Source organism: Pyrus communis, chromosome 17 (assembly GCF_041283825.1).
Source record: "Pyrus communis isolate YQ-2024b chromosome 17, ASM4128382v1, whole genome shotgun sequence".
In the NCBI taxonomy this organism is placed as follows: domain Eukaryota; kingdom Viridiplantae; phylum Streptophyta; class Magnoliopsida; order Rosales; family Rosaceae; genus Pyrus; species Pyrus communis.
In genome coordinates, this window is record NC_142581.1 from 22,457,265 (window position 1) to 22,579,775 (window position 122,511).

General features: G+C 37.4%; 8 protein-coding genes across 8 annotated transcripts; 4 read left to right on the plus strand and 4 right to left on the minus strand.

Moving 5' to 3' along the window:
- Nucleotides 1–38,572: 38,572 nt before the first annotated feature.
- On the minus strand, nucleotides 38,573–40,246 carry HP6 (histidine phosphotransfer protein 6). Its single transcript, XM_068447081.2, has 5 exons — nucleotides 40,059–40,246; nucleotides 39,807–39,937; nucleotides 39,543–39,686; nucleotides 39,220–39,292; nucleotides 38,573–39,113 (listed from the first exon to the last, which is right to left on the minus strand). Exons 1-5 carry the CDS (start codon nucleotides 40,125–40,127, stop codon nucleotides 39,057–39,059), a joined length of 474 nt encoding a protein of 157 aa, XP_068303182.1. The 5' UTR covers nucleotides 40,128–40,246; the 3' UTR covers nucleotides 38,573–39,056.
- A 5,148-nt stretch (nucleotides 40,247–45,394) lies between these two features.
- Nucleotides 45,395–47,987, minus strand: LOC137708088 (palmitoyl-monogalactosyldiacylglycerol delta-7 desaturase, chloroplastic). Its single transcript, XM_068447079.2, has 5 exons — nucleotides 47,388–47,987; nucleotides 47,004–47,144; nucleotides 46,405–46,545; nucleotides 46,190–46,296; nucleotides 45,395–45,833 (listed from the first exon to the last, which is right to left on the minus strand). The coding sequence occupies exons 1-5, from the start codon at nucleotides 47,985–47,987 to the stop codon at nucleotides 45,638–45,640; spliced, it is 1,185 nt and encodes a 394-aa protein (XP_068303180.2). The 3' UTR covers nucleotides 45,395–45,637.
- Nucleotides 47,988–48,461: 474 nt separating this feature from the next.
- PIFI (post-illumination chlorophyll fluorescence increase) lies at nucleotides 48,462–52,545 on the plus strand. The gene is made up of 8 exons (XM_068447080.2): nucleotides 48,462–48,603; nucleotides 49,424–49,550; nucleotides 49,823–49,907; nucleotides 49,991–50,069; nucleotides 51,593–51,706; nucleotides 51,791–51,903; nucleotides 52,076–52,186; nucleotides 52,277–52,545. The coding sequence occupies exons 1-8, from the start codon at nucleotides 48,495–48,497 to the stop codon at nucleotides 52,385–52,387; spliced, it is 849 nt and encodes a 282-aa protein (XP_068303181.2). The 5' UTR covers nucleotides 48,462–48,494; the 3' UTR covers nucleotides 52,388–52,545.
- A 1,587-nt stretch (nucleotides 52,546–54,132) lies between these two features.
- Nucleotides 54,133–56,082, minus strand: LOC137708271 (phosphatidylcholine:diacylglycerol cholinephosphotransferase 1). Its single transcript, XM_068447313.2, has 3 exons — nucleotides 55,392–56,082; nucleotides 54,706–54,843; nucleotides 54,133–54,623 (listed from the first exon to the last, which is right to left on the minus strand). Exons 1-3 carry the CDS (start codon nucleotides 55,776–55,778, stop codon nucleotides 54,321–54,323), a joined length of 828 nt encoding a protein of 275 aa, XP_068303414.2. The 5' UTR covers nucleotides 55,779–56,082; the 3' UTR covers nucleotides 54,133–54,320.
- A 2,922-nt stretch (nucleotides 56,083–59,004) lies between these two features.
- LOC137708832 (SNF1-related protein kinase regulatory subunit gamma-like PV42a) lies at nucleotides 59,005–61,117 on the minus strand. Its single transcript, XM_068447987.2, has 3 exons — nucleotides 60,531–61,117; nucleotides 59,887–60,250; nucleotides 59,005–59,594 (listed from the first exon to the last, which is right to left on the minus strand). Exons 1-3 carry the CDS (start codon nucleotides 61,001–61,003, stop codon nucleotides 59,247–59,249), a joined length of 1,185 nt encoding a protein of 394 aa, XP_068304088.2. The 5' UTR covers nucleotides 61,004–61,117; the 3' UTR covers nucleotides 59,005–59,246.
- Nucleotides 61,118–75,460: 14,343 nt separating this feature from the next.
- On the plus strand, nucleotides 75,461–77,002 carry TMM (Leucine-rich repeat (LRR) family protein). The gene has a single exon (XM_068489509.2). It carries the CDS (start codon nucleotides 75,491–75,493, stop codon nucleotides 76,817–76,819), a length of 1,329 nt encoding a protein of 442 aa, XP_068345610.1. The 5' UTR covers nucleotides 75,461–75,490; the 3' UTR covers nucleotides 76,820–77,002.
- Nucleotides 77,003–81,307: 4,305 nt separating this feature from the next.
- On the plus strand, nucleotides 81,308–85,575 carry LOC137707540 (PTI1-like tyrosine-protein kinase At3g15890). Its single transcript, XM_068446426.2, has 4 exons — nucleotides 81,308–81,776; nucleotides 82,507–82,654; nucleotides 84,177–84,439; nucleotides 84,543–85,575. The coding sequence occupies exons 1-4, from the start codon at nucleotides 81,733–81,735 to the stop codon at nucleotides 85,216–85,218; spliced, it is 1,131 nt and encodes a 376-aa protein (XP_068302527.2). The 5' UTR covers nucleotides 81,308–81,732; the 3' UTR covers nucleotides 85,219–85,575.
- A 15,551-nt stretch (nucleotides 85,576–101,126) lies between these two features.
- Nucleotides 101,127–106,049, plus strand: LOC137707539 (PTI1-like tyrosine-protein kinase At3g15890). The gene is made up of 4 exons (XM_068446425.2): nucleotides 101,127–101,621; nucleotides 102,362–102,509; nucleotides 104,702–104,964; nucleotides 105,067–106,049. Exons 1-4 carry the CDS (start codon nucleotides 101,578–101,580, stop codon nucleotides 105,740–105,742), a joined length of 1,131 nt encoding a protein of 376 aa, XP_068302526.2. The 5' UTR covers nucleotides 101,127–101,577; the 3' UTR covers nucleotides 105,743–106,049.
- Nucleotides 106,050–122,511: the final 16,462 nt, after the last annotated feature.

Consider the following 122,511-nt stretch of genomic DNA (forward strand, 5'->3'; position numbering starts at 1 on the left):
CATGGTAATGTAGGTCTTACTAGAGGTAAGATCATTAATACTTATGATGGATGGGGAGCCCACGGTGTTGAACTGGTGGTGCAACATTACTACAAAATTGGTTTATTGTGTCGGTTAATGGTGACGGTTTTAAACTGTTACTATCGGATAAAATGTTTTCCGACAACATGTTTAAAAAGTGTCGAAAAATAAAGTATTACTATCGGTTATATCTGACAAGAATAATGAACTGAGCCCTTAATTTCATTAGATACATTTTTTAAATGATTTTAACCAATTCTGGCAGATATATTCGACATAAGTAATGTGTCAAATCTATCAATTATTATCGAATTTTTTATACTAACTCTAGCGGTTATAATCGACACAAATATTTTCAACTTTTTAATACTAATTCTGGCGGTTATATCCGACACAAATTGTGTCAAAATATTATATTATTTTCAATTTTTTTTAAACCATTACTTTTGATTAAACTTTCTTAAAAAAATATTATATTATATTAAACAAATAGTGATTTTATTGTTTATAACCATCGAAATTTTGGGTCCCGTTACCTAATCTTTGAATGTTTTTTTTTTTTTGTTCAATTTTTTACACATGCTATCTCGGAGTATATAAAAACATATTTGACAGTTGGATCATTGAAACTAGCTTCGTAGAATGCATATCCTATCAAATTAATAGATTTAATAAACACTTAAGAGTTAATGTTATACTTCTATTAAGTATAAAATAAGATCTATCCACTAGTGTAAATATTTTAAATTGAAGATAAAATTCATTCATTGCATTCTTATGGGGTTGAGGAGTGTAGCTGTAAAAAATCATCAAAATCAGAGCTAAAATAACTATTAAATTGTGATTTTTCGTTCATAACCATCAAAAACTTTTGCTCTATTACCTAATCTCTGAATGTTTGTTTTTTGCAATTTTTACGTATGTGATCTCGGATTGTGTACAAACAAGTTTGACAGTTGGATCATTGAAAAATATTTCGTAGATTGCGTATCGCATCAAAACGGTAGATCAAACAAACACTTAAAGTTAATGTTATTCTTCCCCCATCAAGTATAAAATAAGATTTTGTAGTATCCACTAGTGTAAATATTTTAAATTGAAGATAAAAAAATCATCAAAATTGGAGCAAAAATAACCGTTAAATTGTGATTTTTTGTTTATAACTGTCGAAAACTTTTGTCATGTTACCTAATATTTGAATGTTTGTTTTTTGTGATTTTTTACATATGCGATCTTGGAGTGTGTACAAACAAGTTTCATGGTTAGATCATTGAAAAAAAATTTCGTAGAAGGTGTATCGCGTCAAAACTGTAGATTAAATAAACACTTAAGAGTTAATATTATACTTCCATTAAGTATAAAATAAGATTTTGCAGTATTCACTAGTGTAAATATTTTAAATTGAAGATCAAATTCGTTCATTGCATTTTTATAGGGTCGAAGAGTGTAGCTGTAAAAAAATCATCAAAACCGAAGCTAAAATAACCGTTAAATTGTGATTTTTCATTTATAACCGTCAAAAACTTTTGTTCCGTTACCTAATCTCTGAATATTTTTATTTTTTTATTTTTTGCTATTTTTATGCGATCTTGTAGTATCTACAAACAAGTTTGACGGTTAGATCATTGAAACTAGTTTCGTAGAATGCATATCTCCGTTAAATTTGCCTAAATTTTGAAGTGGGAAATAATTTGTGCTAAATTTTTATTTACGTTTTTCAAGTATTGATTAGACAATATTTAGTTTATGCGATGACATTTTCATTGTACAATTATCTTTTTGTTTCTTTATCACATATTTTACATGGGTTATTATCTAGTAAACCAAACAATTATTTATTTAATTTTTTAAAACATATTCTAAATACATATTATTTATTAAACCAAATAATTATTATTTTATTTTTTCAAATCGTAACAAAATTTTTTTTTTGGGGGGCGCTTGGGGGGGTGGGGGACGGCGGCGCCGAATTTAAAATTTTGGGAGGGAATTTAAAATTTTGGAAGGGAATTTTGGGGGGATTTTTGCTGCCATTTTTTTGTCGGTTATTGACACACCCCGACCGAAATCAAGGCGTGCTAGCCGTCACGTGAGAGTGACATAGCCATGTGCACAGTGCAAAAGTATAAATAATAAAACAATTACGAATAAATAAAAACCAAACTACTAAATAAACTAGTTAAAGTAATACGCTAGTGTAAGGCTCTTAATCTTCGACAGTGAAGATGGTTGGAATTGCTTAGTGATTATGATTGCACGATTGATTATCACCTTGGCGGTGGTGTGCCAACGAGGACGTCGGGCCCCTAAGGGGGGTGGATTGTGTGATCCCACATCGCCCAGAGGAGTGATCCTTATATGTATATTCTCATCTCTACCTAGCACGGGGCCTTTTGGGAGCTCACTGGCTTCGGGTTCCATCGGAACTCAGAAGTTAAGCGAGTTCGCGCGAAAGCAATCCCAAGATGGGTGACCCATTGGGAAGTTCTAGTGTGAGTTCCTAGAAACAAAACCGTGAGGGCGTGGTCGGGGCCTAAAGCGGACAATATCGTATTACGGTGGAGTCGAGCCCGAGATGTGGTGGGGGCCCGGGCCGGGATGTGACAGTTATAACTGACAGTAATGAAAATTTGATGTCAATTTATATTTTAAAAAATGTTTCTATCGGTTTTAACCAATAGGAATGAAAATTTTCCAAAATAAAACCCCTTCATCTCTTCTTTGCGCCAATGCCTTCTCCCTTCCCCCTTTTCTTCTCTCCTCATTTCCTTCTCCTTCTCTTCTCCCCTTCTCCTTCTCGCTTCAATCACCATGGATGAACAATTCGAAGAGCAACATTCTAAAACCCATATGTTTTAAATTATTTGTATTACATTCAGTTTGTGTTTTAAATTTTGATTATGTTATTAAATCAAGTTTGTATTTTGAATCTTGACTTGAGATACCTTATCAAATATTTTGCATAAATTGAAAATTGGTCTTTGTTTAGAGCTTTTATGTAGGTTTTGTTTTTGAAAATATGCATCACCAATGTTTTTTTGTTATTGACAAAGAGCAATGCCCCAACGGAGAACTCGGAGATGTGGAATCCCAAATTGTATATTTTTCCTCTAACGAAGGATTGGTGCTTCATTAACAAAGATGAAAAGGAAGTCGAATGTAGGTATATTTTTTTTTTTTTTTTTTTACAAATTGTATAATTAGTAAAAGATTATAAACATAATTAACAAACTTATATATATATATATATATATATATGAATATATGTTTTATCGATTTTATCCGACAACGAATGCTCTTATTTGTTCATTATTAATAAATTATTTGTCGATTATATCCGACATAAGTTCTGTCGGTTTTAGAGTATTTTCTATTGGTTTTATCCGACGGAGAATGCTCTTATTTATTCATTATTAATATATTCTCTGTTGGTTACATCCGACACAAATTTTGTCAGTTTTAGAGTATTTTTTGTCGGAAAATTCATTTCCTGATGCTGGCAATTCTGTCGCTTATTATATCTGCCACTGCATCCATTTTCTGTCGGATTTTGCTTAATATCCTACAATAATATACGTTTCTTGTCGGTTATCATAACAACACTAATAAATGATTTTGTAGTAGTGCAAATATTTATATATAATTATTGTAACCCTAGTAGTTTAGTTAGTATGAGAAAAGCATGGAGATTTAATGACAAAACCAGTCATAAACTTTTTTTTATTTTATTAAATTATTGAATATTATCATTATTTCTCAATGTCATACATAATACCGTTCAACTGCATAAAATGTTATGGAGGGGGAAGAAAGCTAAAAGTCTAATGATACAATATGGTGGTGGTGGTGGTATTTTGGCTTGGAATAGAAATCAAATTTTTGTTATCGACTCGGTAGGATTTAAGGATCTTTCTTTGTTTAACCTAGATTGGCGCAGCTGTGTTAACTCAATAATTTTTACTAGGTCAAGTTATACAAACTAATTTTGCAAAAAGTATTGAGGACGGGTTGAACTGATTTGGCAAAAATGATCGAAGACGGGTTGATCTAATTATGCAAAAATGGTCGAATATGGGTTGAACTGATTTTGCAAAAATGATCGTGAACGAGTTAAACTGATTCTACAAAAATGATCGGGGACGAGTTAAACTGATTTTGCAAAAAAAAAAAAAACTGATTCTACAAAAATGATCGAGGACTAGTTGAACTTAGTCTGAAAAAAATGGTCAATGACTGATTAAACTAATTCTGCAAAAATGATCCAAGACGGGTTGAACTAATTATGAAAAAATTGTCGAGGACGGGTTGCACTAATTCTGCTAAACTTGTCGAGGACAAATTGAATTGATTTTAGTAATAAATGATACAAACTGATTCTGCATATAATTTCAAAATTGATTATGTAGAAAAAGTCGAGAATGAGTTAAGCTTATGGCATATATTAATTTTGTTGAAGTTGTGAGGGTTGGGTTGTATTAACAACCCTAAGCCTTAGGAGTATGGCTAGTATTTTAAAATATTGTTTCCATGTTTTTGGGTTGGGCTTTAATTGTTTTTATTTTTTTTGTCTCTCATTGATATGTCTAAAAACTAGTAAAGTTCCTTGAAATATAATAAAAGTTTGTGTATCTATATATAAAGCTCCCTCAAATATAAATGTATTAATAAAATGTGTAAAAATAACGTATTTTAAATGTACGAAGTATGTATATACATGACACACCCCGACCGAAATCAAGGCGTGACGGCCAGCACGCCTTGATTTCGGTCGGGGTAAGTAACCTACTGGGAAGTTCTGCTCACGTGAGTTCCCAAAAAAACAAAACTATGAGGGCGTGGTCGGGGCCCAAAGCGGACAATATCATGCTATAGCAGAGTCGAGCCCAGGATGTGGTGGGGGCCCGGGCTGGGATATGACAATACATGTATAGTATGTTGAAGTTTAAAAAACATGTAATTTAACAAATCATTAAGATGTATACAAAAGAACATAATTAGGTGCCTTTTTTTTTGGGTGAAAAAGTTTCTTGTGTTAAATGTTTGAGTAATGATAGGGAGACAAAATTTCTAAATTAAATGACATGGAAGTTGATAACTGAATTATTATTTAAGTGTTGATAAACGTGCTCATTTCTTATTGGTGATGCATCATTTAGTTTGTAAATTTTGTCTACAAATTTAGTTTATTAAGATGTATACTAAAAAACATAATTAGGTGCCTTTCTTTTTTGGGTGAAAAAGTTTCTTGTGTTAAATGTTTGAGTAATGATAAGGAGACAAAATTTCTAAACTAAATGACATGGAATTTGATAACTGAATTATTACTTAAGTGTTGATAAACATGCTCATTTCTTATTGGTGATGTATCATTTAGTTTGTAAATTTTGTCTACAAATTTAGTATTCCTAGCATTACTCTAAATGTTTATTTACCCTAATACGCAACTACAATTATGGACAAAATACATTCCACATAAAATAATATATATTCTTCTTCTTCCTTAGCAAATATTGGGGTTTGGTTAACAGCCTCAATACACATGTTCATATATTCATCTCTCTCTCTCTCTCTCTCTCTCTCTCCTCATAGCGTAATTTGGTATTTAGGGTTAGGTTTGTATGAATTTGTAATTAATTAGGGTTTGGTTTTATGCTTCATTCTTTATCTTCTGCATTTAGGAAATTCCATGCAATTTCCAGTTTGTTGCATTCAATTTATTAGTGTCAATGGGTAACTCCCCAAGGGCACAAAGGCAGAGAAGAAAAGAAATAAAAGTATATGGAATGGAGTGTTGTCTTGCATAATACCCCATAGTAGGGGAGAGACTTGTTCCACGTTAATCAATCATTCAATACTTCTAATACAATTTCTATGGGACTGTGGTGATGAAATTTGGTTGTGGTGTACTTCCAGTGCGCGGTTGATGTCTTTGTGTTGCGATGTCTTCTTCGAGTTAAACACTCGGTTGTTTCTTCCATCGTGGCTACCTTGATGGTTGAGGGCAAGACATTCGTGGTGGCGGCAACGCTCAACCTTTGGAAGATAGAAATTAGAGTTTCTATTATGTTTGTTTGTTTTGGTTATTGGGTTGGGTTTATTATGTACTTGGGTTTTTCCAATTTTTTTGAGTTGTTTGTCATCCTTTGTGTTGGCCTAGTGATATGTGTTGGTCCGTCCAATTACAACCCTTGTTTTTTCTTAATGCAATGAAATTTACTTACTGGACAAAAAAGGAGTATGAGCTCTCTAGTAATAGTAATGGAAAGGGTGATTCTAATTACCAAAATAGATGAGGAGAAGGCGTGACAATTGTTGTGCTCGATGAACTCCTTATTTTCGTGTCAATTTTTAGATTAGGATTTGGGTTTTGAGTTCATATAACGTGTCATGTGCAAAATTCTCAATCCTTCATGCATACTAGAATACCTTAGTTTGTTTACCCTAGCCGCTCCAGCTTTTCTCTCTCACAGGAAATCGCCCAAAAATCTCAGCCTTCACCGCCGACTCCTTCCTTTGGTTGGAGTCGGCCGACTTTCTCTTGTTGCTACCCTTTCTCTTTCTACTCTCTAGCCCGTTACCCACACCCTCAAGTCCTCCTCATTCCCCTTCCGCCCCTTTCCCTCTTGCCGCAACCCAACCCATTACCCACACCTTCAAGTCCTCCCCCTTCCTTTCCCTCCTCTGTTTTTCTCATGCGGTGCTTTATTTCGGTTTTCCTTTTGGCTATCTTTGAGCTTTGTCTCAATTCCCTGAGCTTGTCTTAAATTGGAACCTTTAGACACCTCTCTTGCTCTAATGCTTCCTTCTGTCGAGCGTCCACAACTACCAACCACTGCTACTCGGCCCCGGGTGCTTATTCTCAGTGACGCGCTTGGGTTTTGGTTGGCTGTTAAAGTGCTTTTTACACTATTTGGTAGGATTATGGGAGCGCTCACTGCCCTGGTGGCTTGCTCACCCCCATTTTCCGTTGATCTTGTTGCTCTGTTTAGTTCGTTTTTTGGTGATGGTGGCCTTTCAATGGAGGCGCGTCAGATTTAGTGGTGGCTGCTAGTTTCCTCTTTAATTTTAGGATTTCTGTTGTCTTTCAGTTATGCCTTTTGGGCCTTGAGTTGTATTTACTATTTCTTGATGAGCTTGTATTTAGGTTGTGGGATGCCTTTTGGGCTCTCTTTTTCTTGTATTAGTCTTTTTGTTTAATGGAAAAGTAACTTAGTTTGTCCAAAAAAGAATACCTCAAGTTGGGCGTTGTTGGTTGTTCGGAGAGCAAGGCAATGAGAGGTTTGAGATAAACAAAAGGGTTTGTGAGACAGAAACCCTGGAAATCAGCCTACCCCATACTTCTCCCTTACTTTTTCTCCCTAAACCCATACCTCCCTGCCGAAAATCCTCTCCCATCTCCCCTAAATCCTGATGAAACTCTCCCTCCAACCCCTCAACCTTTATGTCCCCCTTCCTTCGCTCTCCCCAACTCAAAGTTCAAATCCAGCCCAAACACTAAAAACCGTTCTTAAGCCTAGTGACAATCTTGTAAATTAAGCAAAATTTGGGCTGAAATCAACCCGGTGGTAATTTTGTAAATAAATTGAAATTCGCTCAAAATCGCACAGTGCCACCTCTCCCTATTTTAGACTAAAGTAATGATGATAGTTGGTAATGGGTTATGTTCCATAAACCCATTCATTTACGTGTCAATACTTATACTAGTACAAATTTCGGGTCATGTCATGAATTATCACCCTACTCACCATATACTAAAACCAATAAGAATGATTTGGTCAATTTTCTATCTACTCCCAATTAATCCATTTTATGCAATGCAACTTCTTGAAAAGTATTGTAGATATAACTAAAAACTAACTCATTTTAGGCCTTTTACTACATCGTAAAACCTCGTTGCCTCCAGAAGATGCACAATCGTTTGACACAGTCTGCCAAGCCTTTGAAATTAGGTTCAACAAGTTTGCGTTACAATATTACCTATAAATTGCGCAAGCTAGCAATTATTCATGCTAAAAAAACGAAAGGGAAAAAACAATTTGTTGATGTAAATTTCTGCCATCTTCTTCTTGCACCTGCAAAACAATTAACACCTAAGATCAAGGCCAAGAGCCTCATGAACCCACGATGAATGGGGGGCTTTGGCCGCAGAACCTCCGCTGCCAAAGTTAGAATTTGAGGGAAAAGTGTTTAGAGAAATTTAGAAAATTTTAGAAGAGAAATTGACTTAGGTTTTGGAGAAAATGAGTGGTTATGTATAGGGGTGTGGCCACCCCTATTAGGAGAATTGGGACCGACCACATTTGGTTGATTTGTGGGATTTATTGCAAGATATTATGTAAAATAATATCTTGCATTTAATTTGGAAATTAATCAATTAATTGGGTAATTAATCAATTAATTTTGGCAATTAATCCCAATTTGAAAAGAATAATTGGGAGTTACCTTATGGGTGAAGATTTGATGAGGAGTGATGAGAGAGTTTAAAAGAATACCATTTAAGCCTACCTTAAGTAGGGGGTTAAATCAACTTCGGAGGGCTATTTATCCCTACAAGAAAGAGAGAAAACTAGAGGATATTTGTTCCCCCTCCCCTAGCACTTTTCTTTGCTTGCCCATGCAAAGAACCGTCTTCTGTTGATTTCTTTGTCTTCTTCGCGCCACACCAATGTAAGAAAAACTTAATTTTCCCTGTCTTCTTCTTGGGTGATGCTGCCACAGAGTAGCCGTCGGGATGGTGCAGCACGTCAGCTGGCAAAGGCCATGAGTAGGCTTGGCATGGGTCGAGGAAGTAGTGTGGCAGGGGCCACTGCTTATGCTACTCAGCTTTACAGAAGCCAAGGGCTGGCTCGGCATGGGCCACGGTTTAGACTGTCGCGTCTAGGCTACTTGCCAAATATGATGAAACTGCTTGAGTTTAATTTCTCAGTTGCCATAGATAAAGCAACCAAGGATAGAGTTGCCAAGATCGAAGCTACTGAAGATGAAGTGTCGGATGAGTGAATTGTTGAGTGCAAAATAGCTGCTACCTCTTAATTATTTGTTGTTCAGCTGATCTTCAAGTATTCAATCTTTTGAGTTGTGTGGCCTTCTCGCACTCGATAGCTTACCCAGATAGGTGTCTGGGAATTGGTTTATCTTCTCGTGTTGGAGAGCTTACCCAGATGGGTGTTGGGGAACTAGTTTACCCTCTTGCACTGGAGAGCAATTAGTTTAGCCTCTCGCACTAGAAAGCAGACCCATATGGGTGTTGGGGAATTGGTTTACCCTCTAGCTCTGGAGAGTAGTAGTTTATCCTCTTGCACTGGAGAGCAAACCTAGATGGGTGTCGGGAATTAGTTTACCCTTTCGCACTAAAGAGCAATTAGTTTATCCTCTTGCATTGGAGAGTAGACCCAGATGGGTGTCTGGGAATTAGTTTACCTTCTTGCACTGGTGAGCAATTAGTTTATCCTCTCGCACTAGAGGGCAGACCCATATGGGTGTCGGGGAATTGGTTTACCCTCTCGCACTAGAGAGTAATTAGTTTACCCTCTCGCACTGGAAAGCTTGGAAGTCATTGTCGTGAGTGCAGCTGAAGAAAGATGGACTGCTAAACAACTGAAATAAACATCACCTTGTGAGGTCTTGTTTGGTTATCTACTTGAGACTTCGAACTGTTTGTGGAACCCACGTAAGGGTGTAAGTGGGAAGCGCATCGAGCTGTTTCCAGACTTTCTTCAAGTATTGTGCCATCATTAAATGTTTCGTTGTGTGCCCTCCTAAGGTTTGGTTTGTGATCAACTGAGAATTTGAATAGATTGTAAAGTTCTTCACCGCTAAGTCTTTCGTTAGCAAAGGCTGCTAATAAAGCCTTGTCTTTTGCTCCATCATTGGATGCTTTAAAGTTTGAAGTGTCATGGGCTTGGTCGGCGCAAATAGGAGCCGCAAGGTGGCATGACTGGGAGCCATGGTTCAAGATTGGCACAGTTGAGAGCCATGGTGACAAATCAAGGGCGGTTGGGAACTGTGGAGCAGGTAGGTACGACTTTAAGCTCAGAGTTGTGATGAAAACAAGACATGCCTCTAGTTCTTGGTAGTTGGGCTAATGTGTCATTCCTGTACCAACCTACCCCTGGCGCACGATTAGGCTGAGTTACTACTTCTGTCGGAACAAAAGTAATCATTGTATCCTGCAGTGTATGTGGAATGGTTCTGTTTGCTCGATCTTGTCAATGAAAGTTGACATGTTTATGTCATGTCTCGTCACGCTTTGTTACATTGGAAATCACACAATCGTGCAATCAGAAGCCTCTCAACTTCTTCCTGAATTTTCCCTTGGTCTTAACCTGTTAGCCTAGGATGCTCTTCTCTATGCTCGGCTCATCTATGATGCGGCTGCAATGCATGTAGTATGCTCTTAACAAGCGAGCGAATTACTCGCATGTTACCGGTTGAACTTGAGCCGGATTGAGTGAATGCTTCTCTTCATCCATCGTGTTGCCTATTCCAATGTGAGGTGGATGATGCTCCTTGCAGGCTTAACCGCAAATGAACACTTCACCTGGAAAGTTACTCATGTTGATTATCAGTGTGTGGCCCCAACTGTGAATGTATGCTCGTCTGTGGGCCTAACCAAGAGTGCACGCTCATTTGTGCGCTAAGACGAGAGTATACGCTATCTTAGGGGCCTAATCGGGAGTGTACACTGCAAGAACGCTCGGTTTGTGACTGGTCAAGTGATTGCTTGTTAGGACGCTGCTGGAGAAGTTCATCATCTGCCCTTGTCCTACTTCGGGACACCTCGTCAGGGGCACGTTGCATCTCAGTGCGCTGCAAAAACTAGTTCATCAAGGTTGTCTGTTGTGTAAGGGCACTTGTCAACTCTATGACTTGTCAAGATAAGTGTTGTTCTCCATTAGGGTTGGAAGAGTTTGGACGAAATGTGTCTCCTTGAGTTGTAGAAGTGTGGTAAACTCCAGGTGTGAGATTTAAGTTGGGAAATGTTAAATCTGGGGAGAGATGTGGTGAAAATGCCCTTGATTCAATCATCGGCCCATAAATTTAGAGCGGAGATGGTTGAACCAGTCTTGGACTGGTTTGGGCTACTTGGGACTCCATGGAAGTGGGCTGGAGAGTGTTGGATCACTAGCGTAGGTTGGGCCACATGCAGTGAACATGGCGCTAGGCCTACCCTCTCATCGGCGCTGCTTGGATTGGTTGTTGTGCATTGGGGGCCTGGGCTTGCCATTGCTCCGTGGCATGGGCCTGGGTGTGCTAAGCTTCTGCTACTGGCGTCTGGGCCTAGACTGCTGAAGTCGTAGCAAGTTGGGCTACCTTCAAGGGTTATGCCTTTTGGGTCATGGCCTGCTCGATCTGGGCTGTTTGCCTTGTGGCACGAGCTTGGGCCTGTTGCTGTAAGGTGGCCTGTTCACCGTGGGTGTTGATCTCACCGTAGGTGGCCACTGTGGTTGCTGTCGTAGTGGCTGCTGCGGTGGTGCCCTGTGGTGGTGCCACTCCACTTATCGTCACATCAAGCCTCGTGGATCATCGTGGTCCCAATTCTTGAACATTGGAATTTCCGTTCGTCGTGATTTCTGAATTTCTTGTCATTGTACTTTTCTTTTACGTTGATTCAAAGAATTTTTATAAAAAATTCTAAGAATGAGAACGTATGAAAAATCTACAAATGAACAAGAAAACGAAAAACCTTAAATGCGAGAGTATTTTTTTTTTAGCGTTTGAATCAAGGCTCTCAATGAAAGCACCAATTTGTGGATGCAAATTTCCGCCTTCTTCTTCTTGGATGAAAATACACCTGCAAAACAATTGACACCTAAGATCAAGGCTAAGAGCCTCACACGCCCACAATGAATGGGGGGGGGGGGCTTTGGTCAAAGAATATCTGATGCCAAAGTTAGAATTTGAAGGAAAAGTGTTTAGAGAAATTTAGAGAATTTTAGAAGAGAATTGGACTTAGGTTTTGGAGAAATGAGTGGCTATATATAGGAGTGTGGCCGGCCCTATTAGGAGAATTGGGACCGACCACATTTGGTTGATTTGTGTGATTGATTGCAAGATATTATGTAAAAGAATATCTTACAATTACTTTGGAAATTAATCAATTAATTTTGGCAATTAATCCCAATTTGAAAAGAATAATTGGAAGTTATCTTATGGGTGAAGATTTGATGAGGAGTGACGAGAGGGTTTAAAAGAATACCATTTTGATCACCTTTGACCTCGATTGAGTCGTTATTCTCCGTTGTATGTGCGTTAGAGTCCCTGTATGCCTCAAGAGTAATTTTTTCTTTTTCACCCAAAAGTCCACGTGTCGCCTCCATAATTTTCTTGATTATTTTTGGTTCCACAAAATGTGATTGATCATGAGCAAGAGTAATCCAACTTCTAATCTATCCATTGTTTGTTTAGGGTATTGAGAGACAATAAGGACACGATTCCATCTCTTTAAAGCCGAATTTCTTGAGTCTGAGAACTTCGACCTTTAGTACTACAACTTGTACCTATCACTTATGTAAACTTGCCTTGCCGCTTTTTATTTTCCTTAAATTTTTTGTTCATCGCCACGTGGCTTCTTGACCCAATCATACATTTTCATGGAGAAAAAAACTTGTACACGGCAATGCATTATTGGACAAGAACTGGGACGCAGCAATGAACCCGTTTCAAATACGTTTTTCTCCTTAATGGTTGGACAATATTTTTTAGAGAAACCATTGGTTGGGGTCAAATCCAAATTGTAGAAAGCTTCAAATAAATCGTTTTTGCAAATCAACCACCGGCCTTCCTCCTAACCTAATGGAAAGTGCACAAGCATGATCCTCGTAGGGTCTGGGTTCGAGGGTTGGTATCCTGTGAATTTGATGTTCTTCATCATGCCCCCCTCAGAGGAAACATATATATCAACAATATGAGGTATTACAAAATACCTCTGTTTTCTTAATATACATATTGTTTTTCACTCCACTATTTTATTTTATTTTTCACTTAATATTATGGTCTAGTGGTATTCATTTTCACTTATAAATGAGATGTTTTAGGTTCGACTCTCACTAAAGACAAATTTGAACCACATTATTACTAGCTCATTGGGAGGTTAAGCACACCCCTCCCCCCTTAGAATAGATAATATCATTTGTTTTAAAAAAAAAAAAAAAACGCCAACCATACCAAAATCAATCGAGATAAAAGAATACAAAGCTTAGTTGTATGCAATCTATATGAATTAGAAGATACATTGTATAGGTATGAGTAAAGGAAATCTGTGTTGAGGAAATCCATTTATCTCTGTTTCTGGACCTATGTCTGTACAAATTATGAGTCGTGTAAAAATTGTCGCCCTACTTCCCATATACTAAAAACAATTTTAATGAATCGGTCAATTTTGGCCCACTCCTAAATAAACCATTTTATACTTATATTTTTATTCAATGGTATAACTTATTATTGTATTTAGCATCAACAACTTCACATTCTTATTTAATAACTATTTCATTTTTAATTTTACTCCTACTAGAGATGGAGAAGAAATATATTGAAGACAAAGATATATAAATGGTAGAAGAAGGAAGCTTGGAGGGATGTTGAGCATATGTAATGGAATGATATACAAATTCGAAAATACAAACAAAAATCTGGAAACAATTCCAAATTGTTTTCACTCTCAACTTTTTATTTCATATATTTTATTTCAGTTTTCCAAAAAAATATATAAATGGTAGAAGAAGGAAGTAGAGGCCTTCACTCTCAACTTTTTATTTCATATATTTTCTCGCTTCGCCCTCCTTCTCGAAACGATGGATAGATCCAAGTAGAGATCACAAGGACCGATGTATGTTTTAGTAAGACATACAAAATGAGAGTAAAAAACATGAGAACAAAAATAGTATCTCATTCCAAATAATTTAAAAAGCAGAATAAAAGCGTAAGATTATTTTTTTTTTATTTCATCCATATACATACACAGGAAAACTTATTCACCAAATATGGCTACAAATGTCAAATTAAAAATGGTATATAAATAGAGATAAAATTGGCTGGGCCCAAATTCCAATGGTAAGGACTAAATTCATTTTTCTCATGTGTTTGCACCGGCCTTCTCCTTAGCCTAGTGGTTAATTGCACTGGCAATGATTCCTCAAGGTTATGGATTCGAAGGCAGGTACCGGCGATGTGGATGATGATGAACTGATGACGGGATCATTACTATCAAGAGAAATGTTGAGGGACTCTTTGGAACAGAAGGGAACTTGAATCAAATGAGGTATTCTAAAATACCTTTGTTTTTCTACGTTTTCAATTCGGGACGTATGAGTAGAAATTTTCAAACTCAAGACGCATGAGCAGAAACCTAACGCTTTATCTCTAATTCCTCATTATTTCAAACTCGGGACTCATTTACATATATCCATAAATTTAAGAAATTTTTATGTACACCCGGAATATAGGTGTATCGCGTGTTATAATATAAGTGGTACACCACCCCGATCACCCTCCCAAATCATCCACAATGGGCTCTATCAAGTGCCCAATCATCCATCACCCTCCCCAAACACCACCCCATCTCTCTCTCTTTGAATTCTGACACTACCACCTCGACCCTCTCTTCCTATTCCTCATAGACGAACAGCGACGACAACCTAGATTTCCAAATCAAAAAATGCCTAATTCCAATTGGAATAGAAATCCATTTGGAGCAATCTGCCTCTGTATTAGATCAATCTCCCCCATGTTTCTCTCTTTCTCCCCCTTATGTTTCTCACTCTTTAAGGAGATGCCACCAAGCAGGTGTCAAATGTTCTGGTTTTTGATGGGGGTGGGAGGAGATTTTGCCATTCTGGTGCAGGCTAGGGTAGGCAATTAAGAAAGCATGCTGGTTTTCTTTAAAAACATATTAATACTATTCTTTGAAGGAAAAAATACATTAGAGGTTATTTTAGGAATAATGATGGGTGTAGAAATAACATTTTAATTCTTTAATTTTTTGTGGTGGGTGATATTATAATGTAGGCGTAGAAATACGACAATGGGATGGGCTTATCAACACTCTATTTTTATTCAATAGTATAACTTATTATTGTATTTAGCGTCAAAACAATCACATTGTCATTTAATAGCCATTTTGTTTTTTGTTTTAGTATTACTAAAAATAGAAAAGAAATACATTGAAGACAGATATATAAATGGTAGAAGAAGGAAGCTTGGAGAGATGTTGAGGAAGTGTAATGGAATGATATACAAATTCAAACTTGCAAATTAAAATCTAGAAACAGTTCTAAATTGTTTTCACTTTTAACTTTTTGGTTCGTATTTTCTCCTTCAGTTTTCCTTCTTTTCCCCCACCACTCTCGCTTCATTCTTCCTCATGAATCGATGGACAAATCCAAGTAGAGGCCACAAAGACTGACGTATATTCTAGTGAGACATAAAATAGTATCTCATTCTAAATAATTTTAAAAAGCAGAACAATGGCGTATGAGCTTTTAGTTTTTTGATCTCATATACATATGCATGGGGAAACTTATTCACCAAATGTAGGTACAAATGCCAAATTGAAAATGACATGTAGAGAGAAAATATTGGCTGGCCGCAAACTCAAATGGTAGAGTAAGTTCATTTTTTAGCACATGTTTGCACCGGCTTTCTCCTTAGCCTAATGGTTAATTGCGCTAGCATGATTCCATAAGGTTCTAGCTTCGCAGGCTGGTAACGGCTTTGGTGATTATGATGAACCCCGAGTTATACTCGAGAGATTAAATTTGTGGATAATTATTTATCAAGGGTGGTGCTGCCTACACTATCATTATCAAATAGGTCCATAAACCAAATGAGGTATTCTAAAATACCTTTGTTTTTCTTTATTTTCACGGAAATAATATGAAGACAAAGTGAAATCCATTTACAAACTAGCCCTTATTTCTCTTATTTTCAAAATATTCATTATTAAGGGGAAGGGAAGAGTTCCAAACTTTATTTTAATTTTAAGGAGGAGAAATTTCAAACCCGGACCGCTTGAGTGAAAACCTAATGCCATATTCCTTATTTCTTCTTGTTTCATCAAGTTCAACCCCTAATCCTAAGTCCTAACAAGTCTAACAAGTCAATTGACTTGATCCCTCATTGAACCAATCATATACCCTCATTCGCATATATCCACAAATTCAAGAAATTTTTATGTATACCTGAAATATAAAATGGTACACCGCGTGTTATAATATAAATAGACGTTAAAGTTGATGTGTCCAATTTTAAGATATATTTTCGAACGATCCACAAATTTAATGACCCAATAGATCTCTCAATAAATAAATAAAAATCAATTCACATGAAAAATTGTGATATTAATCCCCGATATTTACTCCAAATGGAACCATGCTTCCACAATCAATTCATAGGTTGGCATGCCTCATTTTAAGATATATCTTCATTTTTGTCTCACTTTTTTTCTTGCATTTTTATCCTTGTAGTTTCAATCTGTTTTCACTTTAGAATTGATTCGTGGGGCTCTATTGTGTATCTCGCTGTTTTCTGTTGTGACTTCATCCTTTGTTCTAGTCATCTGGAGGTTGCTAATGGCCAGGTGGCTCAAGGTTGATTGGTCTTGTGTCAATGAACAGGCTGGATTTGGGGGGATTTTTCGCTCATCGGAGCATAGAGCACTTGGTGCTTTTGCATGAAACACAAAATTTGTAAGTTTAATTGCTGCAAAAAATCTTGCTTTCATTGAGGCCGTACGTATAGCTTAGGTCAGAGATTAGAAACATTTGTAGATTGAAACAAACTCCATGTTGGTTATTCACTATCTTTTTAAGGCTTCTAATGTGGTCCTGTGATTTCTATTGGTGGATTGGAAGAATTATCTCTGACGACTTCGTCAGATGTGATTTATGTGTACCTCCATTATTCCTTCCTCAACCACTATCATGAACTTCTCCAAACGACATCTCTGTCATCTCACCCCTCTTTCTTTTCTCTCTTATCCTCAAGCCGAAGTCAGTTGCTGATTTTTCAAGATTTGAGGAAGAGGAGCGTTAATCTGAAAGACAGGTTGGGATTGGATGTGTTGTTGAGTTTGGATAGTAATGTGTTTGTCTTCCTTTTGGTGTGTTGGTTTATGGGTCCGCTTCAGATTGCCCAGATTGCCAATTGTACCAAAACTCTCTATATTGTACCGAAATCGAACTGGTACCTAAAGGTTCGGTACACCTTCGGTTTCACCATCATATTGTACCATACCGGTACTGAAATTTTGTTTTAGGTTTGGTTTCAGTTCCACCCCTATCCCGAACAATATTGTGCCCACCCTTAGTTTTTGTGTGTGATGATAATCCTCACCCCTTTGGTACCTCACACGCGATCATTATCAATGAGCTAATCTCACCTATTCTTTCTCCATTTAAAATTTTAAAAAAAAAAAAAAAAAAATTTCAACTTTTTTGTTTCATATATTCTCTTTCGGTTTACCTTCCTTTTCCCCACCACTATTGTTTCACCCTTCTTCATGAATCGATGGACAGAGAGAGGCCACAAAGGTCCATGTATGCTTTAATGAGACATACAACAACGTTAGAGTGAAAAATATGAGTATAAACATATAGTATCTCATTCCAAATACTTGGGGAAACAGCTTCACCAAATGTGAGCTACAAATGTCAAATTAAAAATGATATATATAAAATTGGCTGGGCCCAAACTCAAATGGTGAGGACTAAGTTCATTTTTTAGTATACGTTGCCACTGGCCTTGTTCTTAGCCTAGTGGTTAATTGCGCTAGCATGATTCCTCAAGGTACTGGGTTCGAAGGCTAGTACTTGCGATGTTGATGGTGATGATGATGAATGGATGTATTAAGAAGCAGGTCCTTAAACCAAATGAGGTATTCTAAAAATACCTCTGTTTTTCTATATTTTCCATATGAAAAAGGGAATGAAGACAATCTGTAATCCATTTACAAAAGTATCCCTTATTTATCCTTTTTTTATTTATTTTAGAATTTACTATAATTTAAAAGAGGTGAGAGTTTTAAGTTCGGGATGCATGAGTAGAATCCCAACAGCCTATCTTATTTCTTGTTGTCTCATCAAGTTCAATGCCTAATCCTAACAAGCCAATTGACTTGATCCTTCATTGAACCAATCCTATAGCCTCATTTGCATACCACAAATTCAAGAAATTTTAATATATTTTTGGAACGCGAGATGGTACATTACATATTATAATATAAGTGGACGATAAATTTAATATGTTCCATTTTAAGATATATTCTTCAATGACTCTCCGCATATTCAGTGACCAGTAAATATGTCAACAAATAAAACAAAAATCAATCCACATGACAAATTGTGCTTCTATTAATCCCCGATTTTCACTCCAAATGGAATCATGCTTCCACAATCAATCCATAAGTTGGTATGTCTCATTTTAAGATATAGTTTCATTTTTTTCTTTTCCTTTTTTTTCTTGTATTTTTATTCCTGTAGTTTCAATTTGTTTTCACTTTAGTCTTGTCAACTAACGTAATTTTACCTTCTCTTTTGTGCACATCCTTTCGTTTGACGGCTTGGACTAACGATGTAGACTGAATGTTCGAGAACAGAAGTGCAAGTTGTGCAACCAAACAAAAGAAGATAAAAGAACAAAAGTGAAAACATGAATAAACTACTAAAACAATTGTGAAGATAGTTGAATCACACGTAAAAATTAAGCATACTCTTTGTTTTTTTTCTGAAAAATTAAGTAGTTGAATCACACGTAAAAAGCAAGCATTCTCTTTGTTTTGTTTGGTTGAAAAATTAAGCAAACTTTATTATATTAGTCATGGTCAGTAGATGTATATAAATACATTTATATAGGTCATTAACGCATTGAGTGGTATTTCTATTCACTTAAAAGTGAAAAGAAAGAAAAGAAAAAAAAACTCATAATCGATTTTCATGAGTTGCAAGTTTGATACTTAGTTATAACTAATCCATCGTGTAGTTTAGCTCAAATTTTTTTAGTCTCTTGAGAGCTAAGTTCCTTTCTCTCTGCTTAAAGAGTTTTTCTCACTGTTTGTGTGAGTTGTTCGATTTCGTTCAGAACTAGTGGCCACAACCCTAGCTTTAGCCAGGGTTGGTTCCTCCCTTCAATTGCTTTTTCCCTACTCTCTATACCGATTTGCCATTTTCTTCTTATCCAACTAGCATCCCTCTTTCCTATTCATCCATGCTCCGATCTACAATCATGCTTGACTAAGATGGTCCGTAAAGCTTTGATGCTTGCACCGGCTTGGGTGTTCCTAACACCACCACCTTTTCTTTGTTTGCCTTTGCTAATAGTGTTGCTCGTGGATTTCCACGAACTTATTTGTGGTGCTTGAGGTTGGATGCTACGATCGGCGAGTCAACCTGAGGTTGGAGGTGCGGAATTGGGCGAATCTAGATGTATTGTTGCGGTTGCAATCGACTTTTCGACTTTCTTTAGTTTCTTCCGTGTTGGGCCTATGCTGTTGGTTGAGCTCTGGTTTAATTTGTTCGGCTGGTCCATTTTGCTTGTTTATATTTTTTTAATCTATGGGCCTTTGGTTTGTACAGCTTGTAAGTTTGCTTGTTTCTGGTTCGTAATAATATTACCTTTATACCCACAAAATAATGGATGGATAATATTTTCCAGACCATAAAAGATTGATTGGGCTCAAATCCAAATGGTTGATGCCTTATATATATGTATGTATGTAAAAGATTGATTAGGCTCAAATCCAAATGGTTGATGCCTTATATATATACTAGAATTTGTCTACACATTTTGTGTGTATGAACACATTTTTTTAGAAAATGAGAAGGGGGGAGAGAGAGAGAAAACTTTGGTTTTTTTTTTTTTTTATAATAAATTTTAAATATTAGAGAAATTTTAACATCATATGTAGGTGAGGCTTAAATAAAAAAAAGTAAAATTTGGATTGCCCATCATTTTTTTTGTGTGACAGAAGACTAAGTTATCTTTTCACTCTCTTTTGGTTGACAAAGAGGGTTTCATTTTTGTAGAGATATATATATATATATATATTATTAAACTTTTGCGAACGTTTTCACTGGCTTTCTACCTAGCCTGATGGATAATTGCGTAAGCATGATTCCATTTGGTTTCAGGTTCGAATGCTGGTATCGACTGAGGCGAGTGCTGAATGATTATGATAATCAAGCATGCATGCATCAATATGCCGTATGTGTGTGTGTATGCGTACGTACATATATATCACCAAAATGAGGTATTTCAAAATACCTCTGTTTTTTTTTTTTTTTTAATACATACTAACATTTGTCTACACACTATATGAACACATTTTTTTAGAAAATGAGAAGGAGAGAGAACGTGGGGGCAAGGGCGGAGCCAGGATTTTTTTCTTGAGTGGGCTAGCTGAAATTAGTACCTTAAAATCATAACCCTAACTAATAAATTCAAGGACCATGTATATAATTAACCTACTAATTAAATCAAGAATAAGTAAATAAAGAGATTAAGAACGGATCAAAGGTGATATTCATTGAAAAATCGCAATGAAAAGTAATTAAGGAATTGCGGAAATAAGAGATTTTATTGTGGTTTAAAAAAGTTAATTTTCTTTTCTTGAAAGAAGCACATAGGTTAAATCGCATAGGATAAATGATCATTTTGTTTTACAAATAGGATAAAAGGGGACAGAAGATAGAACTAATTTTTCATTTTTAGCATAAAACGTATTATTTATTACCTATCGTCTACTAAATATACATTAAATAATAACCCCTATTGAATAGTGCTATTCACACAAAAGAATAGTATTATTCACACACCTATTTTTACCTCCAATATACCCCCTTATTAACTTTTTGTCATTGATCATCTTCAATTTATTCGATCCAACAGCCAAAAATTGAAAGAGGTATGTAAGAAGTAAAAATGAATGTATGGATAGCACTACCCTAATAGAAAACCTCATTGTTTGACAAAAATAAAAAATAAAAATAAAAATAAAGCTCCCTGGGCTCCAGCCCACCTTAGCCTTGTGGGTGGCTATGCATGAGGGAAGTTGGAGGTTTTTTTTTTTTGTTTTTGTTTTTTTTTTTTTATAAATATTGGAGGTAGTTTAACATCACATGTAGGTGAGGTTTCAATAAAAAAAACAATAAAATTTGGATCTGTGAAATTACATTATTACCCATCATATTTTTTTTTTTTTGTGTGATAGAAGACTAAGTTGTCTTTTCACCATTTTTTGGATGACAAAGAAGGTTTCATTAATTAACAGAGATTTTACTCCCCTTTTTTTATTTTATGTTATTTCATTTAAAAGATTAACATCAATCATGTCACTTGTCAAATGATATTCTTCTCTACTTATAACGTAATGTTTTAAGTAACTTAGTCCAAATCCTTTGCTGCATCATGTAAACATATCATTGTTTTCAAAACACCGATCATAAGACAAAACATTAAAAAAGCTTGGCTATATGCATTTTACATTTGTTGAAAACAGTTAATTGCATAAATAGTTCCTGAATTTTAGTTTAATTGGAGCTTTGGTCCCTGAGCTAAAAATCTAAGGAAAATTAATAAAAAGTGTAACATCCCACATCCTCCAGGGGAGTGGATCATGTAACCCTTATATGTATATTCTCATCTCTACCTAGCACAAGGCTTTTTGGGAGCTCATTGGCTTCGGGTTCCATCGGAACTCCGAAGTTAAGCGAGTAGCGCGCGAGAGCATTCCCAGGATGGGTGACCCACTAGGAAGTTATCGTGTGAGTTCCCAAAAACAAAACTGTGAGGGCGTGGTCGGGGCCCAAAGCGGACAATATTGTGCTACAGTGGAGTCGAGATAGGGATGTGGCGGGGGCCCGGGCAGGGATGTGACAAAAAAGGCTTGAAAACTTTGACTTTTAATTATAGGGACAAAATAAAGGGTAAAGTGAATAATATCAGGATTGACTTTTTAGTGTAAAAATGTGATTTTTCGTTAAAGTGAACAGTACCAGGAGCTTTTCGTTAAAGTTCCTAAAAATCTATGAGTCCCTTAACTTCCTACTGTAATAGTTCCGGAAAACTAATTAACCAACATGTCGAGATTTATATTCGTGCAAATTTCGAGTCATTTGAAATTATCACCTTAATCACGTATACTAACACCAATTTGAACAATTTGGTCAATTTTGTGTCCACTCCTAATAAAACCATTGTATACTTATGTTTGTATGCATTGCATACTTTAATTCTTTGAAATATAGTTCAACTCAAGATTTTCTTAGAATGCTGGTATGAGATGAAAACATACATATTGAGAACAATTGTGAGTCTAAAATTACTATCAAATCAATATCCATATATTGAGGACAATTGGACTACTGTGAAATCTTTTCTTTTCATCCTAATTTGTGTGTTTAGGGAATCAAATTGTCAAATTAAATATTTGTAGCCAAGATTTGACATATATATATATATTGGATATTGAAGGGGTCTTCCTGCGGGTGGGCCCACATCCAAATGGTTGAAATGGAAGTATAAACCGCACAAGTAATTTTCCTTCAAATAAGTATTCACTGGTGTTCTTCCAGCCCTGTGGTAAAGTGCGTTAGCATTTGACCCGCATGGTTTCGGGTTCGAAGGCTGGTATAGCTGAGAAAGAAAATGATAATCCAACCAAAACCCTAGTTTCCACCAAATGAGGTATTCTGAAAAATACCTATGTTTTATGTCAAATTACATTGTTAATAAACAAGCATATGCATTTTTTTAATATCGAACAATATTTTAGAGAGATATTTAGTCCTTCTTAAACTTTTATATGTGATATTCCATAGTTTTGTAATCATTAACAATTATTACTATGTGAAGGTCTGTTTTCTTAATATGGAACCAAGAAAAATGATAACTTAGTACAATGTGGAGTTTATTCCTATACATAACTTCCCAAGTTGGGATTAGAATGTTTTATGAGGTTATTCGTTTGGACCTCGTTTAGTAACTCAGACTATATTGATTATTTCTAATAGAATAATTTGTCATTAGATAATATTATCTAAATTAATTGGGGGTATAAAGCAATCGAACTATTAACCGTATTATTTATACTGTGTGTAATAATGTACGGATAAGAGAACTTTGAACTATTATTATTTTTAAAAGAAAAATTGATGATTAATGAAAAAGAAAAGAGGAAAAATAATTTTTTTTAATAGGTATTTGCAAACTTTTCTCCTAATTTCTCAACAAAAATTCACCTGAAAAAGGTGACTTCAGCTACAAAAAAACTCAAAACAAAACAAGCGAACAAGCACACAAAATGAGAACAACTCAGATCGAAATCTAGAATTTGACGAACTACCCATATTGCCAAAAGGATTAAAATTCACATATCGGGCTCTGAAACATCCTGAGGACGATGAAAAATGAAAGTAAATGGTAAAACTAAACATAAAACAGGTAAATAAGAACAGGGTCGAAGAAGGAGATTGTATATGCGCTACAAGAGGTCGGGGGGTCCTTTTAGAGATATGTGAGCTACTCCAAGATCTGCTTGGAAGCCATGGATCAACCTCACAAATCATAATGGATCTAAGGACGAAGGAAGGGGCGTTGCTTTGACAAAGAGGAGAAGAGAAAGAGAGAAAAGGAAGGACCTTGACGAAGCGAGTCGGACTAATAAAACACAACTTTTGGGGAGAGTACGAAAGTGGTGGGATGGATATTTAGCACGGGTACTATTTAATAGATTAGGGTGCCAAACACTTGGCTCCATATTATAGTCTTATTTAGTGTTATATACTATGTACCAAATCAGGCCTTATAAAATACTAATTTAGAGAAATTTTATTTTTGATATGCATTTATACAGGTTATGTCCCTCTAGTAACATTTTATGTACATTTTGGTGAGACATATAATATAGCTGCAAAAATATACAAGTACGCACTCCAAATAAGTTAATTAAAACAACATAACAAAAGCATTTGAATTTCTAGTAATTCTATTCTCATATGCATATAGATCGGCAAACATATACATCAAATATATGCCATGGTTACACCCCCAAACTATTAAATCCTTTTATTTGCAAAAAATTGCACCGGCCTTCTTCCTGGCCTGGTGGATGAGAGCAGAAGCTGGCTTCCATTAGGTTTCAGGTTCGAAGGCTGGTATCAGTTAAGATGGCGAGTTTGATGATTTATGGTGCTCGAGAGTTTATGGAGAGTTCACTTTTCAATGAGTTTCCTTAGTATTTCTCGTATATATCTATCTATCCATTGAAACAAAATGAGGTATTTCAAAATACCTCTGTTTTTTTGTTTTTATTAGTTTTCTTCTGTCTTTTTGTTTTTATTAGTTTTCTCAGTTTATTACACTGAAATTTCTTGGTTTTTAACATTTGATAAATCAAGTTTTTTTCGTCTCAGTTTGGTACATAAAGTCATAATTTTAGGATACTTTCATACATCCGTTAAGTTTTCAGTTAGAATCTCTGTTAACTGATAACGTGGCGCCCACGTGGACAATAACTGCACACCACGTGTCAATATGGCCCTACATGAATATTAATAATTAAAAATTAAAAAAAAAAAACCAAAAAAGTTTCGAAGACTCTCAAACCAACCTCCACATTTTTCAAGGCCTCTCACCTCTCTGGGATTTCTTCTAAGGCCATCTCTAAGCGAGGGCTAGCCAGAGAGCTCGTTTTAGCCCTCTGGCCCTCTAAGATATTAATATTTTAATGAACAGTACATTGTCATATTTGCCTCCATCTCGGGCCAAAGGGCCATAGGGCTCATTTTAGCCTTGTCACAAAAAACCGTCTTCAACCGAGGGCCAAATGGTCATTAGGGCCAAATATAATTTATTATTTAAATTTAAAAATTACAACAACTTAAATTTAAATCCAACAACAACTTAAATTTAAAAACTACAACGGTAACTGGACAAAAAACCAAAAAATTAGAACTTAAATTTAATGAATGGTTTAGGTATGTATAGGGAAAAAAAAATAGAATTTTTAAGAATTTAAAAAAAAAAAATTGGCCCAAAAAACCAAAAAAAAAAAATTGAATACAACGGCCAGTCAGTTAGCCGTTAGATTCAAATTTTTGTTTAAGCATTCCTGTCGGTTATATCTGTAATATCCTAAAAAAAATTAAAATAAAAATATGTGATTATGTGGAATTTTTTTTTTTCAAAAAGTGAAATGACTAAAATGTCCATCGTTAACTAAACGTAATAATACGATGACGTATTTTAACCTCATATATTTTATCGTTTTTCTTGGCATATTTGGAGAGAGCTCGAACTCACGAACGTGTAGATGCAAATTGTTTGTGAAACGGAGTTATAACGAATGAGATATGAACGAGCGAAGTTAGGGATGAAATTGTCATTTGACCATAATCTGGATTTCTCCAGAAATTGTGAGGTGCCACGTGTATGGCAGTGGTTGGGAGTGAAATGGGCACTGCCCAATCAGAAAACAGGGGAGGAGGGAAAGGAGAGAACAAGGAAATGAGGGTGAGAACCGGGTCCTCCCTTTGACCCGTATGACCCAACTTGTTTCCTTTGTCTTCTTCGGTGGTTTTCATCAGTTTTTTCCGACGAGTTTGAGTGAAATTGGGGGTTTTCCCGGAAAAATTGGACATTCGGCCCAAGTATGAAAATTGCCCCCCTAGTTGAGATCTTAATTTCTGTAAATTTTGAGAATTTTTGAAATAGTTGAATTTTTCGGCGAGCCAGGACGGTCGATCACCACCCGCGGCATCGCGTGGCCAGAGGGCCGTCGATGCTATTTTTAGTCTAAATTAGATGCCTTGAATTCATTTGCGATATTCGGATGACGTAGGTTGATCATTTGAACCTAAATTCACCACGATATGTTACTAAGTCATGATATGAACCTACGATCCGACCATTGGATCGTCACCAAACCTTGAGAACTTATCATACATAATATTTGAGGACCTTAGGAACTTACGGATTAGGAATCCAACGTACAGATCTTTCTGAATTAGATTTGTAAGTTTGTAAAATAAAACGTTGACCGTCACTTGATTTCATGATTGGCGGAGATCCGACCGTTGGATCGAAATGAAATTTTGGTATGTTGTTCTAGAAGTGTAAGGTGAACTAGAATGGCTTGATCCCTTCGTTTAGGGTTCGTAGGCAGTCTAACCAGGATGTTAGATGCAGCCATAAATTAAAAAAAAATGATTATATATTTTTTTTGTATGGTTAGTTAGAATTATAATTAACCATTGTTTTATTGTGGCCTACCTATGTGTTTTGCTTCCGAATTAGAAATTTTGGGTTGTTACAATATCCGACAAGATTTTTTGAATTTCTGGCCAGCCTCGGGCTGGCTGGCTGGCTGAATGCGGCAAGCCCTTTGGCCTCTTGCCCTTTCAGATTATGTGGGGTCCACGACCCTTCTGGCCTAGCCCTCGGTTGGAGACGGTTTTCGGGCTATTTTCGACCCTCTAAACCCTTCGATTAGAGATAGCCTAACCCTCTCACTACCGATCCTAATTGTTCAAAGCCCTTCCTCTCTCTCGAAGCTCTTCTCTCTCTGTCTCCATTCTACAAATCTCCCATCTTCGACTTCCATCCCCAAAACCAATCAATTTCAACCATCCAAACTTATTACACCTATCCCCAGAAACCCTAAATTTGAAAAAGTAACAAAAAAAATTAAAAAAAAACCCAAATTTAAAAGATAGGAGGAAGAAGAAGATGACGAAATTTGGGGGGCCTGTTAATGGTGGTTCTGGCAGTTAGGATTTCGGCGACCTTGATGGAATGAGGGATGAGAGTTTTGGAAGTCGTGTGGCATGATGGATGGGGGTTTTAACTTCTCTCCCAAAGCTCTTCTATCTTTTCCTTACATGCATCTTGTGTGACAGCCCGTTCCGGAATTTTCGAACCGTAAGGGTGAAATGACGATTTTGCCCCTAGTGTAATTTTTCGTTGTGTGGTTGTTTTTGAGCTTGGTTTGGCTGGTTATGGACCACACACACCCTCACCCTTTCCCTGCCCTGCACCCCCTATCCCGAGCCTTTCTCTCTCCCATTTCCTATTCCATTTGTACGGACACACCCCAAAACTCTCCAAATCTTCACAGATCGAGCAAACAAAGTATATATTCTTGCTCGTGAGGTCCGTAGAAGTTTAACCATACCCATTTCAGGTAAGGATACCTTCGTTTTCACGTCGAACTCGGGATACCCGATTTTTGTCACTGTTCATGCACACGTTAATTCTTGTGTTTTTGGGAATTTCAAGCTTGTAGGAAGCTTGGTGAGGTCCTTGGGAGGCTTGGGGTGGTCCGTTTGAAGGTTTTGGACGTCGAGATCGTGAGTTACAAGGTTGGCCGGAGTTGGTGGTGTTTTCCCGGCGAGATTCCGTGTGTTTTAGCACTTGAAAGTGGTATGGATTTGTTCCTCTCGTTGTAAGCTTCATTTTGGTACTAATTTTGTGAAATTTGGTTGAAAAACGAAGAAGATATGAAGTTTTGAAATTTTCACGATTTTCCGGCGTCAACAACGGCGCCGGAGCCTCGCCGGAGAAGACGACGGAATATTCCTAACGGCGTTAACGGAATCCGTTAAAGTTAACAGAATATTCCTGACGGCGTTAACTAATGCCGTCAGCGTGCCAAGCACGTGCCTGTGCGTGGCCGGCGCGTGCGACGGTGGAAAATTTTTCTAAAAATATAGGGATGTTCCTGAGGTTGAGTAGATCATGTTGGTGTATTCATACACCCCATTTGAGCATTGTACGAGAAGTTATTTCATAAGGTTGGTTATGTGCTTTAAAATTAATGTTTTTATCGTTGTTTCGCATATAGGTGAGACCTATCCCGAGGAAGAGCGCAGTTACTCGAGGCAAGGGGGTTACGACCCTTCTACATACCAGTGAGTGGGCTTTTGGTTTTCCGTATATACCTATATACTTACGTTTTTCCCAGAAATTTATTTGAAACATTATACGTTTATATGTCATGCTTATAGTTTGCCATTTATTTACGCATTATAAGTCGCATATGTTTATATATGTTTGGTGCTGCGGACGCACAGGTAAGTGTCAGGTGAGTTATGATTTATGCTTACGTTCAGTAGTGATTTGAGATGCATAGAGAGCTCATAACCTGCACCCTCGGTGTTAGTGCTCCCGCTTAGAGTTGGGCACAGTCCTTCACGTGATGTTCACCTCCCGCACCACACGCTCATCTTGGATCTAAGTTAGGTGCACAGTCCTGTCGTACAGACCACTTTAGGTGGTTCCGACTCGTAGGTGACCCGCGATTATTCGCCCAGCCTTCACGTGATCGTAGCACTTGAGCGTACTTATGTTACACCCAGGCTTGTCGTACAGATCACTTTAAGTGGTTCCGACTCGTGTGCAGGTATAGTTAGTGAGATGGAGATTGAGCTCTAGATTCAGCCGTACAGGTCACGTTAGGTGACTCTGGCTGACAGATTATATGGTATTGATTTGACATTCCTGAGCACTTGCATTCTATTTCGAGACATTTGACATGGCATATTTCGGAGCATGATTTATATATATGTATATTATATTTTCTGGGAAGTATACAGGTTTTACGGCGAAGGGTTAGAATCTTGTTTATGAAATGGTTTTTGAAAAGCTCTGTTTTTGCCCACTCACACTTTTTGTTTTGCACCCCTCCAGGTTCTAGTTGGCTAGCACGTTTGGTGGCTTCCCTGAGGATTTCCCCGGCATATCTGACAGATCATTACCAGTGTAGGATCACCTTCGGGTTTGCTTTGGTAGTGTCGTTTTCTCCCGGATTGCATTAGGTCTTCGTGCTCTGAACCTTGTTTTCACACTTACGCTTGCACATGTATGCTCTTACCTTGTGTAAAGCTGGATTTTATTTATTCGTATTACCTTTATTATTATTTTATTAGCTTCCGCACCGTGCACATGGTTACGTCACTTCCACGTGACGGCCAGCATGCCCTAATCTCGATCGTGGTGTGTCAGTTTGGTATCAGAGCCTAGGTTTGGCAGTCCTGTACTTTTGTGAGTATTCTAATGGTTTTGGTGTCTTCTGTCAGAATTATGCCGCCTCATCGGGAACCACGTCGCTCTGCTGAGCCTAGTTTCCCAATGTAGCTCAGCTGGGGAAAGCTATCGCTACAGCTATTCATTCGGCGCTCCGCCCTCCCCGGAGGACTCCTCTGGAGACTATGTATAATTTAAAGTTGGATAAGTTCGAAGGCAATGAGGGTTATGAGGGTGCAGAGTGATGGCTAAAACATATTGAGAAGACCTTTCGTGTTTTGCATAATCAGGGGAACTTCCCTGTCGAGAAGTGGATAGAGACGACTTTGTGGTTTTTGGGTAAGGATTCTGCATCCTGGTGGGAGCAAGAACTTCGTCGTTTAACTCCAGTTGAAAAGACCGATTGGAATGTATTCCGAGAGTTGTTCAGGAGAATATTTGTGCCTCCTGAGTATATTGACCGCAAGAAGCAGGAATTCACTAAGTTGAGACAGGGGAAGCTGACAGCAAACGAGTACTACAGGAGGTTTACTGATTTGTCTCGCTATCATCCAGATGTTACTGGTAATCCGGCGGAGATGCTTCGTCGTTTCCGTTTAGGCACTAAGAAAAAGTGGCGTTCGATGGCGACCACTACCCCTTGTGACACCTACCAGGAGTTTTATGAGATTCTGTTGAGAATTGAGGATTCAGAAAACATGCCGAGCGAGAGTGAGGAGGAAGAGAAAGACGGTAATCAGAGGAAGAATGATAAAGGCAAAGGTCAAGCGTCGCTCGGACCCTGTAGGACACAGAACTTCAAGAGGGGTGGCACTAGTTTTAGCTCTTCTAGCGGTGGTTTTAGCGCCACTGGTCAGGGTCGTGGTGGTAGGTTTGCTGGTGGTGCTAGAGGCCAGAGACAGAGTGATGCTGGTAGAGGTAGGGCCCCAGTTTGCCGCAGGTGCAATAATCGACATTTTGGTGAGTGTAGGCGAGGCAGCAGTGGTTGCTTTACTTGTGGGCAAATGGGACATCGGGCTGCAAATTGTCCCTAAAGTCAGCAGAAACCCCAGTATACTTTCTTGCCACCACCTGTACCGATTCAGCAGATTCCTGGTCCGGGTAGTTATGAGCAGACAGGTCGGGGTGGTGCCTATTACTATCAGGGCGATGCTGTTCCTTATGAACCAGGACAGTATCAATATCCCCAGGACCTATATTTTCAGGGTGGTTATCCCCAGTATTCTGGTGACTATATGATGTATCCTCCAGTTCCAGCAGGCATGTCTCAGTGGTTTCAGGGAGGACAGACTCAGCAAGGGAAGATTGCTACGAGTAGTGCGGGGTCTTCAAGGCAGTCTGGTCAGCCCAGTCAGGGGCGTGGCACGCAGAGTCGTGGTGGCCAGATAAGCAGAGGTCGAGGTGGACGACAGCAGACCCAGGGCGTATTCATAATATTTCTCTGCAGGACGCTCAAAACAATCCAGATTTGATCATGGGTACATTAAATATCCTTGGTTATTTTGCTAGAGTATTAATTGATTGTGGTGCTACACATTCTGTGATTTCTCATACATTTGCTCAAGTGACGCAACCTCGCCCCACACCTCTAGGGTATGATTTAGAGTTTGTTATGCCTAGAGGGGAGAGATGTATTGTAGATCATGTGTACCCAGGATGTCCAGTGATAGTGGAGGATGTTGTTATGCCAGCTGATCTTATCCCGTTGGATATTGTTGACTTTGATGTGATTCTGGGCACGAATTGGTTGCATTTCAATCGTGCCAATATTGATTGTTACGGGAAAATAGTTACGTTCCATCGTCCTGGACTACCTGTGGTTACTTTTGTGGGCGAGCAGAGTGGGGTGAAACATGGCGTTATTTCGACGGTGCGAGCAAAAAGGTTATTATCTAAAGGTTGCCAGGGGTACTTAGCTCATGTGGTGTTGGATGAGGCTGCTCCTAGTAGAGTGAAGGATGTAAGAGTGCTCAGACATTTTCTCGATGTTTTTCCTGAGGATTTACCTGGTTTGCCGCCAGACTGAGACATGAAGTTCACCATTGAGTTGCTTCCAGATACTAATCCTATTTCCTTGACTCCTTATCATATGGCTCCCGCTGAGTTGAGGGAATTGAAAGTTCAGTTGCAGGAATTAGTGGATAAGGGTTTTATTCAGCCCAATACTTCACCTTGGGGAGCTTCAGTGTTGTTTGTGAGAAAGAAAGACGGAACTTTGAGGTTATGTATTGATTATAGGCAATTGAATCGGGTAAGGATCAAAAAACGTTATCCACTGTCGCGTATTGACGATTTATTTGATCAGCTTCGAGGTGCTTGTGTCTTCTCCAAGATTGACTTGAGGTCTGGATATTATCAGCTGAAGATTAGTAGGGATGATGTTCCTAAGACGGCGTTCATGACTCGTTATGGTCATTACGAGTTCCTGGTTATGCCATTTGGATTGACGAATGCACCAGCTGCTTTTATGGACTTGATGAACCGGGTGTTCCAGCCATATTTGGATAGGTTTGTTATTGTTTTCATTGACGACATTCTGGTGTATTCTAAGTCTAAAGCGGAACATGTTCGACATCTTACTTTGGTGTTGAAAAGGTTGAGGGAACACCAATTGTATGCTAAGTTTAGCAAGTGCTAGTTTTGGTTAGACCAAGTTGCGTTTTTGGGGCACGTCATTTCAGCTCAGGGTATTTTGATGGATCCTCAAAAGGTGGCAGCTGTGGAGAAATGGGAGCAACTGCGAACTGTCACTGAGGAGTTTCCTTGGTTCAGCAGGGTATTATCAACGATTTGTTAAGGATTTTTCTGTGATTGCTTTACCACTGACGAGGTTAACGAGGAAAGACGTTAAATTTGAGTGGGATGATAAGTGTGAGCAGAGTTTTCAGCAGTTGAAGTATTGTCTCACTCATGCACCTGTTTTGGCGTTCCCGGACGATAGTGGTGATTTCGAGGTTTATAGTGATGTTTCTTTGAATGGTCTGGGATGTGTGTTGATGCAGCATGGTAAGGTGATTGCTTATGTTTCACGACAACTGAAACCTCATGAGTTGAATTACCCTACACATGACTTGGAGTTAGCCGCCATTATCTTTGCGTTGAAATTGTGGAGACATTACCTTTATGGAGAGAAATGTAAGATCTTTACAGATCATAAGAGTCTTCAATATCTTTTTACGCAGAAGGATCTTAATCTTCGTCAGTGGAGGTGGATGGAGCTGCTCAGTGATTATGACTGCACGATTGATTATCACCCTGGTCGTGCAAATGTAGTGGCTGATGCACTTAGCAGGAAGTCTCAGGGCCGTATCAATGCATTGTACGCTAGTCGTATTCCTCTTCTGACAGACTTAAGATCTACGGGAGTGAGGTTGGAGGCAGAAGATTAAGAGGTGGCTTTACTTGCTAATTTTCAAGTTAAACTAATTTTAGTTGATCGGGTGCTTGAAGCTCAGGTAGTTGATAGGGAAACTCAAGAATTGATCCAAACTCGAGATCGAGGGAGGAGGAGAGACCTCTGAGTTTGTGATTCGGATGACATGCTGATGCAGGAGGGTAGGATGTTTGTGCCTAATAATTTGGATTTAAAGAAAACAATTCTTGATGAAGCACATATATCGGCTTATGCTATGCATCCATGGGCTACTAAAATGTATCATACCATTCAACCATTTTATTATTGGCCGGGTATGAAGAGGGAGATAACTGAGTATATGAGTAGGTGTGCTGTTTGTCAGCAAGTTAAGGCAGAAAGGAAGAAGCCATTTGGGTTGTTGCAGCCGCTTCCCGTTCCAGAGTGGAAATGGGAAAACATTACTATGGATTTTGTGTACAAGCTTCCACGTACACATAATGGTTTTGACGGCATTTGGGTGATTGTTGATCGGCTTACTAAGTCAGCACATTTCATTCCAGTAAGGGAGAAGTATTCTTTGGGCCGATTAGCTGAGTTGTTCATCTCGAAGATCGTGAAGTACCATGGTGTCCCTGTGAGTATTGTCTCGGATCGTGATCCAAGATTTACATCTAAGTTTTGGGTGGCGTTTCAGGAAGCTTTGGGTACGAGACTACTTTTTAGTACGGCGTATCATCCTCAGACGGACGGACAGTCAGAAAGAACCATTCAGACTTTGGAGGATATGTTGTGAGCTTCAGTGTTACAGTTTGGTGATGCTTGGCATAAGCGGTTGGATTTAATGGAATTTGCCTACAACAACAGCTTTCATTCGAGTATCGGCATGGCAACATTTGAGGCATTGTATGGTAGATCTTGTCGCACACTGTTGTGTTGGTCAAAGGTCGGAGAAAGAGTTTTGGTGGGCCCGGAGATTGTTGAGGAGACTACTCAAAATGTTCAGGTAATTAAGTCTAACCTGAAGGCGGCCCAGGATAGGCAGAAGAGCTTTCACCATGGAGAGACGTTGTACGGTTTGGAAAGAAAGGTAAGTTGAGTCCCAGGTATATCGGACCATACATAGTCACTGAGCGAGTTGGCGAGGTAGCTTACAGGCTGAAGTTGCCTCCGGAGTTGGCTAGAGTACATAACGTTTTTCACGTGTCCATGCTTCTACATTATGTTGCTAATCCGTCTCATGTGATACCTCCTCAACCCTTGGAAATTAATCCGAATTTGACTTATGATGAGGAACCAGTGATGATCCTAGATTGGAAGGAAAAGGTTCTGAGGAACAAGACAGTGAGTTTAGTGAAAGTTTTGTTGAGGAATCATTCTGTGGAGGAAGCTACTTGGGAAATTGAAGATTGGATAAGAGATTTGTATCCTCGGTTGTTCTTTGATCACTAGGGGTTATTATATGGTTGTTTTGAGTTTCGGGACGAAATTCTAATAAAGTGGGTAGGTTGTGACAGCCCGTTTCGGAATTTTCGAATTGTAAGGGTGAAATGACGATTTTGCCCCTAGTGTGATTTTTCGTTGTGTGGTTGTTTTTGAGCTTGGTTTGGTTGGTTGTGGACCACACACATTTCCCCACACACACCCTCACCCTTTCCCTGCCCTGCACCCCCTATCCCGAGCCTTTCTCTCTCCCATTTCCTATTCCATTTGTACGAACACACCCCAAAACTCTCCAAATCTTCATAGATCGAGGAAACAAAGTATATATTCTTGCTCGTGAGGTCCATAGAAGTTCAACCATACCCATTTCAGGTCAGGATACCTTCGTTTTCACGTCGAACTCGGGATACCCGATTTTTGTCACTGTTCATGCACACGTTAATTCTTGTGTTTTTGGGAATTTCAAGCTTGTAGGAAGCTTGATGAGGTCCTTAGGAGGCTCGGGGTGGTCCGTTTGAAGGTTTTGGACGTCGGAATCGTGAGTTAAAAGGTTGGCCGGAGTTGGTGGTGTTTTCCCGACGAGATTCCGTGTGTTTTAGCACTTGAAAGTGGTATGGATTTGTTCCTCTCGTTGTAAGCTTCATTTTGGTACTAATTTTGTGAAATTTGGTTGAAAAACGAAGAAGATATGAAGTTTTGAAATTTTCACGATTTTCCGGCACCGGCGACGGCGACGGAGCCTTGTCAGAGAAGACGACGGAATATTCCTAACGGCGTTAACGGAATCCGTTAAAGTTAACGGAATATTCCTGACGGCGTTAACTAACGCCGTCAGCGTGCCAGGTACGTGCCTGTGCGTGGGGGCACGTGCGACGGTGGAAAATTTTTCTAAAAATATGGGGATGTTCCTGAGGTTGAGTAGATCACGTTGGTGTATTCATACACCCCATTTGAGTATTGTATGAGAAGTTATTTCATAAGGTTGGTTATGTGCTTTAAAATTAACGTTTTTATCGTTGTTTCGCATATAGGTGAGACCTATCCCGAGGACGAGCGCTGTCACTCGAGGCAAGGGGGTTACGACCCTTCTACATACCAGTGAGTGGGCTTTTGGTTTTCCGTATATACCTATATACTTACGTTTTTCCCAGAAATTTATTTGAAACATTATACGTTTATATGCCATGCTTATAGTGTGCCATTTATTTATGCATTATGAGTCGCATATGTTTATATATGTTTGGTGCTGCGGACGCACAGGTAAGTGCCAGGTGAGTTATGATTTATGCTTATGTTCAGTAGTGATTTGAGATGCATAGAGAGCTCATAACCTGCACCCCCGGTGTTAGTGCTCCCGCCCAGAGTTGGGCACAGTCCTTCATGTGATGTTCACCTCCCGCACAACACGCTCATCTTGGATCCAAGTTAGGTGCACAATCCTGTTGTACAGACCACTTTAGGTGGTTCCGACTCGTAGGTGACCCGCGATTATTCACCCAGCCTTCACGTGATCGTAGCACTTGAGCGTACTTATGTTACACTCAGGCTTGTCGTACATACCACTTTAAATGGTTCCGACTCGTGTGCAGGTATAGTTAGTGAGATGGAGATTGAGCTCTAGATTCAACCGTACATGTCACGTTAGGTGACTCCGGCTGACAGATTATATGGTATTGATTTGACATTCCTGAGCACTTGCATTCTATTTAGAGACATTTGACATGGCATATTTCGGAGCTTGATTTATATATATGTATATTATATTTTCTGGGAAGTATACAGGTTTTACGGCAAGGGGTTAGAATCTTGTTTATGAAATGGTTTTTGAAAAGATTTGTTTTTGCCCACTCACATTTTTTGTTTTCCGCCCCTCCAGGTTCTAGTTGGCTAGCACATTTGGTGGCTTCCCTGAGGATTTCCATGGCATATCTAACAGATCATTACCAATGTAGGACCACCTTCGGGTGTGCTTTTGTAGTGTCGTTTTCTCCCGGACTGCATTAGGTTTTCGTGCTCTGAACCTTGTTTTCACACTCACGCTTGCACATGTATGCTCTGACCTTGTGTAAAGCTGGATTTTATTTATTCGTATTACTTTTGTTTTTATTTTATTAGCTTCGGCCATGATGGGTGACCCACTTGGAAGTTGCTCGTGAGTTCCCAAAAACAAAACCGTGAGGGAATGGTAAGCCCAAAACGGACAATATCGTGCTACGGTGGTGGAGCGGGCCTGGGAAGTGATCCGTCCCGGACCGGGATGTGACATAAGTATTTTTGTTCAGAACTTAGAAATTTTTTTTTTTTTTTTTGCCGGAATTAGGAATTTATTTAGGTGCTTTTTCTTTGGGTGAAAAACTTTCTTGTGTAGAATTTGATTCATGTTTTCCTAATACTTTTATGAAAATTTCGAAGTTCAACTTAGAAAAATTGGTGAAAGATGAGACTAAGGCCCTGTTAGATATTGTTTTTCACCAAAGGCTGTTTAACTTTAAAGTTAAGCAAAAAAAAAAAAAAAGTGTTTAATAAAACTAAAATATCATGCTTATTTTAAAAGTAATGACCTCCAAACAGTAGTTTTTCAAAGCATATTGCACGTTGCTTTTAAAACCTACTTTCACAAGAAGCAAAATTAGCCTTTACTATTTTCAATTACTTTTAAAAAATGACATTATCAATCATTCTATGCATTTTTTATCCTTTCGAGGACAAAATAACTGCAACTACCTTCTTCTACAACCATTAACCACGTATACCACTACCTCCATTAACATCACAATTGTCAACGCCACACACAATCGCCAACACCGCCACCACAACCACCAACACAAAACCTCCAACACCTCCAACACCACCACAACAACCTCCACCAATGTTACTACCACCCTTACCACGATTGTTATCTCAGCACCCTAATCTTCACACTTCACTATTGGCATCACCACCACTTCTACCCCCACAATCACGATTACTGCCGTTGTTGCCACTACCTACAACTGCAACCATTAACCTTAAACCACTGCCAACATCACCCCCATTGTCATTACCATCGCCACTGCCAACAACACCCAACAATCCTAAACTGACCTTAAATCAAAGAAATTGGTGAAAAAAGGCATATTTCCAAAAGTTAAAAAAATATCCGATCTCAATAAATCTGGAGAACTTTGAAGCATTATGATTATGGGTATTGTTATTTATAAACATATTTTTACCCCCTATACAACACATGTTTATTTATATTCATTAATTTTCTTTAATTCATTAAATTTAACATTAAAAAAATGTAAAATAAACAAGTAAAAGATAAAAAGAGTTAGCGTTGATAACGACACCCTATGATCGTGTGCATGAGTTGATGAATGGATCAATCAATCAGCCGAAAATTTATCTGACCATGATGAGCGGTCAACATAAAGACATGCAGTGGGGCTCCGGCATCCTTTTGACCGTCGAACATTCAAATAGTTAAATGAGAAAACTTCCCCTCGCAGTAAGCTCCTCAGATTGATTGATTCACTGAGATATAGAGACTGAACAATCTAATCATATCATTTGACCAAAAGAGAAAAGAAAAATCTAATCATATCATATTAAGTAGAGTCCTGACTCCTAATAGTTCTGAGCATATTTTGGTACAAGAGAAAGGCCAAGGATACTTAATATTATAAAATATTGTATCTTTTTTGAGTATCTTTTTAGCATTTTACTTTGGTACAAAATTGTAGACTATAGCAATTGGGCAATGAATTACAATTAATCAAAATGGTTGTGAAACTTGACAGATCAAGATGAGAATTTGTACTATATTTCTTATATTAATGTGACTAGATATTCAAAATCAAGACAATCTATAATAAGTTATATTAGCGAGACCAAAATTTTAAATCAATTTTGTAAATTAGGTCTTCTTGATATTATCCTTCTTAATACTTGGAAAAAAAAAATTACTTGATTAAACCATTTGAAAACATTTTTGTAAAAAACACTTTGCTTATGAGTGTCTTTGTTAGAATCACTTTCAAGTGTTTTCTTAAAAAAGCACTAACAAATGCTTTTATGTTTCAAAAATGTTTTTTTACAAAGTGCAGTCAGAGACGTCGTTGATTATCTGAAAATGCCTTTGAGCATTCAAAAATTACTTCAAAAACAAGGAACTAGCTGTTGAGCATTAATTACTTCAAAGACGAGGAACTAGTTGGTGGAGAGTCAATATTCAGAGAGGTTTAATCTATAATTCATTTTCATTTATTTGATTTATGAGACTCAGAACAACTAGCCATGCATACGCATGGAATCATAAGTAGAATTCATTTTCATTTAAAGTTACGATTAGTTGGGGAGAAGAACTTACATGAAATGAGTTCCCCGTCATATAACGTTCCTTATCCATTGATACATTTCATGTACAAGTTTTCCTCCACATGATCACAATGTACCTTTGGATATTATCCTTCTTAATACTTGGAAAAAAAAAATTACTTGATTAAACCATTTGAAAACATTTTTGTAAAAAACACTTTGCTTATGAGTGTCTTTGTTAGAATCACTTTCAAGTGTTTTCTTAAAAAAGCACTAACAAATGCTTTTATGTTTCAAAAATGTTTTTTTACAAAGTGCAGTCAGAAACGTCGTTGATTATCTGAAAATGCCTTTGAGCATTCAAAAATTACTTCAAAAACAAGGAACTAGCTGTTGAGCATTAATTACTTCAAAGACGAGGAACTAGTTGGTGGAGAGTCAATATTCAGAGAGGTTTAATCTATAATTCATTTTCATTTATTTGATTTATGAGACTCAGAACAACTAGCCATGCATACGCATGGAATCATAAGTAGAATTCATTTTCATTTAAAGTTACGATTAGTTGGGGAGAAGAACTTACATGAAATGAGTTCCCCGTCATATAACGTTCCTTATCCATTGATACATTTCATGTACAAGTTTTCCTCCACATGATCACAATGTACCTTTGGATCTAAACACCACATGGCGGTGAACCATTCCATATAAGTTGTTCTCCTCTACAAAGGCAGGTTTGTAGAAGGCAGGTGGATCGATTAACAGTGAAATAAAATCACAGCATTTTCTCGATGTCTAGTTTTCTTCTTCTCAAATGCACAACTAGCTACTCCCAACTGGTACAGTCGCAGTGGGTCAAATTAGCTTGGTTTTGAGTAAAACTTTGAAACACTAACAAGGTAGCCGTACACAAAGAACACACATTTCTTTAATTGTTTTGCATTGGGTACCTAACCCCAGCTGCCAATACTCGTTGCTGCTGTATCTGCAGTGCCATACAGAAGAATAATCAATGGTTTGGCTCCAGATAGATACGGTATCATCAATGTTAAAGGAGAAGTTAATTAGGTGGTAGGTTTAACTATAATTACCTGGAATAATTCATGTAGCTTGTTCTTAAGGTAGCAATATTCGTGTTCCAGCAGCTCTAAGGCTCTCAAGCACCTGAATAATGCATAGGCAATACGATTCATGTTTCTTTTCCAGAATGTGGAACATAATATAGCGAGAAAATAACGAGTACTATTATTTGTACCGTTTCATAAAATGAGTCCAATACAAATAAGGCCCACGTTTATTAGAGAAATTATAAGACGGTTGAGAGTTGAGACGGTGATTTATTGAAGAATAAATGAAATATGTGAACGCGCGACTACTGAGGAGAGAAAAATGAGGAAGAGAGTAACTGACTGACCCAGCACGGTTATTGTGTTCAGAAGCAGCGCGAAAAGCGACGCAGACGTTTCTGATTCTCTTGGCACCAATGCTTGAGCTGCTTCCCATAAACTGATTCAAATGTGTTCCCATTTTCTTGTAGTCCGAGAACTCCCTATCCATCCTGTTGTTTACATGTTCATTTCAGTTCAGTTCAATGTTTCACCAACCACCAAACCGACAACCAAAAATTAATCAATCAAATCGCTCAGTGAGAGAGAGAGAGAGAGAGAGAGAGACTCACAACAATCCTCTGAGATTTCTCAACAGTTTCTCGGACTCATGAAAATATATGTTGACAACTTCAGAAACAAAGTTTGGGGAGCTCTCGTCCTGGAGTTGTTGAAGCTGCAAGAATTGCTCATCCAATACTCCCTATACATTTAACAACAACAACAAAATACCGATAAACAACAATTAACTGCGTTCATAAACATTAATCTTCAATAGCAATGAAGAACAATAAAATAAAACAAGTTATTTTATCAGCAGTTACCTGGTGAAAGAGCATCGCGAGCAAACGATTCATGTCTGCTCGCAACTGATCGACACCCAACCCCAACATCCACACTGGCAGACCCGTCTTGGCTAAACACTTGGTTCACCCACAAAACAAGAATTTGATAATATTAATAGTGAGAGGTTTTACTTTCTTCACACCAGCACCTCTAGGATTTAGGTTCTGTGTTTATAATTTTGTTGTGCTTCTGCTCTTTCAATTGTTCTATATATAGAAGCGGGAAGGCCACCTGGGATTCAAAGCAATGTACCGATTGAATTGGACCCCACTGTTTGCCTAAATTAATTAAATAAAGTTGTTTTAATATAAATTAATTTTCAAACCCTAAAACTCGAGCATGCATTGTGTAACATACCGAGGCGAATGTGGGGTATCAACCGGACCAGCCTATACACCACAGGCCTCAGCTCTCAACATCCCAACCCTAATATTTGATAAGAGTAATGTTGTTCATACTATATTTTTATACCACGTTTTTATACCACCTTAGATGACATTTGATATGAACCGCCATATCATTTGAAAAATTTGCAAAACCCAAGAAAATGAAGGAGAAAGACTCATCGTATACCACAATCATCATTTAATTAACTCGTTTTTCTTACTTATTAGTTTATTAAATAATGAACTAAATTTAAAAATCTGATTAATTCAAATGATGTGGCTGTCCACATCAAATGCCACCTAAGGTGGTATGAAAATCTGGTACAAAACATGGTATGAATATCATTACTCATTTGATAAAGGGTTGTTTGATTGGCACCCATATTTTATTGATTACACCCTACGTACTAAAAACACCCCACATCTATTTTTTAAATTAAAAAAAAAAAAATCTTAATACACCCTACATTCTTTCTCAAGCTACCCTCACACCCTAAACTCTTCACATACACCCCACATCAAACCCGCGTATTCATCTTCACAAACTTGTTTTCACCAGTTTTTTTTTTTTTCAATTTTCATATCAGTAACCTATATAATTCTTCAATATTTCCTTTAGTCGAAATGGGTTTTCATTAAAGTAAAGACAAAAGGACACAAGCCTCACCCAAACTAACTCAAGGGCAAAAGGGTTCAAGTCTTGCAGTTGTATGTATATATATTGAAGTGATGGAGTTTCACATTGAGTTTGCAAACTTTTACGGAAAACCTTTTCATTCTTTTCTGGAAAAATAATCATATTGCTTATGTGAGAGCGTAGAAATAAATTTTAGGCATGACTCAAAGAAAGAACTTGGGGTGTATTTCGAATCTTCTTTTTAATTTTTAGAACATTTTAGGGCTTAAATAACCATTTTATGAGCAATTTAGTATTAAATTATTATATGAAATATAATCAACAAAATATCGAGTGTTAATAAAAAAAAGCTTTGATAAAATAAATTAAGATTGAGTGACTGATGAATGAGTGAAAAAGTGAGGTGAGGGAGGTGGTGACCTGCTGTCCCCGTTGCCAGTGAGCTCGCGTGCTGTCTGTTATGGCAGGTTGGTGCGGCGGTGAAGCCTCATTTTCACCCGACAACTGCCTGCACCCGGTTACTTGTCAGTCACTCACTCCAATATTCCCCACGCACACACACCCCCACAGTTTACTCAAACAAGAAAGAGAAGAAACTAAACCATATCATTTGAATGAACCTACAATGCACTTTAGAATTTTCAACATATTTTATGGTTTTGCTTCACTTTTTTCCCTACTTTTTCTTTGTCACTTTCTTGAGAAAATGTTGGCTGGTTGTTGTTACTTTCTTTTTTGGCTCACTCAGTTGCAGAGAATTGAAGCCTGCTGCTGCTCTGCAAAGAACGAAAGAAGCAGACACTTTTGGTTCTGGGAAACTGGGATCTGAGAAAGAGCTATCTTTCTCGCACCCCCGATAAACAAGGCTCGCAGAGCAAACACACCTGGACATCACGGTGGTGACAAACACTGACCTAGGTGGTCACGTCACAAAATGGATTTTCATTGTGTAATCTATGTGTAAGTGTATGTACGAAGAGAAGGGGTTCGTTACAGGATGAGGATGAGGAGAAACATGTTATAATGTCCGGTATTTAAACAGATATTTAACGTGGCATAAAATAAGTAGAAAAATATGAAAACATATATCACATCGTTCACTTATATTATATGTAGTGTATTACTTGAATACCCGTTATGTAAAAAAAGGGTCTCACATAAGCATATGAATATGAAGGGACTTTTCAAAAGGGCGTGATGGGCATTGGACCCTGCTCAGTCAGGTTAACATTTCAACAAAAACAAGCACACAATTTTATAGGCCATCATTTCAATTTATTCTTAATTTCTTATTGTTTGAGAAAAAGAGAAAAGAGAAGCACTCATTTTCTATATGGGACTAATATGATTTGGCTTAGTAGAGTGGTGACGTTCAACCTTGAAGTTGTTGCCCTTTCCCATTTCTCTTCTCTTCATTAGCTACTAATGAGTAATGAATTACAAAACTTTGTAGCAAATTTTGGATCAAAAAGGTTTAAATGATGGCTCTTTTTTTTTTTTTTTTTTTTTGGGACCCATATATACATAATGACTGCAAAAGTTTAGTAATAATTAATGTTATATATGGTGGCTATTTTAATTTCAAAATTTTGGATCCCGCCCTAAGTATAATTTCATGAACTTCAAAATTTTTTTTTCTTTCGAAACCTGTATTGCACCAGGAAAATTGTTACGAGAAGTTTATCATGATGTTTTTGGAGTGTTGATACCTTTTTATGTAAAGAAATTAAATAAACTCTCAAATTTCAGGTTGTAACGTTTGTAGCAACTCAAATTTTTTGTTTCCAGCTGAGAAGAGGTGGCCTCTCTTCTGCTGCTCCGGCATGAATTGCTGCCTAAGTAATTACTAAATTGATTGAATGAAAGAGAGTTTGTGAACTAAAACTAAATTAAAATTTTGAAACAAATGAGTAACCAAGTAACAGAAAATTGCAGCAAAGCCATCTATGTTCATTGTTCACCCCTTTTCTTCCATTGTGCATTCTAAAGAGCGAAGTTTTTTTAGTGTTTCTGAAACACAATCTGGTACCTCAAATGTCCTCATACAATTTATTGAAGAAAAAAAAATTCAGTTTAGAACCAATTGTATTATTACATTTAATATACCGGACTATGTTATGAAAAGTCTCTCCTAAAAAGCTAATTGGTTCCGATCAAAGTTACCTTAACACAATAGCTTTATTCATTCAATGAAAGAATTATCAAACCGAAATGCTTGAAAATGCAACCACCACGGTGTAGCTCAGTGGTTGGAGTCAAATTTTAGGCCCATATGCCACACGGTATGTAGTGGACTCAAATTCTGACGTTGGTGAATCATATGATAGTGACCACGGATAAGCTGAAAAGCCTAAGTAAGTCTTGCTAATTTCAACTGTAATGAAGTCATCTACTAATTTTTTTTTTTAATAAAAAAATTGCTTAAACATGCAGTGATAACATTACTTTATGTGGCATATGTGTCTCAGGAAATGGAAGACATATTTTTTACTTTAACAGTAGTACAAAGTGCGCACGAACCATCCTAGCCTATGTGATGGGTTTAAGTATAGTAAAACTTATTTTTATATGTGAAGCATGTTACTTAATTAATTTGCTAATAACTACCTCGACTTGCATGCTCACATAAAAAGCATGCCTTGACGTAAGCAAACTCTTCTCAGTATTGTTTAATACGAGAAATTTTTTAATGTGACCGATACACGGGTTAGTACACCACGTGTCATTATACAAATGCTGGGATATGTGTGTTAAAAAGTTAATAACTTAAAAAATAAAATTTCCCACCACTTATATAAAAACACGTGATATACCCCTCGTGTTCTGGTTACAATGAAAAATTTCTCATTTAATACAATGATTTTTCCTTTTGTTACAAGTAATACAAATAGAATTCAATAAGAAAACCACTTAGTACTACGATCTAGGACTCTAGTGGTATTTTTTTCACTTGTAAATGAAAAATTTTAGGTTCGATTCTCGCCAAAAACGAATTTGAACAACATTATTATAGCTCGCCCATTGTGAGGCTTAGTCCACTACCCAACCACCTCTTGTGTAGATAATATCGTTTGTTCATAAAAAAAAATGGGAGGCATCGAGTGGGTTGGTCTAGTTGGATTTCAACCCATTGGCCGACCCAACATGCTCAGGTTGGAATTGTTCAGACCCATTTCCATCTAAGAAAATAGGCAAACTAACTCACCCAAACCATTCTTAAGCAGGTTGGATTGGGTGAGTTTCTTTAGTTGTACTTAATTAATTTCTTTCTTATTTCTAATGAGTATGAGCGACAAAATAACCAATGCTTACGTCAAATTATGCCTAAATCAAGAGGATTGTTTGATGTTGTTACATCACTACAAATTACTAATACATAAATTTCAGTATTCAAATCAATAATTAATAAACAAGTGCCTAAATCATGTGCGTTAGGAACAAAAAATGTTTCTTTATAGAAGTACTTTTTATGGCAATTATTTTGATGCTCCATGAAAACATGAGGTACTTTTGCATATATAAAATGCAAAACTATACCTAGACTTCCTAAATCATAACCATGCTTCTTGAGCTCCCGTGCTTATTCACTCTGAGTTTTATCCATTCAAGACACATTCTTCTTTTTTGTCCTACTACTAAAACTTTTCACACTTGCAGCTTTGAAGTTCCAAATTATGGTACAAAGATTCCTAATTCTGTAGAGATTAGTCCCTAAAGTTAATACGAAGCAACATATAACCTAGTGTGTAAAGAGCACCCATGCACTCCATCAGAAAGCAATGGAATGTGATCATTAGGGGACATTTTTATACTACAGTAGAGTTGGAAACTCATTGCTCGAGATAGTAAAAAATTTCAATCCATTTAGTCCTATTATTGTCATATATTACTACCCAAAGTTGTGACAAATGACAAGAAAATATAGACAAAAAGACTTCAATGTATGTATCAGTTAAATATAAAAAGTAGGGAACATTTTTAAAATATCATCTGAACTTATACACTTTTATCAATTTGTCATATGAATAAAAATTTTAAGCGAATTGTCATATCAACTTTTTGAAAACATTAATTTGTCATTTCATCCTAAACCATTAGGTTTTCCATCCAAAATAAGTGGTGTTTCTTGCACATGACTTGTGTTTAGGGCTATTTAGAAAATTCTACACTCCCACTCTAAAAAGTTATCTTCGACAAAACAAAAATCTAAGATTTCTAGAAACAAAAATGAAACTTAATTCTCTTTAACAGTATAGTCCTCAAACATATATAACATGTTCTTGAAGTATAGTTGTATGTATCATACATGGAGTTTACTTAACCAACACAAGTCTCTAGGAAAAAGACAACTCAATACTCAAAGCCCCTTTGATCATAGGAGAAAAAAGAACACTCAAAACGCCATCTTGTATTTTGAGAGGCAGTAAAAACACCATGTTTTACATGAAATTCGGGTGAGTAATAACTCTATGTGCATGGTTATAACCAAAAGCACACCATTTGAAGCATGGTTATAACGTGGTCAAAGCTTTCTTTAGCTCAAAGCCATCCTTTGTTTGTGGGCCTCAGTTGGTAGCTTCACATCAGTTGCCAATCCAATAGCTTGGAGAAATCTTACAACATACCATGTCATGTCAAGCTGCCACCATTTCAGGCCATGCCTAGCCGAGTACTCAAATGCATGGTGATTGTTGTGCCAACCCTCTCCAAACGCTAGTATTGCCACCCACCTGAACAAATCCACATTTCCTTCAGAATTTTCCAGCTAAAACTGAACAAGGCAATCAGCCCAATAATGCTTTAACCCAGCCCACATTGTCATACACAAGTTTCTAACCAATTTAGGTTGAGAAATGTAAAGGAACTACTAGAGAAAAACTTGGTGGGAACTTCCTTACCATGTGACGCACATTGGGTATCAGACATTGTCTGGTTAAAACTTAACACGTTCTATAACTTTTATAAAATATTAGAATAAACGTGATGCTTCAACTGAATGGTGTCTAGCACTCAATTTGTTACATGACACGGAAGTTCCACCCAATTATTTTCTCTAGATGATGGGGTTGTGGAGAAATAGTAGTACCAATTGTTCCTAGACAAGTCACCGGTATTCCATGCTCTGTTTCCCCAAACGTGGCAAGCTGAGTTAACAAGCCAAGTAATGTGGTATACCCATATAGTCCTCACACCCTGCAATATTAAAATTGAAGCACGTTTATGTCCAAGAAATGGGAATCCTCCCACTGCATTTAGTAGGAGTTCAAGAGCAAATAATGAAAGGCCCTCAATTCATCTTACCATTCCCCACACAAGGAATGGGAATCCTCCCATTGCATATAGTACAAGTCCAAGAGCAATAGGGTGAGCAATGTAAGTTTTATGCAGGAGCTGATAGAAGGGCTGCTTCTCTAGATCCCCAGCATTATTTGATCCCCCACACTGCAAATGTTAAAAGCATAAAATATATATTTTCTTTAGAAGGAAAAAAAAACAATGAATTAGTTTTGATCTGTATGCAAAAGACCTTTTTAGCCACAATAGTCCTGAATTTCACTTAACTCCTCATTTTAGTCATTGACAAAGAAAATCGATAGAAGTGGCCATGAGTTTATTCATCGTAAACCATTTTGGTCCTTTTCGGGAAAATCAGTCAATATTCTCGTTAAATTGTCGTGTGACTACCTTTACAAAAGTATTTTTGTCAAACCAACCCCTCAACTTAACGAGGATATTGATAGATTTTTTATGAAATGATCAAAATGATTTATGGTGGACAAACTCAAAAACCACTTCTATTGATTCTTAGTGTCAAAGACCAAAGTAAAGAGTTATTCCAATTTTAGAGATAATTTTAGCTAAAAAGCCCATGTAGAACTAAAGGAAAAAGAAATTCATACCCTTTCATTCACAGATTTGGTATCAAAGAGCCAACTCATGTGACTGTACCAGAAACCTTCGATTGGGCTATGTGGGTCTTTCTCAGAATCACAGAACTGGTGGTGGTACCTGTGCACACTCACCCAATCAATTGGGCTCCCCTTCAAACCCAAAAAACACAATCAATCGAACACAAAAAAAAAAAATATCATTAAAAATAGGTTAAAATATTTGGAGGTAGGCATTCCAAAAATTCAACTTTTCTGCTAATAATAGTTTGACACATATAGAAAAAAAATTGTTCAGGGTTAATTGTGCAATCATGTCAAACTGTGAATGGTAGAAAAAAAGTGACCACCGAAAGTGTTTTGAAACACAACCAAATTCAAATTTGAAATCCTCACCTGAAGTGCTTGGGATCCACAATAAGCAAATAAGTACTCAAGAAACTTGGGGAGCTTGAAACTCTTGTGCGAGAGATTCCTATGAAAAGAAAGAGTGATTCCAAATAGACCAGTCACAACATAAAGTGCCACTGCCACCCAAAAAGCTCCCCAATTGAATTGAAAAGGTGCAAAAAGGCTAAGCAAATGCATTGCCGCCACCACACCAGCTGTGGCCACGTCCATTGGAATCCACTTTCTCCCCATAAACACATTCTTCGGCTTCTTCACAATCACATCAGAAAGTAGAATTCTCTTAAACTTGTACTCTCCTGTCTCTGTTAGTTCTGGTTCCAAGGCTTCAGACAATGCTGCATTGGTGCTTAATGCTGATGCTTTTCTATTAGAATTGGTAAGAAAAAGGCTGAAAAGCTTTGTGCTTGTTAAAAACTTATTGGGTTGTGATTGTTTTGAGTTGCAATGATCAAAAGTGAGGAGCTTGGAGCTCTGGGGCAATGGCCTTAGACCCAAAACCGGTCTTCCCGGCCGGAGAAACGTGCGGCGGAGATGAAAACAATGGTGGGTTTTGGGATTGGACTGTGGTGATGTGATCAAATCCATGGAAGAGGAAGAGGAGGAGGAGGAGGGCGTCTTAGAGTTTGATACAAAATTGGGTTTTTCACAAAACCATCAAAAAGTTTAAATAATCTGCAGAGTTGGGTTGGAGGGTTTTGGTGGGGCAGAGAGTTTGTGACTTTGTGGTGGAGTAGTCATTGCAAGATTTGTTAGATTTTGTTCAAGTTGTGGACTGAAAGGGAGAGAAAGAGAAAAGAAAGATGGAGATAAGGCGGCGTTTGGGTTTTTGGGCCGTTTGGGTTGTAGAAACCAGAATGTATAGGATCCAGTTATATTTTATCCTAATTTTTCATTTTTTTTAAAAAAATAATTTTTGTGACATTTGTTCTTATTGGTTAAAGGGGTGGAGAGATATTTGTGTAAAATTTGTGTCTCTGATTGCTCGTCTGCTTATTTGTCATCATCTCCCTCAAAGAAGTATCTATTTCTGGTCTTCTTCGTAGTACACTTGCCCATCTGATGAGCTAGAAAGAAAGAAGGAAAGAGTCGTAAATGGCTGCAGCAACAAAATCTTCGATCTTTGCGGCGTCCACACAACATCTTCCTACCATACCGTCCATTTTTGGTAGCAAAGCAAGCCCACCTGTTTCAAACACTCTTGGTATGCTTCTCCTTAATCGGTTTCCTTTGTGTGGGATTCTAGATTGAATTACAAGGAACTAGCTATAGTACTTGCAAATACCATCACCGATATGCACCTTGGAATCTTGGATGTCATTACAGTATATCTAACCGTCAGATGGTGATAATATTAAGTACTTATAAGTATTGTAGCCAAATCCGAAATATATAGATGCAGATGTGGATTATTTCAGTTGGCCAGTGAGTCCGGCCCTTGCACTCAAGTTCGAATCCCCGACCCTGTCCATTAGAGGAATTTAGAATATCTTATTGTGAAAAGAGAAAATAAATATAGATAGTATAGTTACCATAATTGTTCATGGGTTAGTTTTAAAAGCTTTTAATATGCCAAAAAAAAAAAGGGAATTATGGAAGATTGTTTCTACTTCAGTTGGAAATTTGGAACTCATACCTTAAAAGGCTGGCAATTAGAACGGTTCTATGAAGTGTGTCCATGTCTATGCTGTTTACGTGGCTTTTAAATGATATTATCTTAATCACTTAGTTAGATACCACTATAAATGTATGCAACATCAGCTAAAGCAGGCAAGGTGTAATTCAATATGCTAAAATGCTAGAGCCATCAGAGAGTATAGCTAAATTTGAGCAGGTTTGATTATACATTCATTTTTTTGGTGTTTGTGAAGAAATATTTTCATAATTTTGAAAGTGTTTCTGTGATTACATGTTCTATTTTAACTTCCATAGTTCGCCGTAAAGTATCTATGTTTTCTGTTCATAACATCGGATCATAAGACTTTTTAAGACCAAATGGATAACACTTGAGCAATGTAATGCAGCTAGCAGTTTTCGGGGTTCATCGTTGGCGAGGTGTCCTTCGATAAGGAAGAAAGTTGTGAAGGGCAATGCGAAAGTCAGTGCTGCTGCAACAACTTTTGCACCAACTCCTGTAGAGGAACCCAAAGAGTATGAGCGTTCAACTCCCTCTTACTGCAATTGCATTACTTCATTTACTTACTATCGTTAAATCTTTACTTTATTATTCTTTTTCGGGTTTCTAGTCGTTCTTTGAGCAAAAAAAAAAAAAAAATCTGATGAAATTAAACATCATCTGCATGAAGGTGTCGTACAAGCAGAATTCTTTCATTGAAATAAGATTTGTCAATATTTGTTTTCTCCTCTTTGAAAGGCTAAAATTAACCTTGGTAAAGTTAAAATTGTAAATTTCGTCTTTTCAGGTTCTCACTACCCTCATGGGCTATGTTTGAACTTGGGAGAGCTCCTGTGTATTGGAAAACCGTGAACGGTCTTCCTCCTACCGCTGTAAGTATGACATTGTAATAAAACTAGTCGGGTTTTCTTGATCGTCGTTTTCTTACGATAAACTCATTCGCAAAATCTGGCAGGGAGAAAAGCTAAGGATTTTCTACAACCCAGCTGCAAATAAAATTGTCCCAAATGAAGAATATGGGATTGCATTTAATGGTACTTGAACACAATGTCCTATTATTTATTGTTAACCTTGTGCGTTGTTTGCCTCTTCATGTGCTATGTGATGCTACTTTGAATGAGGGTGTTGGCTTGACATACATTGTTGTCGGGATTCCTAACAACTTGAGTTTTTTTTTTTTTTTTTTTTTTTTTCTGTTTGGTTAACCGCAACGGTAGTCTAAACTACTAACCCCTTCATAAGTTTTTCTCCCCGACTTCCAGCATTGCCAATCCTCTTGACTTTACTTAATAGCCATGAGGGATTCGTAATAATGCTCAAATGAATGACCCGGAGATTGTCTTGGCTCCTTGTGCTGCTTCTACCGGCTTTGGAGCTTCGAAATTCTCCCCACATTTTAACTACTCAAATCGTATTTTCTCTAGATAACTTGAAGTAAGTTGAGGTTCCATAATAGAACCAATTGGCAGTACAAGGAGTAGCCCAAAGCACATGCAAGGTCTCTCCTCACATCAATCTGGGATTCATTCTCAACATTGCTCCTCCCAGATTCCTTTACAGCTAAGTTTTTGATGTGCAATGGTAGTTTTGTACTCATATCTCATTTACACAAGGCCGAAACGAATGATTTGGAGTATGTCTTGGCTCCTTGTGCTACTTCTATGCCTTTGGAGCTTCAAAATCCTCCCACATTTCACTTACCTTGTTCATTTTTCTCTTCTAGTTTCTCTCCCCTTCCCTTCATATCTTTTCTTTCGTAAATCCAAATTCCAGGGTTTCATGCCTATGTTGTAACTCATTGATCGGAAATGCCTAACTACTTTAGTTTTTTAAACCGCAATGATAGTCTAAACTACTAATCCCTTCATAAGTTTTTCTCCCCGACTTCCAGCATTGACAATCCTCTTGACTTTACTTAATAGCCATGAAGAATTCGTAACAATGCTCAAATGAATGATCTGGAGATTGTCTTGGTTCCTTGTGCTGCTTCTACCAGCTTTGGAGCTTCGAAATTCTCCCCACATTTTATCTACTCAATTCGTATTTTCTCTAGATTACTTATAAGCACATGCAAGGTCCCTCCTCCCATCAATGTAGGATTCATTCTCAAAATTACTCCTCCCAGATTCCATTATTGCTAAAAAATTTATGTGCAATGGTAGTTTCATAATCATTTTCATAAGTCCCATTATATTTCTAACAGCATTGTTGTTTGCCTCTTGACTTCGCATATAAGCCATTAGGGATATGGAACAATGCTGAAATGAACAGTTTGGAGTATGTCTTGGCTCCTTGTGCTACTTCTATGCCATTGGAGCTTCGAAATCCTCCCACATTTCATTTACCTCGTTCATTTTTCTCTTCTAGTTCCTCTCCCCTTCCCTTCATATATTTCGTTTCGTAAATCCAAATTCCAGGATTTCATGCCTATGTTATAACTCATTGATCGGAAATGTCCTACTTTTGTGGCTGAAAAATCAGCTGAATATGCCTTTGCCCTTTCAATTCTTGGTCACAGTTGCATTTTATTTACTTGGTTGTATTCTTGTCTTCACAGGAGGTTTTAATCAGCCTATAATGTGCGGCGGTGAGCCAAGGGCAATGCTTAGTATAAACCGAGGCAAAGCCGATTCCCCAATGTATTCCATCCAAATATGTATTCCCCGGCATGGTTAGTATCATTCAGTTAAGTTCATCTTTCATTTCTTGGCCATATAACGTTGTTTTTCCTAACCAACTGTTCTAAATTCTCCAGCCCTGAACTTAATCTTTTCGTTTACAAACGGAGTTGATTGGGATGGTCCTTACAGACTACAATTTCAAGTTCCCAACGGTTTGAAGAACAAACCGATTGAATTCTTTAACGAGGTAAAACTCATCTTGTCAAAGTTCAAATCAGGACTATATGGTGCTCAAAGAATCTATGAAATACTAATGATATCAGCTATCAGAATTGTTGAATCAGTTCTAACAAGTTTATTCTGTACACCTGTAACTGAAAATTTTGCATCGTTGTATTTGGATGATGCGTTCATGGCAGGGACTAGCAGAAGAGTTGAGTAAAGACGGTGCATGTGAGAGAGCAATCTTTCCTGATACGTTTGTTGTCGTAACAAGATGCAATATGATTGGGAATTTGACAGTTGAAGGAGTAAGCAAATTGTTCATATTCACAACAACATTATTTTCTCAAGTGAAAGTGCCAAAATGATTTGTAAATCTAATTGTTCCACCCTTGCAGGGCGATCGTTGCAACCTTAATCTCGTACCAGGATGCACAGATCCCAGTTCACCAACCTACGACCCACTTGCCAATGTGGATGATGGATCATGCCCAATGGAGCTAGAGTAGCATCGTGCAGTCAGTAATACATGCCCATCTTACTCGTAAATATGTCACGGTGTGTAGTACATATACGGTAACTGTCTAGAAAATGCCTGTCTTATTGAGGAAACTGCACTGAGATTGTTGGTTTCATAGAGTTTATACAAGTCATAGTTGCAATCTCATCCAAAGTATTCAAGCCGCTTTTGCTGATTTCCTAAAGAAATTCGGGTAGTCGGAGCTTCCGAACATTTTCTAGCTGCATAGCTTAAACATTTTTTGTATGTCCTTTGAATAAGAAAACTGAAAAGAAAGATTCATGCAAATCACATTGGACATGTTGATTTGGTGCCTTCCGTTGTCATGATAGATTCTTCGAAGACGGAAGAATTCTTTGCGAAAGGCCAACCGACGCGGATTTTGACCGCTTTACGGCAAGGAATTAGGCATGTGAATGTTGTGAGGCCATTTGTTTTGCGTTTTTGTTCCAAAAGGTATGGGTGGGATGGTAAAATTCACAGGAGGAGATTTGAATGGGAATAGGTAGGGGTAGGTTCGGTTCCGAATCTAACCGCAATGCGCGGTCCAAAAACCAAACCAAACCAAAGAAGGTCAAATAAACTTTTACATGAGTGAAAAACCGAAACCGAATTGATTATTGTGGTTTCCCGATATTCGGTAATACCGAAATGGTTTTGGTTTTTTCGATTGGGGCATAGAATGCGGGCTTGAAGTGATAATAATTACAATTAAAAGAAGTAATCTATATTATATCTACGGATTTCGATTCATTTTTTATGTAGGAAAGTTGATCAGACCATAACAATCCCCACAACTAATCCTTATTTTTATAAAAAAATAAGGATCCCTTCCTTTAAACGCTTTATATATATATATACTACGGTTTGGTGGTGATATTCCTCTTTAGTTAGAAATAAGAGGTCTTAGGTTTGAATCTCGTGAATAGTGAATTCGATACCAAATTAGGCTACTCATTGTGTGGTTTAGCCGAACTCCCTCTTCCCTTAGTGTAAAAATATCAATGTACTAAAAAAAAAAAAAAAAATTTCCATTCGGTTCAATCTTACCAAAGTAACCTATGTGTCATAACAATACCTGACCGAATTTTTCAATTTCAATTACTGAGGTTTTCAGTATTTTCGGTTCAGTATCGATATGGATTAGGTCCGTTTCAATTTTTTCGATTTTTCATTACCACAGGGGGAATGGGTTTTGAAGGGAATTAGGCTACCCTCCGCTATGGATTTGTTCACGATATTTCATGAGGCACCAATTATTTAGAATGCCCCAACCATCATATCACTACCAAGTACCTACTAATTGACCAAAAATTGTTTTTAAGCAAAAATACTATGAAACTATTAAAAAACATTGATTGGAAGTGGTTAGTAGCCAAACCCCATCATCCCTTTTCCCAAATCCTCACTTTTGAAGGTCTAAAACTCGTTTTCTCCTTTAGTCATTAGCAATTAGTCATTATATTTTAACCAAATCAAGGAATTAGGAGTGTTATTAATTACCATTTTATTTCCTTTTGTGGTTGGAAGTCAACAAGAAGAATCATATAAACTCACTTTTTGAAAAGAAAACAAATTAATTGAGAAAAAATTACTTCTAATTCTAACCCCAAAAAGCACTCTTCGATATGGAAAATACTTTCTCCGTGTTTATGATGGATTATTTCTGCTTATGCGTCAAACTGCGTTTTATGGTGAGGAGATGATTACGTTTGCATACATGTCAAACTGTGGTTTAAGAATGGAAAGTTCTGTTTAGAAACACACTCTTGAAGAAATTAACAACAAATGGTCCCCAGACAATTGAGCTGGTTGAGCTCTCTTTCTGACTCTATACAAGTTGATACACCTACTTTCATTTTCTTATCGAAAAACATACTCAAATTCCTACCCCAAAACTACCTGCCTACATTCCCATCTGTTCAAGGAAACAGAGCCTCTTTGGTAGAAGTTGATCTCTTGCTTTTCTCATACTTTCCGGCCAGAGAATCAAACAGAAAACCGGCTCCAACCCCCACGGCCAAGTCTATCGTGTAGTGCCCTCTTGTCCCCAGCAGCCTCACCGATTGCAGGACATTGAGGGCATCGAATGTCCATGCCATTTCCCACCTCTGCATTCTTCTCATATCCAAGGATGCAATCACAGACCCGGCTACATGCCCCGAGAAGAACAGGAAAAACGACACATTCCCGACTGGGAAGTCCGCTCCTGACCCCAAAAACCCCTGTCAAAACATGGATTATTACACAACGCGCAAAATGTGAGGTTTATTTATGCGCGATGTATAACGATGGTGTGGGTATTACCTGTGGCAATGGAAGTTGGGTGGAGTAGCCAAGGATGCCCCGGCATGTGAACATGAAGACGGCCGCGATTGTGGGTCTTGGGCGTCCCTCTACTAGCCATGCCCATAGTATATATGTGGTCTGCATTGCCACAAACACCTAGAGTGCCAGAAACCAATTCAACACTGAACAAGACATAAAAATGCCATTCAATTTTGCACTACTTCATAGCACATCAAATGTCCCCAGAAACCCAACATTGGATTTGGAGAGGATCAAAGTCTCGATATCTAGGCACCCAAAACTTCAATCACATCAACGACCGATAAATAAATAAATAAACAGAAATATTATTTTGTTGACTGTAAATCTGGACCACCGACGAAGTTAGATTTTTCATTTTTCCCTAAATGTGGTGTCTAAATTCAAAGGGTGATAAGCTTACCCAAAACATAAGTGGAAATGCACGCTCTGTCAGAAATGCGATTTTGTTCTTAATATGACAAAAAACCCCAATTGCCCAAAAAATGCCAAATTTATTCGATTAAATTCACAAAAAAAATTACAACTCTAAACATATCAGGACAAATTAACCAAACCCCGAACAAAAAAAAACGACGGAGAAAAATACAGATTACAACACAAACCCAGAAAATGCAATTTCTTTAAATATAATTAAAACGCAATTAGAGTTAGCAATTTAGTACCGTGTTAAGGCCAGCGAGCAAGGTGTTAAGCTTGGGCTTGGAAGCCAGGAGGAGGTGGAGCGAGCGGGTGGTGACGAACCCGATATCGAACGGCGGCGACGACGACGGCACCATCCGGAGCGTGTACTCCACGCCCATGAAGAAGAGGACCCCCATTGCGAAGAGGCAGGGTATCCAATGGTGTTTGGCCACGTGGACGGCGTCATGCAGCCTCCACGTCATGAAGGAGGCCTTGCCGCCGCCGTTGAGACCGATCTTCTTGGCCTTAGAAGAAGAATACATCGCCTCCTCGTTGTGGTCTGCGGGCGAAGGGGAAACGACGCGAATGGGCTTGCCGTTTGGGACCCTTTTGTGCCGAGGCTTGAGGGACGAAACGGCGCCGTTCATTGTGAGTGGGGTTGGAGTTAAAGAGGCTTTTGGGGCAAGCGAGATTGTGGGATGCGGTGATCTATATATAACTAGAGGTTTAGATATTTCTCTAAACAGGATTAGAATTGTTAATTGGAAATTAGATTAATTTAAATGGATTGTTAAGGGACGGGGACAGCGGAGCATCCAATGTGAAAAAGTGTTGGAAGTTGAGAGAAGGTGGATCTGAGAATCTGTGCGTGGAGAGAAAAGGAAGGGGCATGAGCAAGTGGGTGAAAGGGACGCGTGGTCATCAAGCGTTGTAATATGTGACTCGTGACTTGTGAAATAGGGACACTAACATGGTCCCGTATATCGTATGATGTTTTGTGTCAAGAAAAAGATATGTATAAGTTTTTTTGTTCATATGTTTTTGTTTTATTAGCATGTACTATCACGTGGTGGTATATTTGTAATATGTAAATAAGGGATCAATTTATGCGAGACAAGTTAATTATCATTGGAGGTGAAAATTTTACTCATAATGATACATGAAAAAGGGAAGTGATTTCCATACCATTTTAAGTTTCTCACACATCGCTCTTTACCGATTGAATAAATAAAACGTATTCAACAATCAGAATTAAATATGAGTGTGTAAAAAACGAGTATGAAAATCAATTTTCTTATTAAACTGAGGTGTTAGAACAGTAAACTCATTTTATATCAATCATTCTTATGAGATAGATACATACACTTTTGTTGGGTATATACATCGTTTTTCTTAACTTGGTTGTTTTCGTGATTTAGCGTGTTTGATTTTAAATTTATGAGATGCCATCATATTCCCAACTAGATATGGAAGTAAATTCACCTACTCGACTAAAAATGAAAAGAAACAAATTCACTTGCGCTTATAGTACATAGGCATAATTAATTTTGACCATTATGATACATATCCTATGCAATAGTAATATTATGGGCCATTAAAGAATTTAGGTACAAAGTGAAAGTACAAACTGATCCTGTTATGGTTTTACTTCATATTTAATTCGACCAAGTTCAAATTCAATACAAAGTGGAAGTACAAACTGAACATGTTATAGTTTTACTCCATATTTAATTCGACCAAGTTCAAATTCGATTCACATAAATTTTAAGTGCAATACTTATTTATGGATTGTTTTGCTATATATGTCCATTGTGACCACATACAAGTAATTCACAATTTTTATCAAACGTGAATTTTTTTCTTTTTTTTTGGGGAGCATAAAAGGACGGAGCGTAGGTATTGCATGCGTAAGTGACCAGTACATGATTCAACGTACGAATCAGCTTACACCACGTCATTGTGTATTATTGAGCATTTTAACTTGGAAAACAAAAATGTTATTCTTATCATCTATTTGTATCATTTCTTTAATAGAGATGAGACCCCACATGCATTGGCAAACCCTACCTCTATTAGAGAGATGATACAAATTATGGTAAAATAGGTGGTAAGTGTAACATTACTCCTTGAAAAATGTATTTTTTCTGTTGATAAGCGGTGTGGCTTGAATGATACGTAGCAATGATTGTTAAGGTGTTTTAGACTTTAGCCTTTAATGATGATGATGGCGTGTCACGTGTTTTAGCCTTTAGTAATAGTAATTTAGAAAATATTTTTTGCACACCACTCTAAAGTGATGGTAATGCTCATCAATTTAATAATTACTATTAGATGATTTGATTTATCCTATTTACTAAACAAATCTTGAAACTGAAACTCATCGACCCGAAAATTCATCATTGGTAAAGTCCCCAATCCAACCGAATCCATTATGATGAAAGAAATACGGTTTCGGAATGTGCGTGGAGAAAAGAATACGAAATCCTAACTCTTTCATCCCAATTAATACTACCTATCTATCACCATCCACCAGACATTAGAGAAAAAGACTTTCCTTCAAAAGCATTCATCTAAAACAACGTAGAGTACTAACTACAGTTTAACAACGAAAACAAAATAGAACACTGAAACACATGCAATCAATTTCTTACGATAAAGTTTCGCTGATGCTTCCTTCACTTGAAAAATCTCTGATAAAGATTACGATCTTAGTAGGTACATATAGCTTTCCCCATCGTACTCTTCGGGCCGTTTGGGGGGTTGGAAGGGATAAGCTCGCATTTAAGATTGGTTAGGCTAAGGTTGGAAAGGATAGGTTGGGATGCTTAACTATTGTTTGGTGTAAGTAACAACCCACGTCCTTGCTCCACCGGTCTGACGACGCCATTCCGATGACCACACGAGGTAAGGGCCGTTGGCGACGAATCTGGAGAAAGATGAGATCGCTGCTAACGACGAGCGAGGTCTGGAGATTGCTGCTTGTGCATATAGGATTTGTAACCCGTGTGTGAAGTTAAATTAGATAATCCACTTTATTTTAAATTCATAACCTATCATGTCTCGTCTTGTCTAAAATATATTTTGACATAGCAAACATAGGCGTGGGGGCTTAGTGTTTCTTAGCATCTCAATTTACCAGATTTGTGCATGGCGGTTTCACAAAGATTGGTAATTTAAAAACGTAGTGTTGTACCTAGGAAAGCTAATTAAACTACAGTAGTTAATCAACGCATGCTAGTGCTGCAGGGACGGTACATGCTCTCACCAATTATGAAGAAATGAACACACATAACACTAATCATTGATTAATTAGTAAAGAAAACTCCACAAGTTCTAATTATTGATTAATTAATAAGTAAATAGCAAACCATGGCACATGATGGATTCCATGCAGTGCATGCACATAAGAAATTAAACTAAGACAACTAATCCTGTATATTACAGCTGCCTCTCTTCCCGGTGAAACAATTCACAGTTTACACAAATTATTAGGCTAATAGCAATTCATATACGGGAGAGCGTAGCGGAATATTCTAAAACCAACTTCGGTTATCGTCAATAGAAGTCGAAGCAGATCAACACAATAGTTGTTTGACAAAAGTACTTGGAAATAATACCTCTATCAATCTTTTTCAAAAAAAATATGATAGTGTCTTATTTGCAAGAAATAAGAACTAATGCAATGATTTGAACATTGTTTTCTTCTTCTTATTTCGCCTTAAACTCCTCTCTGTCGTTTGGGTTCTCCTCCATGTCGAATGGATTCAATAAATTATAAATCAAACAAAATTACGAACATAGTGTTAAATTTTCTTTCCTAATAAATAAAAAAAAATTTCCTAAGAAATAAATGAAAATCAGAATACACAAAGATTAGAAATAAAAACTACAAACTAGTCATTCACAAATTACTTGAAATTAACGTTTACTCTTACAGGCAGACGTAAAGGAAAAGACATTTGGAGCACGGACTGTATACGATTAAAAGCTAATAGGAACAACTTTAAAAGCATGTAAATAAGCACAACCTATTTATACCCCAACATCTACAAAAACTCCTAAAGATTACACAAAATATTAACCTCTCCAAATGGCTACAGAATTAGTTAATTCTTTCAGGGGTTTGGTTCAGCAACTATTGCAAACCTCATCGCTCGGATTATGTCCGTGAGAGAAACGAGGCCCTTGAGCAAGCCTTGTTGATCCACAACCCAAACTCGGTGCACATGTTTGGTGACCACCTTGTCAATCACTTGACCTATGGGCGTATCGGATTTGCATACGACCAGTTCCCTCGACGTTGGACCCGCTGTGTTCGATGCTATTGATGCCAATAGAGGGTTTGCAAAGACAGTCTCCGTATAGTCCAGGGCACTCATTGGCAGCCATGTTTTCAGCGTCGCAAAGTGGCAACCCCTCAAATCCGTTGCCGAAAATGTTCCTATAACCTCCCTACCTATGCCCTGCGGTCAAAGGCATAAGAAAATCAATGCCACTAAACTTATACTCCCACATGTTAGTTGTAGACATTTAATGACCACATTGCTGACAACTTCTCTAATAGTGGTGACACCAAGTTTTAGAGTCTACATGGTCGATTGGTAAACGTGGTCAAATATCCTGGACAAAACATCACTCGTACTTGTATTACAGGCAAACCAAAGTACGATTAGCCACTTGCAATATGAACCAATCATTTCAAACAGTACATGTCGCAAACAGAAAAAGAGAAAATTAAATTTCAATGAGACGTACATTTACAAGCTGCTTGTGATCTTCTTCATTGTCGGCGTCTGAGGATCTGACAATCGGAACAGCATTCAGCAAAGCTATCCGCATGCACTTGATGGCATCTATAACCATTGTGCGGTCAGTGATAGCGAAAACTCGTTCAGTTACCACTCCCAAATCAGACACCGTCCGTGATAGGATGCCATCGAGTTCGGATCCGGAGCTGGCATGTTCCTTGAGGAACTTCAACACATCCATTTGGGTGAGCATCCGGTAGCTGGAAGCGGATTCCACAAGTTCAACTCCAGCGATGTTGTCCATGTGGCTGTCTACGGGTACCAAAGCACGGTGTATTCCTTTGCTAAACATTTCCATACAGTCTATGATGCTGAAGATCGAAAGTGGTTATAGTTATAATTCGAAGATTGTGAGCAATATCCCACAATTGCATTAACCCCAATTTTTTTAATTTAAAAAATAACTCATTGCGGTTGACCTAGTAGAACTGACTGTAAATCTAATCCACACATTAGATAATCTCACTCCGAGACTAGGAGAGATTGTAACATAACATGTTTTACAAGAGAAAAATTGATGTAAATTAAAAGTCCACACATTAGATAATCCACACATTTGCTAAAATTCAAAATTAAAAAGAAATTAGTCACCTTGTGTTGGGGTTTAGTGTCCACAAGCTTAAACCCTCAAGGCAGTGCCCTATGATCTTAGACACCGGAACTGACATCTTCTGATCAAGATCAAACCCATCATTAACTTCTTCATCCATCAGCTGATCTTCAGTCCCTGCAATATGAGCCAAGATATCAAGCATGGTGGCCAATCCTATATAGTGCTTCCGCACAGTCCCGGTCTGCTTGTCAGCTTCCATGATCATAGAACCACCGGCTCCAATCCACTGGCCTGGCGGTGCTGCCACGGGCACGGCCAGCACCTTGTTCGCCACCAAAGCGTTCATGGTATGGGCAAGAGTCGCCGTGTACGGCACCTCCACCAGCCTCCGCTTGTTAAACATCAGGTCCCCGACCTTCTTGTCACTTAGCCGTTGAGTACTACTCTGATCAGCCTCGTGAGAAGGCTGCTTGGCGGTGCCGCTGTTGTACTGCTCCTTTGTTTGCTGCATTTTGTTTATTTTTTGTACTGAATTTTGTGCAAGAGGAAAGTGGAAGATAATGAGGTGGTGTTATTGATATTTATCCGTAAGATGGGTGCTTCGGACTGGTACGTGTCGAAGTCAGAGCTGCGGCAGTTGCAAGGCTGTATTTGTGTAGCCACGTTTAGAGAAATGATAGGACTCGGTGGCATAACACCTGTCACGGTCACGAACTATACATGATGCTGTTTTTAGTATTTTATTTGGTTAAGTACAAAAAAACTACTTCTGGTGTCACGACACATTCATACTTCATCTTTTAAAGTTGACAATGTCATACCTCATCTTTAGAATTTGGTCCAATGTTATACCTTCCGTTAAGCCGTTTACTTTTCAGTTACATGCTAACGTGGTTTGATTCGGGACCCACTTTCTGTTAAAAAATTATTAAAATATTATTAAAAATTAAAGAAAAATTTATTTAATATTTTTTAAATATTAAAAGAAAAGTAAAAAAAATTTAAAAAAAAAAAAAAAAAAAAAAAAAAAAAAAACCCTCAGCAACAACCCCAAAGAAGAAGGGGAAGAAGAAGGAGGAGGAAGAAGAAAACGAAGGTTTCCCGGTTCCACCTTAATTGTAACATCCCACGTCGCCTAGGGGAGTGATCCTTAAATGTATATTCTCATCCCTACTTAGCACGAGGCCTTTTGGGAGCTCACTGGCTTTGGGTTCCATGGGAACTCCGAAGTTAAACGAGTAGCGCGCGAGAGCAATCCCATGATGGGTGACCCACTAGGAAGTTCTCGTGTGAGTTCCCAGAAACAAAACCGTGAGGGCGTGGTCGGGGCTCAAAGCGGACAATATTATGCTACGGTAGTGGAGCGGGCCCGGGAAGTGATCCCGCCCGGACCGGGATGTGACATTAATGGGCTCTAGGTTTTTTTTTTTTTCCTTTTTTTTTTTTTTCTTTTTTTCCTCCTCCTTCTTCCTCCTCCTTTTGCAGAAGGAGGTCACGAAGGTTTCCCGATTCCAGGATCTAGGTTTTTTTTTTTTTTTTTTCTTCTTCTTTTTTTCCTCCTCCTTCTTCCTCCTCCTTCTTTTGCAGATTCGGGTTTTTTTTTTTTTTTTTTTTCTTTTCCCCTTCTTCTTCTTCTTCTTCCTCCTTCTTCTTTTGCAGAAGGTTATATACACACACACACACACACACACACACATATATATGTATATATATAACTTTTCCTTATTATTTTAATATTTAAAAATTATTAAATGATTGTTTTTTTAGTTTTTAATAATATTTATTAATTTTTTAATAGAAAGTGGGACCTGGATCAAGCTATGTCAGCATTTAACTGAAAAGTAAACGGGCAAGTTCTAAAGATGAGGTATGACATTGTCAATTTTAAAAGATGAGGTATGAAAGTTTCGTGACACCAATAGCTGAGGTAGTTTTTTGTACTTTACCCTATTTTATTTTTACAATGTATCATCTTAATTTCTTGTTAGGGTGCAACTTGGATTACAAGGTGTATTTTACCATCTGAGCTTCTGATTCCGAGATAAAATGTTTCAAAATATTCTGCCCAATTTAAATCCGAAATCGAAATTCCTAACTTTATATAAGAATTGAAAAATGTCAAAAATCCGATCTGAAAATTTTCCAAAACTTGAGCCTTCCTCTGTTAGATACACTCACTCATGCATAATTGATATAGGATATGTTTCAAAAGAAAACTAATGAAAATGACTTGAAAACTTTTAATTTTAATGAAAATGATAAAAATAAGGGTAAAGTGAATAGTATCAAAATTGACTTTTTAGTATAAAAAGATGATTTTTTGTTAAAGTAAATAATACCGTGAGCTTTTCGTTATTGCTACAATATATCCTTAAATATGATTTTATTCTCTTGAATATGTAACATACGTGAAATGAGAACAACAAAAAAGTATAATATTAGACGTATAGAGAGTCGTGGAAATAAGATACTTTTGAGCTTGATGTATATAGATAAAGCCATACAACTGTAATAATTTTGAAATTCCGGAAGTTCCGAACGACATGACAGCAACAACGATCAAACTTTGTTTTACTAAGTGTTCCAAACAATATAACAACAACAACAACAACCAAAATTTCACAAACATTTCAAACATTCAATATATATACACACACACATTTGACAAAGCATATCGATGACTGGGTAATTACCCATTTATAAATCCATATTATATCCACAAAGTATATGACAAGGAAATCTTTTCTTTCACACTTCCAAAATCAACACAACTGAATCATCACACAAACGATGTACATGTCACTCACACGTCACATGTTTTGATGAGCCACTAGTACTCCGATAGAACCTAATATCATAACAAGACTCCAATACTGACACATCATCGTGATGAACCTAAGCTCCATCAAGCCTCAACAACACATTCTATTCTAATTTCACAAATATCCAATGGTCGGATCCTCACTATTCGCAAAAGTCGAACAGTCGTCACATTCTACGATCAAACAATTGAAACTCTACACGGATATTGGATATGGGCTCAGGGCATCGAGAATGCTTAGCAACCCAAAATTCAAATCATCAGAATTTCTCATGCGTTGTCACCAGTAGTGGATCCATACAGGGACCCAAGAGGTCCCAGGACCCTCCGAAAGTCCAAAGAAACACTTGTGATCGACCTACTGGACCCTCCAACAATTTGGGTAGGTCCAGAGGGACGCATCTGTTAAGAGGCCTGGGTGGTCCTAGCACCACTGGAAGTCGGGATAAATTTCTGTGAGGTCCTCCAAGGATCACCCAAGTCTGGGCATATGGTGGAGGAGAAGAAGAGCGGAGCTGCAGAATGTTCTAGTATTTTGCAAACCAGAAAGAAGAAAGAAGACTACTTTTTATTCAAATGACTTGGGAAAACGGTGCGTTTGACGTATGGTTTGAAAAAACCTTCTAAGTAAAACGGTTCAACTTTCAAAATGGTTCAACTTTAATATATAGTTTTTGCAATTTTTTATTAAACAAAATGGTTCAACTTTCAAACAGAGTTGGAACTTTTCCAATTCCATTTCTAACTCCTAATTGGCTAATCCCATTCTCTAGTCACCTCCTCACCCACCAGCACAACCCCAGTCTCCTCCCCCGTCTTCACAAACTAAGTAGTTCAATTCCAATTTTAGATAATTTCAATTATATTCTAGATATTTTTGCTCTAGTTTACAATAAATCTATAATGACACATTTTTTAGTATGAAACTTCGCCATGGACAAATTTAGTTTTTGTAATTTATATTTTCGTCTAATATTTTTTTTGAACTTTTATATTGGGACCACCCAATCTTAAAATCCTGCATTTGCCATTGGCTGCAATGGAGAGGCTTGTTGCCTCTATGGATGTGCAGGCAGCAGTGGAGAAGACATTTTTCGCTATGAATGTCATTGAGGGTCTACTCCGTAACAAAATGATAGATCAATAGTTTCGTGAAGAGGACAGTTTTCACTATAAATCTTTTTATCTTTATTATTGGAACCCCCCCGAGTCTAAAATCCTAGATCCGCCATTGGTTGTCGCATGAGCTAGTTTTTGGCGAACGGAAACATAGTTTTCCTACCAGTTTTCAGGCATGTAAAACTTAACACGAGGAACAACTTTTATACTTTCTAGTAAGTCCTAAAGTAGACAAAAGACGGCCAAAATTGCCAATGAAGGTCATTGGTACCTTATACGCTACAACATCGATTTGCCGCCTATGGTGGGTCCAACGAAGCCTGGGTTGGTTGGGTTTTCCTCTTGGGATGATGGGCTACAAGTTCCAGGTGGTGGAGTCGGTCACTACTAAGCGATCCGCTAAAAAAAGAATAGGGCCGTTAAAACCTAAGAAATTTGCATCCTCACACCACTGTGTGTGGTGGCTTATCAAGGAGGTTCTTAGGTGAGTTTTGTAGAGAGAAGTGACGAATCTAATTCTAGGTAAATGGCGCCACCAATTCTGCCTGATATGGCCGGAATTCACATCGAAAATCTCAAAGGAAACGGGCTAGTGAGAAATTTAACCCTAAACCTTAAACACTCAATTTTGATGCTCAAAACTTGTTCGTTCTAAGGAATCAGGGTCCGTTTACGCCTACGCACTCGTAGAATCTATCTATACATTCTAAACCACCTCTATGCACCAAATGAAATTTAAAATGACCAAAACGCTCTTGAAATCATTTTTTTCCAAAATTATAAAATAAATAATAAATTTTGGGAGGGGATATTTAGTTTCAAGTAGCTATATGTATGTGTGCGTGGCATGAATATGCATGGGCTTTGTTATTATCCTAGGGGCCATTTGATAACCAATTTTTTTCATTAGTTTTTGGTTTTTAGTTTTCACTTTTTTGAAAATTGAAATCTTGTTTAATAACTACTTTCACTTTTCAAATAACAATCAAAAAGTGAAAACTGAAGGCCAATACTCAAGAAAACAGTTTTCAATTTGTGGTTCGTAGTTTTTTTTTTTTTTTTTTTTTTTTTTTTTTTTTTTTTTTTTTTTTTTTAACTAAAAATAGTTACTAAACAAGATTTCAATTTTCAAAAAAGTTTAAACAAAAACTGAAAACATAATAATTATCAAACGCCTCCCTAGTTAATGTAGAGTCAAATTGCCCCTGCTTCCAAACGTGTCTTAGATGGCGTAACAGAGGTTGGCAAGGGCTATGTAGTAGCTTGTTTGCGTGGTCCTGTGGTGCGTAGTAGTGCAAAAGAGAATGCTCGAAGCAAAGAGTTTGGACAACACGACACTTTGGAATGCCCGAAGTTGATAGCATAAGCAAAAGAGAATGCGAAAGCAGAGTTGACCTTGTATATCTAATGACATGATCCAGCTAAGCTGAGGATTGAGATGTATGAATGTCGCAGCTGCTGTATTGGTTAGGGACGTCATTTCATGGCGGTTGCTGAATTTCCTCTTTATTTTCTTGATTTTGACCACATATGTCATGTTTGCTTTGGAATAAGCTAGCTAGCTAGCTGATAGGAGCATATTTAGGCAACTTAACTAGTTATTCTTGTGCATTTGTGCTATTATTTCTTAGTTAATGTCGTATTACAACTCAATTTCGTGTGTTTGTAGGTCCTATGGGTTAAAGTACCAAGGAAGCGCATTTTGGGGCAATTTGGAGCTATTTTGGACATTATGTGGATAGCTTGCATATGGGCTAACATGGATGGACGAATTTGGACTTCAAGAAGTTAGAAATGTGATAAGAAGAGGAAGGAACTAAGCTAAGGACAAAGTGGATAAAGAAGTAGCTCAAAAGAGGAAACCCTATCCAAAACCTTATCTCAACCTTATCCAACATTATCCAAAACATTATCCAAACATTATCTCATCTTATCCTATTCAAACCTTATCATGTCTTAATCCTAATTGCAAGGGGACCTAAATGGATAATTCTAGAACTTATTTCTAGAAGCATCCTATTCTAGAAGGCCCAAATCTGCCACAAAACCTATTCTTTCTAGAAATCCTACAAAAGTGGCGCACCAAACCTTTCTAGAAGGCCTTGCCTTGCCTTGCAAGCCAAGCAACCCTCTCTCCCACTTGTGCCGCACCTTCCTAGGCCCAATTCCCTTTGGATTCTGATTTTCAAGGCCTAATCCCTTTTGGATTTGGGTTACACAAGCCTATTATGAAACTAATTGGGCCAAACCGCTTCCTAGGTGGATTTGATCACCTATGGCCGAATTCTAGGGCCTTAGTGCATAAAATCTGTTAAGCCTAACCCTAATCTACTTAACCCTAGGACTATATGAACATAAAATCAGCCAAAATTTCATACACCCCCTTATGCTATTCAGAAACCCTTGTGCCGCAACCTCCATTCTCCATTCTCAACCTCCATACACCTCCATACATCTTCCTACACATTTGCCACACCCTTCCCACCATAATCAACCATCCTTCATCCCTCCAAACAAGGAAACACCATCCAAAACCCCCAATTCCACCACACACATCTTGTGCCGCAGCCAGGAGGAGGAGGAGGAGCCAAACCGTGCATCAAATCCATCTTGGAATTGCTGAGCGTTTAAGTGTAATCTTTCTTATGACTTCAATGTTTAAATTCAATACTTTTTGTTGTGTAAGCATGAGGAACTAATCCCCTTTTGGCTAGGGGGAATTTCGAAACCATGGTTATAATTGCATGATGATTTGATTACTTTCAGTTGTGATTTCATGAATGATGAATTCAATTTACTTATCTGTTTTAATTAAAACTTGTTTATGTATATGAATTGAGAATGCACACTTAATTTGCATGCATAAATATGATGCTAGGGTATAAGGAAACTTCACCTAATCGTTGGAAACTTATATTCATGAGTACTTAAGATTGTTGGTCGCAATTATGTTAAGTAAATTCTTGGCATAAGTATCATGCGCTTTCATAGTTACGAATGCCTCGTCAACACCTATGATTTCCATAGAACCTAATGATCTTTGATTGTCTTTCTATTATGCGCTTTCATATGGAAAACTTTTAAGGAATAATTTGATTGCAATGCGCTCATTCCATTCAATTCAATGACCTAAGGGAAATCTGAGAGTTAATTTAAGCGTACCTAATTAACTTGGGGTGTTGAGGTTCAGAAGTTCATTGAATAAGCAACTGAAGATTGTGTTGTATGCAAGTATGCCATGTGTGGAGAAAAACCTCCTAGCCATCGTACCATCCACTTAATTTTATCAAATTCGCCTAAATCTGCCTATTTTACATTATTGTTTTGTTTGTTTGATTTTCGTCCAAAACCAAATCCCCAATTGTCTTAGAGTGTCTAATTGGTCCAAATATGTTTTAGATTGTGTTTTTAAGAGTTTTGAGTCAAGTTAGAACCAATTTTCGTCCAAGTTTGTGTTTAGGCTCAAAACTGCCCAGATTGTGTTTTTAAGGTAATTTTGAGTGTTTTTAGCCTATTTTGAGTCTTGTGAACATGTTTGAGTCTTTTTAAGTGAGTTTAAGTGTTTTAAAGGTCAGTTTTATTTATTTGAGTCAGTTTAGAGTGTTTAGCAATCCCTCCTAATCCCCGGTGTAAGAACGATCCCTACTTATCTATATGCTACAATTGTCAAAAGAGAGTTAATTTGTGTGTTAAGTAAAATTTTCGCATCATTAGCTCCGTCGACATTCATGGCTGGTGGTGGCGGATAGATACAAATATCCGAAGAGTAAGCATGCTGGGTTCACAATTATGTAAAATATATGCCAAAGGTTGTTTGCATCTATCAGCTAGTGTTTAGTTAATGGGGAATATGTTGAAAAATTTAATAATATTATTATTATATTAAATTTATCAATTGAATGGAAATTAGAAGTGGAGCTTTTTAGTAAAAAGATGTGTACACTTAAATGAAGAGTTGTAACTTTTGACTCTTCATGAATAATCACATACTTTCTAAAGAGTTATCTCACATTCTATAAATAGGAAAGCCCCCTATAATCAAAAAATAACTTTTCGTTGTTTACATAATCGTACATAGAGTGTATTAAATGTTAGAGAGTCTCGTAGAGTCCATATGCGAGATTTTTCAACACAATTGTGGTTCATGGAGCCTTGTGATTTAGAGTGCTACTATTACTAGGACGTGGTCATTGTATCTTGGGAGGCATGCGCTGATCAACCATGAACATCATAGTGGAGCTTAAACTTGTCTTAAGGACAAAGTGTCTAACACTTGCCTCGACCGAATTTTCAGATTTTTCAAATCCATTATGTCATGTTCATTTAACATTGGTAACTCATGTGAATGCATTAATTTTGATATATAACTGTATGAATTATTTCTTAAATTTTTGTGTGATTTAATATAGCAATTAGACCCTAATTTTTCCAACAATCTAAAGACATGTCTCCAACCTTGCCATACCTTAAATAATTACTCATTACAAGAGATGTCATTTTGATTGTCTCATTCAATTAGCAAATTATATTTCCATTTCTTAAAAATAGCTAAGCCACCTCCACAATTTCCTCACATTATAATTGCTTTTTAATACTATCAACTACTCACTCATCACTCTTAAGACAAGTTTATGGTTTATTTGCTATATTTGATTAACAAAGGTTGGTTTGAGAAACTGAATTTCTTTCTCTGTAACAATCATATATATATATATATATATATATATATATATATATATATATATATATATATATTCTATTTAATAGTTACGCATGAAAGGGGTTATGTATTGATTGAAAAGTTGCATCGTTTTAATAGTTACGCATGAAAGTGGTTAAATATGTCGCCATTTATTTGACAATTTTGCCTATATATAATACTGATAGCATAATTGTTTTCTTTTAAGAATTGAATGTTTCTTGGCATTATACTGTGAGTTTCCTCTCGTTAGTTTTTTATTTAGGTGAGAAATAAATATATGTTTCTGTGGACTGTATGCAACAGTGTAAATTTGAATTTGTGTTAAACATGTTATCTCATAATTGAAAAGGATTTGATATAAGTCGAATAGATGAACTTCCTAGATGAAAATTTTTATGGGCATTGCCACATTGCAACGGAAAGTCATTGGTTGATTGCAAGGGTCAAATGGTTTGTGATCAAACTAGTGGATATTTGGGCATCCCCAATGACTTTTCTCAACAGATGCCTTGCTTGATCAATTTGGTTAGCAGTTGCCGAGCAAAATTAATGTTCGTATGCGTATATTTATCAGATTTATGTGTGTGTTCATAAAATCCATGTTTGCAATAAAAGGTATATAGAAATGCATTTGTTATCGTTTGGCATATCATAATTGCAGATTTGTGTTTCTCCACTGTATATCAAATGTTGTACTATGGAGAATTATGTGTACTTTCTCGAAAGAGGAGTAATATAATGGGAACCATGTTCGTCACGGTAAGACGATGAAATTTGATTTTGAGTAATGACAATCAGTCGTGATGTTGTGACAATCAGTAGTGATGTTGTCCTTAGTTAAATTGTAAAGCATGAACTCATTTTGTTTGAGTTATTCGTCTTGAAGATGACGCTTTAGTTGTGGGGGCCAAAGTCTGCTTTGAAAGGTTTAAGCACTCTAGGGTGAGGGTTACCGTGGAAACTGTGTAAGTTCTACAAACAAATCTCTAACAATTGAAGATAGACAAAGAAAGACTATCGTCATAGTTTCCTACTTCTAGAATTCTGTGGAAAACTGTATTCAATGAAAGTCGTATGTTCGGCTTTGAGGGAGATCTTTCTTCCCAAGAGCTTCTTATATTTTGAAGAAGTTTTATAGAGGTCGAATTTGGTATTTGGATATTTGTGGCATCAATGATCTAGTCAATCATGAATGGAATTTTTTTTTTCGTACATGAAACCAACAGGTTACTGATATTTTTACAAGAAGTATTAAGGTTGATAAGTGAGTAATTGATAGCATTATAAAGCAACCATAATGTGAGGAAATTGTGGAGGTGGCTTAGCTATTTTTGAGAAATAGAAATATAATTTGCTAATTGAATGAGACAATCAAAATGACATCTCTTGTAATGAGTAATTGTTTAAGGTATGGTAAGGTTGGAGACATTCTTATAAATACCTTAAATGTGGGGGAGTTTACTCAAGTGTTGGCGAATTACTTATCAAGTCCGAACGCATGTTTGGAGGAATTACATTGGAAAAAAACTACTCTCAAAGGAAATAATTTCCATGCATGGATATAAAGTTTGTGATGGCCATATAATGAATAGTCAACCTAGTTGTAACATCCCACATCGTCCAGGGTAGTGATCCTTAAATGTATATTCACATCCCTACCTAGCACGAGGCCTTTTGGGAGCTCACTGGCTTCGGGTTCCGTAGGAACTCCCAAGTTAAGCCCAAATTTGTCACATCCCGGCCCGGGGTGAATCACTTCCCGGACCCGCTCCACCACCGTAGCACGATATTGTCCGCTTTGGGCTTACCATTCCCTCACGGTTTTGTTTTTGGGAACTCACGAGCAACTTCCCAATGGGTCACCCATCATGGGATTGCTCTTAAGCCCAAATTTGTCATATCCCGGCCCGGGGCGGATCACTTCCCGGGCCCGCTCCACCACCGTAGCACGATATTGTCCGCTTTGGGCTTACCATTCCCTCACAGTTTTGTTTTTGGGAACTCACGAGCAACTTCCCAGTGGGTCACCCATCATGGGATTGCTCTAGCCCCCTTCTCGCTTAACTTCAGAGTTCCTACGGAACCCGAAGCAGTGAGCTCCCAAAAGGCCTCGTGCTAGGTAAAGATGTGAATATACATTTAAGGATCACTACCCTGAGCGATGTGGGATGTCACATAGTGGTACCAATTTTTAAAGGTTTGATTAGAGAGTAAGTTGTATCATCGAGGAGAATGGGTTAAAGGCCTACGTCTTTAAGAATCGCCATAATGGCAACCCAACCTAGCTAACTGGAGATCCCAAGATCTAGGTTCAAGGGGACAACCAATTTGTGGATGATTCAATGGAAGCACTACGGAGATAATCTCCTACCCATGTCCTATGATGAAACAATGCTATCTGCAACGTATTTAAGATAAGCTTTGCTTTTAATGATTCATATACTTAGAAATAACAAGTGAGGTATTGCAGGATACTCTTAATGGGAAGTCACCTATCTTAAGTGAGGAATTGGGCCGTTCTTGTGAGAATTTTTTTAAGGGCTTAGTTCTCTAAAAGCACTCATGAGAAACCAAGAATTGTTCAAGGTCAAAATGAACACAACCGAGCAATCACGAGGTGTCTGGAAGGGTATTATGTGATTACTATTGTCTTGGTTTACACAAACGGCTAAGTAGTTCAAGACATCGCGTTCACTGATTAGCCAAGTAAATCCGATAGTAATTCACTACGAAAGGTTTAAAGCCAAAAGCCACCTATCCCGATACGGTACTTTTTCTTAGGGGTGGAAAAAATTCCCAAAAATCCCGAACCGAACCGAAAAAATCCCGATCCCAAACCAAAAATTTCCCAAACCGAAATTCCCGAAATTTTCGGGATGCTATCCCGAACCGATCCCAAAATTTCGGTATGGGATTTGGGATTGGCTTCTCGATATTTTGGGAATCCCATACCGAACCGAAAATATATAATATTAATTATTATATATATTATTCTTTTATAATTGATGCTAGTAGTTTCTAATTCATGCTCTGCAACCTGGAATGCCCTACACCTTGCATATTTTTCATTTTTTGTTTGATATTCATGTGGATTTTATTATTGATGCTGCCATGGCTGATGATTTTAGAAGGCTTGATTCTTTTGTCTCTCAACATATTGCAAAAAGGGTTTAATTAATTTGAATTTTGACTATGATAAAAACAGTCAAGCATGCCAGTGTTCAATTAAATGGTAGTGTGAATGAAATGAAATTCCTAGTTCATGAATGTATTCTTGAATTATATATTTGAAGAACAATTCATAATTTCATATTTCAGTTTGGGATTCCCGATTTGTCCCAAAATCCCGAAAATATTTCGGGATTCCCGAAATTTGGGATTCCCGAAAATTTGGTTTGGGATTGGTCTTCAAATTCTTGTCCCGAAAAATTTTGGTTTGGGATTCGGGATACTAGTTTCGGTATGGTATCCCATACCGAACCACCCCTACTTTTTCTACTAAATTCTATCTCTAGTGTTTGCATTGTCATTTGCATTGTATTGAGTCAATTTCCATTCATGTGGGGGATTGTTAGAAATTTTAATAATATTATTATTATATTAAATTTATTAATTGAATGGAAATTAGAAGTTGAGCCTTTTGGTAGAAAGATGTGTCTACTCAAATGAAGAGTTGCAACTTTTGACTCTTCATGAATAGTCACATATTTTCCAAAGATGTATCTCATATTCTATAAATAAGGAAGCCCTTATAATCAAAAAATAACTTTTCGTTGTTTACATAATCATACATAGAGTGCATTAAATATTAGAGAGTCTCATAGAGTCCATATAAAAGAGTTTTCAACACAATCGTGGTTCATGGAGCCTTGTGATTTGGAGTGCTATTATTACAAGGACGTGGTCGTTGTATCTTGGAAGATATGCGCGATCAACCATGAGCACCATAGTGGGGCGTAAACTTATCTTAAGGACAAAGTGTCTAACACTTGCCTCGATCGAATTTTCAAGTTTTTCAAATCTATTATGTCATGTTCATTTAATATTGGTTAATCATGTGCATGCATTAATTTTGATATATAATTGCATGAATTATTTCTGAAATTTTTATATAATTTAATATAGCAACTAGATCCTAATTTTTCTAACAGAATATGTAAATGTCGCAATGATGTAAGTTTTATGCAGATATCAATTTTTAAGTATGTTGAGGCAAAACTGACGACTGGGAAGAGATGATTGCTCCTGCTAAGTGGGGTAAGCCGGCAATGGGATTTGTGAAGCACTGAAGGACAGAAGGTGAATTGTGACGGCGCATGGATTTCTTCTTTATATCACAGGGAGGATTTGGTTGGGTTGCACGATCGCCGGTTGGCTGCTTCGTTGCTGTTGGTGGGCTGGAGGTTTCCCATGTTGTTCTAGCATTATGGCGGAGCTATTGAGGCTATTAGGGCTGGTCTTACAGAGTAGTGTGGAACAAGGATGGCTAAAACTGGAGATAGAGACGAACGCGATTGTAACTATATATGGACATGCTAATGATGGATGAAATCTTGGATACGTCAGTGGAAGGAATGGTCCATAACATCAAATTCTTGGCTTCACATTTACATACTATAGTTTTTAAGTTTGCTTTTCAGCTACGTTTGCTGTTAGAGAAAACGGTAGCATTTCATGGAATAGGTCTAAAACCTCTATGGATCTTTGCACTACAAGGAAAAAAGCTTCACTAGCTACAGATGTGGAAACGTCTCTACTTGTGTTTATAGAGACTGTCTCCTTAATCGATAGAGAAATGCAGATACAATTTGGTGATTCGATTGTTACATTTTTCTGCCAAGATTTGTCCCTCAATTTTTCCGAAATATTGTAATTAGTTCGTCCTATCGATGTTAATGTATTAGTTCGTCTTTGATTTGATTCAGCAAAACTTCAAGCATAAGTTGAGACAACGTACGATACCGCTGGGCTGGTAGCTAACTAGCTATAAAGAACGCGCTTGTGTGAACTGTAAACCACGTACCACAAATCCCTTCCCCTCAATTCCGGCCTCCTATGTCTCTCTCTCTCTCTCTCTCTCTCTCTCTCTCTCTCTCTCTCTCTCTCTCTCTCTCTCTCTCTCTCTCGTTGGAGAAATTTTTCAGTGTGATCGATACACAGGATTGTATACCATATGTCACTATACAAATGGTGGTATATGTGTGTTAAAAAGTTAATAGCTTAAAACATAAAATTTTCCATCACTTATATAAAAACGCGGAATATACCCCCTGTTCTGGTCACAATAAAAAAAATTTCCTCCTGTTGGAGTTTTCACTAATTTTCTCTAATATTATGGGTTGTCAAGTCAAAGATATTGATCTTGAAACTGAGAAAATAAGAAGGCTACTTGCAGGATCAAAAACTTGAAAGATAAAAAGAAAACAAGGCCATCTTATTAAATATTAAATTGCTCACTGAAAATCCTCTTTGGTAATTTGGTATAAAGGTTTGGATTAAAATGGAAAACTCTTTAAATTCAAGGCATATTAGGTAGAGAGGATAATAATTTTTCATTTTGAGATGAGTAGAAAGGGATTAAACATGAAAGAAACCTCTCATTGTCCTACCATTTTGGAAAAGATTTCGAACGAATAAGTTTTCTACATGAGTAATCATTCTTCTACCTCTAAATTGGTCAAATTTTTTTCATTTCTTCTTTCAACATATCTTTGATTAAACAATCTCTTATCATTCAATCCAATCCTCTATACCAAACAATGTCTTTGTTTGGTTCTCGAAGCGCTTTTCCTTTTTAATCACCTCCTATATCTTCGTCTAATCGTCTTCTCCAGCCTTTTGTTTTCTCTCACTCAAACTCTGCAACAAACTAGAGAGAGAGAGCTTGAGAATTTTGGAGAAGAAGAGAAAGGAGCTGATTGAGCTTACTGGGTCATGGCATTTCTTTCTGTGCAACATTGCTCTGTGTGTGTATATTACCTTTAGGATATTCATATTTATGAATTCTAAGACTGAAGCTGCAAGAACATGTGGTTACAAGTGAAGCATTTCAATAACAATTAATGCAACAAATTTCAGTGTCCCCCAACCCAAAAAAATTAAAATAAAAAAACTTTGGTATAAATCCCGTGAAGCATATTAATGCACAAAATTTCATGTATTTATTTCCACTTTGTCACACTGGATCAGTAGAGCTCCCATTTCCCGTGAACCATTAAATACCTCATTCACCAACCCGACCCAAATAACATTAACTCCCCCCCCCCAAAAAAAAAACGCACTCAACCTTTATATATACCTCCCAACTGCCACTCATACTCATCCACTCCTAAACTTAGTCCAAACTTCTTCTTACAATGGCTCCCATCTTCTCACCCCTACTCTTATTTCTATCTTTCTTGTGTTTTTGCACATTAGGGGCCATGCCTTTCACCGTCATCATGTCGGATTCCGGTGTGCCGTCCGACCTTGTGGACGGACCACAAAACGGGTTCTCCATGAACAAAGACGGAGCCCAAACCGATGCCCGTGAGCAAGAAGCGGTCTATGACATCATGCGGGCAACAGGAAACGATTGGGCCACTGAAATTCCCGACGTGTGCCGTGGCCGGTGGCATGGCATTGAGTGCAAGCCCGACAAGGACAACGTCTACCACATCGTTTCACTCTCTTTCGGGGCCCTATCCGATGACACCGCATTCCCGACATGCGACCCGACCCGGTCTCATATTTCACCCTCCATCACTAAACTTCCTTACCTCCGGACCTTATTTTTCTACCGTTGTTTTACCTACAATCCTCAGCCCATCCCATCGTTTTTGGGGCGTTTGGGTCCCACACTTCAGACATTAGTTCTTAGAGAAAACGAGCATGTGGGTCCTATTCCTATTGAGTTGGGCAATCTCACCCGTTTAAGTGTCCTTGACCTCCACAAAAACAATCTCAACGGTTCAATTCCAGTGTCATTGAGCCGGATCACCGGTCTGAGGTCGTTAGACCTCAGTGGAAATAGGCTAACCGGTTCAATACCCAATTTTACCTTCCCAATTTTGAGCATCCTTGATCTGAACCAAAATCTTCTAATGGGTTCAATCCCATCCAGCATTGGAGCCTGTCATGCCCTAATCAAAATGGATTTGGGCCACAACCATCTCGCCGGCCCACTTCCCGACTCCGTTGGCGGCCTGAAAAGCCTTATGCTGATGGATTTAAGCTACAATCGACTCAAGGGTCCCCTTCCAATGTGGATTAGAAGCTTAATCTCCCTTCAAACCTTGATCCTCAAGGGAAACCAAATGGGGCCCACTCCAATTCCAAGTGACTTGTTCGATGGTATGAAGGGGCTAATGACACTAATTTTGTCAAACATGAATTTGCATGGTCCTCTACCAGCATCACTAGGTCGGTTGCCGAGCCTCCGCGTGCTTCATCTCGACGGGAACAACTTCAACGGCTCAATCCCAGCTAGTTTTAGGGAGCTGAAAAGTGTGAGTGAATTGAGATTGAATGACAATTGGCTAATGGGTCCAATCCCATTTGGAAGAGAAATGGTTTGGAGGATGAGGAGGAAGCTCAGGCTCTATAACAATTCTGGGCTTTGCTACAACTCTAATAGTGGGTTGGAAGACAATTTAGACTCGTCATTCAATTTTAGCATTGGTACATGTGATACACCGAGACCATAAAAACTCTCGGTTTCGTTTGGCACATCGAAGTGTACTGACTTAACTTTTCTTTTAATATAGTTTAAAGATCTTGAGCTCTATTTTTATTGTCGTAGATAATAATATATATTGTATAGTTTAAGTGTGTATTACTATTTTTGTTTATCCCAATAAATAAGTTTAATTAATATTTTGGTTAATGAATTACCTACTTTAAATTATATTTCAAAGTCTTTGCCTCTTTTGTGGTATTAGCTGGGTTTGGTTGGGAAAAAATCATCTTACATGTCGCATCTTTTTCCTTCATCTCTTTTTATTCTGTGTACATTGGTAGGAAGGTGTTAAACAAAGAGTCAAAAATAACCTTTTACTCTAAATTTTTCGGTGGATTGAAAATAACTTAGCAAATTTTTTTTAGTATATCGATATTTTTACATTAAGGGGATGAGGGTTCGGCTACATCATACAATGGACAACCTAATTTGACACCGAATTCACCATCAACGAGATTCGAACCTAAGACCTCTCACTTCCAAGTGAAGAGGAATATTACCATACCGTAGTACTGAGTGACAACTTAGCATAAGTTATTAGGAAATACAGTCTTTTGTATACAAATGTATTCTAATTTAAATTTATTTACATTGCGAGAAGGGAAATTCAAACTTGAGTGCATAGAAGAGAGCACATATGCTCTAACCAACATGACTATGCCCACATCTACTATGTTACATGGAATACAATAAAAAACAAAAAAACCAAAAGCGAAAAGAAGGAGAAGATGAAGAAAGTTGAGATGCGTTTCGACATAAAACTAATTGACATTGTATACACTTTATTCGATGTGAAATTAATACTTTCAAACAGAATATATTCCAATCAACGACAAGTTGTTCTACAAACTACCAAACAAATGAAGAAGAAATAATGCATTACATATAATCCAAGAATAGCAGTGCATCCTTCTAGAACTGTCACTCCATATAAACCTTGATCGGCAACTGCCAAATTTTATGAAAGCTCCAATCAAACAAAGGTTTGTCTTCTAGGACTCACCAAAAACACTGCCACTTTGGTACGACATCGACTTGTAGGTTACCGTTTTAGACGTTTAGTTTAGTAAATTTTAAGTTAGATTTGGATAAGAGATTTTTCAGTGTGTTCAGAACAAGAGACGATATATCACATTTAACTATATAATTTGAGAGATACTTGAAATAAAAAATATAAAAAATTTCATCACTTATATAATAACATGTGGCATAATACCCTGTATTCTGAATACATCGAAAAATCTCTCAACTTGAGTACGGCTATTGTCCTCAACGTGTTAAGACTTAAGTTTCACCTTACAAAAAACGTATTGCTTATTGCACCATAAGTGTAATCACATCACCGTGTTCAGAGTATTTAAATAATTCTTGTTGCTTTCTCGAAGAGATTTTATATAATTTTGGCTAATTATTATTGTCATCACTTGGTTTGTGTAACTTTTTAAATTTTTTTGATCAATTATTTATAGGTAGAGATGGAGAATCAACTTGTTCCAGCCACTTTGGCATATTCTATTACTTATTTGATGCTTCTTCTTGCATTAGTTTTGCAGGGGAATTTCGCAAACAACAACAGTCAATGAAGTAGTTCAATTTTAAAATGCAGCATAATATGAACAATTAAAAAGTTAAAAATCACTTTGAAAAATAATTACAGAAAAGTTAAAACCTGATGGGGCAGATGAAATGGTTGATTCGTATTGGTAAATCAATAATTATTCACCAACGATCATTTGGTTTAGTGAAAGTTGTTTTCACTTGGTTCAAGAAAGTTTTGAGATCGACTGAACAGTATTTCCACAAAATAAGGTGTTAGCTGTTAGTATTATTTTGCCACTAGTTTGTGGTATTTCTCTTTACTTGTAAATGACAGATCTTAAGTTCGATTATCGTTAAAGACAAATTTGAATCACAAATATTGCTATTCCATTAATCACTTACTCCCTTTTAATGTAAATAGTATCATTTTTTTTTTTTTTAAAGAAAAAAAAGAAATGAAAAAAGGCTGTTATTATTATTCCACTAGTAAAAGATTTTGAACCTATTCACAATCTATCATATGGTTTGAAGGAGAATGTGAGATCTCTTGCTTTTTGTATATTCTTCCTTCTTATTGCAATCATGCAATGTTCACATCTCTTTTTTCTAGATCAATGACACAAATGACACATACTCTTTATATACCAGTTAACTTGATAATTTCTTATTTCTTGTGGATAAATAAGGTCAGAAGAGGATCATACTGAGAACAAATAAAACATTAGCACGTCATTAACATCTTAAAATTTGTTGTCTCTAACATTAATCTTATGAGATAGCACCATCTTTTTTGAATTTATCTATAGATAGTGAAAATGAGACTATTTCAAAACATTTTGTACAACTTTTGGTTGATTTTACCTACTAAACTAGATACTAGCTTTTGTAGACGTCAAAACAAATCAAATATTTGGGTGAGTGCTATTGTTAGCACTCTAAAATAGTTAACATGTATTCTCGTGAAAGAATTTAAAAGAAAAACAAAACTAGAGAGGAAATCTACACTTACCACATTTTGTAATGTAGGTGTTTTTTTTTTTTCCTTAAAAAAAAAAGTGAATCAGTTGGTGGCTTTCTCACGGCAATCCACCATTGCCAAGGCCAGGAAGACTCACAAAGACATCAGAGAAAAATACAAAGTGCATAATGACGTTTTAGTCTTTTAAATGTTAAATTATGACATGTATGCAAAACTAATAGGCAACAGAGTCATCACTTGCAAATAACAGCTACTTGTATACTGTTGAGAATGAATCTTATATTGATGGGACGAGGGACCTTGCATGAATTTATATGTAAGTTGGGTTACTCCCCGTATTGCCAATTGGTTTTATGATGGAATCTCAACTTTTTTCATGGTATTAGAACAGGCTGCCTCACATGTGAAACCCAACAGCCACACGTGCTCCACGTCATCCTGATTGTGTAGTCCCCGTGTTAGGCTTGAAAATTCACCACACGTAAGGGGCATGTTGAGAATGAATCTCCTATTGATGAGAGGCATGAATTTATAAATAAGTTGAGTTACTCTTTATATTACCAATTAATTTTATGGTGCAACCTCAACTTTCTTCGTATATATTTAAATACGTTGTTTAGTCAAAATGGTCACTGAAATTTGGATAACTCCTCATTTTTAGTCCCTGAGACTTGAAATAGATAAAATTGGTCTCTGAGTTTGTCCCTAATTAATCAATTTGGTCATTCCGTGAAAAATCTCCATAAAATAAGAATAAAATAACAAAAACATCCTCAATTTTGGTCAAATCATTTGGCCTATTATTTATTAAATTGAGGATAGTTTTGTTTAACATAATTTTTCATAATTTAATATAATTTTTCACCCAATGATCAAAATGATTGATAATGGACAATCTCAAGAACTAATTTTATTGATTTCAATTCTCAAGAATCACAGCGAGAAGTCATGCAAATCTCAACCACTATTGTCCTTCTATATAGTTTTATGTCTTTTGTCACCGTTTGGAACAAAGGAACCCCACCAAGGAAGTGGACGGTTTAAAGCCAAATTCATACCAATAATATCATATTTTAAAGCAATTAATTGTAAAGCTCATGCATGTGTAACTACTTTCTTTTATTCCAAACGAAACCTTAATTATGAGATGGAAGTTGGAACAGTAATGTATTGGCCCCAAATTCAATTATTTCCAAGAAAGTCACCCCTTGAGTCAAAAGTAATATGGTGTAAAGTTTCACTTCATGCTCCAAGATTAGTTCTCGTAGTGAATGACAGAGTGATAGAGTGATAGAGTGTTTATTTAAGAAATAAGTCGAGATAAATCTTAAGTGTGATAGCTTTATCAATTCATATATTATAATATAAGTAAACTATATTATTGATTTATCATAAATTCGAGACATAATATGAATATAAATAGATAGACATATTTTAACTGAATTCTTATTTTGTATCAATCTTACTTATTTTGAATTTTCATTAGCCCAAAAATACACAAATAATCTGTAAAAATTTAACTACTTATTTTGATTTCGATTACAAAACTAGTAACCACTGCTAAACAAAAGAAGTAAATAGGGAGCATTTTTGCTACCACTATAAATCATGGTGTATACTTATTGTACACATAATCATTTGTCACGTCTCCTTTCACTTAAATGTTACATTTTCGATTTAAAAAAAAAAATTAAATAGAATTAGGTGAAATGATACTTGGCAAATAATTGTACGTACAATGAGCATAGTTTATGGTTTGTGAACAAAAACGCTCCCTAATAAATATGAAAAAAATGACAAAACTGTAAATAAATTAAATGAAAAATATTAAATACAAACCGTAATTGGGTGCGGTTTGAAATAAAAAATTGGGTTTTGTAAAAAAATAAAAAATTGGGTGCGGTTTGAAAATAAATATTGAATAAAATGGTAACAGGTGGACCAAAAACTTATAAAAAACACAGAAGAGAGAAGAAGGAAGCTTGAAGAAGAAGAAGGGTGTGGACTTTCTGCAAATCCCCGTCTGTTATCATTCAGCTTCTCAAAGAAAAGCGCAGCATTCGCCCAAAATACTGCAGCTTTTTGCCCACCGAACAAACCCAATGACCGAAGCTCCAAGCTTGGTATCGTCTCATCCTCTTCGTCGGCTTCCGCTTTACTTTTTCTCTCAGCTCCATTCTGCAACAAGCTAGAGAGAGAGAGAGAGAGAGAGAGAGAGAGAGAGAGTTGAGAAGACTCAGAAGAAGAAGAAGCAGAAGGGAGCTTGGCCAAAGTACGAGAGAAGAAAAAGGAGCTGATTTGGGTTTGTGGGGGTCGTTTTCTGATTGACTGAATAATCGAGTTTTGTTGGTGGGAGTTTGTCTATGACTTTTCGTCCAATGTTTTGTTGCGGAGGGGGATTTTCTCGGTATGTTAATCATTGTTTATTTCCCAGCTGAATTTGATAATTTCTGTTGGTTAATTTGTTTTAAGAATATTGTTTTATTATTTAATTAGTAGTGGATTCTAATTTGGAGAAAATCTTGTGATATGATTATGTGGATGATGAAATGAAAGTTGAAGTGGGTTTAGGTTCTGGGTTTTTTCTTAGATTTTATGGGTTGCAATTTCAATGGAGGATTTGCATTCTGGGTTTAGCTAGATAAACAGAGAAGGAAAGGGGAATTTTTCAATTCAAATGTCGAAATGTAGCTTTCGAATGAGGAAATAATAGGCTAAAGAATTGAGGTTGAGTGGCATCTTAACGACCCAGTCAAAATTACAAACAGGCATCAATGGATTAACTATGCTTGGTTTTTTGTTCTGTCCTGTTTCTAATGACTTGGCCACTGACAATCATTCAGCAGTAATGCATCCTTTTAGTTCCATTTTCTCCAGCAACAAGAAAAGGGTATCAAGTATCAACTGGAATTTGCCTATTAGCTGGCCTCTTTGCTATGGATTTCGGGTTGCCTTTGGTTTCTGTTTATTAGTAAGATGTTAATGATATATATACGTCTGCTTAGAGCAGGCTTTCTGCTATTATACGTCTGCTTAGAGCAGTTGGTTGTTTGCTGAGAAGAAAATTGATTCACTAAAACATCTAATTTGGTATATATCTCTCATTCAATTTGATTTGGTGGAAATCTGATGTGCAGAAAAGTACGAGGAAAGAAGCAGCCAACATGGAGGGTCTTTTCCTTGAAGGAACTGCATGCAGCAACAAACAATTTTAATTATGACAACAAACTTGGAGAGGGAGGATTTGGAAGTGTTTACTGGGGTCAGCTCTGGGATGGATCACAAGTAATCACTAACTTTTTCAGTTTATGTTTATATTTGTTATCTCTGTTGGTTACTCAGTTAACATCAACAGTACATAATTATCGATCTTGTTAATTTTCTCTTTTTGTGAAAAAACAAAGATTAGGCATTGTTCTTGATTTTATTAAAACGTGCAAACTGGAAAAGGATACTGTTTGTTGATTTTTAGTTAGATGTCTGAAGTCTCATTGATAATATTTACTGTTTAATCCATTAAGTTTATAGATTTTGGAAATGTAAGTTAATTTCTTATATTGCTTGATTTAGAAGGAAATTTAATATTGTTTGGCATTCTGGAGTAATTCAATTTTTGAATTGGTATATTATGAATTTAGAAGGATTACATAAAGCTGGCTTTTGTGGTTAGATATGATTCCTTGATGTTTCAGTGCTAGGTTTAGATCAAATGTTTGGATTAGGCCTAACGAAAAACTGGGGATGCGACCAATTTTTGTCTGTAGGAGGATGACATAGGTGTAGCCATTGTTTGGACTCTCTTGTAAGGACAAAACACTCGTATGCTCTATCTATGAACCACTGGTGTGATCTTTTTAATAAATGTTGATTTGTAAACAGTGAAAGTTCTAGTTTGGTATTTCTTTGTTGTGGGTGAGTTTATTAGGGAATAGGATTTTCTTTCCTCTCTTTCAAGCCAGGTCTAGTCTTGATTTTCAGAGTTTCTGTTTTATGTTTTTTAATGGTTTAATGATCAAATATAAAGCATTGCCTCTGCAAATAAGCTGTTCAGTGCATTTGAAATATAGTTCAAAATTATGGTGCTGATTAGTTCTCAAAACAAGTGAAACCATTATTACATTCAGATGGTAGAATCCACCCTCTGAGAGGAAGATATACTACGGAGATAGTATTTGTACATGTATCATGGGTGGGGTATATGCCTGTCCAATTTTACTAAACATGAGGCAAGTTGATTTTCATTGTCATTTGGCGGTGGGCACTAATGCTACAAACTCTTAAGATTGACTAATAGCTACTTAAGATGAGGCATGCTTGATGTATGTCGATAATAAGTTTTCGTTTCATTATTTTCTACCCATCGGTCTCACGTCCCAACTGAGAACCGCATCAACAGTTCCAGTATTTGGGCATATTAGTTATACTTACTGTTAGCTAAAAGGTAACGAAGTGCACAAGGCTTCTAGAGGCGCTATATCTGCAGTTCGCACCTGCACCTACCAGATTGCTTGGTTCAAGCCATACCACTGTTACGATGATCTAGATATCTGAGAGAGAACAAGTTTGTAAAAGTTATATCATGTGCACAATTATTAAAGTCCATTACTCTTTCTGAAAAGATCAGGCAAATGATTAATCTAAGCCAGTTTAATTCCATGTATAATTAGTTAAGAGTCACTCTAATATTTACCATGTTCAACTCTGTGCTAAAGATGAAATGTTAAGTTGTTGAAGATACCCTCTGCCTTCAAAAACCAAAGATTTGAAATCAATGCTTATATTACAATGTTTACCGATATGTATGCAGATTGCAGTTAAAAGGTTAAAAGTCTGGAGTAACAACGCAGACATGGAGTTTGCCGTTGAGGTGGAGATACTGGCACGAGTCCGGCACAAGAATCTGCTCAGTTTACGCGGCTATTGTGCAGAAGGGCAAGAGCGTTTAATTGTATATGATTACATGCCAAATTTGAGCTTACTTTCCCATCTTCATGGCCAGCACTCAGCTGAATGCCTTCTTGATTGGACCCGGCGGATGAATATAGCAATTGGGTCTGCTGAAGGAGTTGCGTAAGTGCCGAACCCAAGTTTCTCCCTCTTTTTAACTGTAAAAGCTGTTTCTCCTCTCTCTGCAATTCTCTCTCATATTATTGTTTTAATTTGATTTATCCAGCTATCTTCACCATCGTGCAACCCCACATATAATCCACAGAGACATCAAAGCTAGCAATGTGTTAGTTGATTCAGATTTTCAGGCTCAAGTTGCTGATTTTGGTTTTGCGAAGCTAATCCCGGATGGGGCTACACATGTGACCACAAGAGTTAAAGGTACCTTAGGCTACCTTGCACCTGAATATGCTATGTTAGGGAAAGCATCAGAGAGTTGTGATGTCTACAGCTTCGGCATTCTCCTGCTCGAGCTTGCTAGTGGCAAGAAACCCATTGAGAAAGTGAGTGTAACAATGAAACGCACGATTACTGATTGGGCACTGCCATTGGCCTGTGAGAGGAAGTTTGATGAAATAGCAGATCCCAAACTCAATGGAAAGTATGTAGAGGATGAGCTGAAAAGAGTTGTCTTTGTGGCTCTACTATGTGCTCATAGTCAGCCTGAGAGAAGACTGACTATGCTAGAGGTGGTAGAGCTTCTGAAGGGAGAATCGAAAGAGAAGTTGGCCCAACTAGAAAATGACAAACTATTTAAGGCTCCCCAGGTTGCAGAATATAATGAGGGGAATGATGGGACAACAGCAGCCGAAGAACATAGCTCAGATGTCATCTCAGAGGAGAAAGACGAAAAAAAGGATTTGAAAGAGGAGGCTGCGCCTGGGAGTGCACATAGTGGCTGAGAAAGTGTGAAAAACATGTAGATAGATGTGGGTTTGGATTGAAGCCTAAGGCGAGGTGGAACTGGCTGTCAATTTGTAAGAATCGCCGAGGTTCATTTACAAGGATTGGTTTCGTGTTTTCGTGGGTGCCGTGTTATCTGTGTGCATTCTTCTTTTGCCTTTTACCCTTTTCTTTTCGGTTTGGTTTGAGCATCTGAATGAGATGAAGAACTGTTCCTACTGTTTATTGGCTGTCATTTTTCATCAGTCACTATATCTTATTGGTTTGGCAACCAAGTGGAGCAATACACAAAAGAAACGATTAATTTCGTTGATCATGAATTCTTATCTATTTTATCAATTTGCTATTTTACATCATTGTACACATTTACATGGATTTTGTTTCCTTGCACCTGAAAACTCTTTCATTCAACGAGCATATTACGTGTACAATCTCTCTCTCACAGCCATATCTTTCACGTCATGGTCACATGATCTGTGAGAGGAGCGTTGTACACGTGTGCTAGCCAGGACTTTTCATGTTCGTGTCGACAAGAACTCCATATGCTGCATGATGGCCAGCAATTTGATCTTCCTTCAATTATGATACAATTATATATCCCGCTAAACGTGGAGCATTAGTATATACGAAAAGGAATAGTTTTGCCAACGGCAATACCATATAGAGATCTCATATGCTGCTCAACCAGACGACATTTGTTGAGCGTTCATGCCCCTTTGGCTTGATAGCAACTTGCATGGAATGAGTTCATCTTCATGGTGCTGTTACGGTCAAATAATGTCCTTATTTATATTCAAACGGGAGAATGACCAGACCAACACTGGCCAAACGTATAAATTGTAAGAAACAAACAAAAGAGTACTCGAGAACGAAAAAAAGGAGTACTCAATACCAAATGGTATATGTTGTTTTAACATAAATGAAAGATCTTTAGGGGTGCTATTAGGGAAACGTAGTGCCGTAATAAAAAAAATAAAAAAAATAAAAAAAGGCTTCTCGCATGCGCAGAAGTTGAATCATCTCCATGTATAATTTACTTTGGATGACTAGGTCGAGGCAACAATAAAGTCAGCAGGTATCTGTTTTTGGTAAGGAGCTACAAATTTTTAGAGAAAAATACAATAACACAATCCAACCCAGCTAAAACATGTACAAAAACATATGCAGAAACAGCACAGATCTACCGAATGCTGCCATTCGACCCTAAAGGCCAAGAAAGAAACATGAAATCGGTGCTCTGCTTGAATTACCCAGTTCGCTTGATTGAAAAAGAACTCGGTGTTTATATTGTGGTGGATTAGTTGGCTAATTGGAGTTTTAATATGGATATTTGCGTTCTTGTCTTTGATGAGCCTCCCGTTTGGATTAGACCAGACCAGATCTCATTGATGATGCTGCTATAGTCCCTCGACCTAGTTTTGCTGTTGTTTTGTAGTTTTCTCTTTTGGGTTATACTCCCCGTTCTTCACCAAAACAAAGAAAAAAAAAAAAAAAAAAAAAAGAACTCAGTGTTTCAGCTTCTAAACCATCTCCACGGGAAACACTCTGGCACGATGGTTGAAGATATGAAATCTAGGTTGTCTGGTAGAGAAACAATCCTAAACCCCAGAACAAATGGATGTCAGTGATCCAATCAATTATTTGCCATACAGCATTTCCAAAGTCAAATTAGCACATTATTTCACAATTCTGAATTTTCCAAAGTCAAATTGGCCCTCTTTAGTCTTACTAATGCCTCGACTGACGGACAATATATTATAATTTATTTAAATTTGTCTAGACTCCACTTAAGCTCCGTCCAGCCGCCTAGACTCTAGACCCTAACCCGCCGCCCAACAAGTGTCTAATGTCTTTTAGAACCTTGCGTTGGAGAGAAAGACAAAGTACATAATGACTTTTTAGTCATTTAATTGACAAGTTATGAAATGTATACATTTAAACATTTTAGCATTGTGGGACACTGCCCTTGTTTTATAAAGTTTTCTATATTTTGTCACTATTGGAAACAAAGGACACCTCACTAAGACCTACTCTAATCTTTGGAGTAAAACTCAAATTTTAGACTCTAAATTTACCCCAACTTGCTCCAACCCTTAAAGCAAATATGAGTTTTAACCCAAAACTCATTTTTGGGGCAAATATAAGCCAAAATTGACACATCCCGACCCGAAATGTCCATCTTGACTCTGAATAGAGTTGTGCTGGCCAACACCCAAAAGGTGACAAAGCTATAAAGTGTAACGAGGTGGAAAATGTGAATAAATTTAAACCTAAAGTGCCTAAATGCAAGAGTGCGCATGTGAGTTGATTGAACCTAATTCACACATGATGTCAGAGCATAAGTAATGTATAGTAAAAGTAGGATAAGAATTATACCATCAAAGGTACTCTCCTAAACCAATGTTTGCCAAGAATCTTTGTTGACACAAAAGCTTTGTCATAAACCTGGAGGGGCGAAAAATAAGGGCGAGTGAGCCTAAAAATAAAGCTTAGTAAAATCTTTTTCGAAAACGTATAACCCCTCGCCGTAAAACAAGTATAGTTTCCAAATATAGTATATTACATATAGTATGAAAATACTTACCGTAAACAGTAATATCATCGAGAATGCAATACTTAATAATATTTCATAAATAAACACATAACATTCAATAATCACAATATCTCGAATAAACGAACATATACTAACAGGTGCTCATCGACGTATGTTGACACACGAATTCATGCAGAAGTATTCTGACATGAACAAGACCAGGTTTAAAAATGATTTATGCTCTAGTACTACAATCACGTGAATACTAGCGCTATGCATGTCACATACGAGTCCCAATTGCCTATATCAATCTAGAACAAGATATGGATCGAAAGTGAGTTTGTCGGTGCGATGTGAACATACACGTGAAACCTGGTCCTAGCCCGGGCGAGTACAGACATCAATGTAGCATACGATGAGCGGATAACATAATTATGTTCATGTAATAGTAAATCGATAATTATAGCCAACATAACACTATTCCTGGCCACAAATATAATTAAGGCATCCTATAATAGTACGCATACTTGTTCATCTCACAGGATTTAGAATAATTTCATTATTCTCAACATTACGACCTTTTTTATAAATGTTAATTTAATTATGGCAACCATGTAGAAACTTCATTATTAAATATGTACGTAGAAACTAAACAAATATATATACTATATAAAAGAAAAGACCCACTCACAGATACTTGCAAGGCTGCAACCCGTTCGAACTAGGAAAGCCAGACTTTTCGATGGTAATCGCACCTAAGCATAATATTGGGACCCATTAGTAAAACTCAACTAAAATGATTAAATTTGGAAAAATGAAGTGCAGATTTCGAATCAGGGCATTGAAATACGCTAAGAAGGGTCCCAGACAACTTTTCGTAAAAAGTCAACGAAAAGTTAATGATCAACCCTAAAAAGTCAATTGAACCGCCCCGATAGTCAACTACGTTAAAACTTTGGAATTTCACTAAATAGATGTCAAAAACAGACTTAGGACGTTGAAATTAGGCTATAAGGGTTTCCGAGAAAATTTCAAAAAAGTCAACTAACGACCAACAGTTAACTTTAACGGAATATTCCATCTGAGGATGGAATGCTCTGTTAAAGCTAGATTCCTAAATGGGGTCGGATTCGGGTTTGGGCTTGGGCGTTCTTTTTTTTTTTTTTGTATTGGGTCGGGTTGACCCGTTTGGGCTTATGGGTCACACCTGCCGAACCTAACGAAAAAGAAGGCCGGATCTGGGCTGGTTTGGCCGAAAAATTTTGAATCTCAACCATTTTTCACATTCTTCCTACCAAATTGAAGCTTAAGAGAAGAGGAAAGGAGTTATACTAGTATTTGGTCCTGCTGTGGCCAAAGATGGCTGGAAAACGGGTCGAAAGTCGTTGGATTCTCATCCTAAACCCTAAAACAGAGAAAGGGTCCCTAAGGTATTTCCTGCACCAAAACATCACCAACGCGCACATCTAACCTAATTAGACTTAGGATAGCGAGATGAGAAAGCTTGAGGGAGTTCTGAGACTCACCTTTGTCGAAAACGACGAGAAATCGCCGGAATAATCATGAATAGTGGTAGTGGCCACTGTGTAGTTCGAACCATCAACCTGGTGTCCTGAGCACATTAGGGGAAGTGATGGTGGTCTAGGTGGTTCGCTAGAGGAAGAGTGGTAATATGGTGGTTGTTGGGCTTGGTCTCGGCCTACGTCCGAGATGGAAAGAAGGCTAACGGAGGCACTGGTGAGCTAGGATTTCTTATGAAGAGGGGCCTCACACAAATATAGAAGAAAAAAATGAATAGTGGTTATAAAATTACAAATGCAAAACATCATAATATACATCCAAGTAATTATATAGTCAAAATTAACATATCCATATAATTTTATTCATTCATAGTAGTCATAATTATCCTCGATAAATTTCATATTCTAAGACCGTTGCATGATGTCATCTGCACTATTGAAAGAATTATTAAACTCAACAGAGAGAATTACTAAAAATTTGCAACTCTAAAACTAAGGTAAGAGGTAGGATAGAATAGAAACAAATGTTTTATAAAGGATATTAGAGTTTTACGTATTGTATGTTCTTTAATCTATAAATTTGGGATTTGAAATGGTTAAATATACGACACTTAAGAAGAATAGGGGAAAACAAAAAGTGAAAGACACTTTTTTTTTTTTTAATAATTAAAAGTGAATAATGGGTTTAATTTAAATGTTATTAGTTTGTGATAAATGACGATTTAAAATATTATACTTAATTTGGGATGAAATTTGTTGGATTAAAAATAAGTAATGATTGGATTTGTTTAAAGTGTTGGGAAGGGTTGTGAAATCGGTACCAGGCGGAATATCCTGTATATAAAAATGATAATCTGCTAAATTGACTAGTCAAGTCTGCTAGTCAACTAAGATAGATTTGTTAGTCGATAAATCAAAGGTTTAATAACCAATTTCAAATACCAAAATCTATCCATGTCAGCATGACCTTAGTTCGTTCCAAGTTATTAACTTGTCAAGTGAGCAAGATTGTGAGCGCATACTAATTAAATGCTCCAATGATACATGTAGCATGTAGGTATGTGAGATATGTGGCACATTATAAATAACTTTGAACACAAGATGTTTTTGGCCCGAAAAACCCACCTTTGGGTTAAAAAATCGGGGACTCTCCACTGAGTCCAATCCACTAGTATAATCAAGGTTCTTACAAAGTAACCACACAAGCTCAATTCCTAGATCCTAATCTACGGAGCTGCTTGTACCTTTGTGCAACCTTGCCGCACACAAGATGGATTCCTTCAGTCTTCACGAAGTGGCAGCTCCTCCTGAGCTCTTCACCTTGTGGCATTGAGACCAACACACAAACTATGCATAGGATGATATGGTAATGATATTGTGAACACGAAAGATTCCTTGAAACAAGAAACCAGAATAACGTGTACAAAATAATATTTTTTTTGCTTAATGATTTTGGGGTTACGATCTCTCTAATTTGGTCCTCTGATTCGATCTCCGTAAGATGTAGATTTGTTGATCCAAGGGCCGTTGAGGCTTGATCTTGGATGAATAGTTGTAAGTTTCTTCAAGGGGCCGTCGGGGCTTGATCTTGAATGTTGATGGATGAGCGGATCTTCAAGGGCTTTTGGGCTTGATCTTGAAGAACGGTTGGTTTTCTTCAAGGGCCGTCGATGCTTGATCTTGAATGAACAGTTGGTTTTCTTCAAGGGCTTTTGGGCTTGATCTTGAAGAATAGATGTGTGGATTTGTTTGTTGATCCAAGGACCGTCGGGGCTTGATCTTGGATGAACAGTTGTTGAACGGATCAACACTTTCTTCAAGGGCCGTCGGGGCTTGATCTTGAATAATGGTTGTGTGGATTTCTTCAAGGGCTTTTGGGCTTGATCTTGAAGGTTGATGGATGAGCGGATCTTCAAGGGCTTTTGGGCTTAATCTTGAAGAACGATTGGATGTGTGGATTTGTTTGTGTTGTTGATCCAAGGGGCCGTTGGGGCTTGATCTTAGGATGAACAGTTGATGAACGGATGAACACTTTCTTCAAGGGGCCGTCGGGGCTTGATCTTGAGTTGGTGGGAGTTCTTCAAGGGCCGTTGGGGCTTGATCTTGAAGGAGGATTTGACGAAGAACGAAGAGTGCTTTCTTGATCCTTCGGAATTCTTGGGAATTTGGATGCTTGAGAGCTTTGGAGTTTCAAAGCTTCAAGGATTTGGGGAATTCTCTTCCAATTTGGGAGTAGAGAAATGTATTTGTGAATTCCTTGATGCTTGATACCTTGATGGAGAAGCCTATTTATAGGCTTTGAGAATGAATCACCACCACAAAATATTTTTTTCCTTTCCAAGCACCATTGCCTAATTTTCCCACTTAATGCAATATTGAAATTGAAGTGGTGTAACTTATGGCCTAATTTCCCACTTAATACCATTTTAAACTTGAAGTGGTCTAACTTATGGCCTAATTTCCCACTTAACACCATTTTAAACTTGAAATGTGTATGCTTTGTCATTGCCCAAATGAGAAAAACTTGCTTTGATCCGTAATGGATTGAAGTGTGCTTACCTTGTCATTGCCCAAATTGAGAAGAAAAACCTTGTTTAATCATCCAAGGGTATTTCTTCCTATTTTGTTGAGTCACATGCCATGTGTACAATTTGTACGACACGTGGCGTATGCCATGTATGCCTTGACACGTCAAAACTTTAATGCGTTGGGTGAACATTTGTTTTACTGAAATTTCGATGTCTACAAATGCCCCCACTTCAAGGCGCGTCGTAGACATGTGCTTGTCACGTGTAGAAGATGCGTTTTGAAGTCCCTTAATGTAGATGTCAACCCAAGGGCCGTCGAGGCTTGATCTTGAATTGGGCTGGAAATTTCTTCAAGGGCCATTGAGGCTTGATCTTGAGTTCGACTGGAAGATTTTCTGGTTTCCTCCAATCGTTGATTTTCCTTTGTGCTACTCTTGAACTGGGCAGCAGGAAATTTCTTCAAGGGCCATCGAGGCTTGATCTTGAGTTCGACTGGAAGATTTTCTGGTTTCCTCCAATCGTTGATTTTCCTTTGTGCTACTCTTGAACTGGGCAGCAGGATTCTTTTGGTCTCCCCCGAAGGTCTGAGCTTTACTCTTTTTTTCTGTTTCTTTGTTCAATCTCTCCAATTCGTATTGAAGAGGGTTAGAGGATAGCTCAGCATATGCAGTTGTTGCTTGTCTCCACATGCTTTAATGTATCATTTTCACTTGCCTTACTTGCTCCCCTTTGCAGAAGTGGTCCCTTCTCTGGAAGTGTATCAACCGTTGAAGATGACTACTCGAGAGCAACGCTAGGTAAGCAACCAGGCAATAGATTCCAGGCAGTCGGTTCCAGATCGGAAGACTGACTCCAAGTGCCGGCTGATTGCTTCTTTCACTTTGCCATGCGAGTAAGAACAAGGACAAAGGAAAAGACAAGGAAAAAGCATGATATGAGATACCTTTGCTTTCGACCTTGATGATATGAGATACCTTTGCTTTTGAAGAAACGGCGAATGGATCAGCACATGTATTTGTTGTGCTTGTCTCCACATACTTCAATCTACCGTTTCCTCCTGGGTCATCTGTACTCCAGGCATCTGGTATCTTCTTTGGGGAAGAAGAAAAAATTGAGTATTTCGAAAGGCTTTGCTGGGAGTGCGCCCTCAGAGGTGAGGAAGAGTTGGGCATTTTTTTTTTTTTAGGTCTGCCTTGCCATAAAAGATGAAGGTCGACATATATAGGGATTTCCCCATAGCAAGTGGTGGTTATGTTCTTTTACCCTTGTCGACAAACGTCTCTTCGATTTTTTAACAAGCGTCTCTTCGATTTCTGAGCGAGCGCCTCTTCGAAAAAATAGTCACGGGTGCGGCTCTGTCACCACGCTTGTTGGCAAAGGCGCGTAGTTGGGATGATAACCTTCACGTGTTTTCAACTTTGTCAGAGATCTTTTGACAAAGTTGAACGCGTTATCTGAAAAGCCGCGAAAGCGTCGCCGAACTTCACGCAGGAAAATCCGATTTTTTGAATCGGTGGTCGTGTCGCCTTGGCTTTTTATAGAGGTATCGATCACCTCCAACATGCACACTTTGAAGATCGCCCGTTTGTGAAAATCGTCTTCGGCCCTTTCTGATTTTACTCCATCCACCTTTCTCTTTTAACCTTTTGACAATGGCTAACCCGTCTAACATTTGCTTAGATTTGAGTCTCAGCAGTGATCCGAGTGCGCCGCGTCAGGTAAATGTATGGTGCCCTTCTTTCTTATCTTCTAATGGCCCTTTGACAGGTGAAGATTCTGTGATGAAGGACGCAACAACAGCTACGATAGTAGCTAGGAACTTCCTCACTCCAAAAGATAGCAGACTGCTTTCAGAACGGTCCGATGAGTTGGCCGTTCAAGAGTCCCTAACTCTCAGTGTTCAGTGCGCAGGCTCTGTGTCCAACATGGGCCAATGCCTACTTGCTCGATCCCGCCAAGTGGAATCATTGATGGCGGAGGTGGAAACTCTTAAGCAAGAGATCAAACAGCTTAATCACGAGAATAGAAGTTTGCATGTGCTTGCAAATAACTATTCGACGGGCATGAAGAGGAAGCTTGATGAGCTGCAAGAATCCAGTGGTCGAATTCAAAGTGACCGTCAAAGGCTTGCTGCTTTCTTCCAGAGGCACCTTTTTCCTGGCTCATCTAGCGTTCCACCAAGTATTGAGGCCTCTTCTTTGATGCCTCCCGCTTCTGTAGTTTTCCCAAGTAGTGGGGCTTCACGTGAACAACCTTTATGAAAGCTCCATCTTTTTTTTTTTTTTTTTTTTTTTTTTTTTGTACGCACTTGTAATTTCTCGGAGATCAATGAACATGCTTTATTTTATTTAGTGTATTGTGCTAAATACAGATAAAACATATACATCACCAAGATGTGTTATTTCCCTTTTTTTATTTTTTTTTTTATTTTGATGATGTGACTGTACTTGAAGTTTTGAAGTTTCAAGTTGCCTACGTACCCTTGGTTGAGGAGGGATCAAGTCATGACGTAGTTCAAATGAGTGATGGTTTTTTTTTTTTTTTTTTTTGATGATTTTGCCGTACACAGTTTATGCTCTTGCGGGCCAGGAGCGTTGGTTGTCGCCTTTTAGGCTCGTGCGAACGAGGAGCGTTGGTTGTTGTTTACAGTTTCAACTCGTGCAGACAAGGAGCTTTTGGTGCCGTTTGCAGTTTCAGCTCATGCAGGCAAGGAGCGTTTGGTGCCGTTTGCAGTTTCAGCTCGTGCAGGCAAGGAGCGTTTGTTGTCACCTTTTAGGCTCGTGCGAACGAGGAGCGTCGGTTGTCGCCTTTTAGGCTCGTGCGAACGAGGAGCGTTGGTTGAATTTGTCAAACGATCTTAGAGAGGCATTCCTTGCAATCTTCATAGCAAGGAGTCTTGACCGAGTGATTGAAGAAGTCTTTGGGGAAGAAATCGCGCATTGTGATGGCAACGGACGATCTTTGTGTCATAACTTCCTCATCCTCAACACTTTCATGTAGCTTTGAAGGTTGACGGTAGCTGCTTTGCCCCCTTTCCGATTGGTGAACTTGTGGAGGAGACCTATGTTTCTTGTGCATTTTCTTTGGAGTGACATAAGTCCATCCTTCAACTTCACTTGACGTGACTGACATGGTTTTGGAGCATGCCCCCAGCGGTTGAGGTGAAGATTTTGAGTTCAAAGAGCCAGAAGTGACGGTGGTATAGTTTGACTTCACCACATCATTAAGATCTAGCTCGATGATCCCTTTCTGAGCTAACTTCATGATGAGATCTTTTAGCACAAAGCACTTTTCCGTCGGATGACCAATGAAGCGGTGGAATTTACAGTACCTTGGACTGTCAGTACGGTTCATCTCTTCCGGCCGTTTGCACTCAGGTAGGTCGATCACCTTTTTGTCAAGCAAGTCTTTCAACATGGCAACCACGTCAGAGTCGGGGAATGGATATGTCTTCTCCTCAAGCTCTTTCAAAGTGCGTCTACGTATCTCTTGATCACGAAAAGCTTCGGTTTGAATCGCCTTGCCTCGTGTATGGGTTTTGACTGGAGTTGTGTTGACCGTCATTGCTTCCTTGGTGGGTTTCCACGCAGCCTTATCCACCTTGGGCCCCAAAACTTTGTCATTCTTGTAGTCGGCGATCTGTTCTTTCTTCTCATGACGGGTGATGCTTAACTCCATATCATGGGCGCGGGTGGCTAACTCCTCAAATGTTCGTGGTTTAATGCCTTGAAGGATGTAGTGTAGTCCCCACTGCATGCCTTGAACGCACATCTCAATGGCAGAGATTTCAGAAAGCCGATCTTTACAATCCAGACTTAAGGAGCGCCATCTATTTATGTAGTTGATGACAGGTTCATCTCTCCACTGTTTCGTACTGGTCAGCTCTAGCATGCTTACAGTACGACGAGTGCTGTAGAAACGGTTGAGGAATTCCCTTTCTAGCTGGTCCCAACTGTTGATAGACTCGGGTTCGAGGTCGGTGTACCAGTCAAAAGCGTTACTTTTCAGCGAACGTACGAACTGTTTGACAAGGTAGTCTCCCTCTGTCCCAGCATTGTTGCAAGTTTCAATGAAATGGGCGACATGTTGCTTCGGGTTGCCTTTTCCATCGAACTGCATGAATTTTGGGGGCTGATAACCCCTTGGCATCTTCAAAGCATCAATCTTCTTGGAGTAAGGCTTTGAGTACAGTACGGAGTCATGCGAGCTTCCTTCGTACTGTGTCTTGACAGTGCTTGCGATCATCTCCTGTAGCTGCTGGATAGAGAGAGATTCCATGAACGCCGTTGCTTGGTCTAGCTTCAGCTTCTCTTCGACTTTCTCCACTGGAGGCTCCTCTTCTTCGTCGACTTCTTTCTTTAATAGGCCAACATTTGGGTCGACTTTCACGTCGGGCAGCGCATCTAGTTGGTTGACAAGTGCGGCAATCTGCAAGTCCTTCTCTTCCACAGTCTGTGTAAGCTTTGCAATTGTTTCGCTCATTTGAGCCAGTTGTTCTTCAACAGAGGTGACGCCGATGGTCATGACTTGTGCAACCAATAGACATGACTTTCCTTCAGACATCCATAGTGCTGATGAAGAACCCCATTGGCCATTTTGGGGTGTCATCTTGTGTGCCTCAATAGCATGCTTTGGTGCCCCCATCAAGGTCAGGTGGATGACCGACTCGCGTCTTTGATGCTGCTCTTGCTTGCTTAGCAGTACCAACTTTGCAGCGGCATGTTGAGAAGTGGTTGTGGCACCAATGGATGCTCCATTTGCGGCGGAAGTGCTTATGCTTCTTCCCTTGGTGGTTGCAAAAACGACTTGTCCCTTGCTTGATGCCATTGATTTTGGAGGTGTGCTTTGGTTGTTGTCAACTCCGTAACCATGCTCCTTCAACTTCTTTTGAGTTTTGGTAAGGTCACGATCTTTGTCGTTGACGGTGTTTGAAACCTTCTTTCCAAGATTTGAAGAGGAAGCAAAGTCATGCCTAGCCTTTGACATGAGTTCGTAGGCATTTGGGTTAAAGCCTTCTTCGGTCTTCTTAGTTGGAAGAGAGCTTGGTTTCACTTTGACGCCATGTTGCGCCTCCAGACGGTTGATGAGTCCGGCGGTTTGCAAGTTTTTCTCCTCTGCAGTCTTTAGCAGCCTTGCAATTGTTTCCTTCATCTGAACCAACTGTTTTTCAATGGAGGTAGTGCCGATAGTCATGACTTGTTCTTTGTTTGAAGCCATGGACTGTGCTTAAATATCTTGAACGGAGACAGAGATGAGAGGTAGAGATGATCCCACCGGGCGTGCCAAATTTGTGAACACGAAAGATTCCTTGAAACAAGAAACCAGAATAACGTGTACAAAATAATATTTTTTTTGCTTAATGATTTTGGGGTTACGATCTCTCTAATTTGGTCCTCTGATTCGATCTCCGTAAGATGTAGATTTGTTGATCCAAGGGCCGTTGAGGCTTGATCTTGGATGAATAGTTGTAAGTTTCTTCAAGGGGCCGTCGGGGCTTGATCTTGAATGTTGATGGATGAGCGGATCTTCAAGGGCTTTTGGGCTTGATCTTGAAGAACGGTTGGTTTTCTTCAAGGGCCGTCGATGCTTGATCTTGAATGAACAGTTGGTTTTCTTCAAGGGTTTTTGGGCTTGATCTTGAAGAATAGATGTGTGGATTTGTTTGTTGATCCAAGGACCGTCGGGGCTTGATCTTGGATGAACAGTTGTTGAACGGATCAACACTTTCTTCAAGGGCCGTCGGGGCTTGATCTTGAATAATGGTTGTGTGGATTTCTTCAAGGGCTTTTGGGCTTGATCTTGAAGGTTGATGGATGAGCGGATCTTCAAGGGCTTTTGGGCTTAATCTTGAAGAACGATTGGATGTGTGGATTTGTTTGTGTTGTTGATCCAAGGGGCCGTTGGGGCTTGATCTTAGGATGAACAGTTGATGAACGGATGAACACTTTCTTCAAGGGGCCGTCGGGGCTTGATCTTGAGTTGGTGGGAGTTCTTCAAGGGCCGTTGGGGCTTGATCTTGAAGGAGGATTTGACGAAGAACGAAGAGTGCTTTCTTGATCCTTCGGAATTCTTGGGAATTTGGATGCTTGAGAGCTTTGGAGTTTCAAAGCTTCAAGGATTTGGGGAATTCTCTTCCAATTTGGGAGTAGAGAAATGTATTTGTGAATTCCTTGATGCTTGATACCTTGATGGAGAAGCCTATTTATAGGCTTTGAGAATGAATCACCACCACAAAATATTTTTTTCCTTTCCAAGCACCATTGCCTAATTTTCCCACTTAATGCAATATTGAAATTGAAGTGGTGTAACTTATGGCCTAATTTCCCACTTAATACCATTTTAAACTTGAAGTGGTCTAACTTATGGCCTAATTTCCCACTTAACACCATTTTAAACTTGAAATGTGTATGCTTTGTCATTGCCCAAATGAGAAAAACTTGCTTTGATCCGTAATGGATTGAAGTGTGCTTACCTTGTCATTGCCCAAATTGAGAAGAAAAACCTTGTTTAATCATCCAAGGGTATTTCTTCCTATTTTGTTGAGTCACATGCCATGTGTACAATTTGTACGACACGTGGCGTATGCCATGTATGCCTTGACACGTCAAAACTTTAATGCGTTGGGTGAACATTTGTTTTACTGAAATTTCGATGTCTACAGATATATAGATCTAGATTTAAATGGGTCAGTTTTAAAGATTTGGCAATGATATATAGTCAGTTTCTTCAGTCAAACTGTTGAAGGAAGAAACCGACGAGAATCCTAAAATGGGTCAGTTTTAAAGATTTGAAACTAGAAACACTTGACCACAAATTTAATGTAAAACCAAAGACAATGCAACCCTATTCTTCAATGATTGGGTGCTTAATGCATGTAAGAAGGTTTTGCAACTAGGGTTTCACAAATCAAGAACAAGGAGGAAGGTGAGGCCTTAATGCCATTTTCTCTTTTTCTCTCACTAGGAAATCTGATCTAAAACCCCCAAAGAAACAATGAACCAGCTAGGGATCTTAACCCAAAACGCTTTGGTTCGTTTTTCAACCCATAAGACACGTGTCAAGCTTCAAAAAGATCTGAAAAGATCAAGGGTGAAAAATAGACATTCGCCATAAAGTTGTCTGTTAGCGCATGTGGGCAAGTCTTAAATTGCGTGCCCAGCTTGCTGGAAATTCGTGCACACGGCTGACTAGACAACTAAGCTAGTCAGAATGAAACAGGAATGTAGACGTGAATGCACATGCATGAACAAACCTTTTGAAGTGAGATGTGTCACATCTTTGAACATTTCTTCCTAGCAGACACAACCCATAAATAGAGAAAAGCCTAAAGCTAAATTGAGCATGTGGTATAATTACAATGTTATCAAGGAAAGCCAAACCTAAAAGTCTAGACTTCACAGGTTGCAAAGCAAGGTGCAATACTAATCTTATTTTTACAAGTGAGGGTAAGCCTATGACTACTCTAGTCCTAATATGCCTTCACCAGTGAACAAAGGGAGAGAGAGAGACGAAAGGGAAAAAAGATGAGGGAGAGTTTGAGAGAGAAGAAAGTAAGGTGAGGTGGCAGAAAATGAGTGGTGATATGGAGAAATTGGGACACGGGAGGAATGGGCGTGGGCCCCGTTGGCTTACAAAAATATCAACAGAAATTAATAAAATGATGAGGGACAATTTATCCAAAATAGTAAATTTACTAGATTACCCCTCACCTTCATAATTTCATAAAATCTTCGTTGTAACTCCGAATTTGATTTTGCTTGCGTCTACACGATCGTGATGTCGAGTACTTAGAGAATACGGTAAAATAATAGCTCATACGCGTCATGAAATAACGATCAATGAAAATCAACAATCTCGCCTCTAGGGGCATTTTGGTCAATACACACATTTAAAATTAATAAAATCGTAAAATTAGGGACGGATTGTTACAAAGATTCCCCATGAGTTAGTGGGGTTGGGCCACCAAATATGTGCATTTTTTTTAGTTTTCTATTTATAAATTTATTGCATCCAACGACTAACATCTAATATGATAAAATTTAACGGTAAAAAAAAAAAAAAAAAAAAAAACCATCCAACCATCCAAATTTAAATTCAACGGCTAAAGTAAGTAAAAAAATTATTTTATGTGTTTCATATTATTTCATAATGCTCCACGAGTTTCATGATGTCGGTTAGTTATTTTTCAGTATTTATCGGCATCTAAATATTTTTAGGTTAAAATGTTCATAAAATTAAATTAAGATAGTCTACATAATTATTTTTTTAAATCTACTTTAAGAAAGATATTATCATAAATTTATTTTTTAATAATCTCAAGTTAAAAATTTAACACATAAATTTCTGAGTTAAAACATAAATTTCTAGATTAAAGCCAAATTCATAGGAATAATAACATATTTTAATAATGGTATTAATTGTAACAGTCATGTATAACTACTTTCTTTCTTTTATTCCAAACAAACCCTTAATTATGAGTTGGCAGTTGGAACAGTAATGTATGGGCCCCAAATTCAATTATTTCCAAGAAAGTCACCCTTTAAGTCAAAAGTAATATGCGACTAAAGTTTTGTTTCACTCTCCGAGCTTAATTCGAGTGGTGAATACAGAGTGAGTGAGTGTTTGTTATGAAAGAAGTTGAGACACATCTTTGAGTGTCATAACCCGCACTGTTATTAGTTCATATATTATAATATAAGTAAATTATATTTTAAATATATAATAAATTAGTCATATAATATGAATATAACGTTATTAAATAGATACATATATTTTAGCATGAATATCACATGATTAAATAAATACACAAATTATAATATAAATATTACGCGACGGTGGTTTGGTTTAAAATATTGGACAAACTTATAATTTCTTATTTTATGGGAGTCATAATTATTTTGAGTTTTCACTAGTCAAAAAATACATAAATAATCCGTAATTGAAATTTTTAACTTCTTATTTTGTTTTTTATTACAAAATTAGTAACCACTGCTAAAAAAAGTAGAAAAGAGGATCATGTTTGCTCACAACCATAAACTATGGTAAGCTTACATACACCTAATCATCTGTTACGTGTTATTTCACCGAATTCTAGTTAACTTTCCCTTAAATGTTACTTTTTCAAGTAAAAAAATTCGAATTAAGTGAAATGACACGTGACAAATATTAGGTGTATAATGAGCATACACTATAATTTATAAGTGGTGAGCAAAAATGCTACTAGTAAATCATAGAAAAATGGCAAAACCGTAAATAAATTAAGTAAAAATATTAAAAACAAACCGTAATTGGGTGCGCTTTGAAAAATAATAAATTGGGTGCGGTTTGAAAATAAAAGAAATTGAAGAAAATGGTAACAAGTGGACCAAAAACTTGAAAAAACACACGACAGAAAAAGAAAGCTTCAGGAAGAAGGGTGTGGACTTTCTGCAAATCCCGTCTGTTAAGGGGTTATCATTCAGCTTCTCAAAGAAAAGCGCAGCATTCGCACAAAAAGACTGCAGCTTTTTGCACACCGAACCAGACCCAATGACCGAAGCTCCAAGCTTGGTATCGTCTCATCCTCTTCGTCGGCTTCGGCTTTACATTTTCCGTCAGCTCCACTCTGCAACAAGCTAGAGAGAGAGAGGGAGGAGAGAGAGAGTTGAGAAGACCCAGAGGAAGAAGAAGCAGAAGGGAGCTTGGAAAAGTAGGAGAGAAGAAAAATGAGTTGATTTGGGTTTGTGGGTCGTTTTCTGATTGACTGAATAATCGAGTTTTGTTGGTGGGAGTTTGGCTATGGCTTTTCGTCTAATGTTTTGTTGCAGAGGGGGATTTTCTCGGTATGTTAATCATTGTTTATTTCCCAGCTGAATTAGATAATTTTGGTTTTGATTATTTATGTTGGTTGGTTTGCTTTAAGAAAATTGTTTTATTATTTAATTAGTAGTCGATTCTAATTTGGAGAAAATCTTGTGATAGGGTTATTTGGATGATACAATGAAAGTTGAGGTGATTTTAGGTTCTGGGTTTCTCTCAGATTTTAATATTTTTATGGGTTTGCGATTTGAATGGAGGATTTGCATTCTGGGTTTAGCTAAGATCAACAGAGAAGGAAAGGGGAGTTTATTAATTCAAATGTCGAATTGTCGGTTTCGAATGAAAAGGAAAAGGACAGGGTAAAGAATTAGTGTTGAGTGGGATCTTAACAACCCAGTTAAAAATATTACAAACAGGCATCTAGGGATTGACTATGCTTGGTTTTTTGTTCTGTCCTGTTTCTAATGACTTGGCCACTGACAATCATTTAGCAGTCAATTCATCTTTTTAGTTCATTTTCTCCAGCAACCAAGAGAAGGGTATCGAGTAGTAGAGCAGTAGAGCAGGCTTTTATTAGCTGGCCTCTTTGCTATGGATTTTGGGTTGATTTTGGTTCGTTTATTAGTAGTAGAGCAGGCTTTCTGCTATTATACATCTGCTTAGAGCAGTTGGTTGTTTGCTTTGAAGAATATTGATTCACTAAAACACCTAATTTGGTATATATCTCCCATTCAATTTGATTTGATGGAAATCTGATGCGCAGAAAAGTACGAGGAAAGAAGCAGCCAACATGGAGGGTCTTTTCCTTGAAGGAACTGCACGCAGCAACAAACAATTTTAATTATGACAACAAACTTGGAGAGGGGGGATTTGGAAGTGTTTACTGGGGTCAGCTCTGGGATGGATCACAAGTAATCACTAACTTTTTCAGTTTATGTTTATATTTTTAATCTTATCTCTGTTGGTTACTTAGTTAACTTTAACAGTATATAATTATCAATCTTGGTAATTTTGTCTTTTTGTGAAAGAACAGAGATTAGGCATTGTTCTTGATTTATAAAAACGTCCATAATGGAAAAGGGTACTGTTGGTTGAGTTTTAGTTTCGATGGCTGAAGTCCCATTTAGTATATTTACTGTTTAATCCATTAAATTTATAGATTTTGGAAATGTAATTTTATTTCTTATATTGCTTGATTTAGAGGAAATTTAAGGTTCTTTGGCATTCTGGAGTAATTCAATTTCTGAATTGGTATTATTATGAATTTAGAAGGATGACATATAGCTGGCTTATGTGGTTAAGTATAATTTCATGACGTTTTAGTGCTAGGTTTAGATCAAATGTTTGGATTAGGCCTAATGAAGGGACCAATTCAGTGTTCAAGAGCTTGTAGATATAACAGAATTCGTAGAAATGTACTCTCATCTTTGAAAAACGATAGACGTGACCAATTTTTCTCTATAGGAGGATGACATAGGTATAGGGATGTCAAGATTTGGACTCTTTTCTTGTAAGGACAAAACACTCATATACTCTATCTATGAACCACTGATATGATCTTCTTAATAAATATTGATTTGTAAACTGTGAAAGTTCGAGTTAGGTTTTTCTTTTTGTAACAACCAACAACATCTGAAAACTGCCCAGTTAAGGTCCTCTTTTGTGTGGGTGAGTTTATTAGGGAATAGGATTTTCTTTCCTCTCTCTCAAGCCCCACTCTTGATTTTCGGAGTTTCTGTTTTACGTTTTTTTAATGGTTTATTGATAAAATATAAGGATTTGCCTTTGCAAAGAAACTGTCGGTGCATTTGAAATATAGTGAAAAGATTAGGTTGTGAAAGAGAAGACTACTAGGGAAGTACAGGAGTTATGGTGCTGATTAGTCCTCAAAACAAGTGAAACCATTATTGCTGTTGTGCAAAATGTTTGCATGATACTTCAAGGATCTTCCTTATATTCAGCCGGTAGAATCTACCCTCTGAGAATATAATACGGAGATAGTATTTATACATGTACCATGGGTGGGGTACTATGCCTATCCAATTTCATTGTCATTAGCCGATGAGCGCTAATGCTGCAAACTCTTAAGGTTGACTAATAGCTGCTTACAATGAGGCATGCTTGATGTATGTTGATAATGATTTTTCAAATCATTATCTTCTACCCATCAGTGTCACTTTCCAATTGAGAACCACATCAACAGTTCCAATATTTGGGTATATTAGATATACATACTGTTAGCTAAAAGGTGACAAAGTGCACAAGGCTTCTGCCAATGCCGGGTCTGGGAGAGCAGGGCATATGCTGCCTTCAGCCATATTATATCTAGAGAGGCTATATCTGCGGTTTGCACCTGCAGCACCTGCATCTACCAGATTGCTTGGTTCAAGCCATTCCACCGTCATGATGATCTAGCTATCTGAGAGAGAACATGTCTTTAAAAAATTATATCATGTGCACAATTACTAAAGTCCATTACTCTTTCTGAAAAAATCATGCAAATGATAAATCTAAGCCAGTTTAATTCCATGTAGAATTAGTTAGAGTCACTCTAATATTTACTATGTCCGACTCTATGCTAAAGATTAAGTATTGACTCTATTGAGTAGGTGAAGATACCCTGCCTTCAAAAACCAAAGATTTGAAATCAAAGCTTTTATTATGCCTAAAAAATATTAAATATAGGAGAAAGGGAAGCCTTTCTTTGTCCTGATTTTCTTTATGACTAGAATCAAATAAGTCTTTCATTAGATGTTTCTTTACCATCTCGAGTCAGCCTTCAGAAGCAGTTGATAATTTTTTTTTGGTTTGAGTCTCTGAAGTGGTGAATGCATAGCATCGCCAGCCAGGTTGTTCTAAAAGCAGTTGATAATGTTTTTTGTTTGTTTGTCTCTTAACTGGCGAACGCATAGCATCTTGTCTAGAGCCAGCCAGGTTGTTGTAAAAGCAATTTCCTCAAAAGACCACCTTAACAATTTTCTCAGGCATTAAACTTTTGTACACTTACAATTTTGTGGTATGCTTGATTGACTTTCCCTAAATTTGTTCTTAGCTAGATCATAATCAGTGCAATTGCTTATAATGTTTACCAACGTGTATGCAGATTGCAGTTAAAAGGTTAAAAGTCTGGAGTGACAAAGCAGACATGGAGTTTGCTGTTGAGGTTGAGATCCTGGGACGAGTTCGACACAAGAATCTGCTCAGTTTACGCGGCTATTGTGCAGAAGGGCAAGAGCGTTTAATTGTATATGACTACATGCCAAATTTGAGCTTGCTTTCCCACCTTCATGGCCAGCACTCAGCTGAATGCCTTCTTGATTGGACCCGGCGGATGAATATTGCAATTGGGTCTGCTGAAGGAGTTGCGTAAGTGCCGAACCCAAGTTTTTCCTTTCTTTAACTGTAAAAGCTGTTTCTCCTCTCTCTGCAATTCTCTCTCATATTAATGTTTTAACTTGATTTATCCAGCTATCTTCACCATCATGCAACCCCACATATAATCCATAGAGACATCAAAGCTAGCAATGTGTTGGTGGATTCAGATTTCCAGGCTCAAGTTGCTGATTTTGGTTTTGCCAGGCTAATCCCCGATGGTGCTACACATGTGACCACAAGAGTTAAAGGTACCCTCGGCTACCTTGCACCTGAATATGCTATGTTAGGGAAAGCATCAGAGAGTTGTGATGTCTACAGCTTTGGCATTCTCCTGCTCGAGCTTGCTAGTGGCAAGAAACCCATTGAAAAAGTGGGTAAAGGAATGAAACGTACGGTTACTGATTGGGCACTGCCATTGGCCTGTGAGAGGAAGTTTGATGAAATAGCGGACCCCAAACTCAATGGAAAGTATTTAGAGGATGAGCTGAAAAGAGTTGTCTTTGTGGCTCTACTATGTGCTCATAGTCGGCCTGAGAGAAGACCGACTATGCTAGAGGTGGTAGATCTTCTGAAGGGAGAATCGAAAGAGAAGTTAGCCCAACTAGAGAATGACGAACTATTTAAAACTCCCCAGGTTGCAGAATATAATGAGGGGAATGATGGGGCAACAGCAGCTGAAGGGGAGAGCTCAGATTTTATCTCAGAGGAGAAAGACGAAAAAAAGGATTTGAAAGAGGAGGCTGTGCCTGAGATTGCTCATAATGGCTGAGATAGTGTGAAAAACATGTAGATAGATGTGGGTTTGGATTTAAGCTTAAGATGAGGTTGAACTGGCTGTCAATTTGTAAGAATTGCCGGGGATTATAGCTGCCTTTTCATCTACAAGCATTGGTTTCGTGTTTTCGTGAGTGCCGTGTTATCCTTTCACCCTTTTCTTTCGGTTTGGTTTGAACATCTCAATGAGACGATAACTGTTTTAGTGTTTATTGGCCGTCATTTTTCATCAGTCACTACATCTCTATTTGTTTGGCAACCTGGTGCAGTAATACACAACAGGAATTATTATTTTTCGTTGATCCTGAGTTCTTATCTATGTTATCAATTTGCTGTTTTACATTAGTAGTGATTCCCTTCCTCGCTCAGGAAGGTAAGAAGGAAAGGCATAAAGCAAGTACTGTGAAAAGCCCAATATTATCAAGGGGCTTATGCTAGTTGTTCTTATAAAGAAGGAAGGACGCGTGGATTTATATGCCCATGTCTTCTCGTTGTTTGCTTGCTTACCATCATCCATATGGTGGCTATATGTAAAAAATATGCATTCATTACGAAGGTTCTCTACCTTAGTAAGGGTAGGTGGTACATGTTGTAGGGACCTTGCCAAACTCGTCATACAAAATCTCGTCATTTTGAGCGGGTTTTTGCTTATGTACAGCAAGGGCCAGGGCCATATTTACCATCCATTAGAATTGTGTATGTAATAAGTGGGGGGGCTTATTTTTAGCTCTGCCCTTTGGAATTCAATGTCGATCTCACTTTATTTCCTGTAACTCAAAAATCATCACTTTACTTCTTGAAACTCAAAATTCATTCCACTTTACTATGTTTTCATTTCTTCGGTCAAATTCGCTCCATTTTGATCCCACTTTGACTCCTGCAACTTGATTTTGATCCGTCTTTGACCTCTGAAACTCAAAAATCATCATTTTACTCCATGAAACTCAAAACTTACTTCACATTGCTGTTAATTCCGTTCAAAAGCCATCAAATATACTTACATGGATTAAAAAAAATGCATATGTAAAAAAAAGAGGAATATAGTAAAATGGTGAACCAAAACCCAAAAGGAGGAGAACAACTTCTTGGCATCGTTTATGCTGCCACTACTGACCCCATCTCGCCGTGAGGACTCCCCCCTCTCTTGCTCACTATCAACCCAGCCTCTCCCTCTCACTCTTTCTCTAAGATTGATTTGCTATCAGTGGAATTGGAGCAAATTCCATTATGTGGGTCTGAATTGGTGCACCAAGCTAAGACTTATTTTGAGCTACTCGATTTTGACCCACTTTGACACCTGTAACTCAAAAGTCATCATTTTATTCCCTAAAACTTAATATTTATTCCACTTTACCATGTTTCTGTTCTATCAAATAACCGTTAAAGTTGTTGACGTGGATGGGTTAAATATAATATCATAGGCTTATTTTTAGCTACGCCCCTTGAAACTCGATTTTGATCCCATTTTGCTCCTTGAAACTTACAAGTTGTCATTTATTAAGAATTGGGTTTTTTTTTTTTTTTTTTTTGGGTTGATGTGCTTGAGATGCAGAGATCTGGAAAGAATAAAATAAAGGGTTATTTAGATACAGACCCTTACAACTCTTATTTCCTAGACAAAAACCCACCAAGTTATAAACATCTTAACAAAACCCAATTTTAAAAATGACTACCAAGTATAGAAGTAATTGACCTATTATTACAAAATATTTACAATTTGTACCACAATATTTAAAATAAAATCAATAAATGTTATTACTCACCTTAATTACAATAAAAAATATAATTATTGCACAGGCAACCGAATGGGACCAAACCCTTTGTCAGGCTATTGTTCTCTTGTTTTGTTCCCTAAAAGTCATAGAGTAAGACATCAATTTCTCAATAAGATCAAATCTTTTTTTGATTACATGATGGAGACTCCTCTGAAAAACATTGGCGCGCGTGTAAACGAGTTGCTCTACCTAACTGAGCTATAGCCCTTGTGATACATATTTTATCATGTAGATAATTTTTATTACCCCTAACACACACATATATACTTCAAATGTATATATTACTATCACAAGTTTAATATATATATATATATATATATATGTACACATATATAGTTTACCTATATATATATATAGGGAACTGTTATTAGTACTCCACAAATCTCATTCTACACTCCTCACAAGTGTTTTTTTCTTTCTAATTATAGAAAGTCTGAAGTGCAAAATGAGATTTTTGGAGTGGCAATAACAATTTCCTATATATATATATATATATAATATACTATATGTTCACATATATATATATATATATATATACACACATACATACATACATACATATACATGCACAATACTACATATACGATCAAACATATTAAACTAATTAATCTACCTATATTCAAATTTATGATGAGCAAATAACATATATTTTGTAGGTAATTTATTTTCCATGTATTATTACATATATTTGGCACATTTTATTGTTATAAGATATATGTACAAATAATAGGTAAATTAATCTTGAATAAAATACAATTGCTTTATTTTGCAAGTAAATTAATTTTGAATCAAATAACATTTCTGCATTATGTAGGTATTTTATTTTGTATGTATCATCATATATACTGGGCACATTTTATTATTATATGTACAAATAATAGGTAAACTAGTATTGAATAAAATAATAACATTTTTTTATGTAGGTATATTATTCTGCATATATTTGGGTTTGCTTTATTATGTAGGTAAATTATTTTGCATGAAGTTTTATGTATATCATGCATGTTTTTGTTGCTGTTATATATATGTGTGTGTGTGTGAAATAACTTAACCACATTTATATGTAAAATATAATTTTATTGACTTAACTAAGCATGTATTACTACATTTATTAGGCATGTTTTATTGTTATTATATATTATGCAATGAATTTATTTTTTTTTTTTTTTTGTAAAATCATTAATTCTCCCTTACTGACACACCCCGACCGAGATCAGGGAGTGCTGGCCGTCACACAAAGGTGACGTAGCCATGTGCACGTGCGGAAGCTAATAGAACAGTAATAAAAAGGTACGAATAATTAAAAACTAGCATACAAAGTTCTAGAACAGGTGCTAGGGAGATACAAATTCAGAGCGAGACTATAGCAGTCCAAAAGAAAAGTTGCGATAAAAGTACACCCGAAGGTGACCCTACGCTGGTGAGTATCTGTCAGAAAAGCCGGAAGAATCCTCTGGGAGACCACCGAAACTGCTACTCAACTAAAACCTGGAGGGGCGCAAAACAAAAGCGTGAGTGGGCAAAAACAAATCTTTCTAAATCCATTTATAAAATACTTTCTAACCCCTCGCCGTAAAACCTGTATACTTCCCAGAAAATATATACACATAAGTATAGATATGTTAATCCTGCTCGATTACATGTCATGTACTCAAAAATGTGCCATGCCGATATCTCATAATGATATGCAAGTGCTCCGGTATAATCATATCAATCTCATGTAATCTGGCAGCCGGAGTCACCTAACGTGACCTGTACGGCTGCGTATAGAGCTCAAATCTCAATCTCAATATCTAAACCTGCCCACGAGTCGGAACCACCTAAAGTGGTCTGTACGACAGGCCTGGGTGTAAATAAGTGCTACGATCACGTGAAGACTGGGCGAATAATCGCGGGTCACCTACGAGTCGGAACCACCTAAAGTGGTCTGTACGACAAGCCTGGGCACCTACCTTGAATCCAAGGTGAGCATAAGGTGCGGGAGGTGAACATCACGTGAAGGACTGTGCCCTGGCCACGGGCGGGAGCACTAACACCGGGGGTGCAGGTTATGAGCTCTCTAACTATCTCAACCCGCTACTGAAACATAAACGTGAATAACGCTTACCTGGCACTTACCTGTGCGTCCACATCACCCAGAATGCATATGTATTTATATGCCACTACTAATGCATGTGATGATGCATAAACGATAATAGTAACATACATGGCATAAAACAATCAACTCTTTTTATCTACTTTCTGGGAATATAAATGTATATAGGTATATACGGAAAACAAAAGCCCACTCACTGGTATGTGGAAGGGTCGTAGCCCCCCTGCCTCGAGTGACCACGCTCGTCCTCGGGGTACGTGTCACCTATATGCGAAATAACTATAAAAACGTTAACTTTAAAGCACATAACCAACTTCTCGTAATAACTTCTCATACATTGCTCAAAATGGACAAATGAATATACCAACGTGCTCTACACAACCTCAGGATCACAACCATATTTTTAAAATAATTTTTGGACCTCTCACGCGCCCCCATGCGCCAGAATAGGCACGGACCCACGCGCCCCCACGCGTGGCCACGTGCCATGCACACTGACGGTGTCAACTGACGCCGTCAGGAATATTCCGTTAAACTGACGGAATATTCCGTTAAACTTAACCCTTGCCGTTAGGAATATTCCGTTAAACTTAACGGAATATTCCTGCTTCTTCTCCGATCAGTCCCCGACGCCGGCGCCGTCGCCGTCGCCGTCGCCGGAAAACCTGCAAATCACGATTTCTCGCTCGTTTTTCCACCTTTTTCCACGTTTCTTGCACCAAAATCAACCCTAGAGCTAGTAGAACATGTCCCAACAAGTTTTAAGGCCTAAAATTAAGAGATTATACCTGTCCAAATCTCCAAAACTCGGCCAACTCCACATCCAACGATCCTGACGTCCAAATTCACCCAACGAGCTACTCCCAAGCTCCTGAAAAGGGTATGGCTGAGCTTGCCTCGACCTCACGAGCTCAAATGTGTCCTTGGTTTCCTCGATTTGCAAAGGTTTGAGGGTTCTTGGTGTGTGTCCGTACACTTACAGAAGGAAGAAGAAGAAAGAAGGGAGAGAGAGAGACACGGGACAGAGACAGAGGGAGAGGGAGAGTGAGTCAGTGTGTGTGTGGCCCTACACTTGCCAACACCACACAAAACTACCAAAACACCACGAAAACCAACTAGGGGCAGAATTGTAATTTCACACGTACGTTCTAATAATCCCGGGACGGGATGTCACACTTACAATTTGTATGGAATTAATTGTGTAAATCAAAAATTCAAATAGGGGTGTTTTGGGCATCGAAATTTTTTAAATGTGTAAAGTCAAATATAATTAATGAATTTTGCTGATGCTGAATCTAGTCAATGAGTTTTATTCCAGTAAAAAACTTATGTCAAGTTTTATCTGGAGTCGAGTCCGGGTTGTGGTGGGGGCTCGGGGCGAGATGTGATAATTTGGTATCAGAGCTTAACCCTGGATGCGTGTGTGCCGACGAGGACGTCGGGCCCTTGAGGGGGGGTGGATTGTAAGATCCCACATCGCCCAAGGGAGTGATCCTTTATGTATATTCCCATCCCTACCTAGCACGAGGCCTTTTGGGAGCTTACTGGCTTCGGGTTCCCATCCCTACCTTGAGGGTGGTGGATTATTTTTCTTTTTTTAAGCAATCTAACATTTTAAAATTTTAATAGTAGGTGCACTATTTGAATCAATTTTTTTTTTTTTTTTTTTTGTAGGTAAATTATTTTGCATGAATTTTACATATATTAGGCATATATATATATATATATATATATATATATATATGTGTGTGTGTGTGGTGTGAAATAATTTACCTACATTAATATATAAAATATAATTTTATTGATTTAATTAAGCATGTATAATAACATATATTAGACATGTTTTATGTTATTATATATTAGGCAATGCATTTATAGCATTAATGTTTTTTTTTAGTAAAATCATTAATTCTCCCTTACCATCCATTCGCATGACATTAATTATGTACATCAAACATTCAAATAGGGTTTATAAAAAAAAAATCAAATAGGGGTATTTTAGGCATCCAAATTTTTTTTAATGTGTGAAGTCAAACACAATTAATGAATTTGCTGATGTGGAATCTAGTCAATGGGTTTTATTCAAGAAAAAAACTTATGTCGGGTTTTATGTAGAGAATTAAATTTTAGGGGCTAAAGTCATATTCTCAATAATATATATGAACTAAATATGCAGTCATTAAAGACATGTTTTAAATTCCCATTGCCTGGCACTAGTCGATGAAAATGCGGGGCATCGATGACATTTGTTTTGGATTGAATTTAGAAACCAATCAATTGCCAAGCTATGTGCATAAAATGATATGAGCAGTATCACGTATGAAGTATAATTCACTAAAGAAACCAATTCAAGTCATCATGTGACCTAGAAGAAAAGCAAAAATTATCATCGAATATAGAGAAAAAAAAATGAAAAACACATCCTTCTCGTACAACTCAGTTTGAACATTTCTTCTAGTCTTTGCTCGAGTTTCCTTCACTATCTTAAAAACCACATGTTGGAATTCCAAAGTTTTTACGAAAACTACCAAGAGAAATTTTTGACAACAGATTTGCAAACCTAATTCAATTATATTGGTTAGTAAACTTTATTACTGCAGCAATAAAATGTAATTTAAGAAGAATAATTACAGTGAAAAGCTTCTTTGTAGGCATTATTGGACTGATAATTACATAAAAATTCTTTAGCTTTCGGTGCATATAAGAGTTGTGGAATGCCTCGTAACTATAAAACAGAAAATGTCAAACGCACATTTACATTATTCCCCCGCCCCCAACTCCAACATTGTACGATGATTCGCCTTCGCATACATATAAGTTCTATTGGAAGTTGTTTGATTTCTAAATTCAATCTAAAATAAATATCATCGTTGTCCCACATTTTCATCGACTAGCCCCAAGCAGTGGGAATATAAAACATCTATATGATTACTGCATATTTAATTCACATATATTAAAACTGAACATATATATGAAAAGGAAAAGAATAAAGACTACTAATTTATGATCAAATATATTACTTTAGTGGTGGAGTTGCTCTAAAGGAGTTAGGTCATGAAACTGTTGCGTCAAATTTTAAAAAATAATAATTAAAATCATTAACATAAAGATTGTGACTATTTACAAGAAAGGATAAGCTAGGAAGATTAAATATGTAAACTAATTATGCAGTAATGATTACCCTATTTAAAAAGTTAAACATAATTGTTCTGTGTGAAATGACGAATTGTATTGACCCATTAATGGGATTCAAGTTCTAATAAGTAGCTGGTAGCTCTTGCGTCAACCGCAAGAATAACCGTTTCTCCCAATAAGATAACAATAGGGGCAAATAGAGTTTAATCCTTGGATTAGATCAGCTTTTGATAAAAACCTGGTATAAGATTAAAAATTTAAATTAGTCCTTTTGACTGGATGTCCACCTCAGATTTAACATTAAAACTCCTATTTTATTGGTTTTAATGTTTTTATGTGTATTTTAGTTCCTAAAATACCCCACAATTAAATATATGTTGAAAATACTAGTGGGTAATGAATGCCCACAGTATTGAATACCTGCCACAACATTGAAAACATTGCCAAAGGGTTGAAAACCTTGGCAGAATATTGATATGTGGAGATTATATTGTCAAAGATGTGTGCTTGGAGTTGCTCTATAAATAGAGCACTCCGTATGCTTTGAAGAGAGAGCACAGAGAAAAAGAGACGAGGGAAGAGAAAGAGAGGAAGAGGAGAGGAGAGAATAAATAGAGTTATCTTTGTACTCTTATTATTCCAATTATAATGAAAGCACCACTACTGCCCGAGGACGTACTCCAGTCACACTGACTATAGAGGAACCTCGTAAAATTTGTGTCTTGTTTTATTTATTCCACTGTACACACATCGTCTATTTTACAACACGTTATCAGCACGAAAAGCTCTTATGTCAGTGGAAAGCACAACGCCATAAATCCGGTGAAGCACTATCCACCTCTCACCTCAGTCATCTAAAATCTCACAGAATAAAAGGTATGTCCATTTTTCGTCTCTCCCACTGCGCCAGAAGCGCCCCACCGAATTCCGGTGAAAATTGAAATTTACGACCTGAAGTCGTCACGAGATGAGAAAACTCGTACTTGACAACTGGTTTACAGAGATCCAGAAGAATCTCATCAGACTTGGAAACCCATATCACGTTGTTTTCGACGGATCTCGAGAACTCCCATGAATACTTGGTTGTTTGAGATGGTGATGGCAAGAATGAATCCACACAGGCCTCCCTCTCTTGTGCCTCCATCAACCCCACTGTCATCTATGTCTCTGTAAGGAAGTTCTTGCTTAACGATGCCATGTTCCCTGGATCATGCAAGAACAACGCCAATCTCTAGTAGCCTTTTGGATTGAATTGAATTTGAGCAATCTCCATAACTACCCAGCTGGCCTTGTGTTTCGAGACTGGCAGAGACAGAGAAAGAAGAAAAATAATAGAAAAGGGGGATTGATGGAATGGCAAGGCACATGTGAAGAAGAAAAAAAGGGATGTTGACTGCAACATAAGAAAAATATATATATAAAAAAAAGGATCAGAATGGTGCATGACACTATTTAGTCAAAATGATATAAATGGTTTCTGTTGGTGCATGGCACCATGCTACAGAAATAAGAAAAGTAAGGTTTGAATAAGTGCTGACAAAAAGAAAGAAAAATAATAAATAAAAGGAGGTATGATACTTCTGGTTATTTATGTGAATTGGTGTTGGTTTAAAACACTTTCACAAGTTCTATTTACTTTAAAGCAATTTATTTATCATGGACGGTTTTACCGCCGACTGCTTTAAGTTTTGATTTATGTGAATGGTGCTGAATTAAAGCCCTTGTCACAAGCTTTATTTACTTAAATGCAATTTATTCATTATGGCTGGAATTACCGCCTATTGCTGTAATTTATTTATTGTATTTTTTTTTGTTACGATTAGTACATACTGGACCCGAAGTTCCTTGATCAGATCAGAACTTGCAGTTTCTTGATCCTCATCATATAAAAATGATTGGACCTGAAGTTCCATCAAACAAAAAGATCGGGCATGAAGTCCTTTGATCCTCAAGATCAGGACATGAAGTTCCTTGATAAGTACCTTAAGTTTGAAGTGCCAAACTGCCTCAACTTAATTGGAATAAAAGCCATAAGAGACTCAGTCTACAGACTATTAAATAAGGATCAGAAGTTCCTTATGTCCATACTCAAAAATGATTTAGCAGAAGCATTTATTAAGCGGATGAAATTGATTACCCGCGTTCTGCTGATGAAAATGAAATTGCCAAATTTTCTACATAGGACATGTCATTTTACATGATGAATTATTGATTTGGTTGAGACTTGTTGACAACCATCAATATTTCTCAGTACAACTCGTGTTTGGGAACCAGCCAAACATTATACATTTACGAGTTTTTGGTTGTGTTATCTATGTGTCTATTGCACTATCACAACATATTGAAATGAAGCGTCATTGCGGATTAGGCATTGATGTTGAACATCATCTATCATTCAATATTTAAAACCCTTAACTGGGGATATATTTACCACGTGGTTTGCGGACTGTCATTTTGATAAGACAATTTTCCCGCCGTTAGGGGGAGAAAATAACTTCGTTTCAGAATAACGATGAACAAATATCATTCCAGAAGAATGATGAGAAAAAATCGTTCCAGAAGAACGAAGAGAATTTGTCTTATTTTGATTCATGAAGCAATCAATATACAAATGAAGTGAGAATAATTGAATGATGCATTTAATGATGCAACGAAAGTGATGAAATCACATATACTTGCTGTAAATGTGCCTACAAGAACTAATGTCCCTGTTGGACAAAATAATATGGCAGCAAATGATTTATCTGTTGCACGCCTGAAGCGTGGCAGCCCCTAAGACTCAAAAGGTTCAGTCCTTAGAAAAAAGAAGGATATGGCACTACTGAACTATTGCATTCTCGAAGCATAACTGTCACATACCAGATGCATGACAGTTGCCGCAAGGATACTTGTCCCGAAAAGGTCAATCCGCGGACATGGGAATATTGATGTCTCATGCATGAAGCATGATAGACGTATAGGTTCCAATGACTTAACTCCCGGAAGTGGAGATTAAAATTCAAGCTCTATAACGCTCAAAAGGAGGTTATGATCCGCATTCTCTAAATTACGACTATCCTGGAAGAGATAGTGTAATGCCCTTGAAGAGGCAATGGATATCCCAAAAGAAATGAAAAGCTTTTATGCATGCGCATGCACATGAGAATATGGGATAAAAGATTGATGATAACCAATGGTAATTTTGGTTTTTACAAGTAGCTACTAAATTCATCAATGAGCTGTGGTGATATTGAGTCCCGTTCTTTTTCCATCAACAAAATTATGGGCCAAAAATGGAGAAAGGCAAATTCCATTATAATTTTGTAAGAACGTAGAAAAATAGACCTATATACTTGGATACAATACAAATAGCCAAAAGATGTTGAACCTAAAAGGTTACATATGGGCATTTGTAATACTGTGAAATACACTCACATGATATGACACAAGGTTGTAAAGGAGTTCATATGAATGGAGAATTATATATAAAGGGTTATGAGTCGCCCACATAATATCTCTATAAATAAATCCCTCAAATATACATGGAAGCAAATTGCTCTGTATAAATTTTAAAGGAAAATGTGTCATGAAATGTAGAAAATCCCTGAAGGATTCAAATTGCTTGAAGAAAGCCCCGGAAGGGTAAAGCATGAAATATGTACTCAATACCAATAGATGGTATAAATTGCCTTAGTAAGTACTTCCATTATGGTATTGTTGCAACATACCAAAATCTCTTGCAAGAGTTGATGATATTAAATTGAGACTCCTGAAGAGTCAAGAAAGATTATAAAGTGTTGAGAGAAATATTGTCTCGAACTGCAGAATCGAACAATATGCCAACACGAATCTTATCCATGATGTTTACGACATTAAAGAATCATATGGATTGAAGATTATGAGTTAAATACTCAAATGATTTAGACACTGAGAATAATCATTTATCTTCGCGAGGGGTAAAGATAAATTGATATTTGGTCCAGAAGTACCACATCTTAGTGAAATATATGCTTTATTGTATTTAACACAATACACTGAATGAAATAAAGCTTATATATTAATATCTCCGAGAAATTACAGACACATGAGTTAAAACAAACAAAAGGGAACCTACATAAAGGTTGCTCATGTGAAGCCTCAGTACTCGGAAGTACCCCAGAAGGGGAAGACACCAGAAGTTGATTATTTGGAGTCTCAATACTTGGTGAAACTCCAGACAGCTAAGACAATGGATGTCTTTGGAATAAAGACTCGAACCCCCGATTGTCATTTTGAGTCCGACCTTCGGATTCCAGTAGCTGGTCGAGCTTTCTTTTCATGCTCGTAGAGTAATTATTTGCAAGCATGTGTAACACTTTATTCTCATGCTTGAGCCCTCTAATCTCTTGTTTAAGACTTGCCACCTCAGCCATTAATGATTCAACTTGGTGAGTTCGAGCAAGTAAGCGCTGACCCATATTGGATACAGAGCCCGCACATTGAACACTGAGAGCCAATGAGTCTTGAACGGCCGCCTCATCAGACCAGTTTGAAAGGATTCTGTTGTCCTTTGGAGTGAGAAGATTCTTGGCTACCACTGTAGCAGTTATGTTATCCTTCATCACAGAGTCCCCAACCGTAAGAGGACCATTAGAAGATGAGAAGGACGGGCGCCATATGTTATCCTGACGCTGCTCGTCTGTATCAATCCTGAGACTCAAATTTAAGCAAATGTTAGATGGGCAAGCCATTTTCAGAAATGATGAAGGAAGTCAGATAAAATCTCAGAAGTGCAAGAAAGGGAAATTTTTGCAGGCAACAATTTTCTGAGTGTTTCTGAACAAAATTGATATCTCTATAAAAGGAGGGGCAACATGACCACTTATTCAAAAATCGAAGAGACACCGATTTTCGAATCTCAAAAGCTGGATTTCCCTGCATGACGTCTGTCAACATTTTCTCAGACGCAATCTCAGCTCTTGGATATCACGTGCAACTTTGTCAAATATCTCTGATAAAGTTGAAAACGCGTGAATCTTACTGTTCTAATTACACCACAGTTGCTGATAAGAGTAAAGGCACAGCACTACTACCTGCTATTGGGAAATCCATATATATGTCAACCTCTGTCCTCCATGGCAAGGCAGAACTGAAAAATATCTAACTCTTCCTCATCTCCGAGAATGCATCTTTCACAAAGTATCTCGAAATACTCAGTTTTCTTCCTCTCCGAGAATACATCTACAAACAAGTCATACCAGAGTAAGAGTATCTCATATCATCAGGGACGATAGCAAGAGTATCTCATATCATGCAATCTCCCTGTCCTTTCCTTTGTCCTTGTTCTTACCTGCCAAGACAAGGATAAAGAAAGCAATATGTCAGAACCTCCACTCAAACTTTCGCTGCCACCAAGAAGTGATGGTCCACTCAAATACAAGGTTTGCATCCCACTCCTGTATCAGAGGACAAATACTACACGAGAAGATGACAAACCTGCATAAGGAAAATACCACTTCTGCAAAAGGAGCAAGTAAGGCAAGTGAAAATGATACATTGAAGCCTGTGGAGACAACCACAACAAACACATGTCAGTTCATCCCCGACAAAGTCTAAGATCACTTGTCACATGAAGCTCCTCATGGTCCAATTTCATTCAAGATCAAGCCTAGACGGCCTTTGAAGAAATCACAAGTCCGATTCAAGATTAAGTGTCCACCACTCTTGAATCAAATTCAGCTCCAGATAAAATAGGTAAATTCAGACCTTTGGAGGAAGTCTAGCAGAAGGCCCTCCAACTCAGTTCAAGAACAAGTCTGTGGAAAGTTAACAACAAGTGAAACACCTCATTCGGCAACTATCACCGCTAAGAGACTAAAGTAGCAGGATCAATGATCAGCCTAAAGAATTTGAAATCAGGGGGAGATACTCATCAAGAGGGAGCATCCAAAAATAGATCAAGATTTTAACGAGGCAACTGATGTGATGTGTGAGCATTCAAGGGGGAGTGTTGAAAATACTAGTGGGTAATGAATGCCCACAGTATTGAATACCTGCCACAACATTGAAAACATTGCCAAAGGGTTGAAAACCTTGGCAGAATATTGATATGTGGAGATTATATTGTCAAAGATGTGTGCTTGGAGTTGCTCTATAAATAGAGCACTCCGTATGATTTGAAGAGAGAGCACAGAGAAAAAGAGACGAGGGAAGAGAAAGAGAGGAAGAGGAGAGGAGAGAATAAATAGAGTTATCTTTGTACTCTTATTATTCCAATTATAATGAAAGCACCACTACTGCCCGAGGACGTACTCCAGTCACACTGACTGTAGAGGAACCTCGTAAAATTTGTGTCTTGTTTTATTTATTCCACTGTACACACATCGTCTATTTTACAACAATATATGACTTTCTTGCTGATTTTTAGGGGTTGGTTTGAGTGCCTCATTTCCTCCTATGAAGATACATCTAAAAATAATAGAGACACCAAATAAGAAATTCGGTTACATATCAAATTAAAAAAAACGAATGTAATTATTGATTAGAATTCAAAAAAATATATATCACCAAGAAACAAAACTCAAGAAATCAAATTTTAATGAATACATAATACCAAATAAGTAATATAATGTACCTAAACCATGGTACTTATATCACAGTATCTATATCATGATAACTATATCATAGTATACCTAATACATGGTACCTCCAAATTAAAAGGACCTAATCAGAATTTTAATGTACCTAAACCATGGCACCTATGTTGGATTAGTGTACCTCACTTCTACAGTGTGCCAAAATATAGATTAGTGTACCATGTGCAGTACAAATATGCAAATCATATACAAATATCGAACTAATATATCATGTATTCAACATACTAAAAACTTAATTACAACACCCACCACATAACTAAATCCTAAAAAACACCCACACGATTTTAGTGGAAATGCTAGACAAAGAAGCAAATATGCACGACACCATAGAAAGGGGCAATGAGAGATTCATACAACTAAACCTTCACGTTTAAAATGGAAAATGCAACACTCATAACTAGGCATTTTAAAATGGTGATTTCCCAACATCACATAAGGGCAATGTAGGAAAAATAGAATCAAGAAAACCATCCAAACAAATAAAAGCTGATGTGGATAATGTATGTTGACATGGATGTAGAGTCAAAGGACTATAAACAATATATAATCTTGCATAAGACATTTTTCTAACTATAAACTTAGCCAAGGATTAGAATCACATTTTCTAATAATAATATTGGTCGTCTCGTGCTTCTGCTGCAAACTGCAAACGAATACAAAAAGCAAAGAACATCTGCATCCCGAAAGTCACGAATAGCGTTATCATTTCGGTAATATTTTTTATTTTAAGTTAGCAGTATTTTTTGTCCTTCTCATTTATATGTTTAGTTATAACTAGGGATGAGCAACGGTTAACGTGGGTGGGTAACCGCGGTTATTTACCCATAACCGTTTATGTTCATATCCGTATAAACGTTTACCTGTTGGGTAATTACATAAACAGTTATACTCATACTCATACCCATAATAGTTTATAAATGGTTAACCATACCCATAACCGTGTACCCATTTAACCGTTTATCCTTTTTTTACCCATTTACCCCTTTTTTATCTATCTACATGTTTTTTTTTTTTTTTTAATAACCTGAAAATTACAAAAGAAAAATTTGTGATAATTTTTGTTTTCTGACAATTAAACACCATTATAGGTAAATTTTAGCATGGGTTTTCCTATTTTAATCATTTAAGTCCTCATACAATTCCAATAATTGAAATAATAGTTTATGAACAATATTTTTCTGCTACACCCAAGCAAGTCTTTAATTATAATCCATATGATTACAAAGTAAAGCTTCTAAAAACAAAAAGTAGTCATTATCTTGAATACTAGATGATTCAAAGCTCCAAAATATTTCAAAACTAAACACTTTCGAACACTAAGGCTTTAGCACGTTCAATCACAAAGTCTCATCGACTCTTTGTCACCAAAAGAGGCCACAAAAGAAATGTATAAATTGAATTGGTATTCCATTTAGGAACACTTACACCAATTAGCATGAATCCAACAGAAGTAAGTGATCACATAGCATGGTTTTTCACACACCCATTTGTTAAATTTTACATATATTAAATTAAATGAGTAAATAGATACCCGTTATAACTGCGAGTAATACTCATAATCGATGGATACCTGTTATAACCGCGGATAAATTTCATGGATAAACGGTTATACCTATAACCCTTTGTTTGTCTAAACGGTTACTCATAACCGTAATCGTGAACTTTAAATGAGTGGGTACCGTAGTTACCCCAACCCATGGGTATTTTATCCATCCCTAGCAATAATATATATGAACTAAATATGCAGTCATTAAAGACATTTTTTATATTCCTATTGCCTGGCACTAGTCCATGAAAATGGGGGACATCGATGACATTTGCTTCGGATTGAATTTAGATATAAAATAATATGAGAAGTATCACGTATGAAGTATGATTCCCTAAAGAAACCAATTCAAGTAAGCATGTGACCTAAAAGAAAAAAAAAATATCATCGAATATAGAGAAAAAAAAAAAAAATCAAAAACACATATCCTTCTCGTACAACTCAGTTTGAACATTTCTTCTAGCCTTTGCTCGAGTTTCCTTCGCTATCTTAAAAACCACACTGTTGAATTCCAAAATTTTTACATATTTAGATGCTGGGCTCAAAAACAAAGAAAACTATCAAGAGAAATTTCTGATAACAGATTTGCAAACCTAATTCAATTAAATTGGTTAGTAAACTTTATTATTGTAGCAAGATGTAATTTAAGAAGAATAATTACAATGGAAAGCTTCTTTGTGGGCCTTATTGGAGATGTATAAGAATAATATCTTGACTTGAACTATAAACCTAAATGAATTAAATTTGTTAATAAACTTTATTTTTGGTTTGCAGTTTATTGAAGTTTATCTAGCTATAAATGATCGACTCACAAGGGTGAATACTTATAAAGTAATTGGCTCATGTTCTACTCATGCCTATAGCATCATGAGCACGAGTTACCATGCTCTTATCAATGCATCATTGGGTGAAAAATGCATAGGGATGATCTAACTATCTACCGCATTTTAAATAACTGTGAAATTGAAACACCCACAGATTTGGTCTTGCATGCATATCTGACAAGATTTCAGCAGTTACAAATCCGTTGTCACAGTGCAATATGTGTTCTAGTTCATGAACATCTGCATCCGACAAGTCAAGAAATCCGTTATTTAGTTAGGTAATTCTTACATCAGTAGTTTTTACTTTTTCATTTTCATATACATGTTTAGTTTTAATAAATGGGAATTAAGTATGCAATCTTTACATAGATGTTTTATATTCTCATTGCCCGAGACTAGTCGATGGAAATGTGAGACATTGATAACATTTATTTGAGGATTGAATTTAGAAATCAAGCAATTGCCAATATAATTTAAATGTATGTGAGGACGAATCATGATGCAAATTGGAGTTGGGGGGGGGGGGGGGGGGGGGGGATGTGATTTGACATTTATCTTTTTAATAGATGGGGGAGTTTTGAGGTCCTTCAGAGCCTTTAGATGCACCAAAAGCTAGAGAATGCTTGATGTAATTATTTATGCTAACATTTGCTTACACACTTTGTGTGTACGAACATATTTTTTTAGAAAATGAGAAGGAGAAAGGGAGAGAGAGAGAGAGAGAGAACGTGGGACTTCAATAAAAACCAGTAAAATTTGGACATGTAAAATTACA

Coding starts and splice junctions, on each gene's coding strand:
- HP6 (XM_068447081.2), bottom strand. CDS start 40,127: ATGTTGGGGTTGGGTGTCGATCAGTTGCGAGCAGACATGAATCGTTTG. Junction 39,687..39,806: donor AGAAATCTCAGAGGATTGTT/GTGAGTCTCTCT, acceptor TGTAAACAACAG/GATGGATAGGGAGTTCTCGG. Junction 39,293..39,542: donor GAACACAATAACCGTGCTGG/GTCAGTCAGTTA, acceptor TGCATTATTCAG/GTGCTTGAGAGCCTTAGAGC.
- LOC137708088 (XM_068447079.2), bottom strand. CDS start 47,987: ATGGATTTGATCACATCACCACAGTCCAATCCCAAAACCCACCATTGT. Junction 47,145..47,387: donor GTGGATCCCAAGCACTTCAG/GTGAGGATTTCA, acceptor TTGGGTTTGAAG/GGGAGCCCAATTGATTGGGT. Junction 45,834..46,189: donor GACTTGTCTAGGAACAATTG/GTACTACTATTT, acceptor GGATTTGTTCAG/GTGGGTGGCAATACTAGCGT.
- PIFI (XM_068447080.2), top strand. CDS start 48,495: ATGGCTGCAGCAACAAAATCTTCGATCTTTGCGGCGTCCACACAACAT. Junction 51,707..51,790: donor AATATGTATTCCCCGGCATG/GTTAGTATCATT, acceptor TAAATTCTCCAG/CCCTGAACTTAATCTTTTCG. Junction 52,187..52,276: donor GGAATTTGACAGTTGAAGGA/GTAAGCAAATTG, acceptor CCACCCTTGCAG/GGCGATCGTTGCAACCTTAA.
- LOC137708271 (XM_068447313.2), bottom strand. CDS start 55,778: ATGAACGGCGCCGTTTCGTCCCTCAAGCCTCGGCACAAAAGGGTCCCA. Junction 54,844..55,391: donor TGCTCGCTGGCCTTAACACG/GTACTAAATTGC, acceptor CTGGCACTCTAG/GTGTTTGTGGCAATGCAGAC. Junction 54,624..54,705: donor CCCAACTTCCATTGCCACAG/GTAATACCCACA, acceptor ATGTTTTGACAG/GGGTTTTTGGGGTCAGGAGC.
- LOC137708832 (XM_068447987.2), bottom strand. CDS start 61,003: ATGCAGCAAACAAAGGAGCAGTACAACAGCGGCACCGCCAAGCAGCCT. Junction 60,251..60,530: donor ACACTAAACCCCAACACAAG/GTGACTAATTTC, acceptor TTCGATCTTCAG/CATCATAGACTGTATGGAAA. Junction 59,595..59,886: donor ATCACAAGCAGCTTGTAAAT/GTACGTCTCATT, acceptor CTTTGACCGCAG/GGCATAGGTAGGGAGGTTAT.
- TMM (XM_068489509.2), top strand. CDS start 75,491: ATGGCTCCCATCTTCTCACCCCTACTCTTATTTCTATCTTTCTTGTGT.
- LOC137707540 (XM_068446426.2), top strand. CDS start 81,733: ATGACTTTTCGTCCAATGTTTTGTTGCGGAGGGGGATTTTCTCG. Junction 81,777..82,506: donor TGCGGAGGGGGATTTTCTCG/GTATGTTAATCA, acceptor TCTGATGTGCAG/AAAAGTACGAGGAAAGAAGC. Junction 82,655..84,176: donor AGCTCTGGGATGGATCACAA/GTAATCACTAAC, acceptor ATATGTATGCAG/ATTGCAGTTAAAAGGTTAAA.
- LOC137707539 (XM_068446425.2), top strand. CDS start 101,578: ATGGCTTTTCGTCTAATGTTTTGTTGCAGAGGGGGATTTTCTCG. Junction 101,622..102,361: donor TGCAGAGGGGGATTTTCTCG/GTATGTTAATCA, acceptor TCTGATGCGCAG/AAAAGTACGAGGAAAGAAGC. Junction 102,510..104,701: donor AGCTCTGGGATGGATCACAA/GTAATCACTAAC, acceptor ACGTGTATGCAG/ATTGCAGTTAAAAGGTTAAA.